We start from the raw sequence: 112,534 nt of genomic DNA, 5'->3' as shown, positions 1-112,534 counted from the left end.
TAGCCTACTAGTAGTGATGTCCAAATGAAGCTTCGTGAAGCATTTTCTTTATTTTCTGAGTCCAATAGATGGCGCTCTCTGTTCAACAAAGGGTTGAAGGCCGATATATTTCCATTGCTTTCAACCCTTTGTTGAACAGAGAGCGCCATCTATTGGGCTCAGAAAATAAAGAAAATGCTTCACGAAGCTTCATTTGGACATCACTACCTACTAGTAAACACCACAGCAGGGCAATTCAATTGTGTTTTTTTTATCATTTACCAAAGACTTACATGTGACTAAATGCTACTGATAAATTTAGCCTTACGATAACATTAAAATGTAGCACAGTTGTAGTTACAGAGGCAATAAGTCCTTGAATGTGAGTTGAAAATACAAAAAAAAAAGGGAAAAAAAGCAGCTTTTAAAGTTATCTAGATACAGTTTTGTATTCATGGGTAAATGTCTCTTACTTTTCTTCTGCTGACTTGCTCTCTTGATATTTGGTCCTCTTCTTCCAATATCTGTTGTCATCCTCCCTAAAATATTCAAGATATTGTTCAGTAACTACGCATTTATTCGCAAAGTTGCAGACACACACCTACTTTGACCATTGACAGGCAATCAACGACAATTCAGGGGTAAATATTTCTTACTTGTCGTCTGTTCGGTTTCTTGTCTTTAGCTGTGGTCCTCTGGAGGTCTTCTTCCTGGATCTGTTGTCATCATCTCTAGATTAATATAGCACAAGTTACAGTTAAATCAAATCTTGCTTGATCATTTGATCACTCTACAGTCAGTAAAACACACTGGACAGTGTTGCTCACTCATCATCTGTTGGGATGTTTTATCCTCTGTGGAGTCCTCTGGAAATCTGCTGTGGTCCTCTTGCATTCTTCTTCCTGGATCTTTTGTCACTCATACAGGAACATAAAAGGCAAAGGCATTAATAAGTTACAGGTTCCAAAGCATTGTGTAAACATTTGATCACAAACTGAAAAAATAAAATTGCAGTGAAATAGCAAAATCATGAAATATCCCTCCCTTGTTGTTGTTGTTGTTGTTGTTGTTGTTGAGTTGTTGTTACTGGTGAGTCCCCTGCAGTCCTCTGGAGGTCTTCTTCCTGGATCAGCTGTCATCTTTGGAATCTGCAGCTTCATTGTTATGGCTTCCCCTCAGACAAGCAGGCATACGTGGCATGGAGGAGGTGTGGCAATAGTACAAGGCATTAAATACCTAAGTATTCACGAAAACAAAAAAATAAGTTATTACAACAGACAATATTACATTGGCCATTATCAGAGTGGTTTTGTCACACAGTGCTAAAGACTACTTGTCTGCTGGGTAGCACTGTCCTCAGCTGCAGTCCTCTGGAGGTCTTCCTTCTCGGTCTGTGGTCATCGTTCCTTGATAGACAAACATGATAAAGTTAAAGGAGTCATCACCTGGAAATCGCAATTACTCTTGTTAAAACATGCATATCTGTGTTTGACCTCAGTTGAAACTTGCCTGAAAGGCTGGAGTTTGAAAGTGGCGCCGTTTTTTCGCTTCTGCTCTTTTTCCGAACAGGAATAGCACACAAGGGTGTGCATTCCTAAAGCACGAGATTTTGATTCTGCGCCTTCGGTGACGTCACCGTGGCGGCTACTTGCATAAGCCCACCCCTCTTTCACCACCCAACCCCGCCCCGTCCGCTACCTGAAATCGCCGAAGCGCCGCCATTATGTTTTGGAGTCTGCATGCAGGCAAGCCCCCCCGGCTCTGTCCTTCCTGCGGCGAATCAACGCGCGCCTCATTACATATTATACAATGCACATCCGGACCAGTCAAAACCTCGCGCGTAATCTCGCGTGATAAAATCGCGGTACGAAAAAGGGTCAGAACAAGCTCAATGTTTGATTAATTTTTTTTTTTTTTTTTTCTAATAAGTTTTACGAATTGATCCAAAGCGATCCAAGGGGGGCTGGATACATATAAAACCAGGTGATGACTCCTTTAAGTTACTTTGCATTTTAATGATTTTAAGAGAGAGAGAGAGAGATTTGATTTTTGAAACCAACTTTTATTGTGGCAGGTTTTCTTAAAAAACTAGTTCACAATTTGGTTTTCCAGAAAAAAACACACAAAAAAGTTAGTTAAAAAAACCACATTTACACAAATAAATAATGAATAAAAGAATCACAACAGGTAATTGGCATAAAACATTTTTCCTGCTTCTATGGAGCACAGAGCGTTCTGCCAGCACCAGAGGTCTTTAAAAGGGTCCAGGTCGCCTGCTGTTTTGTAGAAATTAAAATCAATTAGGAGTCTGGATTTAATGAGACCTGTACAGACAGGGACCGGCTCGATATGGAGGTCTTCTTCCACCTTCCTCTTTCGACTTATGTACACTGCCATTTTGGCCTGGCCTAAAACAAAGTTTAAAAGCTGGCTTTTGTGTTTTTGTTGGCGAGTGTATCTAAAACCACAAATAAAAACCTGTTTGTTAAAACTCTCTTTAAAACTGATAAAAACAGTTTGTAAAAAGAGAAACAGTGCTGACAGACGATGACACTCATAAAAGCAGTGAAAAATGTTTTCCCTCTCGTCACAAAATGGGCATTTGTCATCTAATGCCCTGTTTAAAACTGAAAGGAAAGAATTGACTGCTAAAATCCCATGCAGGACCCTCCACTGCAGGTCCCCGTGTATTTTGCACAGTGGGGGTTTGTACAAGGACCTCCACTGTGGGCTGGATTCCGGGGCAAGACACAGGTAGCCCCTCCAGGGAGTGTCTGCCCGCTCATTTAGTTTTTTCCGGTTCAGCGTTTTCACCATTAGTTTGTAAAGAGCCTTACCAGGGGCCCCCTCCAGGGGGACTAGGTGTCCTGGCTCTAACAGGGGACCAGAGCAGTCTTTAAAATCCACAGTCAGAAAAATGGCAGGAAAGGGGTCCTCAGGGTCGGGGGAGATGGATCCTTCTGCGAAGTCTGTTAAAAGCTGGATGTTGTGCCCGGTCAGCTGCTGCTTCCAGTAATCCAGGATCTTTTCTGTAGTTCTGGTAGATGTTATTCCCAGTCTTTTTGCCAGCTCAGCAGGATTGTCCAACTTGGGTCCGACCAACTCCACCACTTGGCCCAGTGTGGAGATCCCTGCAGTCTGCAGCAACCTGGACAGGGTGGCCGATGCCCAACTGGGATGGTTGATCCGGGTCCCGTACAGGATGGGCTCTCGCAGCAGCCAGTGCAGGGAGTCCCCCTGCTGTTTCCGCTCCCTGTTTAAAATGCTCCAAACAATAAAAACACTTTTGTAAAAGCTAGGAAGAGAGGGTGCCATTACCGTGTTGTTTTTCATTAAGAACAAATTAAAATCCAGACCCAGGCTGTTAAAATGTTTCAGGATGCACTGTGATAGGGGTCTCCACAGAGTGTCCTTTGGCCCAGTCAGCATCCTTTGGAGGAACTGGAGGCGGAAGGCGGCGCCCCTGCTAGCCAGATGGATAAGGCCCTGCCCCCCCTGCTCCCTGGGAAGGAACAGGACACTCTGTGGTATCCAGTGCATCCTGTCCCAAAAGAAATCTACTAAAACCCGTTGTACCTCTGTTAGGAGAGAAACTGGAGGATCGACACAGGCCAGCCGGTGCCACAGGGTGGATGAGACCAGGTTGTTCAGGATCAGGGTGCGACCTCTGTAGGACATTTTAGGCAAAATCCATTTCCATCTACAGAGGCGCCCCTTCACCTTCTCAACCACATTTTCCCAGTTTTTACCTTTATAGGTCTCATCCCCCAGAAAGACCCCTAGGTACTTGAGCCCTTCCTTCCTCCAGACCAGTCCACCAGGCAGCCTGAGCCGATCCCCCAGCTCCTCTCCGACCATCAGAGCCTCGCTCTTCCCCCAGTTCACCTTTGCAGAGGAGATAAAACCAAGAGAAAGGGCTATCACACTGGGGGAAGTACACACCATTTAATTTTCCTCTTAATTTGTGAAGCAGAGGCTCGATGGCCAGAGAGTACAACATACCAGAGAGAGAGCAACCCTGCCTCACCCCCCTCTGGACGTCAAAAGGAGCACTCAGCCCGCCATTTATTTTAAGGATACTCGCAATGTCACTATAGAGGGCCCGGATCATGGCTATAAAGCCTGGGTTGAACCCAAAAGCAGACAGAGTCTGCCATAAGTACTGGTGTTCAACCCGGTCAAAAGCCTTTTCCTGGTCTATGGAAATAAGCCCAGTCTCTATACCCAATGAACTGGAGAGGTTCAAAACATCTCGAATCAAAGTGACATTGTCACTGATGAGCCTGCGGGGCACACAGTAGGTCTGGTCAGGGTGGATGATGGACGCCATCACCTCTCTCAGTCTCAGGGCCAGAGCTTTGGACAGGATTTTATAATCCGTGCACAGCAGGGAGACCGGCCTCCAGTTCTTCAGGTCTTGTAGGTCTCCCTTCTTCGGCAGCAGGGTGATGACGGCCCTCCTGCAGCTCAGAGGGAGTCTTCCATCCTGGAGACTTGTGTTGATGACCTCGAGCAGGTCTGGTCCTATGATGGACCAGAAGGACTTATAGAATTCGGCAGGAAGGCCGTCTATCCCTGGAGCTCTGCCACTCTCCAAGCTGTTTACTGCAGAGAGCAGCTCCTGTGGGGTCAACCCTGCTGCCAGCTGCGAGTTGGCCTCTGTGCTGACCTGAGGGAGACCACTGAGGAAACTGCTGTGCACATCTGGATTATCTGACCATTCACTCTTAAAGAGGTTTCTGTAGAAACCGGCAGCAAACTTCCTGATCCCAGACAAGTCTGAGACTTCAGAGCCGCTACCCGTTCGTAAAGAGTGAATGATCTTCCTTTGTCCATTTTTCTGCTCCAACCCGAAGAAGAACTGGGAGGGGGCGTCCATCTGTGATATATTCAGGAACCTCGACCTGACCAGCGCCCCCTGTGCTGAAAAACCCAGCAGGTTGGCAATGGCCGACTGATGGGCAGCGCCAGCCTGCCTCCCGGCACCCCCTTCCGGGCAGGACCGGACCAGGTGCCCCTCCGCTCCGCAGCCAAAACATTTCATGGTCTCCGATGAGACGAAGACCATGTAATTAAAACCCTCTACCTTGAAGGAAAACGACAGGTTGAGATCGCTTGTTGTGTCTTTGAGGATCATGTACACCTGTCTCCGGTGACACACGACGTGCTTCAGCTGCGGGGCCTTGCAGCCCAAAGACACCATTTTTATGGGTGAGACCAACTGGCCAAATCGCGACAACTCTTTAGCCAGCACTTCGTTTTTAATGAACGGAGGAGCGTTGGAGATCGTTATCCTGGTAGCTGGACTAACCAGCGGGAGAACGGGGGTGAAGGTGTCCTGTATCACGACCCCGCTCTCCACCACCGCGCTGACTTTAGCCGTACTATCCAGGAAGATAACGATTGCTCCGTTCATTCGGGAGGCAGACTTCACGCTGCCGTACCCGACCACCTCTCCCACCGCTAAACCCGCCTCCTCCACCGAGCACCGCATCGCCGGGACAAGCTTGATGGCATGCCGCCGAGTCAGCCGTTCAAACTCGGCGGCAGCGGCTTCCGCCACTGGCATGGTGCCAACCAGGCCCTCCGCTCGGCCTCCACCAAACACCAACACACAAAAACACTTAGACACACTACTAACTGTAAAGAAAACACGTACACATAAAGATAGACAGAAAAGATTGAGAGAAAAATTCAAAGAAAATCACTCACACCGCCAACAAACTCACACACCACGCTCTCAGCTCCACACACCCTCCGCCATTCTCAGAGAGAGAGAGAGAGAGAGAGAGAGAGAGAGAGAGAGAGTATGTATGTAGAGTATGTATAAATAAATAAATAAATAAATACACATTTAAATAGATGATTAAATAGTTACATAAATAGTTGAATAAATAGATACAAATAGATACATAAATATATACAGACTTGAACTTGATTAGAATGATCATCATCATATGACCTGACAATTTCCAGCAAACACCATGATTAGTGTGTAGATTAACTTAAATTTGGTTGACACATTTAACAATTAAAATGGGATGGGAACATGCTTATTAGGGAGATTTTCGGGCGTTTACAGGGACGAAAATCCGACTTTTCATGCAGTGTTAGACGCATGTATATGAAAATAATTACACAAGTCATGACACAAAATGCGGCAAGATATTTAACAAGTGATGATTAGATTTTACAGACAGACTAAATGAAATGCACCCAGAATGATGACAGCATTGTTATGCACCCAGAGACAGACATTTTTCAATCACAGCATCATATGGTGGAGTTGGTATATACAGTATGTTAAATCTTGTCTCTCTGTGTCAATTTTATATGCTGTTTCTCTTCCTTATTGTTTTGAATTTTTGGCTCTTAAAGTCAACTTATCTACTGTCCTCCCTCAGCTGACTCACATGCTACCGACACTTTAGTGAAAATGCTTGCTGAATACTGAATACTAGTTGATGGATAACTTGTTCTAGGGGACCTACATTTGAATCGGCTGAGTGATGCTTCCTTGACGTTGAAAAATCTTATGTGCAGTCTAAATTTTTCTCAATTGGTCAATGAGCTAACTAGACCAAACCCCAAAGACTATGTAACGGAGATCCTTTCTGTCTCCGTTACGTGTGATTAACAGCTTCCGTATTGGCGAAGCATATGTGCACCGTATGATATTTTACACCATAAAACATTAACATATTGGCCCAAGAAATTGTATGGTTAATATAAAAAGGACACGAGCTACTGATATATTTTAAAACCTGTTATTGGAGGGCTGTGTTGTGCCAATTGTGTGTTTTCCGCAGGCGATCTGGCGATGTTGTTCCGGATGCTGGGTGGTTGAATTGGCCGCGCCACCTGTGAAAAGGTTATACAACATGACGTGAATAGCTAAAAAGTTACAGACCTGTATCTCTTCTTTCATCCCTCTCTAAAACCTTGGAACGTGCCGCCTACAACCAACTGTCATCATATCTCTCGCAGAACAACCTCCTTGACCCTAATCAATCAGGATTCAGGACTGCTCACTCCACTGAGACGGCCCTCCTCACAGTGCCAGAGCCTCATCCCACTCATCCGTTCTCATTCTCCTCGACCTATCTGCTGCATTCGACACAGTCAACCACCAAATCCTCCTCTCCACTCTGGCTGAACTTGGCATAACTGACTCTGCTCTCACATGGTTTACATCATACCTGACAAATCGCACCTTTCAGGTCACATGGAATGGCTCTATGTCCAAACCCTGTTCTCTGGACACGGGTGTCCCTCAAGGCTCAGTATTAGGACCGCTTCTGTTCTCACTATACACCAGATCACTAGGTTCTGTTATTACATCGCATGGATCCTCCTACCAATGCTACGCAGATGACACCCAGCTGTTCCTTTCTTTTCCCCCAACCTCTGACACTCACATTGCAACTCGCATCTCGGACTGTCTGGCAGACATCTCTGTCTGGACAACTGCACATCACCTCAAGCTTAACCTGAATAAAACCAAACTCCTCTTCATCCCAGGCAAAGACTGCCCTCACATGGACCTGTCGGTCACTGTCAAGGGCATCACAGTATTACCTTCCTCAACTGCGAGGAACATGGGTGTAATCCTTGATGACCAACTATCCTGCACCCCCAACATCACTGCTGTGGCCCGATCCTGCAGATTTGCCCTCTACAATATCCGCAGGATTCGGACCTTCCTCACAAAGGATGCAACGCAACTCCTGGTCCAAGCACTGGTCATCTCCCGCCTTGACTACTGCAACTCTCTCCTGGCCGGACTCCCGGCCTCTGCGACTAAACCATTGCAGCGTATCCAGAACGCTGCAGCACGCCTTATCTTCAATCTACCCAAATTCTCCCATGTGACTCCCCTCCTCCGTGACCTCCACTGGCTCCCTGTTGCAGCACGCATCCAATTCAAGACGATGGCACTGGCCTTCAGGGCCATCAATGGAATGGCACCCATCTACCTTCAAACACTGTTCAAATCTCACGCCCCGAAGCGAGCACTTCGCTCCTCTACTTCAGCTGGCCGGCTGGTACCATCGCTGAAATCAAACAAATGTTGCTCAGCAAATTCCAGACTCTTCTCTGTTCTGGCGCCTCAGTGGTGGAACGAACTCCCGACCAATGTCAGGACAGCAGAGTCATCTGCCATCTTCCGAAAAAGGCTCAAGACTCACCTGTTCAGACTTCAGCTCGACTCTAAATAGCATGAGGTCGTCACTTGGCATATTGATTTGTATTATTAATCATGTCATTAAGATTTGAAGAGTTACGAACAATATGTCACATGCTAAACACTTACCCGTGTTCTCCTGTCTCCAACTCCCAGGGTTCGCGACTAAAAGGGTCCCCGGGGAAACAAGCGCCTCTTTGTCGTTCCGGGAGGGTTCCACCGGATGGGATTGTGTGGGGGGTGTATTGTCATGTCAGGTTAAATGGGTAGTTTTGTTAGAGTATTTTGAAGAGGGCTAACTATCCAGGGCTTACTAACTGTAATGTAAATATTAAGTCTATATGTATATTGGGGGTTTTGCTGTATTTGTAGGTGTGGGGTAATATGGGTTATATTCAAGCCCCCCTATTGTTGGTAGCACCCGCAGGTGGGGACTAAAAAGGCAAATAAATGCCCTCTATTTGGGTTAACTGTACATTGTGCCTCCGCCTCCTCACTTTTGGTCTGGGCCACTCACAAGGTCAGTCTAACAGACTACACTAAATCCACACTCCTGGACCTAATTTTCACTAACAAGGCTGATAAATATCCTACAAGTGGTGTCTTTGAGCTGGGAGTCAGTGATCACATTGCCTGTGTTAGGGATGTGCAGGTAAAAAAAACTGCATGAGGGGGGTGAGTTGACTGGTGAGGGAGAGGTCCGAACCAGGACAGAAAAACCCATTTCTAACGCTCATATTTTTAATGAATCATTTCACTGTACGGCTCAAGTAAACCAAAAGTCCATCTCATTCTCTCCGTGATCTCTCCACTTCAATGTCCGCTCTTCCAGCGCATCATCCAGCCCGCTGCTCACACACACGCAGCAGAGACGGCAGAGACATGGAGCAGTGGGGGGGGGACTCAGCCAAATGTCTGTTCAGAACGGAGTTCATAGTCTGAAGCATGCTCCACATTATCACAAGTAATTAGTGGCATTCTATTCATTACCTAAACAATAAATTGATTGTCATACTTACTGGACAATATAAATTAAGAGCAAGCAAAGCTGGGACGTGACCATGGCAGTGACTCGTGAAATCCGTAGCCACAGTAACATATTATTGGATGCTAGCTAGCTAATGCTAACTAGCTAAGATAACTCATGTCATCGCCAGGGCTCTCAAGTTTTTAACTTAGTTTAGAGTGAGATTTTGGCTGAAGGTACGTGTCCACAGGCAACATTATTTCCACGCTTCACAGTCATTGTCTATGTAAGAAGCCGTCCAATGCCTTTGCGTCCCGGCGAGTTTCGAGACACGGGGCGCCATCGCAAGGTCTCAAATCTTTTAAACTGACCTTTGTCGATCTAAAATAAAGACAGATTCAGCCAATGGAAAGCTTATTTCTTGCATAAAATATTTTCAGAAACACATTTCGGTGAACTATTTGCATAAAATAAGAGAATGTTTTTTAAATGATCACGGTAATTTGTCTGCGTGAGAAATACTATATGTGGCGTGTGAACAGGTTGAAATGCGCGTGTCTCACGCCCAATGCGTGAGACTCAAGAGCCCTGGTCATCGCCAAGCGAAAAACCAATGTCATACACAAAGTAAAAATAAATATTGCATCCCCCATTTGAAAAATTAACCGAAAGATTTTACTATTACATTACATACTGTTATGTATCTGTATGTATTCCTTCGGGATAGGTGTACTTCTCCTGTGTCTGTTGGGGGACACCTCAGTCCAGGTGCACATGGTTGGGTCTGATTGCCTGGGAGAGTATTTAAGGAGAAGATTCCAGGGCCTAGCTCTCTCCCTCCCTGCCTGCGATGACAACTGCCAACAGATCTTCTCCGTGGTTCTCGTTAGTTGGCACATTCTCAATGCAACAGTCCATACCACACTACACATAGTTAGCTGCCACTTACACTGATCCATTGTTTCTTTTGTAACTTAGGGGCCCTAATTTCATTCAAGGTATTGCAATAGTTTAACTGTGTAGTCTCCTTGTTGTGGTCTGCCGTGAGCCAGGTGGTCATAACAATACTATTACCTTTTCTTTTTTTTTTTTTAAATCAAAGCATGATTAAATTTATCCACCATGAGTCGTAGAACAAGGTCATGAAAACAGAGGGGAAGTGTTAGCTTAACACCAAGGCCACACATTGAACATTGTTACGCCCTGGCCTAGGGGTATCTGAGTGCAATATAAAAGGTTGTTATCCCCTTTTCCAAACTCCCAGAGACAGGAATCTTGCCTGCCTCTAGTGATGGTGAGATGAAGCCTCATGAGGCACTGAACCACTTGAGCCCATTGGTTCAAGAAAGGGTTAATTTCTCGAAGCTTCATGTGCACATGAAACCACCTACTGGCCAAGTGTATAATCACAGGCAGCTGTATCTGAACCACATAATGTGTGATGCATTGAATTTTTGTGTCTGTTATGTCTGTTGGGAATGACAATGAATTACAAAAAATGTATGACCAATAATTTCTGTACATAAATTATCACGTGTACAGTACATTTTTTTAATTTATTCTGTTTGTAAATTTTTCCCAAATGGTAATATAATATGGCAGGTTGTGCAATGTTTTTCTGAAAATGGCATGGGCGTAATCAGGCAGAGGACAGTGAAAGTGCTTGTGGAACTAGGAAAAGGGCACAGATTATGCTTATGTAACTTGGATTTACAGGACAAGGTACATTTTATTCATTTTCATTCAGAAACAAGAGTTTCTCAACAGTTTTTGGTTTTGAACTATTTCTTTTTTTTTTTACACAACCTCTCCGGCCTTTGAGAAGACCCTTTCACAAGGCACAGAAGATGCCGGCGTGCACAAAAAGGCAAGTGCAAGTTTGTGTAAGTTTGGGTAGAGTAGTTTTTGCCTCTCCCAGTACTCCAGAGGGTTTTCCAGTCTTCCTATATTTGACTCTGAAAGGTACCGCTGGACCTCCACAGTGGCATCTGCAGTGACATTTTGACACCTCCTTGCGACCTCAGTCGCTTTATAGCTTCAGTGGCTTTAGTTTGGCTGAAAAATCCAATGACTTTAAATCGGGGGTCCAGTAGTGTAGCAAGGGACATGATGCTCATCAACTGCAAAGTATAAAGCTTCTCCGGTAGTTGTCTGATGAGCTAATCTCCCATTTCCAATGCCACTGCAGGTGCCGGCTTTACTATTTCCTCCTGAAGGTTTTGCTCCAGCATTTTCATGAGGGGGACAACTTTGGAGGGCAGACGCATTTTCCTCGGCCGACAGCTCTACAGTGGCATCATAAAAGGGAGACAGCAAAGAAAGCCACCCTCCAACAATGTTGAACTCATGTGACGTGATCATGGGCATGTCATGTTGTAGCCCAGCTAACGCTGCTCCGACTGGCTCCCTTAGCTCCACCAAACGTTGCAGCATCAAATATGTGCTGTTCCATCTGGTCTCCACTTCTTGCATTAGCTTCATTTTTGCCATCCCCAGATGAAGCTGCACTTGTGTAAGCTTCTCCTTTAAAGATACAAATGAGTAGGCCATTAAATCACTGCAGCAGGAACACAGACAAACTATTAGTGTGATTATGAATTGGAATAAAGGGAATGACCATACCTTAGCAGTGGTGCTGCTTCTAAAGAAGCCAACCAGCTTCCTTGCTTTGGCTCAGATGTCAGAGAGCACAGGGTTTTGGTCAATTGCCTTCTTCACTATCAGATTTAGTGTGTGTGCCATGCAAATATGGTGCCGAAGCTTCAGCTCTCTCACACACGCAACCATATTGGGAGCACCATCAGTGACCATACATGTCACCTTATTAGTGATTCCCCATTCCTCCATCAGGGAGGCTTTCACACGAGCTATATTTTCAGCAGTGTGTGATTGGGGGAATGCCTGCACTCCTTACAGCACCGAGCTGAGCCTGGTTTTCTCCATCCGTGTTGATGGATGGCCACATGTCAGAAGTAAGGCGAACAGCAGCCACCTTTTCAACTTTAGCCTTAGCCTTCTCCTTTGCTGATTCGTACTTGGCTTCCACCATGGCCTTCAGAGCCTAAAGGAAAAAATATATAATGCGGAATTTGTTTGAATTGTGAGACATACAATTAAGTACTCAATTTGGTTCATGCATGCACCCATACATATCTGCCTTGTAGGGATAACATAATTGGGATCCAGTTTTGACACAAATGCCCTGAATCCACCATCTTCCACAATACTGAAGGGCTGTGTGTCCTTCACTATCATGGAGACAAGGGCTTCATCCAGCACCTGTTTTCTAGTGGCTGGTTAAAAGAGAATAAATACAGTGTTACTTGTCTTTATTTGCACAATAAACAAAAGTAAACATGGAAAAATTGTGATAGTGGGTTTGTAATAATGTTATGACTTACCTTGGCTAGATGAAGCTCTAGTTTCCTCCTTATTCTCATGCAAGGCACGGTAATGCCTTAGCATGGATGAAGTGTTGTTATTGTACCCCAACTCCTTGGAACACAAAAAACACCTCGCCTTTGAATAAAATACGAAACCGTGAAAAATAGTTCTTAAGAAGCAAACCTAATGCATCTGTAATGTTAGATTTAGCTTACCTTGTTAGGAGATATCAAATCGAAGTGTTCCCACACAGGGGAAATCCTCCTCTTCCTCGCTGGCTCCATCCTATCACCTATCCTACTCTCCTAAATCTTCCCAAACTCACACTTGGCTAAACTCAATGTTAATGAAGCCCCCTCTACACGTCTGAATATCTCCTCTAAGATGTTGACATGCTCAGACCAAGTGGAGGAGTAACAGACAATGTCATCCAGATAAACTTCACAGTTCTCCACACCTGACAGGACTGTCTTCATCAGCCTTTGAAAGGTGGCAGGTGCGTTCCTGAACCCAAATGGCATGACTCTGTATTGGAGGAAGTGGTTAGGGTGACAAAAGCTGAAGTATCAGATGCAGGTTTGGTAAGAGGCGCCTGCCAATACCCCTAAAAGAGGTCCAACTTACGAGGAAGAGGAAAAGAGTCGGGCTGGGTGACGGCATTCACCTTGCGGTAATCTTTACAGAAACGAACGGGTGAGCTCCACGGACTGGAGCTGAGCACAGCAAAGCCATTCTCCAGGAGATACTCCACCTCCTTAGGCATTGCGGCCCACTTTAGCAGGTTGACGCGGTACGCATGCTGCTTCATTGGTTTGCTGTCACCAATATTCACATCATGCTGCAGAACTGTCGTTTGGGTGGACTTGTCACCAAATAGCGGCATGTGGCTACGAATGAGGCGGCAAATGTCACTTTTTGCAGGGCTGGACAACGAGCACACGGAACTGAAATTGCCGGCTCACGCAGCCCGTCCTCCTCTGGACTATGTGAGGGGGACACTACGGGAGCAACACAAGCAACAGGATTAATAGTTTGCACATTAGCATTCTCACAAGCAACATATGTCTTCAACATGTTGACGTGACACACACAGGAGACAACATTATCTGTGTCACTTAACCCCTTCTCGATCTTGTAAGGACCACAGAACTTTGCCCCAAGAGAACCAACCACGGGTAACAGTACAAGAACTCGGTCACCTGGCTGAAAGTGGCGACTGAGAGTTTTCTTAATATAATGTTTCTTCATCTTGGACTGCCCAGCAGAGAGGGAACTGCGGGCTAGCTCACAAGCAGTGTGCAACCTCTCTGAATGAACTCACATAGTCCAAAATGTTGTGTGCAGGACTGGGCACGTCTGCAAGCCACTTCTCGTGCAGCAAACGAAGAAGGCCACGCTCGGTGTGCCCAAGAACCAGCTCAGCCGGACTAAAACCAAGGGAGTCCTGCGTGGCTTCACGAATGGCAAACGGCAGTAGTGGCAGTCCCTCATCCCACTCCCTGTTTGACTCAACACAAAATTTTTGAAGCATGGATTTAAGTGTTTGATGAAACCGCTCCAGTGCACCCTGACTCTGCGGATGATACGCACTGGAGACGCGGTGCTTAACAGACAACTCGGACATGACCTGTGCAAATACCTTCGACATAACCAAAAAGTGGAGCAGAATTTAACAAGAGCTTGAACCACAGCTTTAGCCGGTAATGAGCGTAATGGAACAGCCTCGGGAAAACAAGTGGCCGCGCACATTATGGTGAGCAGGTATTGGAACCAGGACTTTGTTTTTGGCAAGAGCCCTACACAGTCTATGATTACATGTCCGAAAGGCTCACCAATCACTGGGATTGGATGTAAGGAGGAATAAGGAGAAGGAATAACCGTTTAACCGGTTCGGTTTTCTGTAGTGTCGGTAGTATTTGGAGATGTCAGACTTTAACCCCGGCCAAAGAAAATATCGGAGCACGCGATCGTATGTCTTTTTAACCCCCAAATGACCAGACAAACTGTGATCGTGGGCCAAACTCAACACCGGCTGACGAAACTCTTGTGGCACAACTACCTGCGTAACCACATTACACACGCCATCTTCAAACAAGTAAGCCACAGGCTTTGCTGAGCCTTAATTAGTTCCACTTTATTTACAGATAAACACAAAGTCGTCTCATCGAGCAGCACATCAACAGACACAGGAACACTGTCATTTTCAGAAGAGGGACTGACTGAGTAATCAGCAGTATTCAAAAACGAATCGGATAGATCTGTCACTTCTGCCAACTTACAAGCCTGTGCACACATCACAACGCACAGCGGAAAAAACGGTGGCATCTGTCACCCTAAGGAACACTAGGGAACACTTTAACTCCCGCCAAGTCATTCCTGAGGATGAGATCGATCCCTGCAACAGGCAGCACGCACACCAACCCGCACCGGGCCAGACACTAAGGAGGAGAAGAGAGTGAGATTATAACACTCATTTTAAGACCCCACACCAACAAATCAGACCAACAATATGACATGTCCGAAAAAGGCACAACCCCACGTCGAGCCACGGAATGTTTTGCCCCTGTGTCTCTTAAAATGAAACTTTGTCCACTTCGCAGCCAGTCAAAGAAAAGAAACCGAATGGCTTGAAGTTATCATCCATCTCTTTAGGTGGCCGTTCGGTCAGCTGTTCATGCGGGCTAATGACTGTACCAGGCTGTTATAAAGCATCCCCTAGCTAGTTAGTTACATTACTACACCTAACCTAACATTCATGGAAAACATCATTTAATATAATTTAAACTCACCTCCTGGCGCTGTAGCTAGGCGTTGTCAGGTAAATAGGATCCACTGGTGGCAGTAGTCCCTTCTTCTTTAGTGTAGTTTACTTTTCAAAGTGTCTATATTTTAGTTGGAATTCGAATATAAGACGCATATGTGTCCCGCAACGGCAAAACCAGCAACAAGTCGGGTGGGACGAATTCGCGTAAACGAGGAAATAAGCTTTTTTTTTTCAAAATTAGTGATTTTCGTTTTTTTGCAGAATATGCAAGTTGAGATCATGAAGAAGCCCCTCCATGTTTCAGATAACAGTATTGGTTGCCTTAAAAGTACACATTTTGTATTTGTTGTTTCGGAAAAAATCTGCCCTTGAAAAAATCTGCCCCTGCCCTAATTTCCATACTGATCACCATTGCCCATTCACACGCTGTTGTTATTTTTTCGGCCAGCTGATTGGCATGTTAGAAGCGAAACACATTGCTACTTATTCAGCATCCGTGTCCCTCACAGTGGAGGAGTTGGAGCGGAAGACATCAGACGCTACGGTAACATTTCAACGGGATAAAGACAGTGAAATGGAGGAAATCCGTAACTTAGACTGCAAATGCTACAGACATTCATGTAGCGACAAACTTTCTCAAGAGCTTACGTACAGCATACGGCTGGATTCTTTAGCTGCCGAGAGCAAACAGACATACAGTAGTTACGTCGAAGATGACTGCATCCACCAAAAAGCCGCAGACAAAAAGAAAGTGTGCCCAGACCTCTTATTTCATCAGAGCCAACGAAGTCTGCAGGAATACTTTTCAGTTTCTTATGGGGTGAGTTTCCGTTAACATCCAAGTTATCTACTTTACTTTATCTACTAAGCTAGCTCAGTACTGTCTTACTGTCTACTTAAAAGTATATGCACATCGAAACTAAGCTGTAATGGGAGGTTTTGTCTCGTAATGTGGGCATGTGATTTAACAGTAAGCTGCAAAGGGGCCTGTTGGCATTGCTTGAATTGACTGTGATGCTAATAGTTTAGCAACTAGCCTACCTGAGGAAAATAGGCTAGTTGCTAAGTCATTAGCACTAGCTACTTAGACAGTGCCTGTTAGCATGACACATGATGTGAAACTTCTTTGTTTTCCTTTTCAGAATTGGCAAAGACACCCTGACTGATATAATCAAACTAAATTGTGAAAACTAAATTCACTTAATTCTAGTACTGACTGTACTGTAGGAATTTTTTTCCTCCAATGTTTATATTGTACACTTTAAGCATTTCCATTTCAATAAAGTACCTTCTAATTCTGATCAGTCCAGTCAACATTACCTACATGATAACTGCTTGTGATAAGCATTGTTCAAACCACTACAATACTTTCTGCCCTGCAGGCTAACAGATATCAGATATCACTGTGACATCTGTAGGGGGGAGGGCTTATCTGAATGAGATACAAATGAGCACCATTGTGTTCCCTTTCCGGCAAGGTGAGGTGAGGTGAGATTTGCAAATCTTTCAGGCCAGTTTTCTCAGTGAACGTTTTTCAGAGGAGTATACATTCAAATGGTCACAACTTCGTCAAGTATTATAGATTACAGATTTCCATGTGTTGTACATCATTGGAAAGCTTATAAAATACACTTACAGAATCTGTGAATAACTCAAAATGCCCCGAGGTCGACTTGTTCCTGGTTTTGCCATGGCTGGTCACATATATAGTTTTTAACTAGTAAATTATTAGAGAAGACAGTTTCTCTCACACAAAAGTGGCTGGAACTACATATTTTTCTCGAGCTCTCATCCCCCCCTCGCACGTTTTTCCTTTCTTTTTTACAACTGACAACTTACAAACCCAAATTCAATCAACACATACAAATTTGACAGTCACAACAGTGTGTGTGTGTGTGTATGTGTGTATGTTTTTTTTTTGCAGTAAATATTTTGGAGACAGTTGCAAGTTTAAAACGGGTCCTCTCTCTGCTTCTCAGAAAAGTCTGTATTGGAGTCAATGAGGAAAAAAGACAGACGTGGCTGCACTTAGAGGCTGCTAATTCAAATTCTGTAAATCTCTCAAATTTTTTGAGCACACTGTGAGAGACAGAACAAGTTTGTCTACAAATTTGGAAAATATGTGTGTAGAGTGTAAATTGTGGCCGGGAGGAGTGTGGAAAGAGAAAAAATCTGGAATTTTTTGGGGTTCTCATTCAGAGCTATTTTTTCATCGTAACCTCATAAAATAAATACGCCATCTTTCTGTAACCAAGAAGTTTGTACACTTCTTTTATTTATCTGTTCAGAGAGAGAGAGAGAGAGAAAGAGAGACTCACACAGACAAAGAGAGTGTGTATGGTAGTAGACAGTAGTAGTGTAGATATACAGTTGAAATACACATATTTGTTTATCTACCTATTCGCGGTGCTTCGCGTCTGGTGTGAACTACACTATCGCTTAACAAGGGCGCCGAAAGGAAGCGGGCTCCGCCCCGCGCCTATCCGCGGCGCTTCCGCGGCTGCCCGGTGTGAACCAGTCTCTCTCAGCAGCAGCAGACGCACCTTTTTTTTTGGTTTGTGCGGGCGCTCATGCCGCCCCTCCAGGAATGCCGCCCTGGGCCGCTGCCCATACTGCCCATATGAGAAACCGCCCCTGCATCAATCATACTCACATACATACATTAATCACTTCTGCAAGCAAACAAACAAAACAAAAGGGCAGTACATGATTAAGTAAAAAAGTGTAAAACACAACAACAATACAAAAAGTTAAAAGGATAAAATGATAAAAGAAAGTAGGCCTACTGCCTGTGTAAGATAAGAGTAAAAGGATAAAATGATAAGATCCGTTAGAGGAAGGCATCTGAGAACAGCTTGGTCTTTAGTCTAGATTTGAAACTAGGAATTGTTGGAGCATTTTTGATGTCTTCTGGCAGTTGGATCCAGAGTTGAACTGCATAGCAGCTGAGAGCTGCTTCATCCTGTTTAGTTTGGATGGTGGGTTTAACTAATAGGTGTTTCTGCTGTGATCTGGTAGATCTGACTGGTATACGGCTGAAACATTTAAGATAGATACTTAGGCCCCATTAAGTGATTTGTAGACAAGCAGTAGTGCTTTAAAGTAAATTCTGTTACATACAGGGAGCCAGTGTAAGGATTTCAGTATGGGGGTTATGTGGTCAGTTCTTTTTTTTTTAAGGACTCTAGCTGCTGCATTTTGTATCATTTGAAGCTGTTAATGGGTCTTTTTAGGAAGGCCTATGAATAGCCCATTGCAGTAATCAACCCTGATGAAGGCATGGATGAGTTTCTCCAAGTCATCTTTTGACAGAAACCCCTTTAGTTTTGCGATATCTTTTAGGTGGTAGAACGCTGATTTATTAATTGCTTTCATGTGGCTGTTGAAATTAAGATCACTGTCTATGAGTACGCCAACATTTCTAACAGTATCCTTTGCTTTAAGGCCTTTCGTGTCCAGGAGGGTGGCAATCCTACCTCTTTCCTTCTTATTGCCAAAAATGATTACTTTGGTTTTGTCTTTGTTTAGCTGGACATAATTCTGAGACATCCAGAGGTTAATTTGTTTAAAACAATGACAGAGAGTTTCAAGGGGCCCATAGTCGTTAGGCGTCAGGGCTAAGTAAACTTGGGTGTCGTCCGCATAACTATGATAGGAGATTTAATTATTCTTCATGATTTGTCCAAGTGGGAGCATATAAAGGTTGAATAGCAGTGGACCTAATATTGAGCCTTGAGGGACTCCACAGGTCAAGGACGCTGGTGCTGAGGTGCGGTTTCCCACTGCAACAAAAATGCTCCTGTCTTGTAAATATGATTTGAGCCATTTGATAACAACTCCTGAGAAAACAACCCAATATTCTAGTCGGTATAGGAAAATGTGCCAGTTTGTAGTGATGTATTTATAATTTGAAGCAAATTTGTCTGTAGGAGGTGAGCAACAGATATGAAAAAGCTAGTATGCAGAATATTCGCAATTGGACGAGTTTAGGCTTTGTACTGTTTTTTCAAGAGCTTCAGTGTCAATCAAGCTAAATTCATCCATCATGTGTTTCTCTGTTTGTGGCTGGTAGTTCAAGGTGTTGAGTGATTTGCTTTTGAGATACGTTCAGTCTGATTTTTATCAATTTTAGTTTTAAAGAAGTAAGCAAATTCATTGCATTTATTTACGGAGACAAGCTCGGGTGCTATATTTGATGTAAGATTATTTAACTTTTCGACTGTTGAAAAGAGAACTCAAGCATTGTTCATATTCCTGCTGATGATATTGGAGAAGAAAGATTATCTTGCTTTGCATGTCTCAGAGTTATATTTGTGCAGCATCTCTTTGTGTATTTGATAATGGATGAGAAGTTTGGATTCGCGCCATTTTCTTTCAGTCTTCCTACATGTAAAGAGAACACCGTTGGTAGCCTACTGGTGACAAATGCGCTAACAAACAACGAAGCCTTTTAAATTTTCCGTGGCTCATCAGCAACTGGTCACATGGTAACTCAGGAGGCAAGTTGTCCTTGTGTGCTCTTATTAAAATGGCATGCCGTTGACACATTTTCTTTTTAATGGAAATTAAACCCCTGACATTTGCTCATGGCCATCTTCAACACTGTTGTGGAAGAGGAAAATAACAGGAGTAACAAGCAAAGCAGCTTTTCAAAGTGACGCATTTCATTTTTAAATAAGTGCCGTGTGGTAGATCTAATTTATGCTGGTAATAAAAGTGGTTTATGTTAATTTAGAAAAGTAACTTATTAATATTAATTTATAAATATATTAGATTAAGAAGCTTTAAAGTATAACATTTCCGAGTGTGTGCTTGTGTGTGTGGCAAAACCCTTGCCAGTGTGTTCCCTCAGCACCAACACACACAGGACAAACTGCTTTTAACCACTAACAGATTTTTTTCAAACTTATCTCTCACACATTTACACACACAGACACACACACACACACACACACACACACACACACACACACACACACACACACACACACACACACACACACACACACACCTGTCCCTCCAAAAGAATGCTGAGCACACTTATAAGCTATGATCAAGTTACTGGTTATCACCCATTAAAAGATTCCAAACCACCTATATGTAGCTTTTCCACAATAGTGGATGTGTGTTAACAATTCCTGTTTTTTTTTTTTCACTTTCTACTGTTTCTTCCTCAAAATCAGCATGTTGAATGCTGACGATTCATACTTTTCCTATAGTGTTAACTAAAGCATTCCATTTTGCATTACATAAGCCATTCAGATGTAATAAGTTCTCTGAGTGCATACCCAGCCCTTGATGGAAACCCAAGCAGCATCCTGGGATATTGAAGCTTAAAAGACCTGTGAAGGGAGCTTGAAATTGGTAAACTGGTTTTTGCTTCTGCTACATTTCATCCATGAACATTATGTGAAACAACCATGACTGGTTGCTCAATAATTAGTATTCAAAGGCCAAAGCGATGTTGACTGCACTACTTGAAATGTGGGCCACTATGAGAAGAAACATTAGCGGAGCTTCTGCTAGGACTGATGGCACACATAAACAGTACTCTCCTATGCCATGGCTCTGGGCATCATCCTGTACTCTCCAAGTCATTAACTAGATAATGTCGGCATTTTCTCTGGGTAAATGATCCACTTCATCTTCTGTGCTGTTGGATATGCAATGAAGCGATTTCATCTGCAGCGATCCAGCGCTCACACTCACTGATAAGTAGCAGGACCAGATTAAAGTCATTCATTTCACACTCTAGATTCTCTCCTGTTCTCCCTGGCTCTCTTCCCCCCCTCTGATCTCCTTGCACATGGTGATAATGAATTCCACATAAGCCACTAGCTGAGACGGGATCTCAACAATGTGGATGTTTGGAATTAAGGATTACTGCCGTGTGGTGGCCGTGTTGTTGAGAGGTGTGGCGGTGGAGCTGCATTTCAGCTTCATCCATCCCCAAGACACAAGCTCTGCCAGGCCTCCATCCATCCATATTGTGAGCACCACCCCCTGAGAAGTACTGAGAAGTCCCTTAATATCAGTGTGCATGAGGAAAAGGGGGATGCTGAACAGGCAGCCCAGTCGAACATTAAAGCACTCTGTAGATGAACTATCAAAGCATGGCTCAACTCATTTGTCAGATCTGCAGCAGAGAGAAAGAGCCTTAGGAAAAAAGGCCTCCTCATCACTTGACCACAACAGATCCCTGAACTCTCTCTTTCTCACTCGGCGGGCTGTGAATCACATCTTCCAGTAGTGAATCTGCGCCAGCAGCATGCAGCCTACCTAGTTATGGCCATCAGCAGGTTGGGATTTACAATGGATCACAAAACTTGTGCGGAATTCGCTTCAAAATATTCAAAGCAATATGCGAAATAATATGTCACGATTTACAAAACCCTACACTTCTCCCAGTTAGTCTGTTATATCGTTTGTGCTCGACTGGTCCTTGTCGTTCACATTAATGGTGTCTTTGTGTGACATTGTTAGGCAACACTTTGGTCCAGTCTTGCTCACTCCTTGGCTTCCTGGCAGAGAAAAGGGTGCTGGATAAAACACAATATAGCTAAGTTAGCAAAACTAAATGTTACTGTTACAAACCTTCAATGAACGGAGCCTTTCTGGACTTGAAAATCATCTTCTATGTGTAATTCATGATACTTTTCAGACGAGGTCAAAAGTATATTGGTCTCTCGTCGTTGACAACCATACATAGTTTTTCTGAAATAAGGCCCCATGGGGGACACACCGCCTCTCGATAGGGTGCCATGAAAATTAATACATACACTCAACAAAAATATAAACGCAACACTTTTGTTTTTGCTCCCATTTTTCATGAGATGGACTTAAAGATCTAAAATTCATTCCAGATACACAATATTACCATTTCTCTCAAACATTGTTCACAAATCTGTCTAAATGTGTGATAGTGAGCACTTCTGCTTTGCTGAGATAATCCATCCCACCTCACAGGTGTGCCACATCAAGATGCTGATCTGACATCATGATTAGTGCACAGGTGTACCTTATACTGCCCACAATAAAAGGCCACTCTGAAATGTGCAGTTTTGTCTCACAGCAAAATGCCACAGATGCCACAAGCATTGAGGGAGCGTGCAATTGGCATGCTGACAGCAGGAATGTCAACCAGATCTGTTGCTCGTGCATTGAATGTTCATTTCTCCACCATAAGCCGTCTCCAAAGGCGTTTCAGAGAATATGGCAGTACATCCAACCGGCCTCACAACCGCAGACCACGTGTAACCACACCAGCCCAGGACCTCCACATCCAGCAGGTTCACCTCCAAGATCGTCTGAGACCAGCCACTCAGACAGCTGCTGAAACAATTGGTTTGCATAACCAAACAATTTCTGCACAAACTGTCAGAAACCGTCCCAGGGAAGCTCAACTGCATGCTCATCGTCCTCATCGGGGTCTTGACCTGACTCCAGCTCGTCGCCGTAACAGACTTGAGTGGGCAAATGCTCACATTCGATGGCGTCTGGCACGTTGGAGAGGTGTTCTCTTCACGGATGAATCTCGGTTTACATTGTTCAGGGCAGATGGCAGACAGCGTGTGTGGCATCGTGTGGGTGAGCGCTTTGCTGATGTCAATGTTGTGGATCGAGTGGCCCATGGTGGTGGTGGGGTTATGGTATGGGCAGGCATCTGTTATGGACGAAGAACGCAGGTGCATTTTATTGATGGCATTTTGAATGCACAGAGATACCGTGATGAGATCCTGAGGCCCATTGTTGTGCCATACATCCATGAACATCACCTCATGTTTCAGCAAGATAATGCACGGCCCCATGTTGCAAGGATCTGTACACAATTCTTGGAAGCTGAAAATGTCCCAGTTCTTGCATGGCCAGCATACTCACCGGACATGGCACCCATTGAGCATGTTTGGGATGTGCTTGACCGGCGTATACGACAGCGTGTACCAGTTCCCACTAATATCCAGCAACTTCGCACAGCCATTGAAGAGGAGTGGACCAACATTCCACAGGCCACAATTGACAATCTGATAAACTCTATGCGAAGAAGATGTGTTGCACTGCATGAGGCAAATGGTGGTCACACCAGATACTGACTGGTTCTGAGTCCCCAGACCCCCAATAAAGCAAAAAAATGCACATTTCAGGGTGGCCTTTTATTGTGGACAGTCTAAGGCACACCTGTGCACTAATCATGATGTCAGATCAGCATCTTGATGTGGCACACCTGTGAGGTGGGATGGATTATCTCGGCAAAGCAGAAGTGCTCACTATCACACATTTAGACTGATTTGTGAACAATGTTTGAGAGAAATGGTAATATTGTGTATCTGGAATGAATCTTTAAGTCCATCTCATGAAAAATGGGAGCAAAAACAAAAGTGTTGCGTTTATATTTTTGTTGAGTGTATGTTTATGAGATGAATCCTTCTGATTTTGGTGTGTTAGAGTTCCCCTGGTCTCCCGATCTTAGTGTTTCTTCTGTGTTTGTTAGTCATCCTCAGTTTGTCCTTATTCCTGTGTGTGTGTGTGTGTGTGTGTGTGTGTGTGTGTGTGTGTGTGTGTGTGTGAGTGAAATTGTCCTGGTTTACGACCAAACCTGGCCGCCACTGAGAATGAGTGAGTGGCTGCAGTGTGGGTTGTGTGAAGGTTATCAATGATGGACTTTGTCTGGTGTGATTTATTATCATCAACAGTCGAGGATATAATGGACCTTTCAGAAGAGAAGGAGTTCCCCAGTCGTACTTGCGTGATTTACAAGTGAGAAACTGTTACCACCACTCTTAATCCAATATGACATAGCACAAAGATAGCATAAGTCTTGTTCAGCAGTCTTATGGCCACTAATCTACAGAGTTGGACCTCAATAATTCTGTTCATCTAGAAAATTCTCTGGATATAAATGTCTATCATTAAAATGTATTTGAAATCCAGCAGTATCCAAACATATTTCACCTGATTGCTCTCCTCAACAAGCCAAATCAGTCAGTGCAGGGCCTTGAAGATGGTGTTAAATTACCACAATCATTGCAATTTAAATAACTTTCCGACCAGTTTGGACAACAAATCATATGAAGTAGTATTTTTCTAGTATATTCCAGCACCCTTGGGAACTTCCCAATTCCCAAAGAGATCTGTTGGTGCAGTTTGCTCTGAAACCCACCATGAATCACACCTTTTTGTCCAGGTTATTATAGAATACATTTTGCAACAACCAAAAGGTATTCAAAATGGTAGATTCCATGTTTTAGGATTTCCAGAATGGTCCAAGAAATGTTGCACATCCAGGGTGGATGGGGTACTGAATAAACCCAGATCACCATCCGCTGTCTGTGGCATCTAGAAAGAATGTTTAGTGTTCTAATAGACCCCAGTTCAGAATGCTGGGAAGGAGAACTGGAAGGAAAGGATATTTTTTCACTACATTTTTCAGAGACCTGATGTCACGGTATGTTTTTTCCCCATCTTAATGGAGCACTTTCATCTTGCTTCACACCCTGTAGCATTTGTGGGAAGTGTGCCACCTGTGATACGATGGAATGGTACATTTTCATAGGATAATAAATAGAAAGCAATACCCAAACTTTCATATTTTCAGAGAAAATGAGAAATTAAAGTTCTACCAAATATCCCATCTACGAATCTGAACATGCACGTGAAGTGTTGACTATGTAGAGCTATCTTCTTTAAAGAGCATCCTATGGAGGAGGAACCAAGTGAAACATAAAAAGCGCTCTCTTTATGGAACATATTTGAAATTTCAGACTAGATGTTAAAACGCCCACGTCTTCACCCTATTGTAAAAATCTGCTTTTACATTAAGATCGGATCTAAAAAGGTGAGTTTTATGTAGTGTTTTAAATGTGGACGGATTGGAGCAGAGTTCAAGAGGGAGGGGGGTGATGGAGAAGAGGTGAACATCGACATTTCAGGCCATTTCTGAAAAAAAAAAAAAAAAAAGCAATGACAATTTGAAAGGCTGCCATTTGGGGATTACTTTCCATGCATTTAATTATAAGTCCTCATTCAGCTTTATGGTATGTAAGTGCAAAAAAAAAAGATGGGTGAGCCCCATTTGGGCATTATGACTCAGCTCACTAGAGAAAGGATACGCATCGTAAATCTAGGTGGAAAATTATTTCATTTACCAGGGAAGCTGTTAAAATAACAGGGGGTGGCGATCTCTGCCAGGCATGTCTGCAACAACCGCAGCTGTCTTGTGTGACTGAATGAATACAACCCACAACAGGGTAATCCCGTCTAGACACCAAGGTGTTGTAACAGACATCATTCAAACGTAAGAAAAGGGCCGATGTATGCAGGCAATTGGCTCGAAGACTTCATAAAGGACAATCCCTCAGGTCAGAAACAAAATGAAACTCACCAAACCGTCTGCCTGTGTAGCAGCAGCTGAGTGGTGGCGAGGTGCTCGGCAGTGTGTGAAGTGGTTGTTCTGTTCTGTGAGCCAAACACACCATCCAAAACAATATTGATGCGAGGTGTCGCAACATTTGACTTGGCTCCGGGTCCATGGGTCCCCAGCAATATACCACCACGTGTGACGGCTCCTCATCCTTTTTACTTTGAGTGTTAAGAAAACCTTTTTCCCATTGCCCCTCATGGATTCTTGGAAACAGCATATTTTATCATTTGGTCTGAAGGACGATAGACACTGACACTTTATTTATTCACATATTATGTCTTTTTTTCCCCCAAACACTGAAGTGAAAAAAGTGCTCAGAGAAGACAAACTGCCTTTCAAACACACACACACACACACACACAGAGAGAGAGAGAGAGAGAGAGAGAGAGAGAGAGAGAGAGATGCTGTTGTAACTTATGAGGCTACGTGTTTATTGATTGTTCCATCTTTGTTTTTTTTATACTTGAACGTCCGCATCCAGAGAGCCAACAGCATTTCTGAGCTAAAAAATATGTATGCGTTAAATTAATAGTCTGGCGTTAACGTGTTCATTTTGACAGCCCTATAATATAGTAAAATATAGTTTAGTAGTGCAGATCCAACATCATACATGTGACATGGCTTTTAAAACAGAAGAATGAGACTATTTTTCAACACCGATGTTTGATTCCTTTCAATGTTTTTTATTCAAAGGCTGTAAATTTCTTACTTTCTACAGTGTAAAAGGTCACAATTCAAACTCAAGTTGAAAAGAAGGGAAATTTGAAAAAGTAATATGAATAATATTAAAAGAATTGGCATAGAAATAGAGCAACAACATCCTTACAATATGTTCCACTAAGCAAAGGAATCACATGACTGTGGAGGGGAAAAAAAGATCAAAAGTACAAGTTTAGAAAGGTTTGTAACGTAGGTGGCAGAATGAGCTCAATCAAATGAGGATGTGGAAGGAACATAAATATCAACATGGATGCCACTATTCACAAAACAGAGAAAATGCAACTGTAATTCAGAACAATAACATGATATATACCTCATTTGAGTAAAATGACATAAGGAAGTAATAACAGCTATCTGAGGAAGAAAACATTTATCATGAACACTCACACAGTGCACAGTCATAAGAAAATAGACAGCAGTAAATTACATGGGATCAAAGGATATATTTCATTTCAGTAGATCTGCTTTCTTTTTAAATATACTAGGTTAGTGTAGTAGCTCTTGCGATGCACATATGAACATATTTTATTTTCTCAGAGTCCTGAATATTCTTTGTGGTGTTTGTCTCCAAGCAGCAGCGACATGGGTGGCCGTTTCATCAGCAATGAGAGCAGCTACAGCTCAATTTAAAGTGCTGCTGTTTGCATGTTCCTGTTCCTTGTACAAAAATAGATATTTGAAGGGGCAACAGAATTTTACCATCAACACGTTCTTGTCCTGTCTCCTGATGGGAAAGAGAGCCTGATGCGTTATTGCTACAAAGAAGAATGACTATTACGAATGAGGGACAGGTCTTTGACTTTGATGCAAATATATACGATATACACTACATTTATCACTGGCATTTCATATTAGTTGCTGCTTAAAACAGTCAGTTATTTAATGTTGATAAATAAAGAAAAATATAAATAAAGCTGCATTAATCAATGTTTAGCCACTAGGAGGCTAAAAACATCAAAACAAAAATATTTCCTCTCTTCTTTTAGCTCTGCTTTGATCTCCACCAACTCCTGAGGGAAATATCTGGCTCTTTATCTGCTAGCCAGCCCCAGTTTCATGTACTACAATTACATCTGAAGTGCTAAGTATAGCTTTAAAATATCTTTATGTGAGAGATAAAGCAATAAAGTGATACAGCCCAGTCTCAGGCAGCAGTGAAGTAGTCACAAATTACAATCTATTGGCTTCATGTCCAGGGACAAGATTTGTCCATTTTTGCCATGTCGCTCAGCACAAAACGATGCCAATGGCACGTCAAATTGGGAGGATGTGACATATTACATATTGAGAAAGACTACTCACGGCGGGAAGGTGGACGGGTCCAAAAACACAAGACCTTCAACCTGCCTTGCCTGAACCCAACTTTCATTTTTGTTGTCAGCCCGACTGACGGGAAATTAAACCGTGGTGCAGGCATGAATGACACTTCTTATTCAAATATATCGGTTTTAAAGTGGCGCTGAACAACACAAAGAAAATGGGAAATTTGTCTTCATATACACAAATCAGTAGATTTTAATTGTGCAACTATTTCAGGAAGTGTCAGTGTCAGACTGTGTGGAAAGATACTGTACCATGAATTCAGGGTATGTATCCTGATGCTATACAGTTAACCTACAAAAAGAATGACGGTCAATGTGACATCAGTCCAGCCATTGTACTAAGCTTGGCTAAGTTCATGAATCTTCGGGAAACACAGTATACAAGAGGAATCATTCAAATGCTTGAGTGTTACGTTAACTAGGACCATTTTAGGTTGATAAAGCCTTTCTGGATTGAAGCAGGTTCAGCTTTTAAATACAAAAAGAAAGCAACTAATATAATAGGAATATGACTCAAATATACAAAACATGTATACATAAAAACAATCTGCATTATATTCATTGTTAATTGGTTGTCTGTGTTCAATGTTACACTGCATTGCACATTTTAGAGAAAAGAAAAATAGTGCAAAACAATAAAAGTTGTAGCCGGGCCGAGGATCAAAGACGTTCATGTCCTGATTGGCTGTGAGATGAAACTACAGAGGCTGCCTTTCCTGCAGAGTAAAGCCGGCCCAGCATGACTCCACACATCTGTTTGATGCTGAAGACACACGGCGTATAAATAAGAATAAATATCCTCTCAGGAAAACAGGAGGGAAAGTCTCAACTGTAGATTTTTCTAACATCACTAACCATCTGAGGTGAGACAACAAGAGAAGCAAGTACATCCGACAAATAAACGCATATGATAAAAAAAATCTCAGTTTTGGCCTGTGGGTCAGTCTGACCTTTGTTTTTTGTTTTTTTATTTCTTTTAAAGCTTTCACATGAATAAATGAAAGCAAAATGCTTTTGTATGACAATGGAGTGCAGAGCCTGTTTTGTCCATTGGTCATGTACAGAATTGGATTATTACATCTGCTACCACACATTCAATACATTTATAATGAAGAGAAGAGAGATCACAAGAGAGAGAGAGAGAGAGAGAGAGAGAGGGAGGTGGTGATTGTCTGGTGCGGCTAGGAAACCCGGTTTTGGTCGAGTAAAGAGTGTAACGTGTTTTCATTGGTGGATTCTGCACACACACACATACATACACTCTTGTACACACACCCTCAACCCTCACAGAGATGTCAGCAGGAGTAAATAACACATGAATACATAGACATAAAGTTTTGCCAACTTGACCTGAGCCCATATTTATCAAAGTTAAAAAAACATACTTTAAGTCATATATGCAAGGAACCCTCCCTAAGTCCCGCCCCTTTTCACTCTGCTCCAATAAAAGCTGAACAAGCTTGATCCTTTGTCCACATCCTGTTATAATGAAACATGCATATGTTTCAACAGGTTCTCACACACAATGCGTCAAATAATGCAGTTTAAATATATTTATTTTCAAAATAAACTCCTGTCTTCACAGGAAGTGAGATTAAGACAACAAAACCACTTAGTCGGGTTTAAGAAAAGAGCGTGGTTTGTTTTAAATTGACAGACATGCCACAAAATGTCAACATTTACTTTTAGTTTGACACGGGACACTCACAGTGGCCTCCTGGACTAAAGTCCTGTGTTTGTTTGACCCGTCCACCTCCCCTCCCTGGTTGGACTATCTCTATCTTAATACTACATCTGGTGCTCTTCCCATAATGCAGCGGGTGGGTGTGTTGGAGGCACTGAAGAAGCTGTATTATGTATTCTTGGCCGTGAGAACGGGTCGAGTGTTTAAAGTTATTTAAGTCATTTGACACATGACTTTGTGTATAATCCCCGTGACTACGAGAGCCGGTCCAAGACAGCAGCAAAGCCGGGTCTCGGTCTGTCTATGGTGGGCTAGTCGCTGCTAGAGGCCACGCTGGAGTCGTTTCTGGTGAACCTGAGTGACTTTGTCTGATCTCGTTCTTTTGTCTCTTTTTCTTCTGTATGGCTACGTTCCACCCCGAGGTGACTTTTGGTGTTATGTATTTAAAATTTACACATCATCCGGCAATTTGACTGGGAAAGGTACTTGAAGTAGTTGAAGGACTTGAAAGTTTATCATCGTATATATGTGCAGACAGTAGGCCTCATTGTCGGCTTCTTAAACCATATCATCTATCTAATGGACACAGTCGGCTTCGACGTGTTTCTTTTCGTCCAGCTTGTCCGACCTAGCAGCAGTCATTTAGGGGGCGGGACTTAGGATCAGTCAGTTGATGAAGTATTGCAGACATAAAAGAATAGAAGCAGATCATCGCTTGCCAAGTCTCTCAAAGTCGGACCCACATGACTTTACGAAGCAAGTTTCACGAAGGTTATTTTCTTATCACCACAACACAGCACAACAGTTTTATGCTACGGACAGATCTGCGTCACATTGAGACTACTAAATTAGTTTTAAACATAAAGATTTTGACTTACAAAGGGACAAAGACTGGTATTATGGTCTTCCAAATATGTGGGTAAATGTCTTTATGGAAGTATGTAGAAAAGGGTGTTATGGGTAACAGCAGGACGCAGAGAAGCCAACTGTGTGCTAACTGCTGTTGGAAGGCTGGATCAGAACTAAACAGAGAAATCAGGTTCATGTTGTTCTCAAACCTGTACGGGAGAGGCATGTTAGCCTGAGATCTAACTCAATAAATAGGTCATTTACAGGACGGGATTTTATGAGTCACGTTTACATTCTGTGGAACCAAAGAGGCGATTGTTCGGTAAATAAAGATGTTATATGTTCCTACAATGAGATTTAATTTGATTATTTTATTTGATTTCTGCTTCATTTATTTATTTTATCTCTGTCAATCATCTTAAATTTCCTTAGTTTTTAAATGTATTTTCCTTTTTGTTTTGGTGTAATTATTCTTCTATTATTCAATCCCCTATGTTTGTTAATAATTGAATATGGTTTTGTGATTCTTCTGTAAAGTAAACTAAATTGGAAAGCAACGACGTGCTTTACATTTAATCCTTGGCTCAATAAAATATATTTAAGAAACCAGAATCAGACTGTCACATGATAACAAGAGATCCTGGTTCCAGTTTGACCTGATTCTGGGAATTTGCATTCCTTGGCAACGCAGTAAACGCAAATCCACATTCAGGTGTTTACTTTAATACTTTGTCTATTTGCATCTGTAAATTTACATATTATCCAAAAGCGATTTACATATTGAAACAGAACATTTCAGAACAAATATTGGTTTAACATTATTAATCAACATGGGAAGTTTCATGATGATAAGTTTTAGTTAAGATGATGCTGTTACCTGTCGTGTCTTTAGAATGGATGTATTTTTACAATCTTTAAAGGTTGTTTTCTCCAAATGAACATTTTTCTCTGACTCTGAGCCAGAAATCTCCCCTTCAGCAGCACCAAACTGTACACTTTCATTACTATCAATATCAGTCATAGCCTCATTTATACATTATACATTTATAAAACTAAAAACATGGAGAAAAGTTTTCTGATTAACTGAAAAAAACAAAGTTATCCAAATTCCCGCTGACTCTAACATGTAAAAAAAAATAAAAATAAACACAACATTTTATTTTCAATTTGGTGTTCTGGAAGATTATGCAAATGATTAGCATATTTAAACATGACATTGCAGATTGCACATCATCAACTGGGTAAGTTTCACGGTGATAACGGTGATAGTTTAATTTGATCTTTCACTCCAACGTTCACATGAACCAGTTTGATAAATATGGGCCCAGCAGTCAATGTCTTATTCTCATATTCATAGGGTTCCTCTGGATGTCATGGAGGTGATGTCGTAACAGGAAAAAACAAACGTGAGCAACGTCACAACAGAAGGGTTTCATCTTTCTCTCCTTTACTTCTTTTACATAATCAACATAACCAAACGATGAGAACACATTTGACCTTGGTGATCCATTTCTTCACTTGTTCGTCTAATGTCCTACAGTGTTGCACCCGTCCACTCCTGGGCTCCGCTCACAACAAGCTTCATTTGAGAGGCGAAAATCAAACAAGAATTCCGAAGAAGTGCATAGATGGAGAAAAGCAGAAGCAACCTGTCCCGCTAGAGTCCTGACTCATTTATCTTCTTTTTTTTTCCCTTGGTTACAACAAGCTGCAAATGACAACAGGGGCTTGATAAAGACAACATAGAACAACGTACCGCAGACCAGACACACAGAGAATGGGTTTAGCGCTACGCTCCGTTTAATTGGACTGGACGGTGAAGAACGTGGACGTCCAATGGGTCTGCCAGACGGCTGACTCCACGTCATGTGACCTCAGCGAAGGCGATGTGATTCTGCAGGGAAGAAGGGGAAAAATACAATCAGGACAATGGAAACTAGGAATTCTTGTTGGGACACTTTTATATATTTATTTTATTTCCTCAAAAGTGGTTTGGAGTGGGTCTGGTTAGTTTTCATGGACATTACAGCCATTTCCAGTCCGAAGAGTATGTCTCATGATGTCCCATAGTCATGCAACTTATGGAGTTCAGACACAAATATATCGATGAAGGAAGGCTCCAAATAACAGAATCACAATCAAATAACAGAAAAGAAAGAGGTTTTAAATCTTGGGACAGATCCGGTCCATGAGCCTAGTTCATGCTAACTTTGCACTCTGCAACTGCATTGGAACATTTCTGATGTGAGATTATGTTTGTAGCTGCTCATCACACGGATTCAAAACTTAGAGAAGAGTCATAATAAACGTCTTCGACCTGACTATCACACTGTGTGTCTTAGCTCCGCCCCCGTGAAACAGATGGAGAGGAGAGATGCTGGATGAAGCGGTGTGTACCGTTAATTACACTAAAAACACAGTAGAGACTCTTGGCAACATGTTTTATAGTTTCTTTCGGCTTTGGTGAGGTGACAAACAATTATAATATTAGAGAAAATATAGATTTTTATAATTTATATTTGTACTCTGTCCGCCCGCCCCGTCCCCCCACTTTCATAGCCTATGGTCATCAACAGTATTTTCAGTCATTAATTGGTTCAATAGCAGGGGGAGATCTGAATTGAGCTCTGAGTGATAAAGAGAGGGACGGCCTATATGTAGCCTAGCACCACCGTCCAATCCATCTCTCTAACAAGTAGGAAAAAAACAACAAGGGAAAGCAACAAGATGGCTCTGACTGAAGAGGGTTGATGGAGGTCTGCTGGATCTGGTTGCCTGGCCCTGAAACACCAAGTATCTCAAGGAGACACTGACACTGTGTCCACGTGTGTGCATCAGGAGATGTATTTAGAACACAAATACGCCAGGTTGGAATATTTCAGACAGAAATAGACCTAAGCCTGAGTAGCAACTATCACAGCAGGCATAAACTGGCAAAACAAAGCCAATAAGACGCTGCAGCAGCAGGGGATGTTTGTTCATGGACACCAGAGGCTTTGATTTTCTAATCCAACCCCAGAGAGTGTTGGGCTGACGAGTGAGAGGAGAGGAGGAGGGAGGAGGAAAGACGTGGGCCTGGAGAAAGCTTCTCTCGCTGCTTGGCCAAGTTGCTCCACCGCTAGCGTCGAAGAGGATGTCCTGTTGACACTGGATGATTGTCTACAGCACATCCTGTCTCACTCAGACAGAGGGGCAATGACCTCCCATATTTTCATTTTAGGTTTGTTACGCAGTATAATACATATTCTGCCAAGATGAAATTGAAATTATAAAAGGCCTGTGCCCACATAGCGCCCCTTTCTGGCAGAAACGTATCTGCAGGGTGCTGGGGATCCCAGCATTTTATCCAAACCACTCTGTTGTATGATCAACGACCATCACACCTGTTCCTTTATTATCTATTTGCTTGACGGTTCTTCACCGTGAACAGCACATGGAGGATGCTGCTATTATTATAGTCATATTTCTATTATCACTATGCTACTATTTCAGCTTTATTGTTAGTATCATTCTAGTAGTCACTGCTGCTGTTATCTTGAGTGGAAATAATTTATTTTATTTCCTGCCATTAGTGCTACTACTACTCATACTGCTTTGATTCCATGGATCATTTCGGTCATTACTCTTCCATCCTGGGAGAGGGATCCCTTCTCCGTTTCACTCCCTGAGGTTTTTTCCTCTTCTTCCCGTTAAAAGGCTTTTCTGCAATTTTTCAACGGAGGGTCCAGACAATGTTTTACGATAAAAACACAACACTCACCAGCAACATTCAGGAACCGTCCAGCCGATCTGGGCTACTAATGAGCTTCACTGTCTTTGTTATGATAGTCTCTGTCTGACAGCCACGGCTGAAATGAGCTTCTCCTCTATATTTTTTTTCAACGGCGCTGAAAAGTTGAAAAAGTTGAAAAGAGATTTTCATCTTGGAGCGCTTGGGGCTGCTGCACAGAAAAGGCTCAGAGAAAAGACGCTTGGTGCAACGCTTCTTCTCCTGTATGCTCGCTCCTCATCGGGAACAATTAAACAAGACGCTTGGGCTCAGAAACAGGCTCCATGTGCACACAGATCTAATGAATTCATGGCATCTGTGGGATACCAGGGCTCATCTCAGAAACGGCACATGACATTCATTATACCATCAGTCCCTTTTTTCATTTCCATGTTGACAAAGCCTCCACTTCTTATTCTGTACATCTGCACCACGATGGAGATGAACATGAGGGGTCACACAGCAGCAAATAACCGACATTCTGGTGTAATGGTTAGCACTGTCACATAACAGCAAAAGGGGGCCTGCCGTTCTGTGAGGAGTTTGAATGTTCTCCTCATGTCAGCGAGGAGGTTCGGTTCATTGTCCAACCCGGTGATCTGTCAACGCCGTTTCCTCACTTCAGCTAGAAAGTCCGCAACCAGGAATAGGATTAACAATGCTTTCACACCAAATGTGAAGCAGCATTTTTTAAGGCGCAATTGCAAACAAAGTCAAAACTTGCAAACATTGGAATAGACATGAATTCCTGCCAGGTGGCGCAATGAACGCAAATGACATGATGCGAATGAGGCAAATACGCAAAATTTGCATCTTTGTGTGAGAATTTCCCGTGCCGCTGTGTCGCGAAAGCCCATCGGTGTTGAGATCCTCCTCCTGTGGTCCTGGCGCTGCTGAATCAGAAATGGAGGAAACAAATGTTGTCTCCTGTGTCAGGACATGTCGTCTGTGACCAGACATTGCTAGATCCAGTGAATCCAGCTCGGGGAAATCCACCGAGCTCTGGATGATGTCATGAACTCAGACAGGACGGTGTTTGGTTTCCTGGTTTTTCTTGGACTTCACAACATGCACAAAGCAGCAATTGTGGTTATTTCAGGCACGATGGATGAAACCTGGTTTGTGTCTACATGGAGGGAAGCCCCGCCTCCTCTCTGGTGTGTCTAGTACGAGTGACGCACGTAAACACCAATGATCCCGCAGTCAGACTTGAGTGAGTAACACGAGGTGAAAATTTGCTTCGTGTTTGATGCGAATACGGCGTATTACTCCCAGAAAACAGATGGATGACCTCCCCTCCTTCTTTGAAATACACCCTGATGTTTTACTCACGCTTGTCACATCCAGCAGTCTGACGTTGGAAGTTCAAGCCAATGATTTGTCTCCCTTTTCATCACTAAGAGTTTTCATCTGGGTAAGGAGAGATATTTGCATTTATATTGGAGGAGATATCTCACATGTGGCAGTTTTCTCCTGTTGTGTTTCTCGTAAAAAGCCAATAATTCACTCTCCAAACGAGAAAGTGTGATATCCCCCAGGGTGTTTTAATCTGTTCAATTTTCTGCAAAGCAGATTTTGTGCACGAGCTGATTGAATCATTAGCCTGTTTCATTCACTTATCTTACAGGGAAATCATACTTAGGCAGTGATGAATGTACGGCGATGACGTCTTCCAGCTGGGTTCAGCATTCAACTTCACCAGAAAAGAAAGATGAACAACTCATTCTCTTCCCCGCTCAAAGGTTCCTTCCTGCCCTGACATTTTGTTCACTCTGGCTTATTTAGCTTTCAGGCTTTACGCTGAGTTAATTTTAGAGCAGGCAATTTTCCACCAAGCCTGTCGAAGCCGAGGTGAGAGTGTGTGATTTTCCATTCTTTACAGGCAACTGAGTGCAGGCTCTCTCAGCAGGAAGCAGTGAATTAAATCATCAGAGAGGAACCCTGAATTTTTTTACATCTAGCTGCTAAATGTGTGTTTGAGGAAGCAAAAACAAATCACAGTAACACAAATTCTCAAGATGTAATAATAGAAATTTCACTCAGATGCAAAAAGAAAGGAGGAAAAAGCACTTCAACCTCACTTCACCCCCACATGCCAAATACTCTGGACACCTCTTTGTGTACAAACTGGTTTGGTCACTGTGGACCAAGATGGCTACCAGCCCAACAGCTGTGTAGTCAGTGGGCCACAGGATCAATGTTGGACCAAAATATATTGATTTGTTAAAGTTAATTCCACATTGGCTCTTCTTTTTGTAGATTTGTGCATCATTTATGATAACATAAATGAATGGCTAAGATATGGCAACATAATGACATCACAAAAGGTTGGACAACATAGCGATTGCACATTGCTTAACATTTAAAAGGTAAAAAAAGGTAGTTGTCTAATTCACTAGAGGGCAACATGCTAGCCTCTGGTTTGCCTACATAGTAAGATTGGAGCTAAGTCAACAAACTATGAAGAAGAAGCACATTTACTATTCACTCAATACTAAAACTGAGTGTTCTTATTGTTGATGTAATTCATGTCTACTTTTGTTGGCGGGTTTACAATGTAAACATGTACGTTGTGATGATGATTTGCTTTTGGGAAGGTTGAAAAACCTGTCTTATTGTGGTATTATTTCTTGGAGAATAAACACTTGTATGTGTGTATTGTGTTCTGCCATGTGGTACTTAATCCTGCACGTCTGTGTCCTCACACTTTCCTAACAGTAAGACAAATCACCATAAGTCCTTCTAATGACAACATATGTCTCGGGATGATGCACTCCAGGAACAACAGATGCATCTTTCTCAGTCTATCCTGCACCTTTTAGCATCCTTGTGATCCTAATTTCTGTTTTAAAACACAACAACAAGTTCTCCCTCTGACTTCCTGTCATAGAATCAAACGGCATCAAGACAGATGAATGGGAATCACTATGAGGTTACTCAAGAGATTTTGTTTTGCTGGTGCAATGGGGTTGGGGTTAGCAGTTAGACTTTCGGTGAGTGTGCTCTGAAATTAAGCTAATTAAGTACATTTCCCATAAATGTACTGGTCACCTTATCTCCTACAAAATTACCTTCCCATATAACTGACCTGCATTCTAAATGATGTTTCATGGAAAGCATAATTTATTGGGTCAAGTGGGCGCAGTGTTATATGAACAAAAATAAATGTTTTACAAAACGACAGTTAGGTTTAGGCAACAAAATGACTTGGTAAAGTTTCGAAAAACATAATGCTTTGGCTTAAAATAAACATGAAATTGAAACAAAAAGAAACCAAAAATACATTTCTTTCTTAACGTTATTCATATTGTAGTGTAGTTGTGTAGGAGCGTTATTCTTTCACGGTTCAATTTCGTCTTCAACACCCAACACATGTACATACATGGCCACGGGACAGGGGGGAGGGGCTAATGGAACTGGGCCCACCCACTCAAACAGAATAGAATTACTTTATTAATCCCAGAATGGGATTCTATTCTATTCACAGCTGGCCCATCCTGAAAGAAGGGGAGAGCATTTTCTTAAACTAACTAACTTAACGGTTCCTCTTTTAAATCCACTATCATCACATTTCCAGTGTGGTCACACAAACATTTGCTCTGTGGAAGCTGGGTGATCTAGCAATGTCATTTATTAAAGAAAGTTGATTTAATATAAAAACACCTCTTCTCAAGCACCTAGATTGATGCAAATAAATACAAATGATCCCGTGGTTAAACTTACGCGAGTGAAGATTTAAGGAATCAATTATTGCTGTAATACCTTGTCAGAGAACAGTCACAATGCCTGAGAGAGAAGCAAGATGGCTCAATCGTTAGCGATTTCCATCATCGATTACGGATGCTGCAATAATTGTCTTTGTGGAGCTGATGATGGAAGTAGCTGAAAGGTGAGACATCTCACTTTCCCTTCTCATGTCTGTTTGTGTGATTGCACATGTGCAGTACTGATCAGGCAGGTTGTATGGATTAGGTTGTGAGTGACTCTTGTGGTTATTGTTCCTGTGTAGTTTAAAGGAGCTGAGAAATGATATGATAACGCTGTATTGTATCTGTGCATAGACTTGCATACGCCAAATCAGCGGCATTTCAGATTTCAATTTTAGTAATATCACTTAAAAACGTAATTGCAATATTTAATAAAAAGCCAATTCTCACTATTAATTTCTTGACAGAACTGGTGAGGATTATTATGTATTTGATGTATTTCATCTGTCATAGCAGGGCAGTATGAAAGGTTTACTAATTTATGATTGTACCTCCCTATGAAACCTCTCAGACCTAACAGTAGAGAGGCAGGACCAGATCTACAGAACAATATGACCCGGTCTGATTCACATGAATCAAAAGAAGACGACACTCGAGACATGTCCAGAGATTTGGCAGCACTCAAGTTTGAAACCACTTCACAGTTTGTTGCCTTCTGTTCCTGAGACGCTGGAAGCAGTCCTGCAGCCAGCGAAGAGAGGCCAGGAGGCGCTCCTTGATATAGCAAGACTCGTCATCGTCATCATCCGTCTCCTGCAGCAGTGTGTGTGTGTGTGTGTGTGTGTGTGTGTGTGTGTTGGAGTCATTAAAAGTTAGACACTGCTCATGCACAGCCTGATCTCACAGAAAAACATGAAATGACCACACATTCTACACAGCAGTATATGCCACCAATATCGAAAAGGAATGTGTTTTTGATCAAAATCTGCATAGTGAGGGTGGATGGATGGCTCAACAACGGGACTTTCACCCAGGAGACTGTTTTCCGTTTGTGTCGCGTGTGAAACCAAAAGTTGTTGACTTTTTAAAATCTGTGTAGGCTAAGAAAGAAGTGTCAAAACAAATATTGTTCTTTTAATCCAAAACAATGGTGTTTACCTTCCTAAACCTAAAGCTAACATGAGATTTTTAAAACGTTAACATGGTGGTGGCACATAATGTTAATACGTAATGTTAAAAGGTCTTGTCATGTATTTCTGTGAGCGTTCATCATATTTGTATCATTTATTAGGGCTTTTGCTTGGTGTGCCCCAAAAGAACAAGAACAATAAAGATGAACAAGTACTAACATTGAGGAAAATACTAAGTTGCAGTTTACCCACACATGATACTGTATATAACAGGGTTAGACCAATATGGGTATAACCCTGTACATATTATTATGTTTTTAAAAGCAGAGTCCTATTGGTTAGTCATTGGCACTCACCTCACTTGTGATCAGTTGGGAACAAAAGGTATATCTAACATCTGCTTATCTACTTTCATAACACTTGCTTTAGGGTGGTTCTCTAGCAGTTTGGAGGGCCATATACCCCTTTGGGCTAGCCCTCCATTACAACACTCTTGAACAACCAAAACGGAGGGTTGGTGTCCTGTCAGATCAAATGTCAGGACTACCAATGTCCTGCCAATTTGCTTAGCGTGATTTCTGAATGTAATAGTTAGCACATGGGGCAACTGGTGGTTACTATACTAACAGGAAGTCGTCAATTCCACCCCTTTGCTCGTGGACGATTTCAACTATGGTATGTACTGTAAGCAGCTCCATGATTTGTTATAAATACAATAACAATATAAATTGTTATATACTAATTCCAACATGTTGAGTTTTGTGAAAAAGTTGTCATTCTGTATTCTATAGTATGGAGTAAAGTCAGCTTGCTAAGCCTGTTGATGTACGTAGTGGTTAGCTGCTGAGCGTCGCCTGGTGTTCTGAGGAAGTGTGAGCGAATGTAAAATGGCTACTGCTTCGCTGTCTTGACTGTTTTTCTGGTCTAATGCGTAAGTCCTGAGTCCAGAGCTGTATGATTTCCACCATCACCACCAACCACATTCATGTGTTTGCCTAACAGTGTTGCTGGGCTGAGAAATGATTGCTGTCAACCTGAGAGAAGTTACAGATGTATCAATCTCATCCATAATTTGTCTGTATTTTCACCGGAACACTCTAATGAGGAAAAATATGACATCCCGACGTCTAAAAGGCTCTGATTGGTTCAGTTAGTTTCCAATTAGAGAACCAGCTTTTAATGAGTGCAACACCACGCTGTCATGAAATCGGGGTCAGCCATTCAGAGGTCTAACAGTTGGCTGCTAAAATTTAGAAGAAAACTTAATCTGTACGCGTAACGAAAAATAACCATTTGTTTTTGCAAGAACATTTTCAAGCAAAATATTAATACGGCTACTAGCTGCTAACGTCCTCAAGCCACTATTACCCTTATTGGAGTTTACAGAACCATATTGGCCTTTAGCTGATGTACAATTTAAGTTTATATTCCAGCATGGAAGGATGTGTGTATTGGAAATGTGTTACATTGTGCTGCACTGACCTGTGAGGCGATGTACTTCTCCAGAGGACTCTCCATCCGGCCCATGTTCAGCACGCCTGTGTTGGGCCGCTGCTCCGTTGGTGACTCCTCGCTCAGCAGTAACTTGCCTTTGAAGTTATGGACTACACACACCACCTATAACACACACACACACACACACACACACACACACACACACATATGACACTGATGTGCCGAAGACAGAAATGTGTGTGTAACGGAATTTCAAGGACTGGCAGAGATTCACGATAAAGAGAGTAACCCGAGTATGTAGGTCACATATGTGTGTGTACTGACTTTTTCCTGGGGGTGCTACAGCAGCTATGATGGATGTGGGTGTTGCATGGGCTCCTCTAATAAGGAGCAAAATGTGGCTTTGAGGTTCAAAATGAAATTTCAAGTTGGCTGAGCAGAGCAGAGATACACAGAAAGGGAGGGCTGTAGCCTTCTGCAATCTATTATATCCTGCAGAGCCGTGCAAGCAGGGAACTTTGTTTGGAGGATCATGACGCTTGCCAGCAAACTGGAGAAAAGTCCTTAATCACAATCATCCAATCAGGTTTCTATTCTGGTGATTTGCTCCATGGGCCAAGAGCCAAACAGAGTCATGCGAGAACTGATCTGGGAAAGAGGCTTGCTGCTAGATTTTTACACGTGCTTTACTTAATATGCACAATAAATTCACTGTATGCCTCTTAAGATGAACATCAGTTCTTATCAGGTCTGGTTTTAGAGGGACCTGGGTTTGGCTGCAACCTTCCAGATTCTTGTTGCCCTCCTTCACCAGAGCTCAGCCCAGAAATGCATGCTCTTCATTGCGGTCGCAGTTTTATCCATGTGGTTAAGCGGTTGTGATTAAGACCCAAAATACTACAGTTTGCTGCAGCAGAATGCAAGATGAGCCATGGATAGACACAGAGCTGCACACTCACTCACTCATGGACGCACACAGACACATACACACGCAACAAATCATATGGACCTCCCAGCAGAAATATAAAAATAAGAAGAATATGAAATAAAATACATCAAACAAACCTATGTTTAGGCAATAACTTGGTTAGGTTTAGTAAAACACCAAGGTGCTCTGTTTGTCACATTATTTAAAGGTTGAGTAGGTGATATGTTAATTAGTTTGAACGTATTGGGGAATGGAAAAAGTCCCTTCCCCCTCCGTTCAGACCTTTGTTCAAAGCCGCTCCCCCAGAACGAGTGCTCGAGATCGGCAGAGTGCAATCAGGAAGTAAGCATTGACAGACAGGCAGACCATCCAATGATTTTCTCCGGCCCAACTTTTTTGATTGGACGGGGTTTTTACAGTCTTGCCACGGCCACAGATGACATTTTTAAAATTTATGTAATTAAATGACATAAACAACAGTATGTTACGAGGATTTCAAGTAATAACAGAATGTGTTTCTGAATAGAATAATCTACTCAACTCATGGACATGCATTTAAATAAGTAAGGTAAAAGTCCTGTGGTGACCCACCCCTCCATCCCAACTCTCCAACTCATAGTCACAGACTATTATTGTTGTTCCAGGATACAAATGTGTTTCCTTTGAAACGTGGTTGATAATCCAATTTTGCTGAACAGAAGTGTAAAGGAATGGCAATGACCAGGCAACGTGACTGAAAGGAGAGTATAGTAACCTTGGCATGGAAGACTTTTTGACCACTTGGGTGCAACGGAGACGCTTTGTGAAGACGAGATTAACGTATCAACAGTTAATAGGATTAACAGATCCAGCAGTTAGGGAGCATACAACAGCAAACATTAACCCTAACCCTAACCTAAGATGAACAACTCTTTCCATTTATAATGATACTGAGCTAACCTTAGTTCCTTAACATACATTATTTTAGATAAGCAATCATTTTTTAAATTTTACCACTTAAGTGCGAGGAAGATTCCTCCACATCCGAAAATCAAATTAAAGTTTTTGTGGGCAAGCGGAGGTTCTTACTCCCACAGTTCAATGTGTAATTAAAATACAGGAAAATCAAAAACAGAACGTACAAAAATTCCTTCATATTAAAAAGGTATATTGGTCCATATTTTTATGATTTTTCATGAATTGTGTATAGAGCTCTGTAAAACGAATTCAGCTGATACCTCTAATTACAAAAGACTGCTTCACTAAACTTTATAGTTGAAGCAATTAAAGACCCAGCATCAACTTTCATGTTCACATATTTCGTTTGTTTTGAGCCTTAGTTTCATATTAGGTTCTTAAATGTTGGTTTATTACCTTTTATTAATCTCTCTAAGCACCAATTATCTGTTTATATGTTTGTTTGAAATGAGAAGGCCCCATTCATGAGTTTTATTCCCAAGACCTAACAGCATGTTGTTATGTACCACAACCCATCTGCAGGCTTTTTAAAGGCTTTATTGCTCCCAATATATCAGCCATCTTGTGGAGATAATTTGCACTAATAAAATTGCATCCGTGCAAAAGCAGGAGTTGGCCAGTCTTCTCTTTGATTTACTGTTCTCTGAGATAATGAGAAGTATTTGAGGCAGCCATGTTAAAATGAGAGCAGGAGAGGAAAGGAAGAGGGGAAGAGAGCAGGAGATTGAGGAAATGAGAGGAGAGGCCAGGAGAAGTGAGCAGGAGGTGGAGAGGATGAGAGGATGAGAGGAGAAGATAGCAGGATGTGAGGATATTATCACTGACAATTTTAACAATAAGATAAAGTCAACACTGGACTCAGTGGCTCCACCTTTTATTAAAACAATTAAAACAAGACCTACACCACCATGGAGAACCGAGGACATTAAAAAACTCAAAAGGGAATGCAGGAGTGCTGAAAGGAGATGGAGGAAATGCAAGTTAACTGTTCACTATGAAATTTTACGTCAACACCTCAAAATTTACAATAACGCAGTCAAACAAGCAAGAATCTCCCACTTCCAAAAATTGATCACTGATCATAAAAATAACCCCAAATTTTTATTCTCCACAATCGATCTTTTAACAAACACAAATTTTAAAAAATCCTCTAAGACACCAGATAACGTCCTTTGCGAGGACTTTGCAGACCACTTCAGAAGAAAAATCAATGACATCAGATCCATTCTTTTATCCCAACAGCTTTTAACACCTGGATCATTGCTTTTACCGGAGGAAACACTGGAGAGTTTTGCCCTGGTTGATGCGAGGACACTTGGTCGAGTTTTCTCCCAGGTAAAGCCCACAACCTGCCTTTTAGATCCAATTCCCACACCGTTTTTTAAAACACTCTATGGATTCTTTGAGGAACAGCTGTTGTATTTGGTGAATTGCTCTCTTCAGACGGGTGTCTTCCCCACCTCCTTTAAAACGGCGGTGGTGAAGCCCCTTCTGAAGAAGAGTGATTTAGACCCCAATGTCTTAAATAACTACCGGCCTGTATCCAACTTACCATTTTTAAGTAAAATTTTGGAAAAACTTGTTTTTAATCAAGTAAATGATTTCTTAAACTCAAACCATATTTTAGAGACTCATCAGTCTGGTTTTAGGAGGAACCACAGTACAGAGACAGCACTTTTAAAGATTTTAAATGACATCAGGTGTAATTTAGATAATCATAAACTCACAGTCCTGGTACTACTGGATCTAACCGCCGCCTTCGATACAGTAGACCATCACATTTTATTAAATAGACTGAGGAACCTGGTCGGCCTCTCTGGTACTGTTTTTAACTGGTTCACGTCCTACCTTACTGATCGAAGTTTCTTTGTAAGTATGGATACATGTTCCTCAGAAACCCATAAGATAAAGTGTGGGGTTCCCCAAGGGTCAATTTTAGGTCCAACTCTTTTTAACTTTTACATGCTTCCCCTTGGGGACGTCATCAGGAGACACGGCATCAGCTTTCATAGCTATGCTGACGATACGCAACTGTACATGGCTGTGTCTCCTGATGACACAGGGCCAATTGATGCCCTTTTTAACTGCATTGTAGACATCAAGTCATGGATGGCAGCAAACTTCCTACAGCTCAACCAGGAAAAAACAGAGGTTTTAGTCATTGGTCCTGAAGGCCAGAGAGAGAAACTTTTACCAAAGTTACAGGATTTTAAACCCTCAAAATCTATAAAGAATCTGGGTGTGATTTTTGACTCTGAGCTCACTTTTATTCCACACATCAAAAACATAACAAAGATAGGTTTTTACCATCTTAAGAATATAGCCAGAGTCCGCCCGTTTCTCTCTCAGGCCAGTACGGAGGTGCTGATGCATGCTTTTATCTCATGTCGTTTAGATTATTGTAATGCCCTGCTCTCTGGTCTTCCCAAAAAGAACATGTACAATTTACAACTACTACAGAACTCAGCCGCACGCGTGCTGACGAGGACCAGAGGGCGGGAGCACATTACACCAGTTTTAAAATCGCTGCATTGGCTCCCTGTGCGCTTCAGGATCGATTTTAAGGTTCTTTTACTAGTTTTTAAATGTCTTAATGGTCTCGGGCCTTCTTATTTGTCTGCACAAATTTTACCCTATCAACCCTCGCGGACCCTGAGGTCCTCCGGTGCTGGCCTTTTAACCATACCACTAGTCAGAACCAAAACACACGGGGAGGCGGCATTCAGTTACCATGGCCCCCGATTGTGGAACAGCCTGCCGGAGAACCTCAGGGCCGCAGAGAATGTTGTTGTTTTTAAAAAGAGGCTCAAGACCCACCTTTTTAATCAAGCTTTTAACTGACTTGTTTAATTCCTTTTATGCTTCTTACATTTTTTATTATTATTCTATTTTATATTATCTATTTTAGCTTATCCTGCTTTACTGTTTTATATATTTTATTTATTTTTATTGTTTTATTTATTGGGTCTTTTTACTTTATTTTATACATCTTTATGAATTTTACTGTTTTTGTTGTTTTATTGTTTTATTCCCTCAGATTTTAGCTTCTACCTTTTACCTTATTTTACTGTTTTAGCCCCTCGATTTTCCAGTGTTTCCTCCTGGGGGCCTACCACACCGGGAGTTGTTTCTGGTCCAACGTTGGGGGTGCTGTCCTGTGGACGGCCATGGCCCGGGTGGTTGGAGAGCTCTACACCGTGGTGTGGAGCCTCCTGTCTGCCTGGGCTGGGGTGGTCCCTGTGGCGGCGCCCCCTGCAGGCATGGACCATGATTCCTCTCGGTGTGTACGGCCCCCAAAGGTAGCTTCTTCCTCACCTCAGATCTCGATGCCCAGCCATGTCTCCTCAGCAACAGTTAGTGTTTGTGTGTGGGTGTGTATTTGTGTGTGTATGTTTATGTGTGTGTATTTGTGTGTGTATGTTTATGTGTGTGGGTGTGTATGTCTCTGTGTATCTCTGTCTATATATTTGTGGGGGTGGGAGGTTTTGGTTTCGTGGTGTTCTTTGTTGCTCACATCTTGTTTTGTTTTTGTTTTGTTCGCTTTTATTTTTTGTGAGGCACTTTGTGCTACTATATGTATGAAAAGTGCCATATAAATAAAGTCTGATTTGATTTGATATGAGAGGATGGGGAGGAAATGAGATGAGAGCAGGAAAGAGGAGGTGGAGACGAGAACAGGAGGTGGAGGAGATGAGAGGAGGAGGAGATGATAGTAGTAGGTTTTGGTTTCCAAAGTTCCTTAATTAAACTATTGCACAAACAAGTTAAATCACAGTGACCTCAACATTTTGAGGACAAACTCAAAATGTTGAGCCCAAATGTGACTGAAGGCCAGCAAATTGTCCATCATCCTATAATAACAGTCGGGCCTTCAGCAGTCCATCCAGACCGAACCGGACCAGAACCGGCTCTGCACTTCCCGTGTTCTGGATCCGTTACCTGCGTGTCAGCCAGATGGCCAACTTTGCAGTACCAGATAGAAGTTCAGTCGTGTGTGGACAGAGCTTTTCTTTGCAGTGTGCTGTGAGCCCCTGAGACCAACCCTTCAATGACTCAAACAATGGTAACAGGCGAGGACACTCAACAAACCCATGCTCTAAAGTCTGTGAACAGAAAATACAACCCTCCCCCAGCTCAGCATCAAGGTGCGCTCTGTATCTGCTCGGAACTATTGCCCCATGCTCAATCCTCCACAGCTTTCCAATGGGCAGAGACGTGACATCCCTCCCGAAAACCCAGACAAACCGGCAATCACTCAGCCACAACTCAGTCAAACAACCAAACACACCTCACTTATCACGCATAAAGACAAGATAAAGAATACAGAGGAAACTCAGTCAGTCACAAAGAACCGTTCAAACCTTGTGCCAATGGGACTTCCACATCCATCACTCATGCCAGAAACAGAGGGAGAGGAGAGGAGGGAGGAGAGGAGAGGAGAGGAGGAGGTGGAAGGAGAGGAGGTAGTCAGTTCCTCTTGCATTAAAAGAAACACTCTTGTCTTTGTGTTGTATTTCTGTCCACCACTGATGGCACTGAAATGTTTTTAACAGTAATGGAGTTCAGTGTGAAGATGCTCAGCAAGGTCTTATCACAGACTCTCTCTCTCTCTCTCTCAGAGCCTCAGCAGAGAATGGATCGACTCTGCCCAACGCAACACCAAGAAAGACGATAAGAAGGGGAAAATGGGGAGAGCTTATCTCCTGCTGCTGCTAGGAAACAAGCCGTGTCTGGAGCCCACTCATCATCACTGTGTATGTCATGATAGTGTGCAGCACAGCTGTGAGGAGTAGACAAGACTGGCCTCATAAAAAACATGTGCTGCCACGCAGCCGAAAAACCCAACAACAATTGGGTGGACATCATTGCGTTATGTAGCAGCTACACTCATGGCTCTGACCCTCGTAGGTGGGGTACGTGGGGGAATCGGTGATACCACACAGGGTACACATACTTGGAGTTGTTCCAATACCAGTAGCAGAAATGCCTCTGACACAGGCTTAAGTGTTGGATCGGGTATTGGGTATTATCACTTATCAGCTCATTTATTCTACACAGGAACAACAACCCTGCTGTTCGATCTGTACATCCTACCAGACCGGTACTAAACATGTGCAACTCTCAACAGATCCAGGAAATATCTAGCTCCAGAAAAAACGAGGCATGCTTCCAAAATCTTGAGCTAAGGCAAGCAAAGCATTTACACTGGAAATCTGTCCAACTAGATAATAAAAGACACTTCAATGTCATTTATTGCCTATTCCAATGCAAGAACATATATTATGGAAATTTAGATACATTTGAATATTTTGCTGTTCAGTTAAGATCCTCCTATCAAGCAATATTATTTCCCATCTACAGGCCCCCGATATACAATGCACAGGTCTTTGATGAGTTTGCCAAATTACTGATTTGATTTTAACTGTTGTATTATTATTTCTCTTGAACCTTCTGGACAACTGTGGATGTTCTCAGCATGTAACTGATCAAACACATAACAATTATATCATAGCAGATATATCAGATCTGATTATTTCGAAAGATCTCATTTTCTGATTATTACTGTGTGCTTTATATAAAATGACCATCCCTGTTAGCATTAGCAAAGGTGAAGCAGAGGTGATCATAAGATGTTTTATTAATGATAACACCAGTATATTATTCACCTAGCCCTTTACACCATCATCAACTCTGCCCTCAGCCTCCATCAACGACCTTGTAAATAGTTTCAGTTCCAATGTTATGACTGTTATCGATGTCATCGCCCCACTTCACATCAAACTTGTTTATCATCAGATCCTCCCGAATTGCTGTCCAACAAGTCATGCAATGACTTTGCAGTTTTCATGAGTACAATTCAGAAGATACCACACACAAACACCTCAGTCAACATGGTTATGTCACCTGTTCCTCCAGTTTCTTGACATTTTTCAACTCCTGGATTATGCAGGTCTGAGAGAAACTGTTCAACACTTAAAGGATCACACCAGTGTTACTACATGTCATTGTCCACATCGGCCACTGAGCTGACATCAACCTCTTTCATCAAAAGTGCTTGAAATTTTAGATACTGTAAGAGTTTGTTCACGTTTGTCCACATTCAGTAAACGTTACAGAATGCGCCTGAAATGTCGGTCAAGGTTAGACAAAACTCATCTCATCGTTAAAATCCTTCTTCTGGCCAACATTCTAGTTAGAAATTCAGTTCTTGTTTCAAACAAATACAAAAAAAAAAAGAAAAAGTAACGTAATTGAGGATGCAGTTTAGAATGGGAATGTCATTTTGTGATGTGTTTGACAACAGACATACTGAACACATTGTTTTCATATTAACAGCATTGTCAAAAACACCCCTGGCTACCTCTCATACAACACATGACCTTTAGCCGGAGTGAGCCTCACCAGGAAAGTGGCGATGGCAGTGCCGATGATGAAGCCGGCGATGACGTCCGACCAGTGGTTGCGGTATTCAGCGACGCGGTTCAGCCCGGTGAGGAAGGCCAGACACATGAGCCCCAGAGACAGCACCGGCTTGGCCAGGCGAGTGCCTTTCGCCTGCACCGTGCACGTCACATACATCTGTCAGGGAAGAAAGAGAGATCATCTGAATGTTGTAAAATCCCTGGTTCCATTACGTCATATATTCAGGGAAGACATATTGCACAACCCGAGACCATCCTCTGCTGCAAAATGATTATGAACTCATCCTTAGGTAACACACTATTCACCTGCTGAAGTCTGCTCTTTCTCAGCTGAAATGACACCAGACTCTGCAGGGAGGCTCACACATCACAGCAGTTGTAGTTTTGGTTGGCTTAACTTCATTAGCAGCAATTAAATACACACAGAGGCCATCATCTCACCCTTGACACTATCAGAAGCCATTTAATCCAAACAATATGAATCCAAACTCATAAAACCTGCTCACTAGAAATCATCATCAAACTTTTTACGGGTGGAGTTTAAGCCTTTTATTCTGTCATTAAAAAAAGTTAATCGTATAGTATGTCCTAAATGTTTTTTTAAAAAGTCATTAAAAATGGCAAGTAATAAAAAGTATTGCACGTCATAAATAAGTCATAATATAGTATTGCGTACAAATGTCATGAAAAGTTAAAGTATAATATGACTTCTATATACTATAATTTCATATTAAGTCATAGTATAATATGTCATAAAATAGAAACAGATATAATCATTTAGCATATTTTTTATTAAAAAGTATATAATGTATTATATATAAAAAATGTTAATAGTTACAGTATGGTATGTCAGAAATAAGTCATATATATAATAAAAAGGTATAGAATAGTAAATCATAGAAGGCAATAAAAAGTTAGTATATTTTATATTAAGCATTTAGTCATAGTATGTCATAAAAGTCAGAAAGGAGTACAGATGTTTAAAAATCAGATCAGAAAATGATTGTAGATAATGTGTCATTTTAAAGGTAATGTTTCAGGGTTTGTTAAAAAGGGTCCCCTCCACACAAAAAAAGGTCTAGAAAGTATGTTAAAGCATTTCAAACGTAATGTTAATCAGCCAACTTGCTTATGATTTAGCATACCTAGTAAATACAAGGCAACCAGATTTAATGCTTTCACTAATGCAGTTCAGTACATTTACGCCACAAGTATGACATTTCCATCTTCGCAACTGGGAAAAACTGTAACGTGAGGTGAAAATATGTCAGACATTGTGTTTTAAGCCAAAACATCTACAATAATAAAGCAACTTGAAATAATTCCTGCATGAAAATTCTGCACTTTGGCCTAATTGAACCATTAATGACCAATAATCATGTTGGGAGGCAATGCCTAATAAATGAATGCACTCATATTTTGTATGCTTTGATTGTGTTGTGCATATTTGTGTGTATGAGTGTGATGCATCCTGCTCATCACACACACAACCTTGAGGCCAAATTCTGTTGATTCATCAAATGTCTCCTATATTATCTGAAACATACAGTAATGTTCTCCGTGCTTTGTGAGGAGACTGCAGTCTAAGGTTTTGCATATGAAGGTTAAATCGTGTGTTTTTGATGCACAAGTGCTTATCTGTTTGACAGCTGATGTAAAAATCGGCGCTGTGTTGCTTACAGAAGCTGTGTCAGTGTGTAAATAACTACAGAAAGTAAAAGCCGCCATGTGACGTTAGAGCAGCGCGACACAACTCATAGTGCATTTAGCAGGATACGATATTCCTCACTCGATGCGGTCTCACGGGAGGGAAACGCTGAAATCAACATTATTCTACTTTGACTTTCAAACATATTCCTAAAGTTCCTTCCCATGCTCCTCATGTTTTATTAAAACCTCCGTGGTGAAATGCCACCAGACAGCTGTGACTGTGTGTAAATATGAGCTGATATGTTAAGTCTCTCCTCGGGGCATCTTTCTATTTTCAACGCTGCATTTAAAAGAAGTGCTGGCAGATTTGCACTGGAACTGCAGGATGAACAAATACAGGCTGAGTGGAAAAAAGAAGCAGAAAGAAGCAGACGGAGAATAATAGAAGAAGGAAAGTAGAGGTAGAGGAAAATACAGAGAGAGAGAGAGAGATAGAGAGAGTGAGGTGAAGAGAGAAGGTGGGGGAGGTGAAGAGCAAATGAGAGAGTTAGAGGAGAAGAAGTAGTGGGAAGAAAGGATAAGAAGGGAGCACATAGTAGATATTAGGAGAGAAAATCTGTGTTCTAGAAATTATATTATTCTTGACATAATACTCAACATAATCTCATGCAATTTAAAATGAATGCAATCTATTAGTTTAATGTACAGGGACACACATTTGGTATGGATGATGATGACATTTCAGTCAGCATGACTGGTTTCTCACCAGATACAAAGAACAATGTTTTTCACACTTAAAAAACAAATCCGCACACCTTCTAGTAGCCTTGTGGAGGAGCTTTCAACACAAGCAGACGATGTGTTTGCATGCATATGCATAATATCCAATGTGGCCTCGATTTAGAGCCACTTGGTAAATCTTGGAGAGGCTGAAGAATGGAGGAGCAGAGAGAGAGAGAGGAGACACATATAGACCAGAGGAAACATGTCTATGTTTGGCTCTAATCACTAATCTGTTGTGTCGAGGCAGAAGACAAGGAGATTAGGCCTAATTGTATTTTTCATTAGAGTGCGCAATCTCCTCCGAGGCCAGATCACACGACTCCATGTTTCTCGCAGCAATCCATGTATTCTTTATCGCTTTTGATCATTCAGGACTTAAATACATTGTGTTAAATACAATGTCTGCACAACAGAGTGGCCGCATGGTTCTGCAGCTCCTCTCCATATTTAAATCTTCAGTGATCAACACATCCTGCTCAGAGGACCTGGTTACTGTCTTAATGGTCCACAGTTCCTGATTCGCTGTCCCCTGACACATGACCTGCAAGGCATTAGCTTTACTTGTCCTTGTACTTCTGTAAACTGCCTCTTGACACATAAACCGTTACACGTTCTCACTGGAGATGCAACGGGGTCAAGAGGTCGCAGTCAAGTGTGCCCTGCCCGGAGCCTAACGAGTGTGCAAAATGCACTTTAGGTCATTTGGGGGGCATTCGCTCATCTAAAACATTCCTTAAACTAAACCGGATTGTGAATTACGTTTTGTTTAATTTGTTTTTCCACCATGAAAAAGGATTGAATTGATTTTCTATTGGCGTTGTGTTCATGGTGAGCACACGGAAACAATGGGTTGCATTTCGTGACTAATTCATGATCTGTGTGTTTGTCCAAGCAACTGTCCCTAAACATGTCTGTGCATGTCCCTGTGATTCATGTTACACCGACAGCCATTATCAGGCTGGACCCGACTTGTATATATATAGTGTGTGTGTGTGTGTGTGTGTGTGTGTGTGTGTGTGTGTGTGTGTGTGTGCATGTGTCCTTCACCAGGTCAAGGGGATATCTCCCTGTGAGCCTTGTATGAGCTGTCACATTCTATCAATCTTGTACTTGGATGCACAGGATAAAACCCCTGCTAGTCGACCTCTTGAAACCACATATCGCATATATTGTACCTCTGAATCTTTCTCAGCTGGACCTCGTTTGACCCGAGACTCCTCAGGTCAACTTGATTTGTCTTAACAGCCCTCGCAAGCGTAAAATAGCCGGGCACACCCTCCAACCGATTTCCCATTTAACGTCAGACATTAGCAGCTGTTGGCATGCTCACTATATCAGAGGATTGTCAGCTAAATGGAGAGTGCGACATGACAAATTCCACCCGGGGAGATGAGGCGGAGGAGCTCGTCCTCTGCGCCACGCTGTTCCAGACATCAATCTCTCCGTCATGCCAAGTTCAAATGGTGTCCTGTGGTATTTGTGAGGGGGACCTGCTCAGATGGAGACAGCTGGAACGGCTGTGGTAAATTATCAGGCTGATTCCATTTCAAAGATCTATGTTGGCAGCAGTCAGAGCAGTCCAACTCTGATAACATGGATACCATGGGCCCTAGTTTCGTATACCAGGCGCAGTCAGCTTTCAGCGCACCTGCGCCGCGCCGACGGGGTGTGTCCGCCTGGACTTTGCAAGTTTCGTGCACCGCGCAGGCTAGCGCAGGCACACCTCCCGTCTCGCCCACCCGCGCAAGTGGGAAAGAGGGAGGAGAAGAAGGCGTGAGTGGGAGACGAGGAGGAGACGAGGCGTGGACTGGGATTAATACAGCCGATTCAGATCTTCCCCATCAAATGAGCTCCTCTCCTCTCCTTTAATGCGTTAGGGGAGGTTCAGTGCAAGTTCCGTCATTTGACAACCCGATGACAGAAGCAGCGCCGCCGCTCCCACCACGTGCATCACACGCTGTGCGCGCGTATCATAATAATAACAACGATATTATAAAAAACAGGAGAGAGAGAGGGAGATGTTTTGGTCCGAGAGGCTGAGTTTCTGTTACGCGTGCCATCCGCCTTTGATCTGACGTCAGATGTGACGGGACAATCTATATAGATATAAATTCACGTGTTGATTCAATTAGTTGCATTAAATAGTGTTTGTTGTGATTATTTATTGCATTTAAATGTGCCTGGAACTGTGGAAACCTGCCTGTGAGGTCTCGGTGACGTGTGCGCACTGCGCGCCGTCAGCCAAACTTCCACTCCGCCAGCTGTGATTCGCATTGAATGAATGGACTTTATTTGCGCCTTGCGCCGAAAGTAGACCAGGTCGGAGCTGGCGAGCTTTCAGCGCAGTCTCGGCGAGGCTTTTTGCCACGAAACTTCCGCTACGCCAAGCTGAATCTGTGACGCCTCCCCCTGCTGCGCCGCCACACCCATCTTGGCGCAGGCGATCCACCAAACTGCCAAACTGACCGTGCGCAAGGCTGCTCGGGTCGAAACTTGCATTGCGCCGGCTCCGCCACCCTGCGCCGCCCTGCGCTGCGCCACGAAACTAGGGCCCCATGTGTTTATAGCAACTAGCTGTTACGAGGACATATCTAAGTAGATCTTTCTTGCATAAAGAATAAATATATAGAAGAATGTTCTGTTATTGCAAGATTCTATCCGTTGTGTTGTGCACTTTTGCTTTGTTTTAGTGTTTGCTTTTCTTTTATGTGTTCATGGAGCAATACAAGAAAATAATTTTTTCTTTTACTTCAACTTCTCTGCCCTGTTTTGTTAAGGTACTTTAAACGTGTGTAATGTGAATGCAAGGAGAGGATCTAATCATGGAGCTGAAGTTTACTGCAAAATTTGCAAATACTTAGTCCTTATGAAGAGGACTATTTAGAAGACTACATAGAGGACTACAAAGAAGACTATATAGAGGACTATATACAGGACAATAAAGAAGACTATAGAGGACTATATAGAGGACAATAAAGAAGACTATAGAGGACAATAAAGGAGACTATATAGAGGACTATGTAGAGGACAATAAAGAAGACTATAGAGGACTATATAGAGGACAATAAAGAAGACTATAGAGGACAATAAAGGAGACTATATAGAGGACTATGTAGAGGACAATAAAGAAGACTATAGAGGACAATAAAGGAGACTATATAGAGGACTATGTAGAGGACAATAAAGAAGACTATAGAGGACTATATAGAGGACAATAAAGAAGACTATAGAGGACAATAAAGAAGACTATAGAGGACAATAAAGGAGACTATATAGAGGACTATGTAGAGGACTATAAAGAAAGGAATATGAAAATATGTGACTCAGGTATATCAGAATTCTGGCTTTTTTTATTTTATTGAAACAGTCCCTTGTTGCAAAGTGACAACTTTTACTCACACGTGTCACATGCTTACCATAAACCATTTTAACATTTACATTTTTACTATGGATGGCACTCTTTTTGACTCCACTTGTACTTCTACCTTGCCTCCATTACTCCATTTAGTTTTAAACACACCATACCACATTCAGAGCCCTGGCTGAATGATACTACTCGCGCCCTCAGGCACACATGTAGAGTAGCCGAGAGGAAGTGGAAGAAGCTCCATGCCTCCTTAGGAATTTTACGCAATTGCTAAGCAAAATACCAGAGGGACCAAAATCTGCAGACTGTCCTCCTCGAGAAAACGACCACATAGGTCGTGTGTCAAGCACCGAATTACGACCATATGTTACGTTTCAAAATAGTGCGCCCTCTAGCGGTCAAGTAAATATCGACACTCCGGTGTCTCAGACGATCGCCCCCCGTCAATCATCGGCAGAGACCCCCCCCACACGTCGACCTAAACCTACCCCCCCCCCCCCCCCACCCCCCCCGCGCGTGCGCGGACGATCGCCCCCCGTCAATCATCGGCAGAGACCCCCCCCACACGTCGACCTAAACCTACCCCCCCCCCACCCCCCCCGCGCGTGCGCGGACGATCGCCCCCCGTCAATCATCGGCAGAGACCCCCTCCACACGTCGACCTAACCCTAACCTTAACCACTACTATCGTTGCGGAAGAATCTCCGCAATACGCTCCCAGAGGTCGTATTTGAGGACGTGACACACGACCTATTTGGTCGTATGAGTTGGAGGGCTTGTTGAAAATCTGAGTTTCTATGTAATCGTGTCTCCAGTAACAGGCTTAGGCCTCAGGTTCTTTTTAGTGTTTTAAATTATCTTATAAATCCCCACATTGTGCCAACGCCCACACAAAACTTTGAAAACATCTTTTATCAATAAGATTTCTTCTCTTAGGTCTTCACCCACTCCATTCTCCACAGACCCGTCTCTCCTCTGTGCCCAGCAGCCTATGATCAGTTTCCGTCTGTATCAATGTCCTTATTATCAGAGGTAGAGCAGCATCTGTGCCCCACAAATTACCCCCTGGATAGCAAGTTTTAGATAGTGTATGATCGAGTATTCTGGCATTGATAAACCCCTCTCTTATCACAGGGTGCCAGCTGCCTTCAAACATGCTGTTGTGCAGCCTCTCATCAAAACAAAAACTGGATATGGCTGTTCTATTTCAGGCTAATTTCTAAGCCAACTTTTCTGTCCAAAGTTCTGGACAAAGTCGTTTTATTCAGTTGGAATCGTTTTTAGGTAACCATGACGTTTATAAAAAAAAGTGTCAGTTTGTCTTTAAATCACACCACAGTACTGACCACAGTTCTTTTAACTGTTGACTCAGGGAACTCTGCTAGTTATTCTGTTCTTCTAGACCGGAGCGCTGCCTTTGAAACTGTGGATCATAGGATCTGTTTTATCTCACAATGTACATTGTGTGGGCATTAAAGGCAATGCCCTTAAATGGTTCCAGTCATACCTGCTGGATATGAGTTTCTCATTTGACCTGGGAAAATATTTTTCAGCTGCAGCACCACATACTTTTAGGGTTCCTCAAGGCTCCACCGTGGGCCCTTTCCTATTCTTGTTGTCATGTTGCCCTTGGGATACATTTTTGAGAGACATAATATTGCCTTTCGTTGCACCACCTTATCTAGCACAACTATTATATCTCCACACTCCAGTTAGAGCACTGAGGTCGACCAATCAGATGCTCCTGAATGTCCCCAGAATAAAAGCAAAATAACAGAAATTCAAACTTTGACAGAAATTGTAAAGAAAAGATGTCACAGTACAGGACAGCAGCGCCCACAGTGTTGAGTTAAAAAATACCATGGCAACAAACCAACCAGCGCTGGGGACAACAGGACAAGCTGAGCCTCACAGCTGGATAGAACTCCTCCAGACAAACAAAGTCTATAAATGCCACACTGTATAATCAACGATGGGCAATGAGCATTGACATGCACGCTCTCCCTGCATGGTGCAACCACTGCTACCCACACTCACAACATAGAACTGCTTCATGGTGGCAAGGACACATGTCACATGTGTTTGTTTGAGGGAAAACAAACATGTTTGAAAGACTGGTGATGCTAGATGGAATTATGTGAAGCAGCAGATTAGTTTCACCAAGCAAATTAGTAAATTAGTACAGGCAGGCCCAGGTGACACAGCAGAGGGGACAGCAAGCCAGGTTTTTTTTGTTCATGCAAGGCTGTATATATGTTTATTTTGCTGTAAATTTGCCCCCCACATTAAAAAACATGGGGTCGTATGGGGACTGACTGGCTGTTTGAGCTTGTCCTTCTGGAATCAAAGGAGGACGTTTGCATTTGGGTACACCAGGCAGGTGCTACATCACAGCCCAGTGTCGCCAAGATTAACATTGTATGATATCACACATCACGTTTCAAAATTCAGGTGTTTCCTTTCAGTGTTTTTTATGCTGAAAAAACATTTCCGTAAAAACAAGTGGATGGATTTGCATTTTAGGAATCATAAATACGATTTAGGATTATTTGGTCACAACATTATTTCATCCACAAATTAAATTTCAGAGACACATAACACAGAGAATACACTGGTTGGTGAACACCTGTAAACCAATTCTGATGGTTCCACTTCATTTCAAAATGAAGTCGTACAACTACAGCACATTTTATAGTTCAAATGAATCAGAGGGCCTAAATATGCAGGGACATATTTTGGACCAAAGGATTCATACTTGCTCTTGATTGCAGCTAAAACGGACACAACCTTACAGTGCAGATTCAGGGCAAAATATTACAACACGTAATTACACGTAAGTCGTTGCAGTGCTGTTACATTGCTGTTCTTTGGGGGTAATTACAGCCTCATTTCGATAAATCCTCGGGTTGGGCGGACGCTGGATGGCTGCGTGACACTACTGTAATGACCGAGACAATGAGAGTTTGGAGAGGAGTAAGCATCATCTCCTCAGAGCTGCAGGGTTGTGTGTGTGTGTGTGTGTGTGTGTGTGTGCGTATGTTGTACATGCCAAGCTGTACACACAAACAATGGCCTTTGTTAAATGACCTAGATAACAGACGCAATCTGCTCTCCTCATCGTGCAGGGAGTCACTGATGTTCCAAAGCCGTGCCTCCATTGCTCATGGGCACTCGGGCAGGCAGCCCAAGGCCCTCTGACACAGAAAATCAAAGCAATCAGACCATCAGAGAGAACCTTTTGGGAAAGGATAAATCCAAAGTGCTTCGCTGCTCTCTCTGGATTCTGCTGACCAAAGAATGATGGATCAGTTAGATGAAACGCTACAAGGGATTATATCTTTTGTGTGTGTGAGGGCATTCACACTCCATTGTACAAAAATCAAAGAATGCACTGCAAAAAAACGTTACTTCAGTTTTCATCCAGACACGTCAGTCGTAGAGTGAGATGGATGTACAGTTGGATCGCCAGACAATTCTCTGCTCATCGACGGAGCTCCCATAGGATCCACACAGCAAAGATTCTGCGAACTACACCTGCTTTTTAAGGTATTTCTTGTGTTTTATGACTTTGATTCATGTAGGTTTTTACTTGTACAAACATACTTACATGTACATGCCAATACATACATGAATTTGAACTACGTTGTACCTAGATGGCTATAGTATGCGGACCATGCAGCTGAACTTAAGAGCACACAGGTCTGCTGGTGAAGTCAGTGACAGCTGAGAAGGTCTGCCTGTGGGTTTGGTATAAGGGTCGGCTTAGTTTTGAATGCAAGTTGGAATTTTGTGATGATACTTTATTGCTAGAAAAGAAATGCTGACATTGAAAGTTATGAAACACATTGATTATCGCCTCATAGCAAGAGGGACCTGCATTTGAATCTGGGTTTGTACTCCTTCTGTGTGGAGTTTGCATGTTCTCCCTGTGTTAGCGTGGGTTCTCTCCGGTTTCTCTGGCTTCCAACCACAGATGGGTTAATTGATGACTCGCAAATTATAATGTTAGCGTGATGGCAATGTTAGCGAGGCCGCTGTACTGACACCATGGTAACGACACCCTAGTAAAGACACCATGATAAAGACACCCTAGTAAAGACACCATGGAAAAGACACCATGGTAACAACCAGAGGTGGGTAGAGTAGCCAAAAATTGTACTCAAGTAAGAGTACTGTTACTTTAGAATAATATGACTCAAGTAAAAGTAAAAAGTATTGTCACCCTGTGTTACTTGAGTAAGAGTAAAAAGTAATGGGTGAAAAAACTACTCAAGTACAGAGTAACTGCCGAGTAACCTCCTTTATTAATCAGGTCAAATAATGTCAAATAATGCACGGAGAATTCCCTTAGACAACTGAAACAGTTTATAATAAACAATAATAAATAAATAACTCCACTTGTTTCGGGAGACACAAATGGCAACGCATAATGTAGCTGTTTTTTTTTTTTGCCTGGAGTGTGAACATTTCTTTTATGTGGGGCCAGGGGTGTTGTGCCTCCTCCTCTTCGGCTTCTTCGGAATTGCATGCCGTCTCCATCGTTTTGTTTCTGCGCTCTTTTCCGCCTGTTTGCCGCGGGGAATGTGTGTGCGGTCATGTGATGGCTTAGGCTTTGCCTGATTGGTGAAACGGAGTTAGACGTCGCTAGTGGCTACATTTGATTGGTGAGATGCAGTCATGTGATAGTCACAGAGCCTCTGGGAAGTCCCGATCTTAAATCATTGCTCTGGTCAGTGGCGCCGCCAGGATTCAATTTCAATGTACGCACAGAAACGGCAAAATACAACAACAAATGGAAAAATACTTTTTTAAGACAAAATCTAATGTTTTCAGTATCAGTGAAATCAGTAGCGTATATCATGGTGATCGGCCCGGTGCAAATATTTTTTTTGTGCCCTCCATCCCCGCCCTAAACACAAGCGCAGGCTTGTGAGCACTCCACGCACGCACACACACACACGCTTGGACACACACGCACAGTACGTTATGATAACTCTCCCGGCCCGGGGAGAGAGACATGCATCGGCTCGGCCCACAGTGCTCAGCAGCAGAGAGGTGACGAGACTAGAGCCGAGCTGTATTGTGAAGTGGAGAGGGGCCAACACGCTATGCGTAATTGCGCACACACGCACACTTTCCAAAAAGTTACTCAAGTAAATGTAACGGAGTAAATGTAGCGCGTTACTACCCACCTCTGGTAACAACACACTGGAAAAGACACCATGGTAACAACATCATGGTAGCAACACTCTGGTAGCAACCTGTCAATCACAAGGTAGTCCCGTCTTAAAGCATCCCCTGCATTATGTTCTTTTTTACTCTAAATGGACCATAATGTACTAAATGAACATCATGCTGGATTGAAGAAGACTTGAAACTAGAGATTGAGACCATAAACTCATGTTTACAATGTTTAAATGAGGTAATAAATCAAGGGGTCATTTTCTCATAGACATTTTTTTGCAACCAGAGGAGTCACCCCTTATGGCCAGCAGAGAGAAGAGCTAGTTTAAAGCACTTTAGCTTTGGCTTCACTTTTCAGAACCAGAGGTTGCCGACTATTTTCTACCCATGAAATATATACAGCCAATCATATCACTCAATGAAAATGAGGAAAAATTGAATAGAAAATGGGAGCAGGTAGTTCAATAGCAGAACCAACTGCTTTTAAACGGATGTGGCAGCATTTTGTGTGCAAAAGCAGTTTGCTGAATTAATTTGCATAGACATAACACTTACTTACTCTTACACAAAAGATGCATTTGGGAGAGAGAACTGGGTTTGCAAAATGCTCCCTTGGTCTGATTTCATGGATAAACCTTTTTTTTGGCAGCCATGCTATATCTAGAAAATAGAATTACTTTAACATAGGTTTGCTTTAGTCATCTCTCAAGCCTTTATCTGAGTCACATTCAGCACCTATATAAATCTACAATACTTCAATACTGTGGGTTTTCTCCTGTTCTGTTTCTCCTCATCATCCAATATTTTTGATAATAATTTCCTATTCTGTTCCATTCCTTCCTGACTGCCAGCAGCAGTAAACAAAACAGATATGTCAACGAGCAATCAGCACTGGTCAGGATCTCATAAACACAAAGTCATGTCTGTGATGTGCAGGTTACCTGAGCGTTCCAGGTATGAATGCCATCGTCTTGCTGTTATCCTGGCATTTACCGCTGATTAATTGCTTAATAAAATCTGTGTTTCATTTCTGTATCGTGCGGGTCCATTAGAGGTAAACAGAAAGCTGTGTTGTTTGGTGAATGTCATCCTGCCTTTGACTTTATGGTTGTTGCAGTGTGATCATCCACTTTGTTTACTGGCACTGGCAGTCAGGAAGGTATTAAACAGAACATAAATTACGGTTCTGTGAATTTCATAGTGACTGCCAGTCATGCCAGTCACTCAGAACCTTCTTTGGGGCAAGAAGAAAAGTCTAACATTTGGTATTTATAGCTGGGACGTGCAGGTAGCCTCCATGTCACACACTTGACATTAGATCTTGCCCCAAAAACACACTGTGATATTATTTAAGCTATTCGATGAAAACACAGAAAACTCGGAAAACATGTCTAAACTGTCCATCACAAGGTATTCTCCCCCTAAAGAATAACCTTCTTTATGGTCTGTTTGACTCTTAATGGACTATCATTTACAAAATGAACATCATGCTGGATTGAAGAAGACTTGAAACTGGAGCTTGAGACCATAAACTAGGGTCATTTTCTCATAGATTATATAATCAGACTAGTTTTTGCGACCAGAGAAGTTGCTTCTTGCTGGCCAATGTGAAGAATACAACTTTAAGGCACTTGCACATGGCTTATTTTTTTCAGAAATCGTTGCCTGAGCATATCCACTTTTACTCAGCCAGGAATTCACAGAACCACAGCTAGATTTGTAACCTACAATAGCTAAGCTTCACCCACAATACAACATTTGTTTGTAAAGGCAATTTAAAGGACAGATGAAAGAATAGGCAGAAAGTGATGTTTACAACAGACAGTTTTTACCATGCACTTTTGTTTTCTCTTCTGGCCAATCACATTTGTTATTGATTGTATGACCACTTGAGTTTTTTGATGTCAAACATTCCGAGACTCAGACATACAGTGGAGCAGAGTAACTCACAGCCAGGTAGAGAGCAGCGTAGACACTGAGAGCGGCCTCCTTGGATGGGAAGGTCTTGCGAGCACGCAGGATGTCGTCCTGGTTTCCTGTGCAGGCCTCCTGGTGGCTGATGTAGCGCAGGGCCTGCTGGCAGCCCAGTGCCGTGTAGTTGGGCTTACAAACCGTCAGAAAGTACGGTGCCAAGTTTCCTGTCACTACTTGGCCTGCGTTGACGAAGATGTCCACGGTGAAGAGGCCAAAGGTGTAGACTCCTGGGAAGAGAAAAGTTTATAATGAAATGAAAACTGAAGGTATTCATTTTTTTTTATGTAAAATACATACTCATAAATAAATGATGGCATCAGGGTCTGAAATTTCCGTGAACAGGGGAGGCCCTGGAACAGAGATCATGGTGACAGAATAATCTTAAATTTCAGAAACTGGGATACCATTGTTTCCAGTGTTATAAAAGGTTATTTTTGATTCAGGCTGGACCATCTTCCAAATCTTATTCGAGACGTTGGCTAAAGAAATATCACTATGTTATCTGACATTTTGATTCTCCTCTCTAGGCTAAACAAACAGTAAACAGTATTCCAGTCAATGCAGCGTCTGAATGGTCAGCTACTATAGCTTCTATTTTGCACTGGTGTTCTATATTTCTTATAGATTTAATATGTATTACTCTATTGTTTGCATTTGTTTAGTGCTTTTTTATTATTCTACTGTTGTACATTTTTTTTTATTAATATCTGGCACAATTATTTACTTTAATAAAGTTCTATCTGAAGCTTAACAAGTAGCTATGATTCTACTAATGCTAGATTAGCAGGAAGGATGGAGAGAATGCAGCTCCCTTTGTAGACTAAAAACCTTAATTGGAATTAAAGGAAGGGCTGAATGGTGGTGTAGTGGGTAGCACTCTCGCCTCACAGCAAGAGGGTCCTGGGTTCGATTCCTGGGTCGGCCCGGGTTCCTTCTGTGTGGAGTTTGCATGTTCTCCCCGTGTAAGCGTGGGTTCTCTCCGGGTTCTCTGGCTTCCTCCCACAGTCCAAAGACATGCAGGATGGGGATAGGTTCATTGATGACTCTAAATTGCCCGTAGGTGTGAATGTGAGTGTGAATGGTTGTTTGTCTCTACATGTTGGCCCTGTGATAGACTGGCGACCTGTCCAGGGTGTACCCTGCCTTTGCCCAATGATAGCTGGGATTGGCTCCTGATCAGTCCCATGGAGGCACCATGTTGTGGCTCCACCTGCTGGACTGTGATGCCCCTCAATAGTGACTCCTTTCTGGTCATGTTGGAGATAGAACCATCTAAACGTGGCTTCGCCTGACACCATGGACTACTACTGTTCATATTATTTCTACACTACTACTATTAATGCCACTACTACTGTTACTACTACTACTACTACTACTACTACTATGAATACTACTACTACTACTACTGTTACTACTACTACTACTACTACTACTACTATGAATACTACTACTACTACTGTTAGTACTACTACTACTACTATGAATACTACTACTACTACTGTGAATATAACTACATACACCGAATGCAGATAGAACCCAAGAGCCTGGTCTGCTTGAGAGAGTCAAATCTGTTAACAGTTTTTTTCCCTTCCACTGCTGTGCTGTAATACTTGCTCCTGGGTGATGTTGGGACTTTTGAAATTGGTTGACTTTGAAAATCATGAGCGTGTTCTAGTCCTGCTCAATTTGTAAAGTGCCCTGAGATCACTTTTGTTGTGATGTGACGCTATAAATACAATTTAATTTAATTGAATTTGACTAAATCTGATATTTTCATCAATCAAAGGTAATTACAAATCTGTTGCCGAAATTAACATTGGTTTTCTCAAATCGTATTCAATTATGTACAGCAAGGGGTAAATGCTGATTGGAAGTCAGTTTTCTGTATTTTGAATGACTGACAGGATGCAGCTACACCGCTGTGATTGCTGGCTACATCAAACCTGCAAAAAGTATTTATTGTCCTGCTTTAATGAAAACTTCATGTAGAGAGAATGGTCAGCTAGTTAATAACATAATCATAATTGGCTCCGACCGAATGATTCAACTTTGAGGCTGATGTTGCTCCAAGGCTGTTTTTTTTGCCACAGATGAACACGTTTAATCGAGTGAACTCAAACATCAGTAAAAATGAACTCATGAATTGTTTTCCTGGTGTGGCTTGTATGGATGCGATGGTCGCACGATGAGTCATAATCAGCCCAGACAGCGGCGTCAGACAGCCCTACGTGTTTGTGAGTGGCGGCCATCGTCTCTCTCCCTGCTGCTTCCTCCGACCTCGACGCCACGCCAGACATTCCTCTGAGGAGACTACAGCCCAATCCCAACGCCAGACTCATGGACATGAGTCTGTGAGCGGTTAAGGGTTGTCCCACTATCAAATCAGCAAGTGCTTGAGGACTCACTCGCAGACATTTGGAGCGCTTCATGCAGACTTACCATACGTCCACATTTCTGCAGAATTTGCCTGAGGGAATTACCCACAAACCATTGCATTTTGAGGTTAAACACAGGGTTATATGAGGTAAACAAAGAGGATGGCACACGGGTGTTCAGGCATATTACCTTTACTTAGAAACATTAACATTAAGAGTTGAATATGGAACGGGTTATATTACACACCCAGTTTATTCATCAACCATTTCATATAATTTTCTTTATAGGAGCTGAGTAAATACATTATTTGACAATTACCTCTCATCTCGTCTTATCTTTATACCATCTCAAGCCTTTCAGCCTCTCACACTCAAACATTTACCAGGTGATCAGTTACGTCCCTGGTGGTTCAGGGCTTTTGGGGGGACATTGTGATTGGGCCTTCACATCTCATAGCTTCTACATATGACCAAGACGAGTCAACATGTCCTCACTCCTACCTCGTCAAGTACAGATGCTTCTCACACCCCTCAGGGTCTGATACAAACGCACAAAGCGTCCTTCAGCTTCACGTAACCAGAATGTGAAACCAGCTGCTTCATTATTAGATGCTCAGAGAGTCTGATGACATAAACTTCACAGGACTTTCACCCAGGGGACCAGTGTTCATATCTCATTGTGTTTGTGTTCAGCACGTTATGTTTCATGTTCATTTAAGAAACAGGTGTTCGTGTCCGGGTTGTTTGTTGAGTTCACAACGTGACCCGTTTGTGTTTTAAGTTTCATTTTGACTTTAGAGATGTCATCCCTTTAAGCCAAAGCCTGATGTTCTTTCCTAAAACATTTTTTTTACTGCGACATAATGGAGCGTGATAGTTTACAACCTAGTGCATTAGAGAAGGACGCTGACGGTCCTGACAACGCCTTGGTATATGATGTGTTGGGACAAACAATGATGCTTTAGGTTCCGGGTGGGTCAGTTTAAGCGTCTTATATTTACATAGTGCCTTTTCAAAATAAACTTCAGATATTTACTAAGTTTTGAGGTTTGCTTTGTTAGATTTAGGAATCTAAAGTACTTCGGGAGGAAAAATAGACTACTTGGTTTGGTTTAGGAAGAGATTGTGATTTGTAGTAGTGTTATATACCTAAAAAAGGTATGCTTGTTTCATAACTTATGTATGCAATGTGAGTTATGTTATGTAAGTTACATAACAAAATTAAGGTAAAATAAGTCAATGTAGAGAAGAAGAATCTAGATTTACCTTATATTTTAGATTTTCAGTCACATAATCACCCAACTGGACAAACTTCATCTTCATTTGTATAAAACATCACCTGGTCAGTTTTCTATCAAATCTCATGGAGTCATCTTTGGATTCCTCTGTCAAAAGCATTTGATCTGGAAACTGTTCTTCTTACTGTAAATACAGCAATTACTCCTGCTTCTCTGCATTTCTTTGTCTGTTTTGAAGTACACTTGTTCTTTTATACGTGACATTTTTTAACTCAACTAAATAGCTCTGCTGATGTTTTTATGCTAATTACTTACCTTTTCGTCTTTGGGTTTTGTTTTTATACAAGCCTTTACAGTTTTCTACCACACCCTCACACAATATATATATATATATATATATATATATATATATATATATATATATATATGATAAAACAAATAAAAAATGAACACAATGAGGTTTAGCATTTGAAAAGGTCCAATCCTCTAACAGACGCTTCTGAGTGTGTGCAGCTGTGCTGTCTCTCCTCTCCACAGTTTCCTAAAAAAGACACATCGCGTTGCGACTCTAGCGAAGTGCCTCGTAAAACATCAAGGACGGGACATAAATCATTCAGCTGACTTGTCTTTTCAGTGTGAATGATTCCCTCAAACACCAGACGAAGTCTGTTCGTCCCCCAGCAGAGTCCTGCTGGTCCTCAGACCATGTGACGCTGCAAAAAGCAGGTCCGCCGTCTACAGGGTACCAGGGATTGCATATCACACACACACACACACAGGTGACACCATCCATTCTCACTGCTCCTAAACCAAACCAGCCAGGCTCCACATCTCAGTGATTGAAGGGCTTTAACAGAAATAATTGCTTCCCTCCTACGAGAGCCCGGCCCTCTGTCACACTAAATTAACAAACAGGCGCTTAGTCAGACAACTCTCTCTCTCTCTCTCTCTCTCTCTCTCTCACACACACACACACACACACACACACACACACACACACACATAAACGCATTATTTTCTGTGGCAACAATAGCAGCTTTTCCAATCACTGCCAAGTGTTTGTGCTGCTGCAAACTAATTCAACCCCGACATTGAAGAGCCTCTAGCTGGGAGGAACGCGTGGAAATGGGCACCGCTGCGTCACGGCTGTTGAGCAAGGCACGTCCTCTCTCGCACAAGTTCTTGTTTTAAATGTCTCCTTTCTTTTTCTCCGCCCCTCGTCGGTCACACGAGCTCCAGATGCTGACGGCTCCATTTTCTTAACAAGCATCAAATAGGTTTTGTCAAGCGTCGTGTGACTCACTCGCCGAGCGCTCGCCATGCGGTGCATGGACCCGCCGCTGTCCCACTTTCTGGGACAGCAACGTGGGCACTCTGTGTTATACAGACGACTTACACTCCCCCCCCCCACACACACACACATCCTATCTGGCTTTGGGAAGGACCAAAATTGCTTATTAGAGCATACATTGAATCCAGTTTTGCCTGCTTGAAATGGCCATGATCTCCTGCAGAGCCACTTTGCAGCCATGTTAGTAAGCATGCGTGTTGGCTGTATTTGATCCTCTTATCTTTAGGTACGAGTGTGAGTGGTTCCGAGGGTGGGCAGCGTTGAAGCAATGCACCTCTTCCTTGATCCGGTGCCAGCGTCTCCACAACGCTGCAGTGTGATGTGCGATCCAGTCGGTCGGCCCGTGTTCACAAACACATCAGTTACACGTGGAGGCATCAGAACCAGCGGCTGTGTGCTGGATATTGAGATGGGCCTCAGCTCGATGTCACAGAACGGGACACGATGAAATTAATAAAGTGTGTGTGTGTTCATATTTCAGTGATATTTATTAATCTGGCACAGGTCTTTTTCTTCTTCGAGCACTCAAGTGGAATAAGTTTGTAAATCTAGTTTCTACTGTGCAACACAACTGTCTCATGTCTTTCAAGCTCACGAATCAAAGTGCTGCCTGCGCCCTTTCGGAGCCCAAAGTGGGCGGTTCACATGGACCGAGTTGCAGGACGGCGGTCAGCAAATGTTTCTCCACATGCCGTGAGTGGATCTGTGAAGGAAATGCACTGATAATCTACTGCAAACGATGTAAGTGATGTATTATATGTGATATAAATAATCCGATTTCACCACTTCTGTCTGGATCTCCAGGTCATGTGGTGTTTCACTTTGAGCTTCTATCTTTATCTTTTTAATCTGCCACTTTGACATCGTGGACCCTTATCTCTGAAATGGTTTTTATTTTTTTCCCCAAAATATGTATTGCGTGAGTGGAGTTAGTTACAGTATGGGCTCCATGGGGGGCTAGCTGCTGTGCATGCTCATTTCAGTAGATATCACTGCAGCACAATACCTGTAACCTGAACTGGAATGTACAAGACTGGAGCAAATTAAAAATTTTCTGGACCAAACAAATGCAACTACAGATGTGAAAGCAGCCCGAGGATGAGCCTAATCATCTTTATCCGCGTATTAATAACTAAGTCATCATCTGCCAACTAAACATACTGAACATACACAAACTACCAATGGAGCAACACCTACAAACACTGGAAAATATACGATATATTATTGATTGAAATGAGTTTGTACTGCCTTATATAAGCACAATTCATATTTTCTTGAAAAAGTTTGATGCACAACTTGGTGATTCAGATGGAGCAGACAGATTTCATTTTCAGAAATATTGTACAGGAAATGTTCAAATCAGAGCAACCTTGGGAGTTAGGTCAAAGCCAACCAGAGGAGCAGGGAGGGAATCAGACTGTCAGAGCAGAGCCGTGCTGCGTTCAGCAGCCACAAACACTTTGAGCAACACTGCAGTCTCCGGAGACACGGCTCTCACTGACAGAAGAGTGTGACATAGATTATTAAACGTTAATGCTGAGACATGGAGAGAGAGAGAGTGTGTGTGTGTGTGTGCAGATCTGTGGTCCTGCTGATTGTTGATTATGAAGGACAGCTTTTGATGAAATTAGCTGCTGTGAGTCACAGCCTGCTGCTCACATTCTGGTGCATCATACAAAAGTGAAGAATTGCTGTGGCATGCTTTGGCATCCTCGTAACGCCCAACAATCCTTCCAACCTTTTAGAAGCCGGGCATCACTGTCATCCCAACACGGCCGCACAGCTGTTCCAGAGACAGTCACGACATTTGATCTGTTGGTTTCCTGCTTTTGTCAGGTTGTTCAGCACAACTTCTTTTTCTGTCAGTCAGAACGACGTCATGCTACCAAATGACAGTTGGAGTTAAAAAAAGCTAGGTTGAGGAAATCTGTCATAAACACGTCACTTCATAACGACACATTAAGGCACTCGTCCAACACCTCGAGGGTTGGAAGTCCCTCCTACCTGCCCAAGTAGCCTTTCTCTATCCAATAATACGTCACTAGCGCTGGACATTGCAGTCATAGTTAAAAAAAATCTTTAAAACGTAATTCACTTTTCATTCATACTTCATGTAAAATGTGAAGGAAGGCCGGCTGTGCTCGGCGTAGTCCACTATTACACATTTCAGTCAGAACACATTCATGACCATCTAAAATGACAAAACTCATCATGGATTGCGCATCATTTGCAACCACTATCCGCCCTGTGTAAATGTCCGAGTCACAGAAGATATGCTGCTCATATTGCAGCACAAACATGCCCCGAAAGTTTCACAGCTAAATGTCATCTGCCCTTGTTTTGCATCTGATTGCTGATTGTTCATGTGGCAAAGTAGAAATGGTGAGGGCTGAGAGTCACGGTGGGCCCGACATGTTGACTCCATTCAGACTCCACTTCTCTCCTTTCATCGGAAATCTTGTTTTTTTAATTTTGTATTTTCAAAAATGAAATGCATGGGAGTTTTATTCATTTATTTTGAATAACATAACTGTCAGTGTATCCCTAAATCAAAAGGTTTGAGTGGACACCAACTCTTCTTCACAGCCACTACATGTTGCTATCAACGCTGATCTTCGAATTTGCCTGCTTTTGCAATAAGGCTCATTTGCATATAAAGCGGCAGGTTCTGCACTTAATGTCTGCATATATCATCTCATCTTATGTGCAAATAGAACAGGAACAATGAGGTGGATGACGTGGTTTATGTTTGTGTTATTTGTGCAGCTTTTTATTTGCAACAGCCGCAAAAGCTGCACAATCCGTGTTTATTAACATTACTTGGTGTTATTATCTAAATTCATTTATGAAGCTGTATAGAGAGGCAACAGTGTTGAAAAGAAAACATATTTAGATATTAATAATGACACATACACTTTACAATTACAAAATCAAAATGCTTTGTGTTCCCAAAGGGCAAGCCTTACTTTACATAATGTCAGTGAAGTAGCGGGCCGTGCGTGAACTTCCCAAATCTAAAGTTCAAAATGCAAGAAGGTAAAGACACACTGCTGGAGTGTGAGAGTGTACCTCGACCCTCGGCTGTGTTCTACTTTCCCAAACATCACGGCCCTGTGAGTCATTATGCAAAGCAACGCCAGGCCTGAGTGCAGGGGGGGGGGGGGGTGGCCCGGCTCACATTCTGGCAACAAGCATGTGCAAGCATGCATTACATGATGCGCATGAATACACACACACACACACACATAAATACATGCACGCAGCCCCAGCACGCACATGAATCGTGTCACATGTGACACTGTGACATCAGCAAAGAGAGGATCCAGGAGCAGCTAGGCTGAAAGAATTCAGCTTCTGCATGACAGCTGTAGGACACCGCAGAGCATTCTGGGTGAAAGAGTAACAGCTTCTCACTCTGCTGATGCTACTTTGTACTCCTGCCTTCAAAGGCATTGCAGAAGGACACATCTTACTGCACCACCTTTATCCGAGAGTTGTAGTTTCAAAATAATGGAGAAAAAAAACATATTGTTGTTATTGTCAATGGTTGATGAATTTCTAAAACCCCAAAGTCAGTTTAAACTGTCATCCTTTTATTTTGTTATAGTTATCCATAATGGTCATTTACATTAAAAACACAATTGAAATGTTTAGGAAATAAAATATTGTAAATATTGTATTGTTTAGCAACAGCTTTTCAAAGAAACCGAAAATATTTGGCATCTTTCATACATAATTGGTACTTTTACATTTTCCAATGACATTCATACGAATAAAACTTATTTCCACTTTTCCAAATATTCCTACAACTTTACCTTCTTTCAAATGTATGCCAGCAATTAATGTGCCGTTTCTTCAGAAATCCCCTTCTCTAGATAATATTGTTATCATTATTGCACACTGACATTTTGTCATGTCAGTGTGAGTATTGAGAAATATGAGCATGTGAATAATAAATCATTGACTCATGATTGCACATAGTAAGAGAGCTGGCTCTGTATCACGCCCAGGTCAGGGTTAGGATGGATCCTATGAGTAAAAGAAATTAACTTCTCATGAAAGCAAACACAGTTGGGCGGTGATGGGACACGCAAAACACAGCTGTTCATGTTCCCCATCTGCCTCCCCATCTGTTTGCATGTCATGTGTCACCTTCACTGTGACTTTCTCAATAAATGCATCTGTGGCGAGGAGATATCTCATCCATGCTTCGTCGTTTTGTTCCTTTGTTCTGGAACTAACGTTTGGCTCTAAGATGTTGAGTCAAATGTGTTACAGAGGTCAGAAAAATCCAAACTGAAAAAAGACGTGGGCCCAAACACAATTTGTCTCATTCACTGCATCCTAGTCCTCGACGCATTCCATTGACAGTCGCAGCAACATTGGTGTCAGGACCTTCCAGCAGCCAAGAAAGCCAAACTTTCAGACAAGGGACAATTTAATCTGTGTCAAACTTAGTACATTCTTTAGAAAGAAAGTGGAACACATTAAAGAATCTGACAAGAAAGAGATTCACAGAACAACATCCTTAGACATTAAGTGTGAAGTCAACTAGGTGTGGCACAATTGTCTTTGGGTAAAGCACATTTATATTTATTTAAAAGGCAAATTATACACATATGGCTAGAGAATTGCCTCTGAAGAAGATACATCAGGGTTGTGCTCTGTTCAATCTTCAGCCCCATCAGTGTACCAGTACCTCAGCTATCAATGTATAGTCTGAAAGATGGTCTGACACACCAACTGATGATTTTGGATGTATTGGGAATCCCAAAACCAAGAGAACATGTGAGAGCTGGTTACAAACCACAAACCAACACATACATCCAACAAATACTGACCTTGTGCCTCTTCAGGGGGTGCTAATACCTAAAACGTTTCACTGGATGTGCTCTCATTTGACTGTTTCTCCTCTCTAACATTGCTGTTGCATGAGGCAGGAACTAGAGACAAATAAACGCCCCTCTAATAAAAACAGGAAATAAGTTAAAACAGATATAAATATATATTATAACACCAAACAGTTACTGATATCTTTTTCTGGAACACAATTAGGTTATTTACACAACATTTCCCCTAGAGCATGATTCCACCATCTTCACATCCATAAAAATGGATCTGGGGTCGCAGAAAGCCTAAAGAAAGACGTGGAAAACCTCAGCATGTCAGCTGATGGCTGGAAGGGTTAGGGTTATATTTAAGCTCAGTAATGAAGACAATGATCCCACACAGAAAGAGGAATCCATTTTGCCCTGATCTCTTCTTTGGGAGCACTAAAATCCAGCTCAGCAAGCGGGGCTAGGACTACAGTAGACCAAACATCTGTCTAATCTGTTACCATGCTATACAAAACCTTGGAGCATTTCAGACGATAATCAACAAGTTTGATTGTAGAGACGGAGCAAACGTCTCCTGCCATACCTGCATGAATACCTAACAAGCCACTCTTAGGCAGCTAGAAATCATCCACAAAAGGCATTAAAGGTCACCGGTTTGGATTAGAACTATATCACCAAATTGAGCAAGCATAGCTGCTGCTCATGCTTTCTAGGAAGAGATTGAAAAAAAACCCTCCTCAGCATGAGATCGCAATAAATTAAGCTCAAGGACTCAAGGACAAACATACACTAATCATATATGGCTGAGAGTCTGCAGATCAGTGATTCGCTCCCTTAATTGTAACTTATGAACCATGTCCTTGCAAAAGCAAAACATTAAAAAGGTGTAAAGTTCCACACCATTGGCATCAGACATTACCCCATTAACAGAGACAATCAGAAACAGTAGAGCCCTCATGCTCTTGCTTGGTCTCCTCCTCACCCAGAACTGTGTTGCATCAAAAGGCCTAGAGAAGTGGTCAAGGCCAGAAACCTAGCCCACCTTAAAGAAAGGAAATCTGCTCCAGTGTCCAGTGATCTAACACCACAAAAGTGAGAGAGAGGCTCAGGTCGAGCTGCCCCTTTTGAGCGATTGCAGATGAGAAAACCTCCCAGAGTTTCAAGAAGTGGAAAGAAGCGACCTCCGGGCCTGGCCATCTGATCCACCAGGTGAATCTTTACTCTTCCTGTGACATTGGGTTTGATACATAGAATAGGTTTTGAAAACTTTTGGGTAAATGTAAGATCTCCCATCGACATCTTTTTTACTTCACAACAATGTCTCAGCTGTTGGGTGGTGCATTCATTCAAATTGAACAGCTTAATGTTAATGTTTTAATCCACTTGGTGATGTCCTTTCCTCCCATGAATGAATCCACCTTGATATCATACACTGCTTTATCTGGTATATGGTGTTACTCACTGATGAATCTTTTTTTACTGCATACCGCTGTATTCATGGTTTCATTCATGATTGTGATTATATATTCACGTGTATGTTTATTAGTTAGCCATTGTCTAGTTAGAAGTTCAAAACTTTAATTGATAAAATAAATAATTGTGTTTTGAGTCCAGGGCATGATTTAGTTAAAGGTTGAGGAGGTGATTCAATTCAAAAAACACTTTCTGTTATATTACTTGAAATCCTCATAACATACCAAAAGCAATGAATAAATGAAATGCTCTGACATAAAAAAAATAAAAATGTCATCTGTGGCCGTGGAAGGACTGTAAATACCAAGTCCAATCAAAAAAAGCCAGGCCGGAGAAAATAATTGGACATCCTGCCTGTCTGTCATTGTTTTACTTCCTGATTGCGCTCGTTTGGTGTTCTGGGGGAGCGGCTTTGACAGAGGTCTGAACGAAGGGGGCGGGACTTTTTTGGTTCTGTGATGAGTTCAAAGTCTCTGTGGTTTTTCCAAATGACCTACTCTGCCTTAAATTGGCTATCATTTCTCTTTTGGCTGGGGAAGCGCTCGGCTCCAGTGCTGCTTTGCCAGCAGGCAATGGGTTGAGCCCCACAGGCCAGGCCAGTTACTGAGTCATCAGCCAGCTCTAAAATGTAATGCCCTCTGATCCCTTGCACACAAATCCCTCCACATAGAAGTCAAATCAAGTCGGGAGGCCTTGCTGTGGCTCACGGGCTGGCGAGCGACATCGTTCTTCCTCACAAGGGGCCGAGTCCCTCAACACAGCACAGCCGAGTCCCTGGGATTGATTCATCTGCACTCTCTCACTGTGCCAACAAGCCTGCCAAAGGTAGTTATCAATAGCCATGGATCACATTCATCATAAAACACACAGTCAGACACACTGTATGTAATAGGATTTCCACATTGTGTATGCTAAATTGTGCTTTGTAATTTGGGATAACTGCTGTTGCTAATGCTGCTGTACAGGCACTGACAGCTCACCACAGAGTGATTAGGGGACGTTGGTGAATGCTGCACCCCATTATGCAGTTTGCTTCCCTCAGCCGTAAGCAGTAAACAAAAGGACAGAGGCACGTCTCTGCACCCTTCACAGTAACATTCAAAGACAAGCGCCTCCATATGTCAAACACTGACTGACAGCACATAATCAGCATCAGAAAGTTTAATCAGCAAAGTTTGAGTGTTATTTTTGCATGTTTTTCCATTATTTCACTCAATTATGAAACCAATTTACTCATCAAAGTGGTCAGATCATCACTGCAATTAAATTCAAGGGGTCTAGCACCCCCAGCAGACAGACGATCAGCTGGCTTATAAACATTCCACAGTACTAACGACCCTACAAGGAGTCTCCCCACTAGTTAGTTAGACTTGAAAAAGCATCAGAAATGTCTTCAAAAACGGAAAGCAAGTCCAATTGCCTAAGATAAAACTTCCAAAGCTCACCATGACCTTGACTGAGAATCTTCACAGACAAACATTCCAGTTATTTATCTATGAAACCACTTAATTTTGAGGTCAAAAAGTGAGCACACATCTCCTTGAATCCACATGTGATTGCCGGGTTGTGCACGCACACTGCTCATCGGCTTAGCCCGACGCACTTTGCCAAGGGGTGTTTTTGAAGTGACTGCACCCATCGGGACGTATCTGAGTGTGATCGGGGCCTCAGGTCCTAAGACACGAACCCTGTTACCACTTTTGAGCACTGTTGCATTTCTCCTTTACTTAAACTTCCTCTGCCAAACACCCTACAAAAGATTCATGGTCAGCTGAAAGCTGAATATGTCTCTTGAACATATTGGGCCCTAGTTTCGTAGACCAGGCGCAGTCAGCTTTCAGCGCACCTGCGCCGCGCCGACGGGGTGTGTCCGCCTGGACTTTGCAAGTTTCGTGCACCGCGCAGGCTCGCGCAGGCACACCTCCCGTCTCGCCCACCGGCGCAAGTGGGAAAGAGGGAGGAGAAGAAGGCGTGAGTGGGAGACGAGGAGGAGACGAGGCGTGGACTGGGATTAATACAGCCGATTCAGATCTTCACCAATCAAATGAGCTCCTCTCCTCACCTTTAATGTGTTAGGGGAGGTTCAGTGCAAGTCACTTGACAACCCGATGACAGAAGCAGCGCCGCCGCTCCCACCACGCTCATCACGCGCTGTGCGTGCGTATCATAATAATAACAATGCCCATATTATAAAAAACAGGAGAGAGAGAGGGAGATGTTTTGGTCCGAGAGGCTGAGTTTCCGTTACGCGTGCCATCCGCCTTTGATCTGACGTCAGATGTGACGGGACAATCTATATAGATATAAATTCACGTGTTGATTCAATTAGTTGCATTAAATAGTGTTTGTTGTGATTATTTATTGCATTTAAATGTGCCTGGAACTGTGGAAACCTGCCTGTGAGGTCTCGGTGACGTGTGCGCACTGCGCGCCGGTCAGCCAAACTTCCACTCCGCCAGCTGTGATTCGCATTGAATGAATGGACTTTATTTACGCCTTGCGCCGAAAGTAGACCAGGTTGGAGCTGGCGGGCTTTCAGCGCAGTCTCGGCGAGGCTTTTTGCCACGAAACTTCCGCTACGTCAAGCTGAATCTGTGACGCCTCCCCCTGCTGCGCCGCCACACCCATCTTGGCGCAGGCGATCCACCAAACTGCCAAACTGACGATGCGCAAGGCTGCGCGTGTCGAAACTTGCATTGCGCCGGCTCCGCCACCCTGCGCCGCCCTGCGCTGCGCCACGAAACTAGGGCCCCTTGTGTGAAGGTATGAAGAAAACCTCAGAAACCCACTGGGACTGAATAACTTGTGTGATCCTGAGTGATTCAAATGTGAGAAAATAGCAAGCCAGCTAGAGCAGTCGGCCAAGCTTCTAGCGCCATCAGAATAAACATGTAGTTCGGTAGACCAGATGTCCACAACAACAACACTATGTCTTCCACTTCTTAATGGGGATCCGAGGACATTCCAATGTCAGAGAAGGTACGCAGCTCCTCTAGTATGTTCTGGGGATAGGACTGTCAATGAATATTCTAAATTCAAATATGTATTTGAATACAAATTAAAAACCTGATATTCAAATCTGAAAATGTATATTTGATTGTGTAAAAAAAACAGTTCTACATCAGCTGTCTGAATGCATCACATTACTGGAGTCACACAACGTCACTTTCATTTCTTGCGAACAACAGGAACACATAGCAACTGCTGGCACTTGGACATGGGTGTCATGACATAATGCTAAAAATATTTAACCTGTTAAACATTTAAACCTGTTTGTCTTTTTAAGAGAAAATATTCAAATTTTTGGTGAATGTTGACAACCTTGGTGAGGTATTCTCCTCCAAGCAGCGTATCCTGTCTCTAAAGGTCTCTTTATGATCCAACTGGAGTGCTTCTGCTTGAATTGTGTCCAACCAACCAGCACTATTATGAATTCTTTCAAGGAGAGGCTGTTTGAAAGTCTTAGCTGTCTTCCCCAATTGTGTCTATAATCCCATTTGTTTAGTTTCTACCCAAAACTCATGACTATAGCAATAGACTGGAAGGTAAATCTGTATAATAAGGACATCTTCCACATACTTTACATGGAAATGCGATGTGAATTCTGGTGTCGGGACTATCCAACAGTCAATGGAACTGATCACTCTTTGGTTCATTACATATAAAATCTTCAAGAACACACAAAAATTCCTGTTTCAATTTATTTACTTAAGGACCGTCCGGTATTTATGGAATGGACCACCGGAGGAAAGAAATACATCTCAGCAACACATTCATTTTTTAAAGTTATATTTTTGGGCCTTTTATTGCAGGAGGGCAGCGGGAGAGTTAAAGGGGCGAGAGAGAGGGACGATATGCTTTAAAAGTTGACCGCCGGGCGGATTCGAACCCAGGACCGCTGCAGGGAGCCTAGGTACATGGGGCGGTAACACACATATCACATGATAACATGTCATGACATGTCATATGATACTACTATTGACTTACGCATTCGCACAGTCGGCGAGTTTTTGTGACTGGAGCAGATGTTATTGGTGTGAAATATTAATAACCGACCATTTGTCACTCAATATTTGTGATGTGACATATTGAGGGGGGGGTCTATTAATTCTGCCATGTCGATTGCAGGGTCATGCTAAATTATATCGCCAGGGGGTTATGCATAAAGTGATCAGAGGTTGGAAAAACCCTCCGGCGGGTCTTAAAATAAAGTAAATAACGAACAGTCCCTTATTAAAGGCACTGAAATATGATGATTGTGGCCTTTTAATTCTCCATTTCACACCTGCTCCTGCTTGTGTTGGAGTGTAATTGAAGACTAGATTAGCATATATTTATTTCTGATGTTTCCTCCAGCAGGGGCAAAGGGATATCACTGCTGTGAAGCGTGAAGATACATAACCGTTTATCTTCCTTCCTCTGCTTTGCAGGAAAAAAGTCATCGCACAGCTGTCTTTAAAACTGGCATCAATTAACACTAAGACATAAGCCTTATTCAGATACAACACTGTACCAGTGTATAATATATGATAACCAATTCCAATGAATCTCCCAGGGATGAAAGGAGCTTTAGCCCCGTATGCGAGGCCTGTTAACATTAACGAGCAGTGTGAATGGCATGCTGGATGTGTAAATGTGAGGGTAAAGCCGGGCCACAAAGTGGATTCCCCCGCAGGGATCTAGGTAATAATCCGCTTCTCCAGCCTTATCTCCTGCTCTCACTTAAGCAAGAGAAAGGGCAAGGAGAGGCCAACACTGTGCTGCAATGTGTGTGTGTGTGTGTGTGTGTGTGTGTGTGTGGTTCATCTGTCTTTTTTAAATGTATATTGTAGACCTGCAGAGAGATGTTTTTGCATGTGAGAAGAAATGTGTCTTTCATTTCAGCAGAGTCACTAGAGAGAGATGGAAGGTCATGACATGTTCACAAAATGCTAGTTTTTTCTTTTTCATGTACAGGGATGCTAATTGTCCATTTCTTCACACAATATCAATGGGAAGTTAATTAGGATGCTTTTTCACAGTGGACACATAAATGAAACACATCAAATGTGACTAAGCAACGTCCAGCTGCTACTAATGTATTAAATATGGAGAAGGGCTATTTACGGTGTGTGTGTGTGTGTGTGTGTGTGTGGGGGGGGGTTGTCAAGAGGGTTTTTTGCCTCAAGCTTTTGCTTTCAACGTAACGTTGTCCTGTCTGACGGACAAATTCATCATGCCAAGTCCTCAGCACAAAACCAGTTGATTAAATGTCGTGACTGTTTCACCAACTGGCTCATTGATTCATTTAGTTAATCTTCTCACATGAACATGTTTCCATGTTGGAACTTGTAGATGGGTTGAATGTAGTCACCTCTTATAGACTGTTTACCTGCATTCAACCAAAGCCCGCTCGAATGTGATTGGTCAATACTCCTCAGACTGAACACAGAAAGCAGAACTAAATCTGGTCCTGTTGCCTCCAGATTCTGCATCTGAATACAATCTTTATTCTAGAGAGTACAGACGCTGCACCGCAGCAACAAACACGGAGACATGAATCCCCCAGAGACATCGACAAGGCCCGGGCCATTACAGGGAGGGATGGTTATTTTGTAAAAAACAAAAGTAATAATAATAAAAAGAACATTAAGGAAGAGCTTGGGAGCAGGCATTTTTTTGTCATTAATGCAATGTAAGGCGATTCAATTGTGCAGCACATCCTGGGTGGATTTTAATCACTTTAATGCACTTGAAGTGAGCTCCGTGCAACTCTATTATCTAGGAAATGATTAGCCAGGACTCAGTATCAGCAGAATATTAAATGAGTGGGAACTTCATCTCTAAGTGTTGTTCTTCATTGTTTCTGAGACGCTTCCGGTAAATACCCCAGGAACGTGGTAGGTCTATTACAGGGTAGACATACCAACCCTGTCCCTACAACTGTAATCATGACAGGTAGGTGGCAGTTTAAAACAGTGTGAAACACGTGGTTAATGAACAAAACAAAAACTAAACCCTACAAAACAATGATGGTAGGTTTAGTTAAAACATCAAGGTTTGACTTACAATCACTATGAATAGAAACAAAACAAAAATACATTAAAGTACTTGGTTATGTTTCGGCAATACGAGTACAGGGGACAAGAAGTGCAGTCTCCTGGGTGAAAGTCCTGTGTTATCTGACCCGTCCAGTGAGGATGGGTCTTGTCATGTGGGTGACTTGAAAACGTTGTCTAGCTCTCTATCATGGTATCAAGTTAAAAGTAGTCCTGATTTGAAAACAGAAGTTAGGAAGATCAAACTCACACAGTGTTGCTATTTTTGTATGTATGCAGGGGGGCTTTAGGATTATGTTATCATCTAACTTAAAGTGATTGATTTGTTTTTCACTCAAAATGAACTTCACAAAAAAAGATCTGTCCTATCTTTGATTTAATAAACAAGATTTGTATCATTCCAATATGTAAGGTAAAGGAATTGTATGTTTTAGTGCCATTTTAAGTTTGCAGGATATTTTGATGATTGTTGAAATCATTATTGAAATCATTATAGATATAATTTATTTTGGCAGGATAATTGTGACATGAACTGTTGATATGGTCCACCAACCAGAACTCCTTATATGGACTTCTGAAGCTCATTTGTTGCTCATATGTTTGTTCAAACATAATCCACAACAAAATACCCTTGAAACATGGGAACATAGCTGTTAGGCTACCAGGCTGCACACACACACACACACACACACACACACACACACACACACACACACACACACACACACACACACAGCGCCAGCAGCAAATATCCCACCTCCCGTTCATGCAGGACTCTAAATGGAACCACCAGACCATCCCCTCTGTTGCCCAGCACTACCACTATTCATTATCTTTCCTCTGGCCCCGAAGCCGTATTTAACAACGTTCACAAAGGGGATCGCAGCCTCCATGTTATTTTGGTATCTGAAATGTCATCTGATGCTCAGGTGACTAAAATGGTGCGTCCTGATTCGCCCCAACGAAGGCAGCTGACCAGCATCACGTCACTCGTTCCGTCTGCAGGCTCAGAAAAGGTCATTTATGCTTTCATCTCGTCCAAACATGACCATGCGACACACTTAATCGTGTTATTAGGAGAAACATCCAAAGACTGCAGTCCAGGCAGAACACATACTGAGAGAAGAAACATTTAAAAGAATTGTACGGTTCTGCTGCCTTGAATGATGTTGCAGTCTACATCTGTGATCTGCTAAATCGGTACACTGTTCCAGTCAAATCAACAAAATAAAAATAAATAGCGCTTTGTTTGGCTGTCTTTAAAAGTGATTTGATTCAGTTTGGTGAGAGGTAGCTGGGTGGTTGTGTCTGTGACTGTAGCCGTTCACAAAAAATGGTCCAGTGCGTTTGAAAGCACAGAGCAGTAAAAGGCAGATGATCCGGAGACTCACCGAGGAAGCGGAAGGTCCTGCGAACCAGCGGGTTGAGGTAACAGCAGTCTCCGGTGGCCACGGTCTTCTCTGAGCGGTCGAACTCTTTGGACGTGTACTGGACCAGGAACAGCACCGTCTCCGTGATCGTGATCTAGTGGGGAGAGGAGAGAGCATCAAGCTGTGTGACGGACACCTTTTGTCTCTCAGTGGGAGACACAGCTGTTTAAACTCACCGGAACATCTGGGAGGAGGTGAGCTCACGGTGCTGGGAGACTGACTGACCTTAATTTATTGATTGATTTATTTACTGATTTTTATAAAGAAAGATGGGATCCGGTCCACGCTTCCATCCATCCCTGATTCAGTGATGCAGGCTGGTTAAGAATGAATTAACTCTACACTTGTTGCAGGTGGTTGATTTTATTTATGTTCTACAATAATATTATTGATTGATGTGAACGAATCACCACATATGTTCATTTATGTGCCAACTATCCATTTACTATCCATTTTTCAAGTTATTATTCCGCCTGTTTTTCCCACATCTTTCAAAATAGAAACTTCAATCAAACATCAAAATGTTCAGCTATATTTCTTATTCATACCTTTAAAACTTTCAGAAATATTTCATATTTTCCCCATTTATATGAATGGAGGAATGTTTAACCTTGACAGAAATGCATGCATGTTCACCATATTTGAGCCAACTATTAATATAATAAAATACCCTTTGGTATTATTCAACTTTTAAATTACATTCATATACATTTTCAACTATTTATGTAAGTTTTTCAGCATCCAACATTCCAACTGCAGGTTTTTATGTTGGGGACTATTTTTCGTGGTGGAAGCATCCACATCGGTGCTCTTTCTGGCAGCAGGACGGTATATGTGGGTCTAAACAAACTACAGTGCATGTTTTTGGTGATGAAAGAACATGTCGCCAGGGCAACAGTGAGGCTCATTGGTGTATGATAAGTTAACAAGATGGAAAATACAGAAAACCTCCATAAGGGTCATTGAATATAACGGTGAGGCTGCAGACCGTTCCTTTAAAGGTTCCCTACAGGGGAAGGGGGAAGCTGGGTCCGGAGCTTCCATGACGACGCTGTGGGTCAGGACGGGTTATCATAACCGCCATGTGAGAACTGTGCAGAGCGGCGGCCATTAGCTAATGGGGTACAACAGAGAGAAGCTCAGATAACAACACACACAGAGGGGTAGTGACTACAGACATTACTACATCATATATTTACATGGATGATAGATGTTTGCAGCTATATTAGTGTGCTGTATAACACATTTAGCATTTTTTTAATTTGTTTTGGTTATGTTTAGACCCCAAAACTACTTTATTACGTTGTTCCTCTTTGGAGGACAGTCTTACAGGACTGTTCAGCTCAATCCATACTTTCTCCAACTTACATCTCACAGTAGTAACTGAGCTCATGGATTCTGAAAGTTAACATTTATGCTTCCAAAAAATCCCAAAAACGGATGTCAGCAAAAGGACGAAGCCTTCAAACCTGGTTCCTATTTGTACAAACCAAAATCAGTGCAATGTCAATATATGAAGCGTCGCTGCCAGCAGCTCCACAGCCTGCCAGTCACACTGCACCATCCCACTGCAGCCACCGCTGTCCTCAGACAGACAGACAGACAGACACCAGTACATTTACTGCCACGCCAGCAGCTTCACGATCCAAACTGCTGAGGAAAACCAGAGCCAGGTCCAGGACCAGCTCTCTCTGGACCAGCGTACCCTCACACAAGTAACTACCTTTCAATATTTACATCATCATCCTTTGAGCATGTGACAGGAATGAAAAGTGTCTCCTTGTGATACATAACAATGTTACGAATGAAGTCTTTCAAATTTTAAAGGACGTTTAAACTCTTAGAGTGATGAGATTTCTGGAAAATATCTCTGTTTTAATACATAAAAAGCAAAATAAATATATAAATATGTGTAGCTATCATAAATCTCCTCTTTAAGCCTCCGGAACATTTCTGTGCCGCTTGTCTCAAACTAATTACACTATTCACCTCCCTCAGACGCAGTCGCTCCCTTTGGGTTGAGGAATATAAAATGATGGTGGTCATAAAGGTGATCATAACACGAGTGATATTAAAAATAACAATCATTTTATTAAATCATTTACATACAGATGGCGCAGTGTGTTTGGGACGTGCCAAGCGAACCTGGGGGTGCACTCAGAGACGGGATCAGAAGGAACACATTAGCATACTTAGTCATGGCCAAACACATCCACTCCTGTCATCCTGTTTAAACTGAAATAATAGAGAAATAATATGCAATAAGCACCTTTTCATGGCTTGTTAGAGACGACGTGTGTCCCTCAGAGGAAAGACGGACCTGTGGCTTTTCTCCTGCGACATCATGTAAAAACAAATTGTTCTGACATCAGATTAGGCTCGCGTATCACGTTAACACCTTCTCACTCCGATGCGTCGAATCATGCAGCTCAGTCAGAGCTCCGAAGCCTCAAACTACGTTTCCCTCTTCACAGAAAGTCAGTCTGTTGCAGCCATTTTGGGTCTATTTAGGGTTTTTGTTAGAATCTTTTTAAAGTATTTATATTTTGAATTATGGTTGAAATTCTGAATTGTGAAAATGGGTGTGATGAATACTTATGTGTTATATACTTATGTATGTATTTTGTGGTGATGTGTGGTGCCGTAATTGATCCCTGTGTCTCACCTGGGAAATGGGCGTGTCTAGGTCAGGTTCTACCTGGAGCCAATAGAATGCCCCTATATAAGGGATTTATGTTTTGTTCAGGTTCAGCCAGCAAGAGAGCAAACAATTTTAAGTGATTTTGTCCTACATCAGACCACTATCTTGGTCGCACAAATAGCGACATTGTTTGAATTTTATTTTGTTTTACTGTCCCGTAAAGTCAACCAGTTTTCTGTTGAAATATATGATTTAATTTAAAGTTAAACCCTCTCGTGTGGACGTCTTGCCAGGAAACACGAAGGGTGAGCAAAGGGTTAGTAGTTGAGCTTCATTCAACTGACGAATCTCTAGTTTACTTTTAGTTTTGCACGGGAAACAAACAGTGTTCTGCCTGATGAAAGTCCTGTGTTTGTTTGACCTCCTCCCTGGATGAGCTCTCTCTTTCTGTTGCCGTTCTGTTGCTCTGCCCATAATGCAGCAGGTGTGTTGCTTCTAAATGCTCACACGCCAAATGAGCGTCTTCGGGCGCCAAGAATCACCAACCAAGATGCATTATTGGGTGACTTGGCAATAGGAAGAGGTTGTTACTTTACTGCCTCTTAATTTACGCTCTGCTTTATTTCCCCCTCACTGCCGTCTGCCACGTTATGCAAGAAGCACTCACACAAAAATATACCTCCTTAAGTGGCATGTACGAGGAATAGAAGTGTCACATTCATCATCGGTATTCTACTTCTTGTTTCCTCATGGTTGTGAAGCGCCGCCTCCCATTTAAGCCACTTGACTCCGTCTTCATCTCCGTCACAGTTCAGCACTGTAACGCGGCAGTGTTGACAGCCGTAGTCGTGTTTTCACATGTTTGCACGTCCCCTCCATTCACGACTCACACTGCATTTTTTAATCCACAGATTTTTAAAAGCCAAGCATCAAGCTCTGCCACTTTTTTTTATAAATGAAGACGATAAGAAACATATTAGGCTTTTAAATCCCATGGATGCGCTGGTGTGCAGGTGGCATTCATCAAGTTGAAACAAGTAAATTATGACAAGTGAAAGTCACACAGGTAAGAGGTTCTTACTGAATAAAAATCGGGACACTCAAGCGAAGCTAATGGAAAAAAATGTGAGAGATTTGAGAAAAGAATATGAGAATATTCACGAGATTATGCCGGTTTCATGTCCTTTGATTTCTTACTTTTACTCTAGTTTTCTGTCCTCATTCATGGTAATAATGTCAAACACAAACACGCATGTGTGCACGAGTGTCATCACCATCGTATCTGCCTCGTAAAATCTACAAGTTCAACACAAACTTCAGTACCCGTCCTCGAACACGCCATAACTGCCATTGATTCCATTCTCTATCAGCAAAGCATGCTGTCTTTGGCTGCAAGAACCAACAGTCTTCATGTCCTCCCGTCATCTGAGGCTGTGAGGACCCAGTGGATTTCTTAATGGAGTCACATTTTTATGCTCAAAAAAGTCTGTAACGCATTATTTCAGATTTCATGAAGGCGAAATACTGCAATCTGTGGAATGCACACAAGTTGCAGCGACTTTCTACTTTATTGCTGCAAAGCGAAGCACTTGATAAAATGACCTGATATTTAATGACTTCCCTCCAGCCAGTATCAGACCATCTAAATAATCCTCAGTAAAACCAACTCCGTCCAGGAAGCCTACAACCACAGGGCAGCCTGCGATGGATTAAATCCTACTGAATTATGCATTACATCTCACACAAAAAAAACCAATGACTTTCAGACACACTGAATGAGAAGCCCAATATTAAAAGAAGAAGAAGAAGAAGAAGCGAAACTCCCAGGAATATCAAAAGCAAGTGAACTTCAAATAGTGTTTGCACTTAACACAGCACGCCTGCAGACAAGCTGATTTCAAACAAAATGAAAATGTACAAAGTGATTGGGATCAGCGAGGGTTAAGGCCTCTTTGTTTTTCATGCCGATGAGGCAAGACGGAGGCGGGATGGAGGCGGGATGGGGGCAAGATGGAGGCGGGATGGGGGCAGGATGGAGGCGGGATGGGGGCGGGATACGGGCAAGATGGAGGCGGGATGGGGGCAAGATGAAGGCAAATGGAGGCAGTATCGAGGCAGGATGGGAGCAGGATGGAGGCGGGATGGGGGCAAGATGAAGGCAAATGGAGGCAGGATCGAGGCAGGATGGGAGCAGGATGGAGGCGGGATGGGGGCAGGATGGAGGTGGGATGGGGCAGGATGGAGGCGGGATGGGGGCAAGATGGAGGCGGGATAGGGGCAAGATGGAGGCGGGATGGGGGCAGGATGAAGGCAAATGGAGGCAGGATCGAGGCAGGATGGGAGCAGGATGGAGGCGGGATGGGGGCAGGATGGAGGCGGGATGGGGGCAGGATGGGGGCAGGATGGAGGCGGGACGGAGGCAAGACGGAGGCGGGATGGAGGCGGGATGGGGGCATGATGGAGGCGGGATGGGGGCATGATGGAGGGGGGATGGAGGCAGGATGGGTGCAGGATGGAGGCAAGACGAAGGTGGGATGGGGGCAGGATGGGGGAAGGGTGGAGCCGGGATGGGGGCAGGATGGAGGCGGGATGGGGGCGGGATACGGGCAAGATGGAGGCGGGATGGGGGCAAGATGAAGGCAAATGGAGGCAGTATCGAGGCAGGATGGGAGCAGGATGGAGGCGGGATGGGGGCAAGATGAAGGCAAATGGAGGCAGGATCGAGGCAGGATGGGAGCAGGATGGAGGCGGGATGGGGGCAGGATGGAGGTGGGATGGGGCAGGATGGAGGCGGGATGGGGGCAAGATGGAGGCGGGATAGGGGCAAGATGGAGGCGGGATGGGGGCAGGATGAAGGCAAATGGAGGCAGGATCGAGGCAGGATGGGAGCAGGATGGAGGCGGGATGGGGGCAGGATGGAGGCGGGATGGGGGCAGGATGGAGGCGGGACGGAGGCAAGACGGAGGCGGGATGGAGGCGGGATGGGGGCATGATGGAGGCGGGATGGGGGCATGATGGAGGGGGGATGGAGGCAGGATGGGTGCAGGATGGAGGCAAGACGAAGGTGGGATGGGGGCAGGATGGGGGAAGGGTGGAGCCGGGATGGGGCAGGATGGAGGCAAGACGGAGGCGGATGGGGACAATAGGGCAACAACGGCAATGCAGCTCTGAATCAACAAACAATAAGAAAACAGCTTCCAGTTGGTTCTGTGGAAGCGGCCTGAGGACGCTGCATCTACTGCACGTCTGCTGAGCTCCTGCTGCTCCAACAGTGATGAAATAACATAACTTAATAATAACATCCTCACTTATGTAACACGTTGGTGTGCCTAAGATGATTTGGAATGAGCTTACATAAGAGGGAAAGAAAACAAAGGCGAAATGAAGGGCAAACAATAGAAGTTACATTGTAGGAAAAAAACAGATAATGTCCCGACAGAAATCACCCATATCTTTTTCTTTAAGTTCATGGTCATTTCCTTCAACCCTAAAATGGAAACTTCTATAGATTTTAAGGATGTACTGTGTATCATTAACACCTATGGCAAAAAGTCCCAAAATGAGTCGGTAGCGTCAGGTAACACTCATGAATAAAAGCCGAACAGCTGAAACGCTGCATCTTAACTCCATAACACACATCATTTGATTTCATTATTTTTGTGTGAACAAGGTTTCTCCAGATAGAAAATCCAAATGGAAGTTTTTCGTGGTCGATGACCGCTGACTCGTTGCTATGTTGTAACATAGTCATACATATGGACATAACGGCTTCATGGATTTATTACGGACAGGACGACTGCGCAGCTCGGTCGTTTCTTTATGGATACAAAATCTAAGAGGAAAACGTTTTCATTTCTGCGGTGACTGGGACGGACGAGCGCCCGGCACGTTACTAGCTAAAGCTATCGTTGCTATGTTGTAACATAGTCATACATATGGACATAACAGCTTCCTGGATTTATTATGGACAGGACGACTGCACTGCTCGGTCGTTTCTTTATGGATACAAAATCAAAACTACGAGGAAAACGTTTTCGTTTCTGCAGTGACTGGGAGGGACAACAGGCGCTCGGCTATCTACTGCTAATGTCTACGGGGTGATTTGAGGTGAGTAACTTCATGCTAAAACACACATATTTATGTCGTTTTGCCACACTATTTGAGCTAAACGAGCGCCGTGGTGTCTCGTATGGACCCAACCTGTGTTGCATAGGTCTTGGAATTGTTTTCTGAGGCCCAGGAAAGCAGATAAAAGTTGCCCCAACGGGTTAGCATTGGAGTGAGTCTGGAAGGCTGCCAGGCAGGTACAGATCTCGGGCTAGGCAACGTCAATTTTTGTCTGTTTTTTTGCTTCTAATAAGTCGGGATGACCCTGAGGACAACGGAAATGGGGTCAAAAATGACCGGATTTCTCCTTTAATGGACTTCAAGAGGAAGAGGAGCTGAAGAACAAGTGGCTGAAACTATTCCTCAGCAGTAGAACTCCTTCTGATTATGGTAAGGGCTGATTGACCAATCACAATGTTTTTAGGGACACATTCATGTCAGTGCAGTTTAGTTTTAGGGGAAAGTAATTTTTAGGAGCTAGAGTTGTTGTTTGGTGATATTTGAAGGGGAATGTGAAGTCATGATTGACAGATGATCTGAGTGAAGCAGTCATTGAGCCAGGGGCTCGGGGAAATGTAATTGGAGTAGGACCGTCAAGAGGAGATGTAACTTTAACTTTCCGTGTGTGTGTGTGTGTGTGTGTGTAGGCTGAGCTGCATATTTCATTTTCTATTTCAAAGTTGCCCATGCATTCAAGTGAAGGTGTTCTGTGAGCCTTCATAGCTCAGAAGCAGGTCTCCCTCTTGGTATGGTGGCTTTCAGGTTTCACTGCAGGTTAAGAAGACCTGTACAGATCTGAGCCCCAGTCACATTCAATCAAGCATTAAAAGGTACAGAATACAACTTCACACACCAGCAGCTTAAAAAAAAACAAAAAAACAGCAGGAGGTCAAATCTGAACTTCTAAGTTCTTCAAAGTGATGCTGAACTGACTGAGCTGTCATGCTTTGAAGAAAGAGGCGATAGGTATGTGAGGTGAGCTTTATCTGTACAACGTGTTCATGTTCAGACTTTTCCTTTTTTGACTTTGCACTATAATTAAGTTGGTGTCTCTTCAGAGACATTTCTTTGAAGATCTTTTAAATCCAAGAAAAAAAAGAAAACTACACAGTATGGCTTCTAAAACTAGGGATGGTGTTCAAAAGCATCTCCTCGAATCTGAGTGCAGTTTCTGAATCATCTTCTAGAAGCTGGATCATTTTCAAATCCCTCATCAAACCTGTTCATGTATTATGTGGGGAATTCAAATTTCATATCTAAACCATAACAAATTGTGCCAAAGGCTCTTTCTACATTTACACTTTAGAAATACCTAAATATAAGTGCACATGCGCATATTGAACACTTCAGGCAACTAATTTCTCATAGACATCTTATAGTCCTCTTTAAACAAACCAACCTCAGTCATCTTTAAGCGGACCAAAAAAACTGTCCCAACAGCAAACGGCCTGCGTTCAATTTGCGTTGACATTGTCAGGTCATTTGAAAGAGGACTTATAGATCTGATTCTGGTCCACTTCAGATCTGATCTCACAATGTGGCTTGGTGACAAGAAAGCATTCGCTCATACTTTCATTGGTCCATAATGATTGTCAGCTGGGAACCCTAAAGGCAAAAGGGCAAAGCCAACCTGGAGCATGTTGGGTACACATTGAACAGGTCAAGTCAACTGCAACGTGGACTTGATGCAAACCCTCCTCAGACCACCACCTGAGAAGGTCTGAGTACTGTTCTAGTGTGCACAAATGGAGTTCATTTGTAGAAAACCCCCTTTAACAATAAATATGTTGCTATGTAATTCAAACCGAATACTATGCATCATCAACATATTCTCACACAGTGGTTCATATATCTTACGAAAAGTTTTATTTGTAATTTTCTGCGTGTTTCCCTTCGAGGGAAACCAGTGTGTGTTGAGTAGAGCCCGACCCATTTATTAGTGAACCCATTCAACCAGTCGATATCAGGTATATGTAGATATATGCGTATATGCTGGCCGATATACACAGATATAAAATATTAACTTTTGAAGAATCTAACATGTTAAGTACTGCTAGAATGATTCACAAATGGTGTCATTACAGTAAAATAAGATACCACGGTGAATGATAACGAACAGCAAGTCATAAGCAGGCAACTCTGATCAAATCAGGATATATCAGACTTATAATAAGTTACTGACTCATCTGCTGCAGCAGCGAAACAAGTTGCCATGAAATGGCAAGCATGGATGGTGTACTGAGCCTTGAACATAAATAGCTAGACAGTATATGTGCAGCTTATGGAGGGAGTTGATAACCTCTGTGTAGCTGTGTCAGCAGCCCAACTAGCAGCACTATGCTCTATATTCTCACCGCATGTGTTCTCGGTTAGCTGCCATGACCAGAGGCCCACAATAGGGACATGATAAACACTATTGTGGCTGCTTGTCCCCCCACCCCCCCACCTCCACCTCTGTCTCCTGAGCCCAGAGTTGCGCTTCCAGCGCTTGGCTGATTTCACACTCAGTGCACTGATGGATTAATCTTTCATTTGCAGGTTTCCCTCACCGGGATTTGGACCGACAACCTCCTGACCTTGCCTGGTCTGAATGTTTCCACCTGGCTGAACTCCCAGATGCATAAAGTCCTGTCACTGAATACAGCAGGGTGCGTCCAGGCGTGCGTGCCACCGTGCACATACGCCAGACGATGCGTGTGGTCGTGATGGGTAAGCCACACGGTCGTTTATTCAGGTCGACTGGTGGAGACGAGGAGAGGGAAACCAAAAACCTGTGAATATCTTTCTATTTAAACAATTGAATAAAATGTGTCTATAAATAACTATAAAGTATCACAATATATGATATTCTTTTAATTAAGTTATTCCGTACATCCGTGTACAGCCGGCATCATCAAAAATATGCGAGCAAATGTTGGCAACGGAATTGGCATCAATTAGAAGCTTTAAACATTTAATTAAAATTGTAAGCAACATCTGGTTGTTGCATTTTCAACTGCCAGAATCAATATTCCAACAGACTCAAATTAAACAGGTGTTTAAGTTGAATGAGTGACCGTGGTAACTGGTACCTTTCAGCTGACTTTCTGTTAGTTGCTCGTAGTAACTTTTGTAAATATTTGGCATAGATGAATGCAATGGAAGGAGGGAGTGTGACATCTAGTAGCTGGATGTTATCAATGCTGTCAATAGCACCTTTAAAATTGATTGATTTGTTTGTTGTTTTCAACAGCTGCCGCCACTACGAGCAACCACGGCTCATTTGGCTGAGAGTCATCAGTTAACAAGGTCACTGGTTAAAACACAAACAGCGTTCATGGCTGCAAGCTGTTAAACTTGTTGTCTACCACTGGACTGTTTGTAGCGGCCATTTTCAAATTCAATAAAGTCAAAGCTCTGAGTCCTGGTGTTTGAGATTCTGCAGATAATGGAGTTGGATCATCTGGTGACGTGATACCCGTTATATCTCACTGGTGTAACGTTACACGCTGGGTCTCCACCACCATATTCACCGTATCAATATAGCACACGTATCTGGAAATTCAAATTGTTTCAGTTGTATTCCCAATTTGCAAAACCAGTTTTACACTGCCGTCCTTGCGTTGCCAAACGTGCACATACATATCACCATTTTTACAAACTGTAAAAGTGTCTCAAAGATGTGTTTGAGATCTGAGCTACCACACAGTAAAACATGCAGCCTCTGATTGGCTGACAAGTCAAGAACACAGCCTCTGATTGGTCGACAGACTCAACCCAAGGCATCAGGAACTGCTAGTGGACGACTAACAACAACAACTGTTTTCAACTTGGAAAAATGGATAAATGATCCCAGGTATGCAGTTCAAGGCTGGATTACAAAGCTTCTGAAATGGATAGGATCGCACTGTAGCCCTAATCTGAACAGCACACCAGTTAGCTAAAAGTATGTCTCTCACATGCAGCGTCTCAGGGAAATTAACTGTCATATAGGACATACTTCAACCTGAGGTCTAGCCTATATCAGGCTACAAATTATATACAGTAGAATGCTGCAGGAATGAGTCCTAAATCCAGGGACCTAAAAGAAGACACTTAAATGATACTACTAAATGTCATCATGCTGACATTGTGCTTGTGTGACTGTATAGTTTGTTTAAAGGCTAACGTAGCTAACTAAGCTATTTATTCTTCCAAGTGTATTTAGGCTCCAAAAACATTGTGTATATGGTGTATATATCTTGCTGAAAAAAACTCTCAAATAGCCTAAACTTGTTTGCCAAAGGTTATTTTCTGCCATAGTCCAAAATCCAATGAAAAATCCCATTGGCTTTTCATTGAGTGCAATGCTGACTTTCGTGTTGGGCTCCAACAATATGTCATCCCTGCACAACTCAAATAGTGTGGTTGTACTTGTCCATTTGGACTGGACGTGAAGCAGTAAATACATCAATGCACATCATAAAAAAACTATGAGCATTGAAAAGGTTGCCAATCCTGCTCAATGATCTGTGATATTTAGTTCATCTCCCATAATTGCTCGTAACGTCATCAAACAAATGACTTATTGATGTGCTTGTGAACACACAGAATGAGATGGCATATGGCGGTCTGGCAGACCGTTGCAGCAGCTAGAATTCTGTCCGTGCAAGTGTTATCTGGCTAAATACATAATAGACGATGGTGCGATGGACTGCATGACTCCCACCTACATTCTGTGGAAATGGACCAGAGATCATGCGTCATCAGGTCAGAGTTGACACCCCATGTACCGAGGTAAAGTCCTCACTGCAGCGGCCCTTGCCGTCCCCTCTCTCCCTCCTATCACTCTAACACTGTCCTCTCTGAATAAAGACAAAAAGGCCAAAAAAAGATTATCCAGTTGGAAAACACAGCTTGAACATGAGTTCTTTGTGTTCTACGCACTCTTGTGATGAATTTCTGTTGGCAGTTCAGCCTGACGAAACCTGTCGGCCCTGACAGCAGCTGTTTTAAACTACCTGCTCCTCCGCTTCAGACTATGTGTGTTTTGGAAAGTAATTGCACAACGTATCATGATTTCCGCAACACTTGGCAGCTTGCTGGCAGTAGTTACTATTTGGAGAGAAAGTGATGTGTATTATGCCAGAAAGAGAGGCTTTAATGCAGATGCCAGAGAGCTTGTTACTGGCACCTGGAACTGTGATCCGGCAGAGCATCATACAGGCACAATGTGGACATGAGATGCATGTGGATGTCAGCTATTAACGGGGCTATAGATCTCCAGCTCACAGTCAGAATGCTCTCTCTGACTCTCTTCAGTGTGATGAAGTGTTGTTGCCATGACGAGGTGCTTGCAGTCTCTGTCAGTCATCTCTCTGCACTGTTTGTGTGTGTGTGCAGTCACTGAATCTGCTTTCTATTTGTTAAAGTGACTGTTTTTTAGCATTCAAACGTTGATCTCCTCTGATTTAATGGTTCAGTCTTAACATTTCCAAGGAGAATGCAGTGCTCACACAATATTAAGGCACCTAGGGGGCAACTTCACCAAGGTAGACATTAACTATGACTTGGATTAGGGATGCACTGGTACCGGTGCTGATACCAGATATGCTGGATCCGGTGTCATAACAAGGGGCCAGTCTATTCAATTTGATTGTATTTTAATTTACAATTCATTTTACAGTTTTTTTGTTTTGTTTGTTTTCAGGTGTCACAGTCTGCTCTCCTCCTCACCCACTGGTCCAGTCACCCCCATCATCCCACCTGTTCTCACAGCTGCACCTCATCTAATCAACACAATGCCAGACCTTCCAGCACTTGGATTGATCTCCCAGTGTCGTCCACACCATACCTCCTCTCTACCCTGGTAAACGCCTTTCCTGACCAAGATTCCTACCTGTGTGTTTCCTGGTTTCTGTCTGCTGGCACATATGGCTACCTGGCGTTTTTCTCCAGGTTCCTGTTTGAACTGTATTCTTCTTGTGTGCTTCGTGTTAGGGTTAGCTAAACCCGTGCTCCAATTGAATTCCTCTTCAGAGGCCGTAGCCCTCTTCTTCTGAGGTTTTGCTGAACTGCTATCTGGATCTGGCCCAACACAGACCCGTGTCATCGGGGTCTTGTTTAAAAGTAAGGGTAAAAAGGAGGGTGCCAGATTGCTGTTTTAGTTATGGCTTTAATAAGTGTTGTAATGAGCTCCCTCATGCAGCGCTATTGCATGCAATGTCAATGCAAAGACGTGAATGACGGGTCATGAATTAATTGTAAACGCAAATTTGCTTTCCTTTCTTTTGTGTATGGAATTTCAGAAATGGAGGAAACAAATGTTGTCTCCTGTGTCTGTGGTCCCCCAGAGGTCTACGAAAGTAGTTCACATTAGTCCAGAGACCAGACCAGACTATGCGGAGAAACCAGAGACTGTCTGTGGTCCAAACAACATTCAGTCCATTCAGATAACAAGCATTGTTAGCTTGTCTTGCACAAAGACCCAACAAAGCATGACTTCACACTTTTACAGACTTTTGTTTGGTGAACACAATTTTAGAGATAGGGTGAGGAGCAACCAGAGAGAACTCAGACTAGGGCCGCTGGGTCTCGGGCATCTGATCATGATCCCCCTGAACACCTCCCTTGAAAGGTCTTTAGACACATCCAACTGGGAAGAGGAGCTGGGATCCAGAATACGCTTGAGATTTCATAGATCTCATCTAGCCTGGGAACTCCTCTGGGTCCCCTAGGAGGAGCTGTAAAGTGTTACCGGGGAGAGGGACGTCTGGAATGCTCTCCGAAGACTGCGGCCCCCACCAACTAGTCCCGGATATGCAGAGGGAATTTGATGGATCTGATCAGTACTCAGTGCATCCCAAATTTGGATCAAACTAATGGTCAGACTTCAGAGAGACATCTAATTTCATCGATTGCATAAAGCTATTTAGTTCAGTGAGACTAATTTCCTTTGAATACTGGATAAACGAAGACCCTTTTTAAATGAAAACAACATGACTAACGAGGGACATCAAACCACTCAGCTCTGTAGTCTGGTTCATTTGGCCTGGAAATAAACTTTTAATTATGGTCCATTTCATGTCATACTCGGCTTATTACAAACAAACCAAGAGGTGTTAAAATGACAGGTTATTAAACATTGTCAGACTTGCACAAGAAAATCCAATTTCAAGTCTGGTCATGCTGCACTTTACTGAACCTGAAATGTGTTTATTTCTTCTCGGGGGTACCACTAAGATGTCAATTAGACATAATTGATTATGATTATTATTCTTCAGAACTGAAATTAGACCTCGTATACAGAGAGACAAATGAGGAGAAAAGCAACAAAGAGACATCTTCTGTTATGTTAGACGGTAGCTCCCTGTGTGGTTGCTATGGTTTCACACATTTTTTAACATGCATGGAGGAGGACACAATCCCAACACATATCTGTGTTTACTGCATTCCACTTTTAAATGTATCAGTAACATTGCACACTCCCCTGTGGTAATGTGAAAACACAGCCCTACACTTTAATTGCTCTAGGTACATTTCTAGTGTCAGTGTTTGATGTTTGCGCTCGCCACATGGATTGTGTCTTCTCAACTTAATTTGAAACATGAGTTTATGGTCTCAATCTCAAACTTCAAGTCTTCAATACAGCATGTAAATGATGGTCAATTTAGAGTCGAATAGACCAGAAAGAAGGTTGTGCTTTAGGGCGGGCTGCATTGTGATTAACAGGTTGCTCCCACGGCGCCACCACACTACTGTTGTAATTAGCTACTAAGATGACTCGCTTAGCTTTAAAGTTGACCTAGAATTATGGAAACTAACTTTTTAACAGCTTCACACCAGAAGGCAGTTGGAGCCAGAAGCAATTAGGTTACCGGTGGCAGACTGCTGCTTTGTTCCTAAAATACACCCATTGCTCCTCTGCAGCAAAATCCAAGATGGTGACGCCAAAATGCCAAACTCAAGGCTTCAAAACTGTAGTCCACAAACCAATGGGTGATGTCACAATGACTATTGTCCACTTCTTATATACAGTCTGGCACCGACCAGGCGTTGGTATTTGACCACACAGATTAGGTTTGAAAGGACCTCATGATTTACTACCTGTATTACTACCACACTGTCACATACACGTCAATGGATATATCACAAAAATTAAGATAACATATTTAAGTGGTGAACGCAAGTCTTGAGAATATTTGGGGAAATGAGGGAAACTCAACGCATTATTATCCTTTAAATGCTGCTTGTAGGCACAGGGGTCCCTGTAAAGGAACAAAGTTCCTATTATTGTAAAGTTCTGTTATTATTGGCCTTGCATACCAGTGTTGGTCATACACTATAAAAGCAACAACATATTGCCTGTGATAACACTGAGAATGGTAAGAAATGGCTGAAGGGCCATCTGATTTCCACAAAGCCTGAGCAGCACTGTGACAGCCGCAGGCCATTTGTCCCACTTTCTCATCGGCCGTAACACAAGCTGACAGGGCCACGGTGACAATGTGCTGCTTGTTTGGTCCCTTAACTACCTTCCTACCCTCACTCTATATATCTCCCTCAGCGTAGAGCTATTCCATTTCATTCCAAAATGACTGAGCCGGGGTGACCGCCGCTGCTTATTTACTCAAGTGTTCCTTTGGTCAGGGCCAAACTCTGCCCATTCTCCATTCCTCTTCCTAAGACTCACACAAATTGAATTTCACACCGAACTACTGTATGTAAGGACACTAATCTATCTTCATCAGCAATGCAAGGCAGAATGTAGCCATTAGGGAAAGACACTGACATTGAACCAATATTTGGGCAAGGTTTTGCTTGTCAGTGTGTCTGCCTCCACATACGCTTTCCACAGCAAAATGTCAATATATCTCTATTTACACATTAATTGGACAGGCAGTGGCAACAAGTTTGAACAGGAAAGTGAGTCTGTGCCTGAAGAGAACAGAAGAGGCCTCTGAGCAGTCTGATACAAAGAGACTCCGGGGACAGAGTGGGAGGAGAGTATTTCATTTTGAGCCACTGAGGGATGAACGAAGCCTCCGGACTTACTAGATCACGGTGATACATGGCAGTCATATTGGAATAAGCTATGAATAGCAGCCCAAACTAAGCAGCAACAACACATTCTCACTACAATGCATCAAAAATCACAGCTTGGTCAGAGCCCCAGAGCTTCACACTATGACGCTCTACGTTCTCCTCTCACATCACTTTTGCTCGTGTCAGTGACGGCGTATTAATATGCGCTCATATGAATAGTGTCTTCTGCTTTTGCAGGAAGTTAGGCTTAGAAAACACAAAACCCAAACCACAGTTTGTTTAAGAAAAGAGCGTGGTAGATACTAGTGACTCACATAGGTCACATGACTCTCCACTAGTGCGTCACTGACAAATGATGGTTGGTGTCCGACACCAAGGAGACCTGATTGAGCTGCATTATTTGATGCTTTGGCAGTGAGAACAGGTTACTATTAAGCACTCAGAGCAACTGACGTAGTCAAAAGAGCCCGAAAGTTCATGTTTTGAGGATCAACGGCTCAAGCAAACACAGGACTTTCAACCAGGAGAGCACTGTTTCTGTCCCATGTGAACCCAAGTTAACGTTGACTTGTTTGACCTCACTTTTGTAACGTAACGTGTATTATCCTAACACCTTGTAGCTTCACACAGGACATGAACAGTAGTCTACTGATTTAAAGTCCTGTGTTTGTGTTTGTTTGATACGTCCATGTCCCCTGCCTGTGTGGACTACCTCTCTTTATATCATATATATATAAATATATATATATATATATATATATACACATATATTATATCTGTTGTTCTGCCCGTAATGTGGCGGGTGGGGGTGTGTCACATATAGGCCTGGGACGATATGGGAATGTAATGACACGATTATCCTGGGCAAAATAAGATAAATCAGATAATTATATATCACTAGGTCTCCCTGTATAAATAAAGGATAATACACTCAAAAGGAATGGCTTTTTATATCCTGTATCAGGCTCTATTTTTCACTTGTTTATCATAATGGCAGGCTCAAGCGTTTTCAAGTCACTACAATTATCCCAATAGTGAAAATTCCCCACAACTAAATTATTGTACGTTTTTTTTTTGGCTTTTTATTGAGATAGGTCAGTCTTAAGCCTCGGTTATGCTTCCACGTAGTGATCACGCAATGGCCACGCAGTTGCTTGGACGCAATCGTGAGACCGTGATGGTTCTGCGTGGGGTTTACGTGTCGAAATGCAATTCAATGCCACACTGGTAGAGTGCGCTATGTTTTTTTTGTAAAGACTGACCGACTGACCAAGACTCTTGTGACGTATATCGTCGTTAGCCTCATTATAGCCTATTTGTTTACCCTCTTGCTTTCTCCTAGTCACAGTGAACAATGGAGACCGATACAGAGAGACTGCTGGCGTTGGAGATCGAGACTTTTAAAAATGGTGGTGTTTATGAGTGGAAACCGGAAAAGTGGTCTCCAGCGGATGTAGTTAGTGGACCAATCACAGCCGAGGTGCTGCGTCACCTCGACGCATGTCTAGGATTTTTGGGAGGTGCACGTCAGGCCCTCGGGTGGACGTAAGGGGGGTCCGCAAGGATGTAATGGGTCCGTAAGCCCCCTTGGGTTGTGTCAACGCGGAAGCATAACTTGGGCATTAGAGTGAAAGGGGGGCAAAGAGAGAAATGGGAGTGACATGCAGAAAGGGCCATCAGTCAGATTTGAACCCAGGGCAGCTGCAGTGGCGCATACCATTGAGCTCTACGGCGCCCCTTGTGACTGTTTTTTTATTGGAATCTAAACTCCTGAATCATTTCATCCCCAGTCACATACAAACTTGCTAAATGGGAGTCAGTATCGGAAGCCAAGGAGCACTGACCAAACTGCATTACTTGATGCCTTGGCAGTGAGAACGGGTTGGCAGCAACCGCCATAGTTGGGAGATGAAGTCAATGTAGTGCCTTGAGATGAAGTTCCTTGAATGACCACTAGATGCAAAAAAAAAAGAGGAGGCTGAACTTCTGGGACTTTAATTCCTTTAGTCATAACTCTTATCAGAACACAGACCAAGATGATCAGATCAAGAGCATTTAAAGGCTAGTGCAAAATAAGACTTGCTTTGCATGCAGCGAGCGTATAGTGACACAATGTGCCTGACCAGTGCAAAAGTGTCAGTAGAGGGGAACGTAGAGCGTCATTGTTTGGATCTTTGGAGCACTGACCAAGCTGTGTTGTGAGATAGTGTCATGGTTCTCAAAGTTCAAGAGATTTGATATATTTTGGAAATAAGTTTGCAACAAGAAGGGAGCAGTGTCCAATGGGAGTGCACTGACAGAATCCAACAGGAGTGCATGGGAAACCGGAGGATGGGTGGGGATGGAGGGGCAATAAACACACATACATACACAATTATATTATTAATGAAAGAATTAAAAGTTCTATAACTGGGGAAATATTGCTATATATGTTCACCCTAACATTGTCATAGGTGGTTGTTCTATGCTAGTACTAAGTTAATGTTCTATTATTGGCCTAATATTCATTTCAGAGTACTTTTTACTTGGCATTGCTTTGGGATGCTTGGTATTAATGTTTTGTACTTTTAAAAATAGTAATATTAAGACCATTTTGCTTGGAACCAGATTGGGACGCTTCTTTTCAGGTGGACTCAGACCGGTAGTTTAGTCTGCACAACCAGCCCAAACACATTGCACTTACTGGACGAACGTATCTGAATTTGTTCATTCAACCAAACAGCTTACATTAATATATATGGCATAAAATCTCTCTGAACGGATTCTTTGTACTGTGCAAAATGGAGAAAAGGAGAGAAAAGAGATCCTGATTATGTTCATGTATGCTGATTATTACGCTTTACAAGGAACAATGGGTGATCTGCCCTAGGTTTGGCCTCTTAGGCTACATACAAGTTTCAGTTTAACCCTCTGATTAGTGGATTCTCTACCTGCAGCCTCAGAGGAAGACGTGCAGACACAACTCAGAGCTATGGTATAACAAAAAATATAAAAGTCTGTTATTATTTATAGTCAACATTCTCCAAAAAAGACACTATAGAACATCAGCCAAAGAAGCAAATATATACATATGTATCAGAAAGTATCACGTAAGGAAAACCTTGAAGAGGTCTTAGTGAAACAATAATTTTGCAATTTACATGCCGTTTTTATTGAGATGACTGTAATATTTGGAAAGCCTGATAACTAATCCCTTATTACAGAGATTGTCAACATGGGGTCTGCAGAGTTACTGCAGGGGGTCCCGGAAAATATTTTATCCCAAACGGTTTTCTTTTTTGCAAATATAAATCTTCCGATTTGTTAAATGTTAGGAGGTGAAATTGTGACGTAGAAATGCCAATATAGAATTAAAATATGTTCTTATAAATATATAAATCTGTCAACAGTTATTATTTTAATGGCTGAGCATTGTATACATACATCATTACAAAGTACTTTTATACATGCACTATAGGCTGCACTACACATTATTATTGGCCCATTTGAATAAGCAACACAATTTTATATGATATCTAATAGGGAGTCTCTTCACCATGTCACTATAAACATAGAGGTTGAAGACTTCTGCCTTATTATGTTTTTTTTTTTCAAGATTGACACAAAACTAAACCAACACAGTAAGGAACATATAACTATAACGTTTCTCTTATGATTGTTTCTTATGATGTCTCTGCCAACCAGTCAGGTTGCAGTTTACATTCATGTCTGTTGAAATGTGTGTGGAAGACTTGAAGAAATTCACTTATGGGTTTCCAGAGATATTGCGTTCACGAGCATGGGAAGCATTTGAGGTTACAATGACCTCTGACCAACAAACTCTAACCAGTTCATCATTAAGTCACGGTGGAGGTTTGTACCAAATGTTAAGAAATTCCCTCCCGAGGATCCTGAGATATCGACTGGACCAAACAGAGGGGGAAGCTGCAAACATAATGCTTCCATAATGCTACAGCTGTCGCCTGTGCAGAACCATAGATGTGTCTAATATGATTGTATACCTTGTTGCTGCTTCTAAATCCACTGAAGCTGCATCAAAACTTTTCCTGAACAAAAGCTAAAACTCAATCCGTCATAAGGTGAAGTGAATTAGTATGTTCCACCATCTCCTCTGCAATATTGAGATCCCTTACTGAATGCTTTAGAGAGGTTCACTGGCCTATTACAAATGAGGATGATTATCCATTCAGTGCGGGATTATAATGCAGAGGTTGGAGTGGCATGCATGTCTTTTGGCTTTCAGCTAAGCATCCAACTCTCTCCCAGTCTCTTTCATCACTTTTTAAGTACAGCACCATGCAGCAATATTTTAGAACCCCTACAGCTAATGTGTGGACTGGACTGCTAATTACAACGGTGATCGCAGATGGATTTGTGAGGTCAAATATTAATCAAGTTGGTTGGAATTGAAGGCTCGGGGAACTTGACCACAAGCTTTGCCTCTGTGCTGATGGGAGATTATAGCTGGCAGGCTGAATATAATTGATGCAATCGTGATCTTTTTTTAAATGGGCCATGTCAGATCAGCCGTAGAGTTTAAGTTTAGTGGTCTGGTGGTCAAACGTCGAACACCCTGTAAAATACATGATATAGCAATTTACCATTTGTATAGAAGCGATGGAGAGGCTTTCATACTTTTACATTTCTTGTACTTACACCTGCACTACATACACATATTTTTTAACTCATACTTTTATCTGCCTCTCCTACCGTAATGGCTATAAATGCACAGGATAAAGAAGGGGTCTTCAGAGTCTGAGACTCCTTCCTGTTCGATACATAAAAACGTCTGACAATTCACAAGAAGTGCTTTAAGGCTTTAACTAAATCACACACATCCAGGCTATTCCATGTAATTTCCTTTTAATAAGTTCTGTTATATTTTCTTTTTCACTTGGATTCACCAAGCCTCGCCTGAAACAGTTGGAACCCCTGAGGGAGCCCTGGCACCCACTTTAAAAGCCTCTGGTATACAGTATACAGTGTATTCATATCAGTGCCATTACTGATTAATATCTTCCTTATTGTTTATTCTACATTCTTTATTAACCCTCGGCTTTATATTACTGTAAGATGTAATTACTATTGCATTATTGTACAACTCCTGTGAGATGCTAAACTGCATTTCATCTGATCAGCATCTTACTGAGTGAATGACTCAACAATAACTATGACCATACATGCACTAGAGAAATGTGTACTGTAGTCTAAATGTATGATGTTTGTTATGCTAACTGCCCCCCTTACAACCACATCCTGTATATAAGAAGTGGAAGTCATCATGACGTAGCCATTGGTTTCTGGATGACTGTTTTGAAGCCTTAGTTGAGCATTTTGCCCGTCGTTGGCCATATTTGGACTGTGGAGGAGTGACGGGTGGATCTGATGAACACCAGTGGCAGAGCGGCACCCTGAGCGGCAACCTTACTGGATCAGGATCCATCGGAATTCTGGTGGGAAGCTGTTAACAATGTCTAATCTGAAAATCTCATGTTTACAGTGTTTACTGAGATAATAAATGAAGTGAAAAGCAGAGTTATTGTCTCATAGACTTCCATGGAATCAGACATCTATTTGCAACCAGAAAAGTCACCCCCTGATGGCCAGCAGAGAGAATGCAAGTTGAAGACCCCTCAGCCTTGGCTTCACTTTTCAGAGAGAAAAAAAAAATAATAATAATTTTAAAGAAACTGATTGTAACTGCCTCTACTTATCCTCAGAAAGACATTATTTACATACTGGAAGGTAATTTTAGTCAATGTAGAAATCAATGCACATTACGTGTTAATTTTCAATTAAAATCACTGCACATTAGTTCACTTCTGTCTGTCCCACCTGAAACCATTCAAACAGACTGACGGTGCAGGAATATTTGGATTTATAGATAGCTACATGGACCATGTGACCACCTGACAGTGAGACTAATGAGTGTCATAACTCTTGTCTTTCGACAGCAGCGGCTGAATCCTTCTAGCTGCTAGTGTTGTTGTCAAGGCCAACTATACCGAGTCATGACCAAGACCCCATTGGTATGAAAAGATCACACATACATTCAAATTAAATTATCTACAGAACACAAATGGAGGTTCCTAATAAGTGTACTATTAAGAATGTCTTAAGAAAATAATGGTGGCCTTGACTGGTCGTGAAGTAAAATCCAGTCCTCTTTCTCTGAGACAGATCGAGTAGAAACATGACCTTATGCCTTCCTAAATATGGTATGCTAGCCTAGCAATAAATTAAAGCAAACAACTAGCTATGTAAAGATGTGCAGAAATGTCTCTCTGAGCAAAGAATTAAGTCACATTCCCTCTGTGTGCATTGTTATCAGAGCTTCTTCTTGCGTTGTTGACATGCGGAGTGCCTTTCCGTGTTTTTGCCGGTGAGCGTGCCCTACTCTTAAGCTCCCAGCCACCGCTGCATACTCCTCTCATACGGCGAACAGCTGATAATGTCATCCCTACCAACAGCAGCCACCCTCCGGTTCCCCTTCAAGTAAACACTGTTAGCTCTGTCAGCACTGTTGCCAGTTTGTACGGTTATCGCTGTTAGCGGCTTACTGCTGGCTCACCCCTCGCCATGTTGAGAGTCTTTTAGAGGCAATAGAAATCCAATACAATAGACAGTTGCAGAAACTGCAAGTAGCTGATGTGAGTGATTCAACTCATGATCCAATTCCCTTTACTGTCTGTTTTATCCTTCACAAAGCAAACTGTGTTCACAGGCAGCAGAAGAAACAGCAAGGTATTTCAGACATTCCCTCTAATCAAGTGACTGATACCATAATCAGGCTTCAACGTTCAGCTTGTTTTTAAGACGGTTATTACTGTGAGAACTGCCTGGTTATTAAGGGAATAGGCCTACTCTTCTATAAACCAATTCAGCAAACTCATTATGGAGAGCACTGTGATGATCAATTAAGTCTTTTTCAGTCAAGTTTATTTTTTAAGGATTGTATAATCAATATATTTGCTCACAGTTATTAAAATATTTCCAGTTTTGAGCAAATCCACTCAGAGATTTGGTAGATAACATTAGATGTTTATTGCATTTCAATGAGAATCATCCTTGAATCGGCTCTGATTTATAGTTTCTCAGACCCTGCTTGTCTATTTTTACTGCAGCTGGTGATTCCCTTCATGTTCACCGGTGACCTTGAACACTTAGTCACAACACAACCTGTTTCACAGCTGCCTTCAATTCTTGGCTATTGCAGTGAGTGTGGGTGGAGAGTAGGCCTATCTCGGCCTCCTCTGCTCAACACTTCTCCTGTCTGGTTTTTTCATGTTGGCATCTTTTCTGAAAGACTAACGCCAAAAAAAGATTATTTATTCAATGTTATTATTATTATTATTGATGCTTGCGAGTGTTGAAATGTTTATTTGTACAAACGTTCTGACTGCTTGTCATTTTGTCATGTTCTCAGCTGTTGACTAAATGGGTATTTATTAATTAATTAATTAATTAATTAATTAATTAATTAACCAGAATTATCCTTTGAGACTCAGACTCAGACTACCAACAAATGTTGAAGTTAGCTTCAACATTAGCAACAAACTGCAAACACAACTAACTGCAAACACATGTAAATGGGCTAACTGTTAACATAACTGTTAACATAACTATGAACAAAACTAACTGTAAACAAAGCAAACTGTCTTGTCAATAAACACATCTAGAATATAGTTATCTATTTAAGCCTTTGATATGTTCAACCAAACCCGTGTGATAACCCTTTGCTGGTCTGAAAAACTTACTATCAGACCGTTGAAATTCCAACTACACATTAGAAGGCACATTTCAAAACAATTTTCACTGGATAGAAAGCAGCAATAACATTTTCCACCAAACATTGTCCACCATTACAGTGATGCTGACACAGGTTTGTGTTTTTCTGCTGTGCAGTAGACAGTTAACTTTTTAAATAAGATAAATTGTTAAAGTCATTTGGTTAAACTGTGTATTTGGTGTAAAACGTATTTGCATGAATTGACACAGAGAGCTGGGGGAACACTGATGGCTTACTTTATTCATATGTTCTGCAATTTATTCATTATTCTGTCCGAGTAGCCTCATTACAATTGAAACTTAATTCAAATGCCACTCGGTATAACGTATAATCTATAATGTATTCTGCACTTTCAAAGCAGCATGTGTTGGAAGACTGGAAATGAGAAGGTCAGATCACCTGCTGCAAAGCAAGAACAATTTAACTTCTATAATTCAAGTCTATAATTTGTTTTCGCTTGCCAGCAGGTGATTTGATGGCCAATGTATCTGTAGGTGAAGGCCATTGATGAGTGCATGAAGAAAGTGAAGGTGGAGGGGCAGACCCTCCAATCCTTCAACTGCTTCAGAAAAGAAACAGTGAAGGCCCTTTGCATTGTCTGCACACCCAAGTAGTTTTATGCAAGACTGCACTCAAAAAACACACTGGATGTCCAAACATGTGAGAAACTATACAATGCAGCAACAGAACATGTGCCGCATAGTCTTAGCACTACAAAAATACAAACTGATTCATCCATTTAAAATGAAGGACAGAATAGATTGATCTTTAAAAAATGACCAAGATCTCTTTTTATGAGAACAAATTATGAGAAAGTACCAGAACATAATTAACAAGTCATATGATCCATAAACCCTGTTACAGTTCTGATTGGATAGAACATCAGTGCCCTTCAAACTGAACAATGAAATGAAGATGACTTCCAAGATTAAATGCTAGCAGATGAAAGACATATCCCCTTCAATGAGACTACAAGCAAGACCAGTAAGGGGGCAATGGGTGTGCCCTTTAGCTACTGGTCCAAGAACAGTAGCTGACAGTCATCCATCCATCCATCGTCAACCACTTTCCAGGCTGTTTAGGGTGGTGGGGGGGCTGGAGCAGATCCCAGCTGACATTGGGCAAAGGCAAGGTACACCCTGGACAGGTAACCAGTCTATCACAGGGCTGACATGTAGAGACAGACAGGAAACCAGTCTATCACAGGGCTGACATGTAGAGACAGACAGGTAACCAGTCTATCACAGGGCTGACATGTGATACTCTCATACTCTTACATTCACACCTACGGGCAATTTAGAGTCATCAATTGACCTATCCCCATCCTGCATGTCTTTGGACTGTGAGAGGAGGCCGGAGAACCCAGTGAGAACCCATGAAGAGAACCCTCTTCCTGTGAGGTGACAGTGCTAAACACTACACCACCGTGCAAGCAGCCGCATCCTTCGGTCTGCAAAAGACATGGCCTTTGCCAAGGCTGGACCAAGCAGTCTCCAAAATGAGATAGTCTGGACTGCAGAGGATTTTCTGTACTTACATTTAAAAGTGTATTCTGCCACATCTCCTGCTGCTGATCATATACGCCATGTTGAAAAAAATCCAATTGGCACAATATGCACGGCGAATTGCGGGATAAGTTGAGTTGTGAAGGATCCATCAGACGGATCATCTGAATCCACGCAAAAAAGGCCACATTTCTGGGCTGCATTTAAAAAAGTCTTCCAAATCGGGACAGCGTTGTTGCAGACGCATACAGACTTCAAATGCAGCTGAATTGGGGCACAGTTAAAATTTGTTCAGACCAAATTATTTTCAGTAAACTGTGGAGGAGGAACAGGAGGAGTTCTACCAGAGTCCTACAAAATGGCCTCCAGCAGGCTGGTAGTGTGCATGTTTCTGACCAAATTGTTGGTCAGAAACAGACTCCATGTCATAGTCAACGGTACCCTGATTACTGCTAGGTACTGGGATGATAACTTCAGATCCTTTGTCAGACCTTATGCTGGTGCAGGGGGCCCTGGGTTCCTCCTGGTCCAGTGGCCCATGGGTTCCTGTTGCAGAACTAGCTCAGCATCATGTATCCAGAGTGTGTAGGTGGTTCCTGGATGACAAAGGCAATGATGCCATTGACTGGCCCTCACGTTCCCCTGACCTCAATCCAATCCAATCCAATTGAGAAAAAGTTATGTATCAGTGCATCTGTCGCCACCAAGTATCACCACAGACTGTCCAGGAGGTCACTGATGCCCTGATCCAGGTCTGGGAGGAGATCTCTCAGGACGCCATCCGCCATCTCATCAGGAGCCCAGGCGTTGTAGGGAGTCCATACAGGCACATTGGGGTCAAAAACAATACTCACATTCTGAGTTGCCATGATAAAATTCACACAAATTGGATCAGTCTGTGATTTCAATGTTTTACTTTGATTATTGGTGAAATTTATAATCGTGCCCTCAGTGGGTTGATGATTTTGGTTTCCACTGACCTTTGTCATGTCATATTGTTCTGAACAAATTCTACAATGTACAGCAGTAATGATTTTCAACTTGAATAATGTGTGATCTATGTGTTCCCTTCATTTCTTTCCAATGTATCCATTTTTTCCCCACTTTGGTTGGAGCTGAACTTAAGGTTTCAAACCGTAGTCCACAAACCAATGGGTTCCTCTTCTTATATACAGTCTAACATCAATGTCAGACACCAAGGTGCAATGACCAAGCTGCATTATGTGACACCTTATTGGCAGTGCCAACTGGTTGTTGTATGAGGACTTTTGTCTTTGTCTTGGAATATATTCACAGGAAAGGGGAACAAATAGCCAAAAAGGAAAAAAAAAAAACAAATAGGTCCAGGGAGTCATTGTTTACTGTCATTAGTTGTACTTTTAAACCAGAGTTTTCAGATGGATTTTCCTTTCAGTTGCCAGGTGCTGCAGGCGGTGGCCTTGTGCCAAACTCTCTGCTGTGCAGATGCACATCCATCATTATGGCACTTTTATTCTTGGAAAGAAAATAGTTTACTGAGAACAGTGGGAGCCAATGTTTTGTAACACACTCCCGCCGCTGCTGTTTTTGGTCTTCACAGAGTGGAGCTGGAGACCAAGATGGATGCCCTGTTGTCTTCTCCACCACTAACATCTTGGATGATGAGGGTAATGAGGAATGTGTGGATGCATTTGTTTGTCAGTTTTTTATATTTTTCCTGTAAGCTGCTGACACATATTTGAATTTGCATGAATGAAGTCCACTGGAAATGAGCACAATTTATCAACATCTTAGATGTTTTAATCATAATTTTGCTTGTTCAGTCCCACGCCTGCAGCTTCTTACTGGACGTTGTCATGAATGCAGCAATAGCTCTTTTATTATTACCACCAATTAGAAACCTTTTATCCTATAAGTTGCATTCACGTACAACTCATTCACATTGTAAGGGGGAAAAAAACCTTTATACTTAATGCACATTCAAAATAGTAACATAACACACAGCAGTGTTAACCAACATGTTCTATTCTCTTTTGGAAAAACATCATCTGTTTTACACTTCCATGGCAACTGACTGACATGGCTTCAAACCACAGACATTGAAATGAATAAATCAGTCTGTGCTGGGACAACTGACGAGTGACTTCTAACAAGTCAACTTGGTTTCCTACCCAGCCTGCACAATGGATGTTTTCACGTCTGCCTCTAAAGCAGCCTGACCTCAGCTGGGAACGCTACCGGTTACATGGAATATTCTATGATTTTCCAGCTGCCAATTATGTACTCTATCGGTACATGATTGGCAGGATTGAGGATGTGTCAAATGTCAAAAAACACTTGTAATGGCAGCGGGGGGCAGCACAGTATAACATCTACAACCGCATACAGGGGATAACATGTCGACAATGTCAATACTGCTGCACTGTCAAAGCTAGAGATATGCTACATCACGCCCCGTATCAGTCACCTAGATCCACTGTTGCCTCTTTTCCAATGAACGCACGAGCAGCAATAGCTCTGAAAGTTGCTAAATCTACCAAGTTCCTTCAGGCTCCCTCAGAAGCCACTCTCGCCCAAAATAATAATTATGAACGTGAACAACGAATATGGATATTGTAAGTACTCCCAGCTGTCAAGCTTGCTACTTGTGGAATATTCTGGTGATGTAAAATCTTTTACGGACAGTGCACTCACTGCATGTACGTCTTCATTTGGCCTGCATGAAATGATTGGACAGGACACTGGAGTTATTTGAATTTATAGTGATTGCTGTTGGCATGGAGAGAGCATTTCAACAAATGTAATGAAAACCCATTCTAAAATAAATGACACCCTAGCTTTAGGATGAAATGCCCACTGCTCCTCTCACCATGCCATCTCCTTGTCCCCATTGTCACCACCTGCTAAACTGGACCAGTGGATCTGGATATAGCTAATATCATGTATTTCCCACCACCATTGTATTAATAATGCAAATATTAGACAACTAAGTATCTGGTTCTCTAATAATAATAAATTGTTTATAATGGGAGGATAAACAATAGTAGGGTTAGTCAAAATGATATGAAAATGTCTGTCCTATTTATTATTTCATATCCTTACCATCGCAATGTTGAAGTAAATGACCTGCGTTAAGGCAATATATGAGTCAGCCCAGCCAAAGCAGCTAAAGAGGGGCCTACTTCCATATCACACATGTAATTCCTACAGTGAAAGATAATGCACAGCAGGGATTTCATCTAGAAAGTCAGGAAGGTGACAGTAAAAGGCAATATTGGTTGATGTGGTGGATAAGAGGGATCATTTTGAAACACGTGGGACGTCACTGCTTTGATTCCCTCTGTGAGTAAACTAGATTAATAAAAGCGTGCCTCTACCCTTGACAACACTCAACGAATCATTTTCTTATTAAATGGAAGTCTTAGTGTGAACGACTGAGCAACAACTTCTTTCACACTTTTCAAGGATGTGTCCTTCTGTGCAGACACACGGCGTCAGAAGGGAATCTGAGGGTTATACAGAGGAACTGAGACATTCTCTGTGCTGTTGACTGTAGCATCTGGAGTTTTGTCCAAGTACATGAATCTCCCGGATAACATAATGATGCTATTGGTTTATGGTATGGCCACCAGTTTTTATTATTTCACCTTGATTTCTGATGGATATGCCCCCCCCCCCCCATTATTTTGGCGGATGGGTCTACAACTACAATACCCATGAGCCTTCCTGCACAGCAAGTTGAAGGACAAAAGGGGCATTCGTCAAATAACGACACTTGGTAATGGCCCCAGGCTTCAAACTATGACACTACATCTCCCAAGCATCGGTTTTAGACCTGCTCATGCCTCGTGTCTTTTCAAAATAAACGTCTGTGTTCACAGGAGACATGCCGTTTTCACTTGTTATATGCATAGAGTCTCTTCAAAATAAACTTGCAAGGTAGGTTTACTAAGTTTTTAGGGTGACTTATGAGGCAAAAGTACTTAGGTCAGCTTTAGGCAACAAAACTATTTGCTTAAAATAAATGCTTTTTTGCGATGGTGTTCTGTAAGATCCCGTCTCTCATGTTTGGTCCACATCCAGGCCCATGATGCTCTGAAGCCGTCTACACTACAGTCTGAATGAGAACATCCCCACTAAATCACATACAAACGAAGTATGAGGTGTAAATTCAGAATGCTTTCAAAAAGAAACTCACAGGGCAGCAGAGGAGACACAAATGTGCTAACTCTGGTTATATAAGATCCATATAATATGTATAATAATAATAAAATAATATAATATTAATAATATCAACTCTGTGCTGTGTGCAGTGATTTCAGCTGTTTGTGTGTGAGTGTGTGTGTGTGTGGGGGTTTTAGACAGACATGCAGGCAGACGTCCAGCTGAGACAGACACAGAGGCTTGCAGACAATCCTACATGCAGCCAGACCCGGTCACTGCGTGGAAACGCGCCACAAACCAGCGACGGCAGCACTAATCACTGCACTTATGATTCAAGGTGCACTGCACCGCCATCAGCTGCGTTTCATAACCTCATCCCGCAATCAGCTCCTAATTGGCAGAGCTAATGAGAGGGTGGTTTATTCAGCTTGCCAGGAAGATTCTTTGGTGATGAACGGTGAATCTGATCCTTTGAATTAGTGATCATAATAAAAGGTAAGAAGGTATAAAATAACATTTCCTTTGTGGTACGGTCATGGGTAAAGTCAGCAGGATCGGACCATGTAGACTGTGATGAACAGTTCAGTTTGTCAGCTGCATCACGTTTGACAGTTCTTCATGTGAGCGAGATGAACCGAGTGGAAACTGTATCTCACAAAACAAAATGACTATTTCAAAGCTATACGGGCACATCAACCAATGTCTATTCCATCATCGTCTCACAATCCAACCACAATGTCGAGGTGCGTAGAGAAGGGCAAGCTCATGCTGAGCATTCTTTGACAAAAAGTTCATTTGAGCTCTGTGAACCTCTACAGCTTGTTATGCTGACCCCAAGTGGCCAAAAATAAATTAATTAACGCAATGATTAAAAAAAAAACATCTTCGTAAGAATCATGAAGATCAATATTCCACTCAGCTCATCTCAGCTTCTAAAAGCCATTTGAACATGACATCATGGGGCAAAGATCAGGGTAAAGTAGTCTCCATGGAGACCCGATATCAACGATATTCCCCCCCGAGATGGCTGCTAATAATTGATCATCCTTCTTGGTGCATTTTGAAGAGGACGAATGAATACAGATAAAGAAATAGCTGTCACATTAATCTTGTGCAGTGAGTTATTGGGAGGCTGTCTGAATCTGCCATTTTATATTTGATCTTGTCATTTTTGACATCGGCAGTAATCTAAAAGACTATCTTAAAGAGAGGAGGATATCATGATGTTTCTTCTGGTCACAGCTAATAACTCATGTTTGACCTGATGTGATATTCTAAATTTGCTTCCTGACAGTTTTTTTTGCAGGAGCAAAAGTCAGCAGTAATCTACATCGGGGCTGTGCTCTCAAGAGAAGCATTTATATTCATTCTGAATTCTGATTTTGAGTGTGTGTCTGATTTTTTAACATTTTTTATCAATGCAATAATCTTGGGAAGTAACTAATAAATATGTTATGTTTTAGAATGTATTGTCAAGATCCTACAACTCGATATGACATCTCTAAATGTCCTCATCTATACACCTTTATACATTTTGTCCAACCATGAGTGCAACATTATCAGTTTGCAATTTTATCAACCAGAGAAAAGCAGCAGAAGCTCACATTCAAGATGCTGCAACCCAAGAATGTCACAGCAAATGACCCGAATAAATGATTCATTATTCACTTTGTGGGCTGATTAATTTATCAACTAATACTCCAGCACTACAGTGATCATTATGTGATAATAGCCCAGCTACGAAGAACAACCAATTGATCTTCTATTTAAATCAATGTCTAGGGAATTTGATAATGGTGCCATCGGCGAGCCTACAGGTCTGCTGGGTGAAGTTGGCTGATGAAGAGTGCACTCACCAGCAGCGTGGGCAGCCCCGCCACCAAGGCGTACAGCAGGATGGGTGGGACGGCGCTGCTGTCCTCCGGTCCCAGGTAGGGTTTGGTGTACGTGGTGTCGTAGCAGAAAAAGCCCTGCACGTGCACGCTGAAGGTGTCGGTGTACTCAAAGTAGTAGGCCAGCATGACGGTCCCGGCCATGATCACCAGCTGGAAGTACAGCATGATGCAGACAGAGAGCGAGAGACATTTAATTAGAACAAAAGCCTTCCTCTCTCCCCCCTTCTCTCTCCTACCCAGCCTCCTCCTCCTCCCCGGTGGTACCGACTCCCGGTGACCGGCTCATGACGGCTCAGCTGCACGCGATGAGCCGCTCTCTGACCGCAGCGGAGGCTCGCTCGCCCTGGCTTCCTCTGCTGGCTGCTGCCGCTGTGACTACAGCCTGTATGTGTGTGTGAGAGAGAGAGATAGAGAGAGAGAGAGAGAGAGAGAGAGGGAGGGAAGGAGGGAGGGAGAGCCAGCGGGCGAGTGAGGGTGTGCAAGCATGAAAGAGATGAAGAGGCTTGGCTAACCCCCCCTCTCTCATGTGAGTGAGTGAGAGAGACAGATTAGAGGGACGCGTAGGCAAATAGAAGGATTGACAGCTCCATCTTTGTGTGTGTGTGTGTGTGTGTGTGTGTGTGTGTGTGTTGCCATGTTTAAGCAACTCAGGAGCAGAGAATGAAAGGAGAAAGGGTAAAAAGAGAAAGGGGGGAGGGAGTTTCTGTCTCTGTTGAACACTGGCAGAAGCTGAAGCTCCGAAGTCGGCCTTTATTTCATCAGAGAAATGAGTCGATTCATAAAAGTGAACAGAAGCTGCATGATGTCACAGCTGATGTTCTGTACGGTGTGCGTCTGTAACAAGTTGCAATGTATTGCTTGCGGGCAGAAACGTGTTCCGATACTTTGCATTAATTCAAAAGGCTTACTTAAATTCAAAGCTATAATTATATAACAAGCATACCTATTTTTATATAACAACCCAAACCACAATCTTTTCTGCAGCCGTACCAAGTAATCAAGTAGTTTTGTTGCAGAAGGAAACCGTAAGGAGAGTTGTTATTTTTAAAGGAACCAAAGCGGCCACAGAAATAGAATGTGTGTGTTTCAGGTGGGAAGACATTCTTTGTAA

At 42.5% G+C, this 112,534-nt stretch overlaps 1 protein-coding gene across 1 annotated transcript; it reads right to left on the bottom strand.

Moving 5' to 3' along the window:
- Positions 1-31,618: 31,618 nt before the first annotated feature.
- Positions 31,619-111,754, bottom strand: plppr5b (phospholipid phosphatase related 5b). The gene is made up of 6 exons (XM_084033827.1): positions 111,385-111,754; positions 80,302-80,434; positions 61,574-61,824; positions 48,620-48,796; positions 40,360-40,494; positions 31,619-32,165 (listed from the first exon to the last, which is right to left on the bottom strand). Exons 1-6 carry the CDS (start codon positions 111,586-111,588, stop codon positions 32,136-32,138), a joined length of 930 nt encoding a protein of 309 aa, XP_083889953.1. The 5' UTR covers positions 111,589-111,754; the 3' UTR covers positions 31,619-32,135.
- Positions 111,755-112,534: the final 780 nt, after the last annotated feature.

This window comes from Eutrigla gurnardus (genome assembly GCF_963514095.1).
Source record: "Eutrigla gurnardus genome assembly, chromosome: 18".
In the NCBI taxonomy this organism is placed as follows: Eukaryota; Metazoa; Chordata; class Actinopteri; order Perciformes; family Triglidae; genus Eutrigla; species Eutrigla gurnardus.
The sequence above is the reverse complement of the archived record's forward strand: the minus strand, read 5'-3'. Positions and strand labels throughout refer to the sequence as shown.

Excerpts from the sequence above, each read along its gene's own strand:
- plppr5b (XM_084033827.1), bottom strand. The coding sequence starts at position 111,588 with ATGCTGTACTTCCAGCTGGTGATCATGGCCGGGACCGTCATGCTGGCC. Across the intron at positions 48,797-61,573 it reads ACGCTGCTCTCTACCTGGCT|ATGTATGTGACGTGCACGGT; the intron begins GTGAGTTACTCT and ends CTTCCCTGACAG. Across the intron at positions 32,166-40,359 it reads AGAAGTACATCGCCTCACAG|AATCACATCGCCTTCGCTGA; the intron begins GTCAGTGCAGCA and ends TCTTCCCTGCAG.